General features: G+C 43.0%; 2 protein-coding genes across 2 annotated transcripts; one reads left to right on the plus strand and one right to left on the minus strand.

Annotated features, from left to right (window-relative positions):
* Positions 1-757: 757 nt before the first annotated feature.
* Positions 758-44,827, minus strand: cep290 (centrosomal protein 290). Its single transcript, XM_084451260.1, has 53 exons — positions 44,727-44,827; positions 44,324-44,468; positions 43,746-43,823; positions 43,259-43,328; positions 43,114-43,160; positions 42,421-42,564; positions 40,544-40,597; positions 38,786-38,932; positions 38,501-38,683; positions 35,104-35,193; positions 34,715-34,837; positions 32,041-32,164; positions 31,538-31,710; positions 30,527-30,689; positions 30,329-30,429; positions 30,175-30,241; positions 29,850-29,959; positions 28,897-28,981; positions 27,453-27,586; positions 26,237-26,407; positions 24,501-24,650; positions 24,172-24,287; positions 23,772-23,874; positions 23,252-23,482; positions 22,332-22,505; positions 22,125-22,236; positions 21,774-21,979; positions 21,050-21,201; positions 20,842-20,953; positions 19,290-19,745; positions 18,969-19,133; positions 18,603-18,710; positions 15,837-15,971; positions 14,459-14,728; positions 14,237-14,344; positions 12,916-13,115; positions 12,441-12,654; positions 11,205-11,342; positions 10,837-11,058; positions 9,190-9,321; positions 8,843-8,985; positions 8,499-8,654; positions 8,134-8,257; positions 6,241-6,375; positions 5,985-6,071; positions 5,650-5,814; positions 5,287-5,409; positions 5,032-5,201; positions 2,211-2,352; positions 2,036-2,109; positions 1,782-1,885; positions 1,359-1,417; positions 758-1,271 (listed from the first exon to the last, which is right to left on the minus strand). The coding sequence occupies exons 2-53, from the start codon at positions 44,417-44,419 to the stop codon at positions 1,083-1,085; spliced, it is 7,335 nt and encodes a 2,444-aa protein (XP_084307386.1). The 5' UTR covers positions 44,420-44,468; positions 44,727-44,827; the 3' UTR covers positions 758-1,082.
* Positions 44,828-45,087: 260 nt separating this feature from the next.
* tmtc3 (transmembrane O-mannosyltransferase targeting cadherins 3) lies at positions 45,088-88,971 on the plus strand. The gene is made up of 14 exons (XM_084451200.1): positions 45,088-45,142; positions 46,573-46,786; positions 47,964-48,182; positions 52,237-52,336; positions 53,733-53,848; positions 55,341-55,513; positions 71,009-71,261; positions 78,470-78,618; positions 78,836-78,956; positions 79,388-79,499; positions 82,490-82,593; positions 82,996-83,165; positions 84,818-85,044; positions 86,934-88,971. The coding sequence occupies exons 2-14, from the start codon at positions 46,598-46,600 to the stop codon at positions 87,770-87,772; spliced, it is 2,772 nt and encodes a 923-aa protein (XP_084307326.1). The 5' UTR covers positions 45,088-45,142; positions 46,573-46,597; the 3' UTR covers positions 87,773-88,971.
* The last annotated feature ends 55,208 nt before the right edge of the window (positions 88,972-144,179 follow it).

Raw genomic sequence — 144,179 nt, forward strand, 5'->3', positions numbered from 1 at the left:
TCAGGGATGCCATGGTGAAGGTGTGCCCCAGCTACCCCGCGTCCGGGCACGCTCGTCCGAGGGCGGGGACTACCGAAGGACGGGGACCCTCCGTCGTACTCAGCAGGGACGTGCGGAGGCTCGTGGTGCTCATTCCCGTGGAGGAACAGGATGGCGGGCCCGCGGACGTATGATGGCGGTGGTTTTTGTGGTCCCCTTGGGTCTGGAGACCAGGGGACCAAGTGGGAGGTGTGCGGTTTACTGCGCGTTCAGGGGAGCTCTGTCGTCTAAGAGCGCTGGGATTGGCTGTTGCCGAGAAGGGGGCTTAGGGGCAGGAACACACCGAGCAGGGTCCTCAGGTCTTTCTCACCTGGATTTCGGGGGAGGCGGTTGAAATTAGGAATTGGTGCGTTGGTTGCTATTCGTGTTCCCCCCTTGATTGTTTCCCCCCAATTGATCCCTGATGTGACTGTAATTGTGTTCCTTGTGTTTCTTGTGTTTTCCCAGTTCGAAATCTGCTTGTTTTCTAATTAAAGTAAAGAATTGGGAACTCGAATCTCGACGCCTCTTTCCAGCCCCCCGTGTAAGGGACAAATTACACGACAGACTATCTATAAACCAACTACATAAAACCACCTACTGTACATTAAACCCTTCTTTGTTTGTGCTAATTGTGTTAGCTAATGCAATCTGCAGCAGCATCTGGTAGCCAGAGGGACACTGGAGACAGAGGCTAACAACCAGCTGGTTGTCAAAGGCATGGTGGAGCAGCGACTGCATTGTAAAAGTAGCTTTATTCAATCAAAATAGTTTTATTCAAGCAAAGACTTGAATAATGAGGGAGAAAGTGAACAATTGACTGTATAAGAAGAGAGAAAGTGAACATTTGGTAAAAATTGCAAACTTTACTCAAATGCTTGACTGTGTGAACTAAATAATCAAACCATCTCTGTAACAAGTAGAGTAGGCAACACCACTACTTCAATCAGCTACACCATGGTCAGCTCCACATTCAAGAGCTAAACGTCAACTTGACTTCTGATATAGTGCAAAACTACAGGTGTAAAAAGGCCTACTGCTTTAAAAAGCACTTACATCCTATGTTAGCTGATGGACACACTGGTTGGGATGTCAGCCGCAACACCAAACCGCTCACACACCTTCTTCAGCTGTTCTTCCAGAAGAATGTTTTTCTTCACCTCTAAATTGTAATTAAATTTCAGGTCTTCGATTTCCTCGAAAAATGTTGGGTCAAAGTTCTCCAGTTCTTTCTGCATCTTTTTCACTTCAGCCTGAAAATATGAGGGCAAGTAAATTATCTTGTCATGAAAATAATAAAAATAAACTTTTTATTGAAAGTTTTGGAATTGATAAAATACCTGCAACAGACTTTTCTCTTTATCAGTTGCCTTCAGAAGATTTTGTATCTTTTTATACCCTGAAAACAAAAGGATAGTGTGTTAACTTCTACTAATGACAGCTTGGTTAAAGCTCCAATAGCTTAATTGAGCCATCCACAATGGCTCGTCCAGCACTTACAGTAAATACAGTATAAACTGCAGGAACACAACATAATGGATAGAGCATGGAGGTCATGTGTATGAAAGGGTTACTTCACTAAAGAACAGAACATACTGTCACCTTCACTATAGTGTACTGTACGTGCTTAGGCACCGCCAACAACTTACTCCTCAGTTCATACAGGAAGACACTGAAATGGCCAGTAAACGGACATATGCACATCCACCAGTTGTAATATCTCAAAATGGTCAAAGGGGTCACAATACTGTGGCATGTCTCACCTGGCCCACCAGAGTCATCAGAGGTGGTCCCATACTGCTCACTGTATTCACCGAGCCTCTTCTCCAGGTCTACCTTCTCTCTCTCCAACTGGCTGTTGGTCAATCTAAGACATAGGAAATAAACATGACTTTTATTTAAAAAAAAGTGTAGGGCCATCAAATGTCAGTTGAGTAACACATTTTCAGTAGTACAATGTACAGTAGTACATTGCATTTTGTCCTAAATGAAAAGTGTGCATGTTAAGTGTTTTCACCTCATTGACTGGAGCTCTTTGGCAAGGCCTGCATCTGTCTTTGCCCCAGTGGGAAACTTTTTCAGCATCTCCACCTTGGGAATGAGAACCCGAAATGTTTTCGCCACTATGGAGAACTACTGCACTGCTGTCTTAATCTCAAACGAAACCGTAAGGACGGAGAATAATGGTTTACCTGGTCTTCAAGTGTTCTGAAAGCATGCTGTGCTCTTTCCTCCCTCTCACTGCTCTGCCGTAGCTGCTGCTTCAGCTCCAAGAGCCTGGAGGTCTTCTGGGAGTTGTCCTTCTCCAACTCCTTCATCTTATTCTCAAACATTCTGAGGGACAGAAACCAGTCTTCGCTCAGCCATTTTGTTAAAAGCTTCACTACTACAGAAGCTTGGCAGTCTACCAGACCAAGAAACATTTCTCTCCGGGTTCTGAGCAAACGTGAGTACAGTAGAACCTTGGAGATCCGAACACATCAGGAATGAGGGTCGTTCGGGACTCTGAAATGTTCGTAATTCTGTAAGTGACGTCAAAATACACCAAATTTACTAAATTAAATACTTAAGGATGAGTTCAGTATTTTGGACTTCGCGGACTATTCTCAGTCTTACATGAACCTGATAATTTCCCTGATGGCCTCAGTATTGACTGGGTACTGTAGCTACAGCTGTTCTGCAGGCGCCCACTCGTCTACAATGGAACTCAACAGGGCCAGTGAAAGTGAAAAGTACGATAAATGTGCTTATTCGAGATGGGAAGCACATTAATTAATGTTAATGAATTAGTTAATTAATCTTACCAGTCTCAGTATGCTCTCCTGTGAAATGTAGCAATCACAAACCGAATGTTGAAACAAAAGTTCCATTTGAAAATGAACTATTTCTTTTTTCACTGCTTTCACTTCTGCACTATCTTGTTGTAGAGAGCGGGAGAGCTGCTTGAAGAGCAACGTCTCACTGGCCCCATTGATTTCCATTGTAGCAGAGTGTGCGCCTGCAGAACAACTGTAGCTAGCTCAATACTGAGGCAATCAGGGAAATTATAGTCTCAACGTGTCAGGTTCATGTAAAAGAGACCGAGAATTAGGGTTGGGCATCGAGAACCGGGACCAAATTGGAACCGGTTCTAAAATTCCGATTCCAAAGGAATCGTTTATATATTTTAATTTCGATTCTTCTTATCGGTTCCTAAACAAATTTCACTTGCGCTAATTTCAGTTTCCGTGTTGGTGGCTTGCGCGTTTGCCTTTGGTTTGCAGTCCGCCAGAAAAACCAACGAAGAAGTAGTTTCCGTCTTTGCGATTTGAATGTAGAGCCGTTCTCAGAGGAATGATGAGTCGGCCCAGTGCAACACCTGTGAGAAGTTTATTTCGTGCAAGGGAGGATGCACAACTTATCTGATGAAACACCTGCGCTTGCATGGCATAAAAATCAACAAATGTACCATGTTTGATGCGTTGCCCGGTCTCCCTCCGTCTCTCCCGCCTCGTCCTCAGTCAACGAGCCAACAGCCAGCACCTCGTCGTCGCAATCGGGTCAGTGAAAATTAAATAGCACTAACGTTTGTCTTATTGTCAACAGCGAGACAGCAAACAAATTATACTAGACCGAACTGGCCAAATGCAAATACTGTAATGTATTTTTTCGTAGATGAACTTCCGCAGATTGCTAGTAGCCAGGCTGGCATTACTGCTGCTAGTGCTAATCCACGACGTGACACGCCATTCACCTTGGCGGCAAAGGGAAAGATGCCAGTGGAGAAAGTTGAAGAGTGTCACAGAAAAGTGACAGCTTATGTGGTAAAACGGCTGCACCCCTTCTCAGATGTCGAGGCACCGACATTTAGGTAAGCAAACATAAGAATAGAGCTAAACTAGCTAGCTAAGATAGCTAGGCTAGCTCTAACTCTAGCTAGCTAGCTCAACTAGCTAGCTAAGATAGCTAGCTCTAGCTAGCTAGCTACTCACCACCCTGACCTAAAGTAACAGTAACGTTATGTTTGTTTTTGTGTTTGCCTGGAGGGAGAGGTGAGGGAGGGGGGAGGGATGCAGGGAGAGGAGAGGGATGGATGAGAGTAGAGGATGGTGGGATGGAGGGGGAGGAGGAGAGGGGAGGGATGAGGGATGGAGGGAGAGGAAAGGAGAGGATGGAGGGATGCAGGGAGAGGAGAGGAGGACAGGATGAAGGGAGAGGAGAGGATGGAGAGGGATGAAGGGAGAGGAGAAGGTGGAGGGACGCAAGGAGAAAAGAGGGATGGAGGGAGAGGGAGGGGGTGTGGAGGTTTTGAAAAGATTCTCCCATTCTGGGAGATGCAGGTTGTCTCAAGGGATTGGCAGGATTGGAGAGGGGAGTTGTGGGTAGAGAGAGGGGGGTTGTGGGTAGAGAGAAGGGTCGCACACACACACACACACACACACACACACACACACAGCTGACGCATCCCTATTCACTCTTTCACACACAGATTCACTGTCACACACACCAAATTAAACTATGTGAATTCACAGGTTCAACTGTATGAAATGAATTTTGAATGACTTGTTTTCAAAGGTTATAACAAATAAATGTTTCTTCTGTGAAATAAGCGTGCAGCCTGTTTTGACCCCACCCATCAAAGAATCGGAATCGAGAATCGTTAAGAACCGGAATCGAAAAGAAGAATCGGAATCGGAATCAGAATCGTTAAAATCCAAACGATGCCCAACCCTACCGAGAATAGGCCCTAAAGTCAAAAATATGAACTCATCCTTTAATTTCAGTTAAACAATAAATCAATAAATTCCCTCTGTCATTTGAACAATCAGAAAGGCATTGGAATTGCAATCAAATAACCAACTACAGTATGCAAGTTAAATCTCAAACGAAACGCCTTCTTACGGTTTTATACACCTGTTTGGTTGACCAGAGGGTAGAATGTCAAATTTAGATATACAGGCTAGTATCATCTATACAGGCTATTTGGTAAAATTTCTAAATGGTTTGATGGGTTACTTTAAACAAGTCTTGTACCTTGTTACCACAGTTGACTTCCAGGCCTTACTGTCTGCCCGCTCTGGGATTGTCTTGGACTGCGCGGCCAGTAGCCTTTGCTTGGTTTCCTCAAGCTCAGCCTCCAGTCTGTCGTTGGTGACTTCCAGGCTAGTCTTAGTCAACCTAAGCCTCTCTGCAGCCTCTGTCTCCTGCATGAACAATGTTTTAAAATGGCAGCTGTGTCTGACGTACTGTAGCTCCAACTTAAATTTTGAATCCGCACAATACTTTTACCCTTTTAATCTCTTTGCGTAAACTTTCGTTTTCTGTCACTATTTTCTCCACTCCTCTGGTTTTGGACTCCAGTCTGGAGCTCAGTTGTGCTTCTGCTTGTTCCTTGAGCTTCTCGTGATCAATCTAGAAACAATGTGGAGCAAGTGGACCAATGACAGATAGGGCAGTGAGAAGTCCAATTAATTAGACTTGAGAAGTAAATACATGCATTATATACATAAGACACATAATTTCCCATACTATGACAACACACAACTAGATCACGGACAATCATTTTAACAAAAAAGATGTGCAATCGCAACGCAATAATATTCATCAGTCAACATTGTCACCGATCATCAGTCCACTGTCAGTGTTGTTAACCTTGAGTTTCTCATGCGCTCGCTTCAGAGCTGTCAACTGATCCTGTGTTAGAGTTGCAGAGGTTTTCTTCAGTGCCTCGTTCTCCCTCTGCACCCTCTCCACTACCTTCTTCATCAATCCAATGGTCTTCTCCAGCTCTGGCACTGTTTTACCGCTGCGACCCGCCTGGACACAAAGGGGTAAAACTCAGGCTAGTAGTTATCCATAGTTAGTTCCATAGAGACTAATTTACAGCCTTACTGGATGATTTATTCCAACTGTAATTTGCAGTAATCTGTCAATTCTGTTATCTGTGTCTGAAAAGGTCCTGGGTAAATGAAAAAAGGAAGACCTACTCCACGTATGTGGCCCAGCCGTTTCTCCACCTCAGCCTTGTCCTTCTTCAGAGCGCTGCACATCTCTCTGAGGTCTGCAACCTGCTCCTGTCAGCAAGACAGAGGAGAGGTGGACGAGCAGGAATACAAACATCTAAACAAACCTTTATAGGCAGACGGTCTTCAGTCTTATTCTAAGGGGTCAGAGGTGGTCTTATCAAGACTGTGTTCAAGTGAGGAGGGGTCTAGGCGGGTTCTGTCTGGGCTGTGGTTTTACCCTGAGCCTGGGCAGGTCCTTGTTCGCCTGCTCCACCTGAAAGCGAAGCTCCAGGTTTTCTGAGGAGAGCTTCAGGTTTTCTCTCTGCAGCTCGTGCTCCTTCTGGGAAGGGGTGCCAGAGCCTCGTCCCGAAGTCTAGAGGAGAAAGAAGGCAAACAGACCTTACATCATCATCATATTAACATGGAAGGTGTCTCGGTATGTGTCCGTGTTCCGATTTTCTCGAGAACCGGGCACATTATGAAGTATGTGTGAAATTCAGCGGTTTTATCGCTCAGGACCCAAGGAAGCGCAGTGCCGAGTGTGAAGTTGTTTGAATGAGCGGTTCTTGAGAAAGCTGCGAGCAATCGGCCTGTTCCGAAAAAGGCCCATTTTGAACGGGAACTGCACTAGTTTATACAAAAATTACAATGACACAAAGAGCTAATCAAATGGAGATTATGAGATGGAAGGAGAACTGTAAATACAAGGTCACCACACAACATACAAGAAAATGCTATCAAGCTAATCGCCGCAGGTACAGACACAGCACTCTCACTGCTAGTGCTACTGCACTTCCAGACACAGCACTCTCACTGCTAGTGCTACCACCACAGTATCACACTAGCGTTTTTATAGAGACAGCGGTACATCCATTGATACCTTGAGAGATTTAGATTTTTCTTTTTGCTTGCTCTTGTCGACGATGACCTCAGAGTCCATGCGACTGCAGAGGCTTTCCAATAATTCAAGCTCGCTATCTGTGGCGTCGGTGTCGCCGAGGTCTCTGATCGGTGAACTCTCACTGAGGACGGCGCTGGGCTCGCCGTCCGGCTCCGTTACGAAGGACTCCTCTGGTTTCTCCGTGCCAGGCGCCTCCTCTGGTCCTGTGGACTTCTCCACTTCCTCTTCCTTCACAACGGTTTGCTCAGCGGCCTCGTCACCTTCTGCCTCGTTTCCGCCAACGTCCTCTATATGACCACCTTCTCCCCCACAAACATCAACTTTGTCTTCTGCATCTGTACCTGTTGTCACCACACCTGTATCCAAAGATAGTTTTTCGGATTCAGGTCTTCCCGATGGCTCACTCCCCTTGGGGCTCTGGGATTTAGGGGGTTCAGTGTTGCTCTTTTGGGATTCACTACTATCCAGCCCTGAAGCTCCAGGGAGATGCTGTGTTGCATGGATACTCTCTTCAGTAGTGGTATCCTCTTGCTCAGTAGCATTCGGGCCCGGGGTGATATTCTCTGAATCTCCACCATCTTTCCCTGTGTTCTTCTGCTCGGCCCCCTCGTTGGTCTCGTCTGTTTGGCTGTGATGTCTGTCTCTATCTTTACCTCTCTCTCCTGTCTCCTTGGTCCTGTCAAGCTGCCTGCTTCCTGTCCCGCTCGGCCTTTCTGGCTCAGCCTCAGTAACATCCTCATCTGTGTCGTTTTGTAGTTTTTTTATACTCTTGGTATATTCCGTTTCTTTATACTCTTGGTTTGGTTTTGGACCACCCTGCTGACCCGACGGACGATCAGCTAGCAATGTCTGGGTCGAGATGACATCTACTAGTGACACTACACTCTCACTGGTTACGCTGGCAACATTCTCAATGATTGGGCTGTCCCCTACATCAAAGGTACAAGAACGAATCCCTCTAAGAGATGGGGCGGCTGTACATTTGCCCTTCATCATGCATTTGGTGGTATTACGGCATGCAATGGAAGAGGAGGAAAAGAGAGTAGAAAAGCACGATGAATTAAAGGGAGGTACAGAGATAATGAGCCAACAGAAAAAACGACTTTTCAAAGCTTCACTGAAATGCAATGTAGATGGAAGCCAGACAGATATAGATCAAAGGCTGCAGAAAGCCAACAGATCAAACAGGTGTGTGTGTGTGTGTCTGTGTGTGTGCGTGTGTGTACTCACAGAGGGTCTGGAGGTAGGCTCCTTGGACATCTGGTTTTCAAAGAAGTGAAGCCTCTCCTCCAGGTATCGGTTTCTCAGGTTCATGTCCTCAATGGCAGCGTCTCGAGGTAACGCCTGCTGCTGTCTGACCGGGACCAACAGGTGCTTTAAAGCCGGGCTCACATACAACAGCTGAGACGGTTTTAAGCAGTTGAATTGTTTTGTGACTGCTAATTTGAAATGTTGAAAACGTTGAAAAATGTTCTAAAACTGCCCTTTGAAAGATTAAACATGTCAAATCTGATGGATGGATGGGTAGATGGATGGATGTATAAAGCTAGATTCATAGTCATATTATTAATTAGCATTTTCAAAAGTTGATGTACTTTATGGTGAGGATCTCTTGCTCCAGCTCTGCGTTTCTCCTCCTGAGCTCGTCCACGTCCTTCTCACACTCCAGGGTGCGCGCTCCCACCACCTGGTCTGCCGTCACAGCGCGTCCCCTCAGCTTCTTCAACAGAGCAGCCCTCTCCTGCTCCAGTCTTCACTCACACACACACACACACACGCACACACACGCACACACACGCACGCACACACACACACACGCACGTACACACACGAGACAAAATATGTAAGGATATTATAATAATAATAATAATAATAAGGATTAGTATTTGATCCTTCGCCTGTTTATTTGAGTCAGTTTAATGTAGTGTGTGTTACTGACCTGGCATAGATCTCTTTGATGGTGCTGAGCTGTTTAGAGAGAGACTCTGTCTCTCTCTCTTTCTCCTTCAGTAGGTTCCTCGCCTTCTCCATCCTTGCCTGCCATCTCTTACCCTCCTCCCACCGTACTAGTTCTTCTTTAGACTAGAAACGATAGAACAATGAGATATGAGTACACCTAAATTCATCTAGTAACCTTCACCTTGCATACTTAAAAAAAGAGTACTTAATAATATACACACATTTATATTTTATACATAATATAGTACAAGCATTTTCAGTAGTTAAAATATAGCACACATTTGATCTACATGTAAGTGCAGAGCCAGCATGTACAGTAGCATTCACCTTGTCATCTTTAACAATCTTTTTTTCCATTGGCTCTTGAATGACTCTCCTCTCCAGTTCCGACTCCAACTTGCCAATTTTCTTCTGCAGCACCTCCACTGTGGGTCCCTTCCCATCACTCTCAGACTGACTCTGTTCCACAACACAGAAACACTTTTCAACACAGATTTCACACATCCAAGAATCATTTTACTAATGGTATTCTACCAAGACATGAGCTGTCCATTTATATTAGATATAAATTCATACAAGTGCATAGTAAACATGTTGTCCCCCACCAATCATGTATCACCCCTTTGTGTCAATGAAGCAGTGGAAGCAAGTGTAAAAATGTAGTAGTAATTTGCAAGTTTACTCTGCGGATAATACATTGATGCAAACTTCAATGGGAGCGCACAAAAAACAAACAAACAATACAATACGGTGCAAACGTGATAAAGTTACGTCCAAAAAGACAAACATTCATGAAAACAATGGCGGACAAAAATATCTCTGATGCAAGAGAAAACGAGTTACACCACCACCAATATATTTTAGACATTTGTCGCCTCTAAGCATTGTTTCTGAAACGTGTTACACTCTGAGCACGGGCACACCAATCACAAGTACATGTACAGTTAAGTCCATAAATATTTGGACATTCACAGTTTTCATCATTTTGGCTCTGTACACCACCACAATGGATTTGAAATGAAGATCATTTCATCAATCAAGATGTGCTTTAAGACTTTCAGCTTTAATTTGATGGTATTTAACATCCAAATCAGGTGAATGGTGTGGGAATTACAATTACATGTATAACAATTTTATACATGGTCCCCCTCTTTTTAAGGAACCAAAGGTAATTGGACAATTGGCTGCTCAGCTGTTCCATGGCCAAGTGTGTGCTATTCTCTCGTTATTTCATTTACAAGGAGCAGATAAAAGGTCGAGTTAATTTCAAGTGTGAAAAATATAAAATTTGTTGTAATTCCTACACTGTTCACCTGTTTAGGATGTCAATACCCTCAAGTTAAAGCTGAAAGTATGCACTTAAAGCACCTATTGAATGTTTAATTTCCAATCCATTGTGGTGAGGTACAGAGCCAAAAGGTTGTGTCAATGTCCAAATATTTATGGACCTAACTATGTTAGCCTGACGTTTGGACACTTACATGACCTGGCCATAACTATCACTAATTTACTCTATTCTATTCAACATTATCAAACCATCTAAACAAGAATCATCTAATCAATCCTGTACAATACAACAATAACCTATGAGAATCCTAATATGTAGAACAAGGACCAGAAAAGCAAGGAAGCTCCTCAAACACTAAACTGTGAATCTAGAAAGTAGAAGGGCCCCTGAGTAGAATGGACTACTTTTACAGAGACACTGTATATTTTTTAGTGTACAAAGCAATATATATTGGCAATGGAAAAAAATGAACGAGGCTAGCAGTAGCACCCCCGGTGGTGGGCTCGAGTGCACCTCGTGTGACGGACGCACGAACAGACAGAGCCCATTTTAACAGCCCCCTAATAAGCACAGCTTATTAAGTCATCCCCACCGGGTCTTGAACCCCAATAGCAATAGGCTTGTGTCTAGTAGGCTAAATCGTTAATGTCACATGTGGGTGCAGAGAATGGTCGTGTGAGACTGACCTGCATGCCGCTGTTGAGCCTTTTGATTTGTTGTTTGAGCTCCTGGATCTCCTCGTCTCGCTCCTCCTTCTCGGCTTGCAGGCGGCTCTGGGCTTTCTGGCTCCTCTGGAGGTCCCTATTCAAGCCCTCCACCTCCTCTCTGAGGCCATTCTCCCGACCCTTCGCTGCCTTCCCAGACTCTTTAGCTCCGTGGAGCTCCTCGTTGAGCTCCAGCACTCTGGACTAAAATTACAACCCATCCATGTTACCCACTTTGAATGTGTCTGTAAAGGATATACCGAGATTGGTATGAGATTGTGCGGCTCTCTTTCATTGATTGTGTGAGCGGGTGTGCGTGCCAGTGGATGACTGGCATTCTTGGTTGTTACCTTCAGGTCTTTAGTGTGCTTGTCCACAAGCATCTGGATGTTGAGACTCTCCTCTTTGTGGGCTGCGTTAGATATGATCTGCTGCTCAGCGTGGGACGTCATTTCGGCCCTAAGCTCTAACAGGGCTTTACTGAGAGCCTGAAAGAACGAGAGCGAGGAAGAGAAGAGAGAGATGACAATGAAGAGAGAGAAAGAAAGATAAGATGACAACGCTCATGTCTTTGAAATTGAATGCTGACTATTTAAATTATATCGAAGGTAACCAGGCCAGTTTCAGCCTGGTCTTTGTGCGTGGCTGGCTTGTTTCTGTTCAGGACTGGTAGGACGGAAGCTAGCCATGCCACTGAAATAGCTGTGAATTGAAATGACATGAAATAATGTCTGATAAATTAAGATAGGTCCTTTCGCCTGGACACATCAGTTCCAATGCTTCCAATGCTAATCCAGCACAATAAGAGCGGGATAGCCAGTTAGCTCATGAGCTCACAACAACTAGCAGCAGCTTCCATAACATTAATGGTAGCGGTAAGTAGTAAGTAGTAAGCAGTTACACTGATGATAACATAAAGTCATGAAGTCTTGAACCCCGGTCTCCTGGGTGGGAGTCCAATGCTCTGACCACTATCATTAAGGGGGAAACGGAAGTCCACTGGATGTTTAAAACGTAAACAACAGCGTTTGTTTAGCTACATATAGACTAGAGGAATTTCGCTCAGCATAGACGGTAATCTCTGAGAATGTCCCGTGTGGGAGTCCAATGCTCTGACCACTACTCTACTTGTGGAATTTAGTTAAGGGATAAAAAGGTTGAAGTGAAAGGATGAACGTGTGGAGGTTTAGGGTATAGTCCCATAAAGTCATCCCCACCGGGTTTGAACCCCGGTCTCCCGGGTGGGAGTCCAATGCTCTGACCACTACGCTACTTGTGCAGTGGAGATCGGTGGGTTGATTTTGGTGTCCTTCTTGATTTTGGTGTGCTGGGACTACTGCCTCTTGTGGTGCCAACAGAGAAATGCAGGCCAACATTGTCCGGAGTAAGGGAGGGAGTGATAACCTGACAAACTCTATACTAGCTGCGCAGCTGGCCAGCCACACACAAAAACTGCAAGAACTGTAATATATCTGCCATTAAATCAAATAAAACTTTATTTGTATAGCGCTTTTCATACACAGTGGCAACACAATATGCATTAGAGGGACACTATAATAGAATAGTCCAAGTAGTGCTTCTAATACCTTTAGCTGTTTTTCTTTCTGGCAGAGTTGGGCTTTTAATCGCTCCACCAGGTTCTTCATGGTGTTGCTGGGCGAGCGGATGTTGGCCTCTTTCTGGGCCTCCAGCTCGGTCCGGAGGTAGTGGAGCTCCTTCTCCATCTGCGTCGACTGGACCCTCTGCTCCTCAGCCTCTCCCAACAGAGCCTTCATCTGGGCCGCATGGCACTCTTCCAGCCTGGAGCAGTTCAGTTCAGCTTAAACTCAGCTCAGGCTAAACCCAGGCAATTTCAAAGGCACAACTGTGAGGGTGTATGGTCCAAGAACTCCTAAATAGTTAACACTAACAATGTATGGTATAAATTATGTCTAAACATGAGAGAAGCACATCTCTCTTACAATGTCCGGATCTTGTTAGACTTGCCATTGGAAAAGTGGCCGTGACTGAAAAGTAGCAAATATCTCACTGAGAACCTTGTATCTTGGTGGAGATACTAACTTTGACCTTTCGGCCGCATGCTCCCTGGCCTGCGTGACGGCGGCGGCTCTCTGGCGGTCCAGCTCACTGCTGACTGCCTTCAGCTTGTCGGCGAGGGATGAGAGAGAGCTGTCCTGCTCCACCACCGTCTGCTCCATCTCTGCCAGGCGCACCAGGTGCTTGGTGGTTGGAACAGTGATGATGGGCTTCTTCATCAGTTCCTGAAGATGCCAGAGAGAGACAGATAGAGAGAGAGAGAAAAAGAGAGAGAGAGTGGTTCAAACTCGATTCACGGATTGGTTTCCCCAAGGCCAAGGGTAATGTGTCATTAGGCTAGGGCTGCCCCCTGAAAGTCGATGAGTCAAATCATCAGTCGGAGACCCTTAAGTCGACAGATTCTTAAGGTCAAGCAGTCGTTTTTCGTCTCCACTGTCAAGCTGGTGGGCTAAGACCACTCACCTGCGTTGTGATTTATATAGGACAGGCCAATCATTCGTTTTAGACCTAAGCTATTACTGAACTGTAGCTATTTGTTGTGTAGTAAAAGGAGACTTAAGACTGATATAGCAGAGGGAAGAAGGCAGGGAATCCTTCTCCCCTCTGCTGTGCGCCTAGCCTACTGTGCGCCAGCAATCACATGCATTTCCACATGCATCATCACAACTCAAAACTGCTTTCCTAGATCAATCTTCTTGTATTAACTAAGATATCCACTGGGAAAAAAAAATCCCCCAATAGACAGACTGAAAAGTCTGCGAAAATGCCTCAGTGACAACCAAAACATTTCCTGGTTGTCTGCTGCCCAGCGCATGAGCCTATTAGAGCCCATTTTCAAATGCGCAGTTCAGGAGGTCAAATCGCCCAACCCTACTGTAGGCTATGGGAAACACTGCATAAAAACATGTAGGCATCTGAAGTAGAGGGGAAATAGGGGCTAGATGATTCATGTTTAGTAAGAAAAATAGGCGTCTTTTATTGTGCTGCCAGCAAATTTGAGTTAGTTTGACAGTTGTAGTATGCTTCCGCGGTCTCCCCTCAGCCTAATTTAGACATATGGGGAAAAAAAGGAGGAAGGAATCATCTAATCTAGTAGTAACACAATCATGTCCATGTTATCGTGTTACCCCATGTTACAATGTTACCCCACAATCATGTTAGGGTTTGAATAAGCAAATCCGATTCGACTCACAAAATTCAGTCGGGGACAACCCTACATTATGCACTCACTTTGCTCATTCAAAAATTAGCATAATACTGAGGTGAATAGTACTTTGTTTCAAACAGTAGTCTGTCGCCTTGGAAGGAAGAAACCATCACTCCAAACAGAGGGTGACATGCTTACCAGTGCGGTCTGTTTGAAGAAGTCCAGTGAGGTATCAGTGTGTAAGTCCAGCTTCTGATGCAGGATCCGCACTTCCTCCTCATGTCTCTTGGTAATTTCCTCCTGCTCCTAGGGAGAGAGAAAGGACAGAGCCATTAGAATGATGCATACACAGTAAACACACACACACACACACACACACACACACACACACACACACACACACACAGACCATGGACGTACCTGTCTAGCTCTAGCTAGCAGGTTCTGATACTTCTTGAGCACCTCCTCTTTCTGGTCCAGACGACCCTGGAGGTTGTTGATGGTCTGGTGGGCCACCTTGAGGGCGGGCTGTCTTTCCGATTGGTCCTCCTCACGCTTCGAGAGGTCAGCCAGGAGCCTCTCCCTGTCTGCGGCAGCGGGGAGGCGGAGGCGCAGCTCATTGATGACCTTGTCCCTGGACAGGACATTCTGCTCTGCCTTCCACAGGGACGCCTCTTTCTCCTTCAGCCTCTGCATGAGGGAGGAGGAAGTGTGGTGATTTCCACCAGGTCAAGTATTAGCCAATTGCACAACGCCAGTACTTCCTGGAATTAGACATGCTTCTCTATTTCCTGTCCTACACTATTGGATGAAGTGATTAATCAGGTGTGCCTGACTGACGCACAATGATCAGGCACACCTGAATAATCATTTCATCCAATAGTGTGAGACAGGAAATAGAGAAGCATGTCTAATTTCAGGAAGTACTGGAGTTGTGCATACAGTGAATATCTGGGGAAAATGATAATTGTCCCCCACCCAGCAGTGGTGTTTTCTTCTATAAGCCAGGCTAAGCCTGGCATACACATATGGTGCCTTTGTTTCAGACTGTTTTTGACTTAATTGTGTCTTAACTGCCCTATCGCTTCATTTTCCTCTGTGTTTTGGCAGTGCTCCGTCACCCCCAACAGGGCTGATGAAAATAAACAGTCCACATTGACAGCAGTCTAACTAGCTCATCCACTAACATAGTGGCCAGCTAAAAGACTTCTGGCTTACGGAAGTCAAGACAAATGAAAAATCAACCAATTAAATTAGCCCACACATACAGAACTCCAAAAAATGTTGTGATCTGTCGAGATGTAAACTAACCTGTGATTTGTCAAAATGCTTAAAAGTGGGCGCAGGGTAAGCCAGCTCCCAACTAGCTAACATTACGATTCCCAAAGACTTTTTAACATTGGGATAGTTTATCCAATCTAAACTTGTCATGATTGTCCCGCCATTCACCTGGCTGTTACCCTGGAAGAGCCTGATGACGCAAGGCTAGTCAATCACAATCATGTCACATTAGCTATCTAGTTGCTGGCAGCGATCAACATGGAAAATGGAGATCTAGAATCTATTTGTTGAAAAAATGCTTTGCTGGAATGGACTAATGAATCAATGACAAGGCATTAGATTGTGTTTATTTGAGGGCAACCATGTTTATTTGAGTGCACATAGCCTATTCAAAATCATCGCTGTGGAGTACTTGGACTTGGAAGAATTGCTGCTGCATGCAAGATTCGGATTAATAATTTAACTTGGAGTATGAAAACAAGATGACAACGACTGAGGAGTGGGATGAGTGCTGTACCTCATCCAGAGTTTTGCAGGTGGCTTGGGTCTCCAAGATGGTGCAGATGTGCTCTTTGATTTTCCCCAGAGCAAAGTCCAGCTGGTGGGCAAGGGGCAGGCTTGGGTCTGGCAGGGCACCTGTAGCCTCCTCAAACTTCAACAACCAGAGACAGCAGAGTTCACATGGGAGCATAGCATGGCTGTGCAAAAAAATCCATTCAGTTGAGAATTGCAAAAAATAAAATAAAATAAATTATTACATATCATATTGCAATGTACCATGATACAATCATATTGTGACCCATATATTGTGATACTGTACGTATGTATCATATCGTGAGGTCCTTGCCAATACCCAGCCCTAGAGCATAGGAGCCCACCCATTTCAAGTCTTCCATCTAATAAGGGTATATATGAACAACTGTTACCCCTACGTGATGTCATGAGAAGGAACAACATTAGCTACCATACTGTAGCTATGCTGATGACAGCCAGCTCTACATTTCTGTGACACCACTACAGCTCAGTTGACAGTTTTATAGAATGTATTGCTGACACAAAAAGCGATTAGTCAACTCCAGCTAATTCAAAATGCACGTGTGCTTACAAAGACCAGAAGGAAGGTTCACATCAAACCAGTTTTAAAACCACGACATTGGTTCCCTGTCAGTTTTAGAATAGATTGTAAGATTCTCTTATTAGCTCTGCCCCAGCAACAGCGCAGGGCGAGAGGTTATGTCTTTGGTGGCGTGGGTGCGTTTGTTAGCAGGATCATGCAAAAACGACTGGACCGATTTTCACAAAACGCGGTGGAAGGGTGTAGCATGGTCCCACTAAAAAACCCTTACATTTTGGAGTGGATCCGAAGCGCGGGTCTTTGAACCAGGATTACGCAAAAACTGCAAAACTGGATTTCATGAAACTTGGTGGAGGGGTGTAGCATGGGCCAACTTACAACCTCTTAAATTTTGGAGTGGATCCGAATCACGGGTCAGGTCCACGGGCCGCCCAAACACAGCCGGACTTCCTATTCACTTCCATTCATTTTTTGCACTATGATTACGAAAAAACTACCAAACTGATTTTTATGAAACTCTGTGAAGGGGTGTATCATGGGCCACCTTAGAACCCATTAAATTTTGGAACAGATCTGAATCACGGGCCGGATCCACGAATGAAAACAAAACTTAACCAGCTCCCCGTGTGGGGGTGCTAGAGACACAGGGTTTGGACTGAGGTGTGCGGGGGGAGAGTCCGGAGTGCACCGCACTGCCCCCCGTCAGCTGTGATCCGAGGGGGGCACCACAGAACCGGCAAAATAAAGCCACCCATTCACCTCCAGTCATTTTTGGACTAGGATTACACAAAATGAAAACAAAACTTAGAATGAAGCCAGCTATCTGTGTGAGAGTGCAAGAGACAGGGTTTGGACTAGGGTGTGTGGGGGGAGAGCTCGGTGTGCACCGCACTGCCACCCCACTGGCTGTCACTCCAGTCAGGTTTACCTCAGTGAATCACAAGCCCCTCGAATATTGCCCAGATGGCCATTCGCCTCCATTCATTTTTTGGACTAGGATTACACAAAAACTACCAGACTGCTTTTCACGAAACTCGGTGGAGGGGTATAGCATGGGCCAATTTAGAACCCATTCAATTTTGGTGTGCACAGGGCAACGAAACGCATTCAGGGGCGGAGGTCTGTGCTCTCTGAGCACCATTTCTAGTTAGTCTATAATCCACACATAATCATGCACCTAAATACACATCAGACATGCTTTTAAAATATACAACTAGTAGGTCCCTCAGGTCCTCTGGCACTGCGTTTTTAATGGTTCCTAGAGCTAGAACTAAGAGACATGGGGAGGCAGCCTTCAGTTTTTATGCCCCCAGCCTTTGGAATGCCCTGCCAGAGGACCTGGGAATGTCTGAGTCCGTGGTAACTTTTAAGCGAGATCTTAAAACATACCTTTACTGCTTTTACCACGTCACTTCACTTGTGTTAAAGCAATACATAGCGTTTTCTCGGAACTGCGCCCCTACAGGTTCTGCGAGTAAGTGCACTGTCGTACTGTCGTAACGTTATCAGATTGTCTTTTTCTTTTTCTGGCTTCCTCCGTGATGTTTTGCTTCGGTTTTCTCACCTCCACCATATTATTGAGCTAAAAAACGCATGATATCCATAGACGCCGGAATAGTTAGCTACTACTGTGTTGTTTAAGCACAACGTTGCGCATGCGCACTTCGACAATGCTGCGTCCCAGGGGCGCGAGTTTTAAAAGGTAATAAATGTCAATGTATTAGATTGAAAGAAAATTAGATTTTACTAAAAGTAAGCTGAATCGTCCAAACAGTCTACTCAGAAAGATATTTCTGAGTAGACTGTTTGGACGATTCAGCTTACTTTTAGTAAAATCTAATTGGAGAATTAGCACCAGACATGTTTGTAAAGGTGCAAATATCGCGATGTATTACTTAATTTGTACTTTCTGTTTTTATTTTTTCATTCTATTTTATATTATTATTCTTAATGTTTTTTTTATGTTATGTTTTTTTATGTTTCTTTTAAATCTGTTCCCATTGTGTTTTGTCTCATTGTCTCTTACATTGATTTGTATGAATGGTGCTATAGAAATAAAATGACATTGACATTAACTATAGCGGCCTAATAAGCATGCATCCTAGAGGACCACTAGGTGCCACTACCAATTTAACCCAAATCATTCATTTATGCACTACTGGAGCTTAGTGGAAGCCAGGCAGTGCAAGTCTGCTGCCGAGGTGGTACCTTTTGGGCTGTGCCCAGGATTTGGTTTTGTTGTTTCTCATAGAGGTCAAGCTGGCGCTCCAACTCCACCTCTCGCTGGTCCCAGGACAGCTGACGCTCCTCCTGGAGCTGAGGGGGCAGAGGAGGTAAGAGTGTGTGTTTGTGTGTATGTGTGTGTATTAATAAAATAATATGCAATATGTGCAAACACTGCTTATGAACAGGTGAGTGATGAAACGGTTGAAGTGGGAAATAAGTGTTGGTTCTTCCTTTGCATTTGTGTTTGCATGCGTGCGTGTTTGTGCATGTGTGTGCGCATGCATGCGTGGATGTGTGTGTATGGGTATGTCCTATCTCTCTCTCTCTCTCTCTCTCTCTCTCCCTTACAGTGTTCTGCTGTACAATGTCCTCCTCCAGGGTGCGGATGGTGCATTCCTGCTTGGCTCCCAGTGTCTTCAGGTACCTGACCTCCTCCCTCAGGACTCCCAGCTCTCTGCTCCTTCTCAGCTCCTGCAGGCGTGCCTCTTCCATCTTCCTGTGCCATTCACTCACCTATTCACATCCAGAATGAAGACATGTAAAGTGGAGAAAAAGACATGGGCACATTTCAAACTCAACATACTGCAAGTTCTTTTGCCCCCAAACATTTTCACTTTTGTCACACAAAATAAGCAGTTGTTTGTGAGAAAGTAAATGAAGAAAACCCACCTTTTGAGCTCCCTTCACATCCTTCAAAGTAGCTATGAGCTCCTCCAGCCCTTTCAGCCTCAGCACCAACTCCTGCGCGTTCCCCTCCGCCTTCCTCCTCTCGTCCTCTGCCTTCCTTTTCTCCTCCTGGGCTTTCCTGCGGTCCTCCTGCAGGTCCATCATGGTCTGGGAGAACCTCTCCTGCTGGGATATGGGCAGGGCCCCAGCAAACTGCCTGCGCAGCGACTGGACGGTCTGACGCAGATGCCGGGCTCGGTTCCTGCCCTCCTGACGAGCGTGGTACAGGGCCCTCTCACTGGCGTCTAGTTTCTGCTCGGCGCGGAGCTTGTAGGCCTCCAGCTGTTGCAGGCGTCCGCTGGTGGCCTCCAGTTTTGCCACGGCGGCGGATTCACTGAGCTGCAGCGCCACAATGTGCTGGTGGAGCTTGGCAATAAGGGCTCGCTCATCGGACTGTGACTGGGGGGGGGGTAGGAGACAACAGACAACTATGAGAATCCTAACATTTAGAACAAGCACCAAAAGAGCTATTAAACAGCTCAAGCTCTGAACTCTGTGGATTTAGAAAGTAGACCGGCTCCTGAGTAGAATAGACTATACTATTACAGAGACAGTAATAGCATAGTTTTTAAGTGGTGCAGCCACTTCTATTCTATGTGTCAATGGGTGTGTCTGTTCGTAGCATGAAATTTAGACCAATCAGGAGTCACCAATACCATTGCACCGCAACATTAGATTGATCCTAAACCTGCACTGCCTACTTCACCACCTGGGTGTGATTTTTTATATATGCACAAAGCAAAATGTACTTGGCAATGGGAAAAATGTATTGTGACGAGCGCCCCCAGGTGGTGGGCTCTAGTGCATGTGTAACGCACACATAGCCTGGGGCTTATTTGCTTTGCAGTTGTGGTTTCCGGTCTATGTGGATACTGTCCAAAAACAGGCCTACCCATAAACCTACGATGCGATGCGGCAAGAACTTCTTCTGGAATAGGCTACTTTGTTTGGTATGTCCTTGTTTTATTCTACACCATCTTTGAATGTTTAATTTGTACTTTTATTGTTTCTTTTAAATGTTCTCATTGTGTTTATACGATTTATGTTTTTGACCTCCTTTTATGTAAAGCACTATGTGCAACATTGATTTGTATGAAAAGGTGCTATATAAATAAAAGGACATTGACATGACCGCACACACGAACGTCAAGGGGTCAAATTAATTGTGTCATGCTTTTAGGGCGCAATCCTCATTAGAGGCAAACAGACAAGTTCTTCTAACAACTGAACATACAAGTAACAACATTGGATATAGGCTACATTTGAATAATTATTATTAATATCTTCTTCGGACACGCAACTTGAATTGCATTCCTTCGGAAGTGAAAACGAGTACACTTGGAAGGCATCCACATCTGGATATCACAACGCCCCGGAGGTCACACGCCCTAAAAGATTGCACCTTAAAAGCATGGAATCCAAATTAATACCCCCCCCCCTTGATTTCAACTATTGCCCCCCCCCCCCAACTATACATATCATAGTGCTTTCTTGCCTGATAGTCCAGGACCTGTCTCCTAAGAGCCTCCACCTCCTTCTCTCTGGATTGCTGCCGAGCCTCCAGGGCTGACACCTGCATCTTGGCCACATCAGACACCTCCCGCAACCTGCACACACACACACACATCAAAAATCAGCACATACATCAATCAGAAAGCCATTCATATAACAGAAACACCACTTCCTGTGAGAATCACACCTACTTAGAGGACTCGATCCTGAGCTCCGCCTCTGCTTTCTCAAGCTGGCTGATCTTGGCGCGGTCTGCATCGCTCAAGGCCTTGCTCACGCTGTTGGCCAGCTCGTCTCTCAGCTCCCGCTCCACTCTCTGGGCCTCCAGGTTCTGCTTCGTCAGCTGAGGAACATGGGGATATGGATTAGGGCTGGGTATTGGCAATGACCTCATGATATGACACGTATCACGGTTTTGGTGTCCTTCTTCTAGTCCCTAGTGTGGGTTGGGGTTAGAATAAGGGTTGGGGTTGGGACAGGATCTGACCTATAAGGCAAGGGGTAAAGGTCGGAGTGAAATGGAGGAACATGTGGAGGTTTGGGGTATAATCCCATAAAATCATCCCCACCGGGGCCTTGAACCCTGATCTCCCGCGTGGGAGTCCATTGCTTTCACCACTACTCTACTTGTGCAGTAGAGATCTGCGGGTTGATTTTGGTGTCCTTCTTTATTTTGGTGTGATGGGACTACTGCGTCTTGTGATGCCAACAGAGAAATGCAGGTCAACATTCAACGCAGGGAGGGATGGAGGGAGAGAGGGAGGGAGTGAGTCAAAATGAATATCCTCCCTTCGATTTTATTGGGTGCGAGACAATAAGAACCAGCGCCACCGGCAGTCACGGCACTAGAGAAAGGAAGTGTTTTCGTTTCTTAATAGTTTCGTTTTTTTTTTTTACTAGTTAGTTCTCCCCTACCTCTGCGAACTTGGTCTCCAGCTCAAAGTTGCGCTCCTCCACCTGTTTGAGGGAGCCTCTCAGGTGCTCATACATCCTGTGGGCGTGCTCGGCCCGCTGCCTCTCGTTGAGCTCCTTCATCTCCAGCATGGTGATCCTCCTGGAGGCCGCCACTGTCTCACTGTTGGCCATGGCCTTCGCCGCCTTGTCCACGCTGCTCTCGCCACCTGTCAATCAGGCCAAGTTCCACGTGAGTGGGGAACGGGGGGGCGGGTTAACTAGCCTTTCCACAGATGTTATCACCTTACCATGCTCACACGTAACTCTGTATGCCTAGAATGAGAGCAAAATGTTCAGAATTTGCCATCGTACCGACTGTATTGATGCGCTCCCAAGCTTGTTCTAACGTATGGAGTTTCTCCTTGTCAATCTCCAGCTGTTTGTTGAGACCAGCAATTTGCTGGTATAGGGACACATTCTCAGTCTACAAGGAGGGGGATGAGGGGACATGGTTAGGGTTTGTATTTTACTGTACAAAATAACAAAGAAATACTGGAACAATGTGCATGGTTGTCCCACCTCTAGGTGTTCCAGGTTGGTGGTCCTCTGGACCAGACAGTTGTCCTTCTGCAGCATGTCCCTGTATTTGACTGTCAGCTCTGTATACTGCTTGTTAGCCCTCTCCAGCTCTGATGAGGGTACGCAGTCATCCAGGGCCTTCTGCAGCACTGCCATTTTGTAAGCAGCCATTTCCTATAATACAGAACACATTGGTGACAGAATGTTAGAGGCACATCTAAAATACCTCATACTGTAACTAGCAGGCATTAAAGTTTATGTTCACCATATGGGACCTTAGACCCTATGTCTGTCTTCCATGAACCTGACACACAAAAACCATCATTTTGATGATTGTCCCAGTAGTCTCGTATTCTCCAACAACAGTCATAAGCCAACATGGTGCAACCTTTAAACAAAAAGAAAATCTTGACCCCTCCACTCTCTCAAACTTTAGGCCCATATCTCAGCTACTTTTCCTATCTAAGGTTCTGGAGCGAGTAGTCTATACCCAGCTGCAGTCGTTCTTAGCTAAGCATAACATCCATGAGAAGTTCCAGTCTGGCTTCAAACCGAGACACAGCACTGAAACTGCCCTGCTGAGAGTTTTTAATGATTTGATTTTAGCTGCTGATTCAGGTATTCCTGCCATTCTGATGCTTTTAGACCTGACAGGCGCTTTTGATACTGTGGACCATGCGATCCTGATTCAACAAGCAGTCTGTGGGCATCACAGGATCTGCCCTAAATTGGTTCAAGTCCTATCTGACTGATCGGAGCTTCTCAGTTTTGTTGAGAGATGTTTTTACCTAGTTTCCACCTTTGTACAGCACTTTGGTCAACTGCTGTCATTTTAAACTTGCTCTATAAATACATTTTGATTTGATTGATTTGATAAGAGTAACGTGTGATTTTACACTTTAGTCTCCCTGTCTGTTTACCTTGTATCTCTGCAGGTATCCTATCCGCTCGGTGACCAGGGCCTGCATGTGGGTGAAGTCGTCCCTCAGCTTGCCATTCTCCTTGCGCAGGTGCTGCTCCTGCTCCAGCAAGGTGGTGTAACGGCGTGCCAGCGACTTCTCGTTCACCCGCAGCACTGTCATCTTCCTGGACATCTCCACTATATGTCTCCGCAGCTCCTCGGGGTCCTGCTGTAGGACGTCCAGACAATGCTGGGCAGAAGAAGAGGAAATATATTTAACGATGGTCGATGGACCTAACCAGTGAATTATTTAATGCATCAACAAACATCAAAAAACAGAGGTCGAATTGAGGTAAGGTCCAAATAAAGTATGAAAGACTTAAGTTTGACAAAAACAGTGTTTATTTTAAACACAAATTAGGCCTGATCCTTTTGATATACAGTACCTGTTTATTTGATATACGGAAGCCATTTCAACGGATTATTATCATTTATTTATTTTATAAATATGAAAGATGTTCACAATCACGGTTACTCACATTCAATTCTTTGATTTTGGTTGTGTCCACCTCCTTCTGCTCCTCCATCTTGTTTTTAATTTCTATAAAGTAGTCCCTCTCCTCTCGCCAGGCCTCCTTCTCACTAAATCAAGGCATAGCAAGGTGGATTACTTTACCACTCTCCTATCTGGTCTACCAAAGAAAGCTATTAGTCAACTCTAAATGATACAAAATGCTGCAGCATGAGTTAAGACTAGAAGGAAGGCACAAATCACACCAGTTAATTCTTTTTCATTCTGGAGCCATGGGGGGGTCTTTATTCGAGCCACATAGTGGGACACACAACACACACGTGAGTGAGCAGAGACACTGTAGCACACGACACACACATATATTTTTGTGAGTGAAAATTTTAATATAACATCTGTAGTTGCCCTACCTGTGGTATTCTTTGTATAGGAGTCCCTGCTGGTGGCGTATCACAGCAAACTTCCCCTTGTACTCCTCCAAGGCTGCCACAAGCTGCTTGCTTGATTCCTCCTTGCCTTTGATCTCCTAGAGGGGTTTTATTTATAACAAATGTATTACTACATAATGAAGATTTAGTTGCCTATGTCTCGCAAACATAAAATAGATAAAAGATTTAAAGTAGTAGGGTAACTAAATTAAACTTTTCTGAATTAAACCATTACTGTATAACACTGTATAGCTATTGCACAATATTAATTAACTCTTTGTTGTCCAGAATGCGTGAGTTGTGAACCTGACCTGCAGCAGTCGGACGGTGTACTCGTTAAGAGAGCTGATGGCCTCTATGCTGGAGGGCGCCAAGTCTTCAGGGAGATTCAGGGTCCTGAAGACCACCCCACTCCCTCTGGACTTCCTCAGTGTCTCCATCTCACTTTCCAAACAGGCCAACTAACATAGAAGACATGTTAATAAGATCACTGTAGCTGTACATACAAATATGACAATAATTTATCAAAGAGACCCTGAACTGACATTAAAGTCAATACACATCAGATGAGGCAGATGATTAAAATTTGACGCGCTTTACCTAAAAAATGGATGCCTTTATTCTCAGTTGCACACACCCATAAACTCCCTCCTGACAGACGAAGGTGACTAAATTGGCTTGATTATATTTAATAGGTTTTAGGTGATATGTGCCAAGTTTGAGGTGAATCGTTCACTATGACATAAAAGCATGAAGCTTGGTACAATTGTACAGTTAAGGGCCCTGAACGTTTTCAGATGTGGAGCCATTGCAAAAACTAAACAAGCTATGTTGTGTTATCATGTTTGGTTCAGGAGATATGATGCAAAAGGCTGCCAATAAAATATTAGGTTATGGCAGTAAAATGACCGCCAAGACATTTTTACGATGGCTCCACATCTGCAAATCTTCAGGGCCCCAAACTGTAGAAGTGTACCAAGTTTCATACTTTGATATGAATTTTTTTCACATATCACCTAGACTTTTATTGGCTCCTGTTAAAGTGCCGTGGAATTTACCAGTACTATGCCTGCACATCAAAAGATGATGAAATGGGGAAAAGATGTACTTAAAGGGCAATGCTCGTTTTTGACAACCTGGACCTTATTTACAACATATTATAAGAAGTTTGACTCACCGAGATCACTTTTGTGTAGTTCGGAGGCCTGTAGAAGAAATTTAAAATCCAGCGCGAGCCAGTATATCCATGTAATGACGGTGATCGGGGCACCGAGAATGCAGTTTCTCAAAATCTATTTTCGGCCGCTAAACGGTTGTTTTCATCAATCAGATTGGATGAATCGACAGTTGAGATTCCTCAACGCGAGGCATTGTTGTGGTTTTCAAATACGGGGTCTTTAGCCTCTGTAATATGATTCTCTGCGCTACGATCGGATTGTTGCTGACGAATGACGACGACAATATTCTCGGCACCAACAACGATCGTAGCGCAGAGAATGTGAGCCGGAGAATAGCCAGTCTGCGCGCTGGCCTGTGCGCATGCGTGCTGGAGCAAGTGGGGAAAGGCGTGTAAAGATCATATTACAGAGGCTAAAGACCCCGTATTTGAAAACCACAACAATGCCTCGCGTTGAGGAATCTCAACTGTCGATTCATCCAATCGACAACCGTTTAGCGGCCGAAAATAGATTTTGAGAAACTGCATTCTCGGTGCCCCGATCACCGTCATTACATGGATATACTGGCTCGCGCTGGATTTTACATTTCTTCTACAGGCCTCCGAACTACACAAAAGTGATCTCGGTGAGTCAAACTTCTTATAATATGTCGTAAATAAGGTCCAGGTTGTCAAAAACGAGCATTGCCCTTTAATGCAAAACTACTGAATATTTCATTATGTTTAACATGGGAACTTTGAGACTTATTGTTTGAGCCTCAATCACAATAATCACTCTATATGATAATCACACTTAACTCACAGATAAATAATAATTCTCTAGTATTTCTAGCCAGCTGGATACAAATACTGTAAAAATGTATTATTAACCTTTTCGTTGGCTTTGGCAAGCTTACACAAGCTGCTGGCAGCCTCTTCCCGGGCCGACCTCATTTCCTGCCTGAGCTCGTCATTCTTGCCAATTAATTGATCTACCTGGGCCTTCAGGTGTAGGCTGGGATCAAACTTTCCTGCCAACGCTGAGTTCTTGATGTCTATAGCCTGAACCATGAACAGAGGAGCAGTTAAGGATTAGTGGTCAAGACTGTTTCTCTTACTATTAAAACCCTTTGGGTGAAATGCTCAAAGCTTTATCTTACCATAAAACGTAACTTGCCTTGAGGTAACTTTAGTCTTGAGCATTACTCAAACAACTACTGTGTATGTATTATGGCATTATAACTGCAGCACTGTCATGTGTATCGTGCCATGTATCAAAAATGTAACCCAAAACATCGGCTTAAATTCCTGGTTCCATGTAGTTGTATTTAAATGCAGATAAATGTGATTCTTATCCCTACTTTGATACATGTAATCCATAGTGGCTGTCAGTACCCAATCGGTTCCAGCTGCCCGATTGTTTCCAATAGCATCTGCACATGCGCCTGATCTGTCATCTTGTACGGCAACACCACTTGACAAACTTGATAATGGAACTGATTGGGCACTGACAACCACAAATGCCATACCCGATCCATTCCGAAATCCATGAATATGACGTGGCAAACAGCTATTCAGCTAGCTAACGTTAGCTACATATTTAGACAAGTTCATAGCAGCTAGCAAGTAGCTAGACAGCTATGCAGTAACTGTAACAGAAAGTAACAAATTCATAGGAGCTAGCTAAGCAGACTACCTCAAGCTAATTTTTTGTGGCGTTAATAGATACCCATTTGAGGGTGGGTGTTAATAGATACCCATACACTAGCTCCTATGAACTTGTTGCTAGCTTTAGCTAGTCTGCTTAAACGTCTAGCTACTAACTTGCTGCCATAAACTTGTCTAAATATGTAGCTAACATTAGCTAGTTTGCTCACACCACCAAGAGCTAGGTAATTAGCTAATGTTAGCTACATATTTATGTTCACCACGTCGTATTCGTGGATCGCGGATCGGGTATCAAGTTTGTCTAAGTGGTGTTACCATACAAGATGACAGAGCAGGCGCGTATGCGCAGATGCTAACCGATTGGGCAGCTGGAACCGATTGGATACTGACAGTGGCAATGCAGTAAACGGCTCTAACAGAGTAAAGTGACTACACTTACATGAACCAGCCTCTCCAGACCGGGAATGGTGAGACTCATTTGGGCAGGGGCGCTCTGTTGAGCATCCGTGATGGCCTGGAGGATCTGTTTCATTCCTTGCTCCAGCTGCTTATTGTCCTTTGATAAGTCTTCCACTTGGAGAAGTAGGGAAAAAGAGATAAAACAATGTGTGTGTGTGTGTGTGTTTGTGGTTGTGTGACAAATAGCTCTAAGAACTTAATTTTCCTGAAAGGCATGTGTCTACTAATTAGGAATGGGGCAATGCGTCGGCATCATCGACTACATAAATATGTAGACTTGCAAAACGTGCGTCAACGCGTCGCAAACAAGTAAGATGGCTGCACCCAAAAACTAACAGTATTGGAAATTGATTTTCTATTTAATTGTGCCATAAAAATGTTATCTTGCACCTTCTATCTTTTCAACCCCTTTTCTAACTAGCAATAAGATAAAGATATGCGTCTAGAAAGCATTTACACAAGAAATTATCAGAAGACATCTCTCGTCTCTCCTCTGCTCTAATTCTGTGTTGCACAACAGCGGGTCCGTATTGCTCTTTGCTTAGTGCAAACAGTCTTTGCAAGTGAGGGAGGAAACACAAGCAATCGTTTAAAGATTTAACAAAAGCACATCATAGGCTACATGTGGAGAACTGCACCGCTTTCTACTGCCTAGTAGTTTTCTCTGTCAGCTGGTATGAATGCTCACAGTCAGAGTTAATGACATTCTATCGTTATGTTATTTCCTTAAAAATCAAATCCAATCAGAAAACAACAGAAACTATGCGTGGGGATTAAACATTGATTTGACTGTAGCTGTGTCAATTGATTGTAGCAACTGTTGTGAGCTGCTGTGTGCCATTGTCATAAGGAGTCTCTGAGCACACTCAAGTGGCATGTAAGACTAAAGAGAAAGAGTACGCTGAAGAGGGAGATGAATCAATTGGGTGGTTAAAATATGTTTTGTTTCAATGTAAATGAAAATGTTACAATCTGGTAAACCTACCCACACAGTGCTAAAATTATACAAACATGGGCTAGTAATTTAAAGCAACCCTTTGCCAGCTGAATGGTTTGGCTACAAATTTGAAATATTTTGCAACTTTTATAATGCCCTGCAGTGCAGCTACTTTGTTTCTTGTTACATTTTGTTGTTTTTAAGAGTAGATGATTGAATAAAATATTGAAATATTAATGAGACCATTTTAAAATATTTATTTGGGGTAAATTAAGTGTTCTAATAATTGAGCAATAAAAACCTTTGTTCAAATAATTGTTAAGAGTCGTTAGATTAATCGACTAATCAAAAAAATAATCATTAGATTAATTCGTTAGGTGCAGCCCTACTACCAATTCAAAAATGTTTATCTTTCACTTTTGATAAAGTGATCACAGTATATCCCCAGCCTGTGCTGTAGATATCTCCAGTCTGTACTAGTACTTACATTTGACTTTTAGCTGAGAAGACTTAGTTCTTTGGGCCTCCACCTCTCTCTCCTTGTTGTTGAGCTCCTTCTGCAGATGTTCATACTGCCCAAGCGTGACAGAAGGTACCAAATGAATAGCATGCAGTAAAGACACTAACCTGATACATCTGTTGGGCAGGTAACCTTAGCTGATTCTACTAAGTACAGTCATCCGAACTTCAATACTTCACCGCACCTTGTGGGGATAGCAACAATGACAGCGGCAAGTTTTAGGGGAGTGTTCGGACCACTCCAGACCACCTCCTTATTCAGTGTTGCACAACATCCGCCAGGAGGCATCGTTGAGCAAGCAAACTCAATTCATCTGGCAGTAACTGCCTAGATTTTAAACCAGTATATTCCTTGTATAATGTGTAGGCTATATTGACATAGTCTATAAGCAAGACGAAGGCAACACATTATTATTGAAGCTGCTACCGGGACTTATGAGATTTCGACCCTCGACAAGATCCAGAGTTACTGTAGCAAATCAGTTCCGGGTTTGAATCTAAAAAATGAATGTCCAATCAGTTGGTAAAATGATAGCCCCTCAAATAACCAATTTGATGTAGGCTACTGTCTCTGCTGTAGCTAATCCAAAAAAGCAGTTTGCTATTCAAAATAAGAAACGTAGCCTACGTTAGGCTATAAGCAACGGCAACCACATTGTCAGAGAAGCCTAGTAGCCTACTACACTGTAGCAGTGCTCTACTGCCCCTCGTGGTTGAGGGTTGTAATATTATTTCACCACCGCTGCCACTGTCGTTGTTGCTCTGGCCAAGAAGTGCGGCAAAGTATTGAAGTTTGGATGACTGTATCTTGGATTTATATCGATCAATATTATTTAGCGAGCTGATAAAACATATTGGTTACAGTTGGATCTATGTATGTGGAATTCAAATTGAGAAAAACATTTCGTTGTTGACTCTTACCTTACGTTTAATCTCCTCATCTGAGAAAATGGAGGTTTGCTTGTTTGTTGTTTGAATGGATCTGCCGGGAACAGTATCGTCCTCTAGTAACGAGCTAGTCACTGTGATCCCTAAAATGGAGAACAGCACAGTGCAAAAGTGTGTCATCATTTTGTAGTCCTGAAATGTGGTCAGAGCAGACGTAATGTCCGGTCCCTTATGTTAGTAACGGCAACAATGTTGATGGACTGATATTAAGTAGTGAAATTACTTATCTAAAATGCGGACTCTACTCACAATCAATTGGAAAGTGGTGTGTAGCAAAGACAATGCGGAAAGCAGTTACCTCTGTCCTTCACCATGCGTCGTATTTGTTTTTTCAGTTCAAGTCTCTCCTCTTCCAGACGTTCGATCTGTGGAAGAGCGCAAATGGGGGTCATGAGGGGAAAGGAGGCCTAAATGTTAGCTGAGAAAACCTAATGCTCAAACTAAATGAATACCTCTTTCGTGAGGACCTGGTTTTCAGCTTTGTACTGCCGCTGTTTAAGATCTTTGGTTCTTCTGAATTCCGTCAAATCCACTTCATCTTTTGGCTCCAGACCTTGTTAAGTTAAGGATGATGGATGAATACGGTAAATAAAAAAAAAGACGTTAAATATAAAAGTGGTTACAAAACAAATTGCATTTTTTTTACTGACCGAGTCGTTCCCTGAGATCCTCATTCTCATCTATAAGGTTGTTGATGCGCATCTCCAGCTGGTTGATCTCTCTGGTCATGGACTCTGTCTCACGGTCTCGCAGTCGTATCTGGTTTTTACATTCTTTGATCTCAGCAATTGCAGCCTCAAGACCATCAGTGCCCTTAAAATATACAGTGTCGAGTTGGGTTTTGATTAGACTTGGCTCAAAATACCCTTGATTTAAAAGGGACCCTTTACATGTATTATCTATACATGTGGCAGAAATATGTGTCACTAGAAACCAAATTTAAATTATTGATATTTTAATTTGATTTGCTCAACTTGAATACTTGCATTAAAAACTGAATTTTAATCATGAAATTTGAACTTGTATTGTTTAACTTGAATAACAGCATTGAAAAACTGAATATGAATAGCATAATTAGAAATTGAATTCATTAGTTTTAAACTATTGTAATATAATGAGATTGAATTAATTTGCTCTGAAACCATATTCAGCTCTCACAATTCAAGTATGCTTCAAGGTATTCAAATTCAAAACTTTATTCAGATTCAAAACTTCAGTCTCACACATCCGGGTCCTTGAGGAAGAGCAATCGAGGGCTGATTCACAGAACTCCTTTTCGGCCAATCAGCACCTTTCACTTCCCCACGCTTCATAGAAATGGGCTTCCATAGCCATTTAATTAACTCAACTTGTCGTCACACATGGAATAATTTTTCATGGAATAATCTTTCCATCATTCAATCTCATTATATTACATTCAGTTTCAAACTAATTAATTCAATTTCAAATTATGCTATTCAGATTCAGTTTTTCAATGCAGTTATTCAAGTTGAGTAATTCAAATTCAAATATCAATAATTCAAATTTAGTTTTTTGATACACGTATTCAAGTTGACCAATTCAAATATCAATAATTCACATTTGGTTTCTAGTGACACATATTTCTGCCCATAATTATCCCAAGCTATTGAGTGTGTGTGTGTGTGACTGGGAAAACTTACAGACTCGTATATCCTCATGAGGCTGAGTACTTCACTGAGCTCTTTGTCTTTATCCCTTGCGTCAGCCTCGGCTAACGCAGCGACACGCTCGGATTCTTGAGCTCTCGTTTCCACAGCCCGGAGCCTGGAGTTCAGCTCCTCCATTCTCCTCTGTTGGAGGCCTGAGGAAGGGCCTGGGAAGAAACATGCAGTGGTCGCTAATGTGCCAGCGTTAAGAGAAATAAAAAAGGAAATTGTGCTAGCGTGCTAATACTACTGTGCTAACGGCCTTCACCACATTATACTGTACAAAAAACATGCAGCTAAAGCCACATATAATACTCAATTGTTTGACCCTCTTTGTAGCTTATCTGCCATGAATCCCTTACACATTCGCCCAGGTGTTGCTGTTGGTAAATTAATTACCACTGGCTTACCCTCCATCACCATCACACCATTTCTTTGTTAGCAGCATCCAAGTATGAAAGGGACTGAGGAGAGGTTTTTTTGCATCTTTCGCTCACCTCTGTCCTTCTTTAAGGGCTTCTTCAGTTCTTCTATGAGCAACGCATTCTTCTCCATCTCCCCCGTATACTGCTCCACTTGTTCTGTTAGCATCTTGATTTGATTGTCCCTCTCTTGCACGGCCTTGAGATATTCATAAACATTTCATAATTCCGGACAGGATGACACTCGAAGATCAACCTGAGCCAACTGAAGAGCACTTACACAGAGGGGCTATGATAAATAGACAAGCTTGGAAAAATAAAACAACCAACTGCACATTAAACATGTTGTCCCCCACCCATGAAGCATGTTCCTTTGTGGTAATGGAGGAGGGGAAATGTGATTATTTCTTCATGAATATATTAAATGTTTTAAGTGTTCTTAATTTTATGTGCATTATATTTAAGTCCCGGAGTTATACAGTGTGTGAGCAGTACATGTAGCTTTTGACCATTGTGTTTAATTCGCCCTGCTTCTAGTTCCGGGAGACCCTCATTCTGTCTAGAGTGCTTTGTTCAAAGTACATGCTCGGCTAATGAATGAAACATCTCGTTCGCCCGTGCTATTCAGGAATACTCAGAGGAATACTCATGCCCGGACTAGAAATGGTGCTCAGAGAGCACAGACCTCCGCCCCAGAATGCATTTCGTGGCTGTGTGTGCGGCAAAATTGAATGGGTTCTAAATTGGCCCATGCTACACACCTCCACCGAGTCTCATGAAAAGCGCTCTGGTAGTTTGTGCAATCTTAGTCCAAAAAATGAATGGCGGTGAATGGCCGGCTTGGCTGTGTGTGGGCGGCTCGTGGACCCGCCCCGTGATTCAGATCTACTCTAGAATTGAATGGGTTGTTAGGTGACCCATGCTACACCCCAGAATACAGTCACTTTAATTTGTTCGAAAAATTTACCAAAAAAGACAATTATATTGTTAATCGCTATTATTTGAGAGAATTATTTGTACAGCAACACTTGGAATTGCTACAGCCCTATATATGACCTAGCCATACTCTATGTCTGATCTATCCAACTACTCAATCAAATAAGACCCTGTTTGGACTTGGTTTTATAATATGTTTTGGACGATCAGATCACAAGTGGAGAGCGAAACATCATCGTTTACACCTGTCTATCATGCATCACCAAATGTGTCCAGCTGACCACTTGTGTTTATATAGTAACCATAGTAAGTCACTCACTCTTGCCTGTGTGCGTCACAAATCTGTTTCATGTATACAAATCAATAATCAGTAGGTTTGACTTAGAGCAGATTTTTTTTAAAAGTGTCAAGTCATTGCGACTTGTAAAAGAGCGCAGGATAAGGCAAAAAGGGAGAAAAATGATCCCGCATTGATAACGTTTTTTCCTGTTACATCTTGGTCGAGGACACATCAGGACGCATTAGCGTTTAGACTACTAATGATATGTGGTCAAATGTGTCCCAGACCACCTCGGCAAGTGGTTTGTGTAAACATTTCACAATGCGTTTTGGTGGTCATTTACACTTGTATTTAGCTCTGTCAACTGAGCATCTGATCGTCAAAAACGCATTTTAAAAGTCTAAACAGGGTCTAAGAGCCATCTGATCTATGTCCTTCTCGATACTAACCCATGATAATCCAAACATTTAGAACAAGCACCAAAAGAGCTACTAAAAACACCTCAAGCTGAACTGGATTTAGAAAGTAGACGGGCCCCTGAGTAGAATAGACTATACTTTTCATTGAGGCACCAAACATAGTTTTTTATGTACAAAGCAAAATGTACTTGGCAATGAAAGAATAATTCCCAGGAGGTGGGCTCTGGTACAGTACATGTGTGAAGGACTAACGAACGAACCAGCCAACCAATCAACCAACGTACTGGATTTCATCGGGTGGGGGACATTGAAATAAGCAAAGAAGACAGATGACTGATCATTATGAAAGAAGTATGGAACAGGGACCGACTTACACTGCATTGCTCGTTTTTTATGTACAAAGCAAAATGTACTTGGCAATGAAAAAATAATTCCCAGGAGGTGGGCTCTGATACAGTACATGTGTGAAGGACTAACGAACGAACCAGCCAACCAATCAACCAACGTACTGGATTTCATCGGGTGGGGGACATTGAAATAAGCAAAGAAGACAGATGACTAATAATTATGAAAGAAGTATGGAACAGGGACCGACTTACACTGCATAGCTCATATATGACCTGGCCCAAGCCAGTGATGGAGATGCAAAAGGACAGGGTGATAAAACACAGTGAAGAGAAACAGAACAGAAGGAGCTATGGAAGTAACCAGGCAGAAAAAGGAAAAGTAGACACATTTTGCAAAACCTCTACCACATTTCATTGCTACGTTAAATCTGAGACCAACCTTTTGGGGTAAATTGGAAATACACCTGATACCTTCAAGTCAATTACTGTACATAAGATAAATATGAAATAATTAAATTAAAAAATAGTACATTGTTTTTTTACTATTGTAAATTGCTATTATTACTATTTAGCATGTCATCTTGGTCTCATATGAGATCCTCAAACAATATTATAGTAGTGTGCATATAATAGTATTAACTTTAGCTGTACTAGCAGGGTCCAAAACTAACTTTTATCAGCCAGCCATTTTTTTTTTTACTTTAGCCACTGGCTAGTGAATACAGAGAATTTAGGACCCTGAATATAGCGTATTCTTTCAGACAGACCTGCTGCAAAGCAATGATGTTGCTTTTGTCTGTGTCCATTTGGGCCGAGCGCAGCTTGTCCCTCAGCTCACGGATCATCTGCTGGTACTCAACGATCTCCTCGTCCTTCCCTGCCAGCACTCTCTGAAGCCACACAGAGAAAACAGCATGAGCAGGGGTCACTGATGGGGACACTAGTCAGACCAGTCAGTTACATCGCCTGCTGTAGTCCTTCCATGGTAAATGATGACAGAAGATCACAGTGCCTCAATACAGATAATAGAACTCACATTTGAGGGCAGCAATACTGTATTCTGTTGTTATTTATATACAGGTTAGGTAAGCATTATCTGCATGCATAGACAATAGAGTATTTTTGATGTGGGTTGTGTTAAGTAAAGTGGACCTACCTTCCACTCTTCCACTTTGGCATTGACCGCTGCCATGACTGGGTCATCCTCATCTGCTCTGCTCTGGATCTGCTCAGTCAGCTCTCTGACCTGAAGACAGAACACACACACACGCATGCAAAACATAGTCATGATATGTGATACCATTACAACTTTAGGTGTACATGTATATCTGTTCAACTCATAAGATGGTAATTTTATCAAGGCATCTGTCTAAGACATCTGCTTTAGCAGTGCCAGTATGCAACAAAAGGAGCCTAGATTCATGGCTCCAGAATAATATACTGTATTCCACTGGTGGCAGCTAGTGGCACCAGCACATGATTTGGTGGCACCAAATTTTAGGCCCGTTGCCAGAATACAGTAGGCTACTTAGGCAGCCAAATTAGCTTTTTTTTTCTTTTAAGCACATAAGGTGCAACAATTATTTTGAAGAAACATTACTTGACTCACACACAGCTAGACCACAACAGAGCACATTCCATAATAACCTATAGGTTGGTTTGCTGTTCAGGGCTTGACATTAAGGTACCCCTGGGCCAGTGGCTGAGACTGAAATAACCTAGTACCAAGTAGTATTGAAACATCTCCAGTCAAACAATACCTGCATTCGATCCTTTTTTGTACAGAGATCTAGAAAAATATTTAACTTGTATTGTTAATAGTTCTATGACGGTTCATTGGGAATGTTCAACTGCAGTATGACTTTTTTATTTGTTTTGTTTGTACCACTACTGGCCTATGGTGAGAGAATTTTCAGTTGCATGTAGCCTAAACTTAGCTGACGGTTGCAAGAAATTCTGTTGCATTCTGTCCGGATCTTGTGCACATCACTAACTTTTGTTGGTGGCTGACATAGGTAGCCAACGACACAAGCAAAGGGCAAAATAAATGCATGGTAGTCATAAAAAGGTTGTAGTAAAAATAGTTATAGCAGGATAACAAAGTAATGCACACAACACAGGGCTCCAGAGTGATATACATTGGTCGCATTAGCGACCATTTCTCTGTCCAGAGCAACTGGAAGTTTTAATTAAAAACTTAGTTTTAATCTATCACAGTTTTTTTAGGGTTAGTTGTGTGAGATAGAATGCATCTCAGCATTTATAGCCGGCATTGGACTTCATTCACCAATATCTTCCAAAAATCTGATTCACGGTGTGTTTGTAAACCGCTGGATGAATTCGCACCTGCCTTCTCATAATGATGAATCCCATGGCTTCACAAATTGAATGCATGTGGCCGTACACCCAAATTAGGATACATTAGGTAAACTCCCTGACAGCCCCATATAAGGACATGCAACTACAGGATTGTGCGCAGATGTCACTTCTTAGCATGAATTCCGGTCATCCGCGCCCTCGACTCGCCAACTTTTCGATAGTGATATCGATATAATGGTTAAGGCGGAGTTGTGTCAGGTGCGTTGGCAAGTCAGAGAACTGTAGGTCTAATTCAGTGTGGGCAATCAAAATCAGATTTTTATTTAGCCAAGTAGGCCTCCTCCTACGAAAAATTTGCCTTGGTGCATAAATATAGTGTTGTAGAATTTCTCGTTCAATATGGGTTAAGAAGCAAAACAGAGTTACCAAAGTTTATTCTTCCAAGGATTGTTACAAACACTCGAGTGTGGCTTCTTGTCAAGCAACCTGCAGCAAGGCTGGTCAGTTGAGAGCGCCCAGTGCAATCTGTGCCCCACAATTTAAGGCAGATGAGTGCAACTCCCCCTTTCCTGCGCTCCCCCTTTCCTGCCCACTCATCTAGACTTCCAGGTGTATGCCGTAATGTTCCCCAGGACATAGACCACTGAAGCCTGTCCTTTTTATCTCACCCTGGTTGTAAAGATAATCAGCTTACCAAGGTACTTAGCCCCCCTTTACAAACACACACACACATCCTCCAAACCACTCTGTGACCCCAATCCCTTGTCTTCTAATAGCCTACAAAAATATAGGCTATAAAATACAAAATTGTCAACGTGGCATGCACAAATGAAAATCTAAAGACCGGACTCCATCTGTGATATTTAGTAGCATCAGTAAAATACATTGGATGATATTAGCCTACTCGTTCAGTGAACGCTGTATCTGGAGAAGGGCACACAGTTGGACCAGGCACATCGGGGATATAATTGGTAAGACAGCACTCTCACTTTGCAAAATAATGAAAACCATTATTATGATAGCTAGTTAGTTAGCTTACCGGTCTAGTAGAAAAGTAGTCATGTCACCATGCGACTTTATCCCATGAAACTCCATAAACTCTGTCCAACGAGCAAAGGCTGGCCCGATATTTTTAGGACTTTTGCTCCTTCTTCAGTCCCTGAGCTTTTGAGATTCGTATTGCACGGTTCACCGGGGCTCAGGCGGAGAAGCAGGATGACAAAACTCATTTTACCAAACGTTTAGCTGAAAAGAGTGAGCGGACGTGGACGGAAAAGCTGCCGTTTTATAGTCGCACACACACTTGATGCTAACCAACATCTATAATGCTGCTAATTCATGGAAGTATAACGTTTGCTGGCTACTGCTAATCGCACAGTGGTGAAACTAGAATAGTACCTGGCAACCCAGCGCGCAGTACCAACGCTGTAATACTATTGGCTGGTATGATATCAACAGAGTGTCATTGTCGGGCCGTCAAAATGTCATAATGTACTAATTTCAGACAAAATATATAATTTTTTACGGAAAAACAATACTTTTACTCTGCAGCCTTCGCAAAGCCCTATGGATGTATTATTTTTGAAAAAATGTTTATTTTAATCCACATATAACATATTATACCTTTAAGAGGAGAAAAAAAAGAAAAGAAAATTGTATGTGACCAGCTAGACCAGGGGTCAGCAACATTTGCTATCAGAAGAGTCATTATTGGGCAAAAAATAAATACAAAATTTGAAGCAAAACATTTGAGCCTCATGATGAAGGCAGTGTTTCCTCTATTTATTTTCAGGACTGGTGGGACGCACCCAGGGGGGACACGTTAGAGAGAGAGGGGAGGTCTGGGGGTCCTCCCCCAGGAAAGTGTTTAGCATCAAACACTCTGCAGTATGGTGAATTTTTATGCACCAATTTGTGCTGGAGTGATTGATAAATGAAAATTAAAATGTTAAAAAATAACCGTTATTCATTTCCATATAATTTTTTGTCAAAGCCAGGGAGCCACTGAAAAGGGCCTAAAGAGCCGCATGTGGCTCTGAAGCCACAGGTTGCAGACCCCTGACTCTACCTGCACTGACCATTTAAAAATAAATCAGTCTCACTGCACAGAGAAATGGTTGCAAATGCGACCAATATAGTCACACTCTGGAGCTCTCGAAATGCTACTTCATTAACTGCATGGGTTCGAAGAATCAATTGACTATGATTAATATACAATCTAGAGAAGCCTTTACCTGCAGCTTGGCGTGGTCCCTCTCCCTCCTCAGCTGGTCCATGATGGAGTCTGTTTGCTGCACCACAATCTTCATCTTGTTGTACTCATCTGTCATCTTCTCCATCTCCTTCACCGACTCCTCCAGGCTGTTCTGCATCTGTTCGTTCTGTGTCTTGAGGTGCATGATTTCGTCCTCTGCACGCTACGGGTCAAATTTCAACTTGAAAGGCAAGCTTCATCTATATAAAGCATTGCTATGGCAGTACGAGTTCAGCTCGTATTTTTCAAGAGAGAATTCTGGTACCTGAACGTCCTCCATGCACTGGTAAAGCTGCCGGTTAGCTGAGTTGAGCCTCCTCTGAGTCTCACTGCCCTCCTCTCTGGACTGGACCGGCTCCTTCTGGTCCAGCTCCCTCCGGTAGAAGTCTGCATCCTGCTGCAGCTGCTCATTCTGACACACCAGGGGAAAGACATAGCTAGTTGTTGGACGCAGTGTCCTCCCCCCCATAGAAACTAACCAAAACACACTGTCTATCTAGCTAGCCCACAGACACACTCTATAAAGATGTGCTATATGAGATCTTTATAAAACATTTATTGGCTCGTTAAAAACATGATGGTGAATCTTATCTATGACCCCAAGAAGCCTTTTTCTACACAATACATTCCAGACTCGCTTTCTCATTAGCTCTACCCCAGCGACAGAGCAAAGCGAGATATGTTTTTAGTGGCATGTGTGTGCGTTTGTCTGTTATCAGGATTATGCAAAAACTACTGGACCAATTTTCACGAAACTCGGTGGAAGCATGTAGCATGGTCCAACTTCGAACGCATGAAATCTTGGACAAGATCTGCAGCACGGGTCGGGTCCACAAGCCACCCAAATACGGACGGCCATCCTCCATTAATTTTTTGAACCAGGATTATGCAAAAACCACCTGATCGATTTTCATGAAACTCAGTGGAGGGGTGTATCATGGGCCAACTGAGAACCCATTAAATTTGAGAGAACATCCGAATCCCGGGCCAGATCCACGAATGAAAAGAAAACTTAGAACGAAGCCAGCTACCTGTGTGAGGGTGCTAGAAACATGGGGTTTGGACTGGGGTATTCGGGGGGAGAGCCTGGATTGCACGGCACCGCCCCGGCCAGTTGTGACCCGAGGGGGGTGCCACAGAGTTGGCCAAATACAGCCACTCATTTTTCCCAGTGAATCACAGGGCAGGTCCACGAGCCGCCCAAACACGGCCCGGACGGCTATTCACCTCCATTCATTTTTTTTGGACTAGCATTAAACAAAAACTACCAGATGAAATGTAGTCTCAACGCCAGACCCATGAGAGTTCTTTCGCTGATACACTACGTAAGCTACGCTAACTATGTTACTGCATACTGCAGATCTCTCTATGGGTCTGGAACAGTTCATGCAAAAATGTGGTGCTCAAATCCTGGCAATTCTTTGGTTTCGCAGGAATCCCTGTGAAACCAATCAGTAACGACTTTCGCTCCCACCCATAGATATGCCCCGCCCAGCTAACCTGGGCTAGCATCTCTCATTTGCTTCTACAACCTGTCACTCTTTCAATTTTGAACCGTCGATACGCCCTAAGACTATTATGTAGTATGCGGAGCACAGTGATTCAATGTAATATTTGAGTCTGGAGAGAGACTAGATGAAATGTGGATGGGTGTAGCATGAACCCATTTAATTTTGGTATGCACAGAGCCACAAAATGCATTCAGGGGCAGAGGTTTGTGCTCTCTAAGCACCATTTCTAGTTATATGTACAGTAGGAAAAGTTTTACTACGTACTTATATTCACTTTTTACCTCAGTACACTACTACCTCACTACACTTAACTTCTCCTTACCTTCTTTCTGAGCAGTTTTATCTACATTGGATGAAGAGGAAGAAGGAAAATGAACACAAGCAAGAGGAAATAAGTGGACAAAAGGACATGCGTGATGGGACACCACTGAACAAAATGAAAATGGCAAAGTTAGCAGTAAAGATAGAAAGAGAATCTGAAAAGAGTGACGGATAGGTCAGCTGTCACTAACCTCGCGCTTGAGCTTCCTGCTCTCATTCTCCGCATCCTCTACCCGAACAACAAGCTGCAGGAAAGCATGGGGACATTAGATGAGAGGGAACACAGTGCGACAGCACGGTGAAACCTCTGGGGAATAGAGCCATATGGGAATACAGAAGTCTCTACTCATGGTGACAAATTAAAAGAGGCATGTTGTCTTTTTGACAGTTATAGAGGGCACATTACAAACTCAATCAGACACTGGGTCTGTGTCCGAATACCCATACTACATAGTATATACTGCATGCTAACATACTACATACTGTTTAATATGTTCTATTCCATGAAAACACATTTAGAGAAGGCTTATGATTAGTTCTCAGCAGGAAACCGGTTGTCCACTCCAAGTAGGGAATGAGTCCTTACCCCACATGAAGGAGTTCAAGTATCTGGGGGTCATGTTCATGAGTCATGAGTGAGGGGACTATGGAGCGGGAGTTTGACTGGAGAATCGGAGCAGCAGGAGCGGTTCTGCAAGCGCTTTACAGCACTGTTGTGACGAAAAGACAGCTGAGACAAAAAGGCAAAGCTCTCAATCTACCGGTCTATCTTCGTTCCTACTCTCACCTATGTTCATGAAGGACGACATGACCGAAAGAACGAGATCAAGGATACAAGCGGCTGAGATTAGTTTTCTCAGGAGGGTGGCTGGTATCTCACTTAGAGACCAGGTGAGAAGTTCAGTCATCCGTGAGAGACTCGGAGTAGAGCCGTTGCTCCTTTGCGTCGAAAAGAGCCAGCTGAGGTGGTTCGGGTATCTAGTGAGGATGCCTCCTGGGTGCCTCCCAGGCATGTCCAGCTGGGAGGAGGACGCGGGGTAGACCCGGGACCAGGTGGCGGGATTATATCTCCGCACTGGCCTGTGAGCGGCTTAAGATCCCTCAGAAAGAGCTGGTTGCAGAGCGAAGCTGCGAGGCACCCATTGTGTTTGTACAGTACCTTTTCTTATTATTATAATTCAGCAACTTCTTCTTCTTCTTCTGCTACTGGGGTCTATGGCAGCCCATAGAACCGTATGGTAAAAAGTTGTGCATTTTGGTACACTCATTCATGACAGTCCCATGACTCGTCATCAAGTCTCATGTCATCATCTCAAACACTATAGCGCCACCAATATATCTGAGCTGGAGTTGCGTTTATACATGCAACTTTTGACCTGTACTACAGCCAATCGAAATCGGCGATGAAGTCGCCAAACAGGAAATGGTGTCGTATCTCAGCAATGTTTTGACATATCAAAACCACATTAGGCAGACTCATTGGGGACAGGCTCAAGTCTTGTCGACATCTCGAACACTCTAGCACCACCAACGTGTCACATTTGGAGGTACGTTCATCCTGAACCGTATGTCCGATGTTCAAAATTCAGGTGCAGTTGGATTCCTTGGATCAAGCCGAGTTCAATTAGGTAATTTCACCCAAGGCCACACTTTTTTTCCCATCTTCACTAAAATCTGCACAGTTGATCTGCAGACCAGGCTTTACAAAAGTTGGCACAGATTTTTGATTTTCGAAAGCGTTCGCCCGTGACAGCCAATCTAAATCGGTGGCAAAGCTTCTTTTTAATCAGGATTTGTTTATTGCCATGCGGTTTTTAACATAGCCTACTAAGAATATGCACCATGCCTGAAGCAAATTCCTAGTATGTAAAAAACTACATGGCAATAAACAAATTCAGATTTTTACCTTACTCTGATGGTGCATTTGCAGGAAAGCCATAGAGGCATACATTTCTCCATACTATCACAATTTTAATCAAACATACTATATACTACATACTTTGGATGTAGTAAGGGTATTCACACATGACCCTGGAATTTTATAGAATGATGTGAAATGAGGTCATACTTCCTCGTTGGTTTTCTTCTCCTTGCTCATCTCCTTCTCCAAATGCTTGTACTCCTTGTCCCTCCGCTCCAACAGAGTCTCCAGTTGGCGCATCTCGTCCCGCAGGAAGCGGGTGTCTCGCCCCGCAGATGAGCGCTGGGCCATCTGGACAGGAAACAAACCAACCCCGCCCCCCCCCACCACAAGAAACTCTCAGACTCCTTCAGCCTCCATCCGTTTACACCACTTACTCATGCATACACACTAATTACCAGGTTCTCAGCCCAATGTTACCTGTTAAAAGCCTCTGTGGAAGTGCAAATGAGACCCCAAGGCAAATTCTGGATTAAAATAATATTCAGGAAATGGAGAGCTGCTACCGCAACAAACTGTACTGAGCAATAGAAAGGGATTAGCTAGCTCTCTAATCTTCTTAAGTACCATCTTTCTGTGGTCACAGCTTGCAATCTTCTTTGTAGCTTCTGACTTTACTATTGGCTAGACACACTGTTGCCGGAACACGAGCAGTAAGCCTTGTAATGACCTATAGCCCAGTTCAATCACAATCACTATCAAGTTTGCGGACAAGATATAGTGATTAATTAGAAGACACAAGAACAATGCTATTTTAAAACAAATGTTCTAGGCTCTGGTGTTAACATTTGAATTAACTTTATGATAGTATACTGTATATTAACACTGTGCTTACTGTACCTCTAGCTCTTGTTCCAACTTTAATGTCTTGGCCCTCAATTCATTTTCTGTAAGACACAGGTAGAGGTGTGATGTCTTTTGGGAGATATTCACATTTAAAATATCCCCAAAATTCTTAATCACTAACATTTCTTTTGACACTTACCCACTCTTGCTTGGTCTGAGCCAGCATTATCAATGAGTTCATAGGCTACAGTAACTTCCTGACTCTTCATCTGCAGAAAGAAAATGACATTGGTCTATGAGTGTATATACTCATACAATAGTTCAAAAGAAGCCGAGGCTGATACACACCCAACATGGTTTCTAGAGGTATGGACGAACAATACAAAACTGGGCAACCTGCAGAAGGCAGTAGATTACTGTACATGCTGAAGTTGATTTATCATTCAATTGGTTGGAGCTAATAGTGTGTTCAACTCTATTTTTGTGCTTCTACAGTAACATAAAGGAATAACAATTAATATGGTATATGACACTATTTTTCCATTGTTTTAAGTATTTATGATTGTATTTCCACAGTGATGTGTATGAAACAGCTCTGCAGAACTATTATTCTTTTTTAAAGTGATCTTAGAAAAAAATTATCGCTCTGGATTCATTTAGTTGGGGAACTGGGGGTATTTGAGTACCTTCAATACAGTCTGAGAGACTCTAAAGAGTTGAACCAGTTTTTCCAGGTTGCTACCCTTCAGCTCCCACTCTTCAACCTGCAGAAAACAGAATTATAGTGTCAATAAATGGATATACCTATTGTACTTTTAATTTGCTATTCTTCACTTTGCCTTCAGCACTAGATTATGCTCTTATAGTTACTTGTTTTAGAAAGAAGATGGACTTGTGAGTTCTGGCCAGTAGTAGTACACTGACTTACATCAAATGCAAGTATTGCAAGTCACTTTGGATAAAAGTGTCAGCTAAAATACTGTAATGTAATCTTATAATATAGTGAACTACACTGGTTGTTTGACCTCAAAGGCATACAACACTACTGGTATTCATATAGTTCCTTCTCACTTTCTACAAAATGTTTATAAATGTGTTCAGAACAGGCCAGGTGCACTTCAGGGGGCTGGTAAAATTGAGGAAGGGGCAACAAATGATGAAGATTACTGTTGGGCTTTCAAGCATTTTGCTGATGCCAGGCAGTCTACTATTTGACAGCAGAGCAGTTCATAGACAATAGACAAGCAATTAAGCCTAACGTTACCCCCGAGAGCATCTTGCAGAACAGGTCTACTTCTGTGTCGGGCAGTGTGTCTGGATCAGCTCCCATCACTTTACTCCAGTCAAGACTAGGAGGCATCTTGACAACCGTGGGAGTCTGTCAGGACTCAGGCTGCAGCTAACGTTAGCTACCAGGAGAGACAGTCTTCATGTTACAAACATGCAATTAGCCAACACGAACAATAGTTCTATCTGCATTGCTCTACTACATTCAAATTGCTCTAGCTCCTTAGCTTGTTATCAGGGTTGACGTTAGCTAGCTTGGTAGCATATGTCTAGATTATGAATAACGGTATAACAGCTAAGTATTTATTTATAAACGCATTTCATTGTAGAAAATGTCACCCCCTGCCCCCCTTTCATGTGGCTACGAGGCGGAAAGCTACCTAGCTAGCTACGTATCCTTTTATCCTGCAATCTTGTAGCTAGTTAGCTAGCTAGCTAACGTCATGAGTGAAGCTCCTGCTGCTAGGTTACCGTTGACAACAACCGTAAAACGATTTGAAAAAATGAACTATTTTACGGCCAGAGAGTGGTCGTGTAACTTACCGTTGCTGAAAAGCAATCACCGTCAAAATAACTAGATAGCTAGTTAAATACATACATTATAATTCTCCCAAAAGACGATATACTGTAAGTTAAGAAATAAGTGTTAAATATATAAGTGTATATAAATACAGTAGTTTCTGGCTAGCTAGAAACTCTTGACTAGAACTGCCTTCAACTCTGAACCGGAAGTAGTGTGAGATGATGGCTAGCTCGAAGAAAAACTGGAACGCAATTCTTCGAATTATAAACTAACGTATGTTTCTATTTTTCTTATTGATATATACATAATTTATGTTGTACACTATGGCATACATTGTTAATTATATTGAGTTAATTGAATTAAACGCGAACAGACAACAAACTAGCTTAAAAGAGCAGCTGATTATAGGTTGAAATCGCTAGCTAGCTAGCTAGCTAACGTTACTAGCCTATCATAGCGAGATAGCTAACAGGGTACCCCCTTAGCGTACCCAGTTAGCTATACGTTCAAGGCTGTGGAGTAACTCCTCTAACGTAAGTAATGTCTGAATAGCTAAGTATAGCATTATATGGTTGGCTAGCTTCCACATTTCTGTGTTTCCTCCCCATGTTTTTCACGGCACCGGCAGCTATGTTTCATATCACTGCGATCGGTTCGCAAAGCATTGAGTTTTCGGCCCAATCCCAATACTCCCCCTACGCCCTAGCCCCTAGTTTTGGAGTGCCCTCGACTGGGTAGTGGCCCTTCAGGACGGAGCCACAAGGGACGGGTTGAAATCTTTACCTAAGAAATGGCACACCACTCGTCTTCAATCTGAGTTTTATGAGTTGCCTGATTTTCTGTGGAGTCACTGGGATGTTACAGTATGATTACTATTATTATAGTGACAAATCTGATCAAATTTCAGGACAGAACAAGACAGATTAATCAATACATCCAGGAAACATGTTTATACACCGTCTGTTAACGTTAGACCTGCACATAGAAATGCACTGATATCAGATGAGCAGAGAAGTGTAGAAAACATGCTACTGGATTCTATTTCTGACTTCATGAACGGGACATGGGATCAACTGTCACACAAAAATAGCTGTTTACACAAAGTTATATTGATTAGATTAGATTCAACATTGCACCGTAGTCTACTGGAGCATCAACATGCTGTTAAATAACAATGAAATTCAGTTGACATCATGAATAGCGATTTTTTTAATGCGTGTCATAACGATCCAATGACATGTTCATTTGCATCTACTTTAAACTAAGCTATTCCACGGATTTTAAAATTTTTGAATATTTATTTGCGAAGATATTGGGCTTCTTTCCCATGTTTTTTCATTGCACCGGCAGCTATGTTTCATATCACTGCCTCGGTTCGCAAAGCATCGTGTGCGTTTTCGTCAGCATCTGAAAACCCTTGTTTTGGACAAGAACGTCCACTAGCCCTTCATATGCCCTCTAGCCCTAGAAGCCGGGATACACTACCCAATGCGTGAACGCGCAAAATGTAGGGGTAGGGCCATGGGCTAGGGCTAAGGAGGGGGTATTGGGATTGGGCCTTAATATCTTAATGTCACGATACTTGTAGATATCAGTTTCAACTCAGCACTTGTCAGATGTACAGTAATGCCATTGTACCAGTATGTGGACATCATATATCAATTTCAAGCAATGTGGAACTCATTCCTCTCTCTGTTCCCCAGTGATCAATGAAGTCTTTGGTCAGCAATGGCTGTCGTGTCGTGGAAGGAGATCTTGCTTTTGACTGGACTGGTGGTGGGCTGTTACTGGAACAGTTTGTTGTGTGGCTTTGTCTTTGACGATGTGTCAGCCATCCTCGACAACAAGGACCTCCGACCCTCTACCCCTCTTGGCAACCTCTTCCTCAATGACTTCTGGGGGACGCCCATGGCTGAGGTGAAGAATTGCCTGTGATATGACATGAATGCATTGCATTATATTACATTTAGAAGACGCTTTTACCCAAAGCGACTTCCAATAGCCAATAGATGTGAGCCAATGTACAGTAGGTAGTCATATACTTTAAGGTTGCATATAGTTTCCTAGCAAAACATTGAAAAGTGGGATGAACTTAATTCATTAATTGGCTCTGCTCCTTATCACTGTACATCTACTCCCTAGGTACCGTATATCATCACATATGTGCAGGAATTGCAAAGCTGATCAAGCAGACACCGAAATTATTTCACAGACATTATGGCTTAGTTGACACGGCAGGTCTTAATGCTCAATTCCAATTATTTTACACAGATCCAATTTTTTTCTTTAGCTGTTCACATGACATTTTAAATGTAACAAATATTTGACTGCCGTGTGAACTGCCCACGGCCCTGAACAGACCCACATGCGCAGAAGAACAATAACAAAGACGTCAGGACGTCACGCGCAGCGCACTGTTTACGGAAGTAACGTTAACCATGGATAATGTTCTATTAATACATCCATGATAACGTTACAACCACAACTGAAGTTAGCCTTTACTACGGGTTGATTTTCAAGTAGGCTATTTGTGCAGAAGCCGGCGATGGTATGAGCAAATGGTAACGAGAAGAAGGATGAGGATCGTCTTGTGACGTGCAGTATGCCGCACAAGCGCACCACAGTGGAACGCTTCACGAATTTGCAAGTCACCACTCTAGAGACGTAAAAGTAGCATGAAATGACCGTTCAAACGGCGGGCGCGTTGCAAAACATCAGACATGTATCAGATATAATACCGCCTCTGAAAGCGACCCAGGTTGGATAAAAAAAAAAAAATCAGATTTCATGTGACTTGCACTGTTCAGACGGTCATGAAAAAATCAGACCTGAGTTGCATGTAGGCAACAAAGGATCGGATTTGGGTCACATTTCACTGCCGTGTGAACAAAGCCTTAGACACTGACAGGATAATTGTAGTCCTTACACATTTCAAAACATTTGCTGTCCTCTAGGCTACTACACTTAAGATAAGACTGTATTATCTGTTAGATAGACAACTAGGAACTGGCCCCAAGGGATTTGAGTGACAAGACTTAATTTTTCATATGTCGACCACAGGAGAGACTTTTAATTTTTCAAATGTCGTTCACAGGAGAGGAGCCATAAATCCTACAGACCCCTGACAGTTCTCACCTTCCGGCTGAACTACCTCTTCAGTGAGCTGACTGCCTCATCCTACCATCTGCTCAATGTGGTGCTGCACGCTATGGTGTGTGTGCTCTTCTTGCGTGTCTGCCGCCTTTTCCTGGACAAGACCTCCGGCCTGGTGGCGGCACTGCTGTTTGCTGTGCACCCCATCCACACTGAGGCTGTAAGTCTGCACATCCTCACCCACTGGCAGCTACTTATTTTGAAGGGTAAACATAGGTCTACATACTGTACACTCAGACTCTCTTATTGACTTATTCAGCTGAATGTTATTTGAAATTAACTTCCCCTTACTCCCCAAAAAACAATGTGGCAAAGCACATAGCTGCCAATGCAAAGGCATTATTGGGCAAAATAAGATATCATCTGTAGCACGCCTTCAGAGAATTGGAATGGAAGCAAGACCAGTTCTCACAACTAACCTAGAACCACAGGATAAAAAAAAAAAGTATCCTCTATTCCTCTGTCCAGAGTGTCCTCCCCCCCCCCCTACCAGTTCCCTCTAAAACTCATAATAAGAACTGCAAGAAATGTGAATCTTCTCTTCCAAAAAAATAGATATGGATATTCTTCTAGAGTAGCTAGGACTGCCACACACCACAATTAAAGCTGCAATCATTGATTGTATTCACAATGTCAAACTAATTAAAACCACCCGATATCAGATTGTTTCACTGAGCCATAGCGTTCTACTTCAATAACGCACCTCTACCCGTCACCTGTCTCTTGTTATTCCAGCATTTCTGCCAGTGTTGTCAATTACCGGCCTGTGCCTTTGCTCCTCCCCTGTGCCTTAAACGTACAGTACTGTGCAAAATTCATAAGCCCTCAAAGACAATTATTTATCTGGACAGTAAGTGTTTATTTGCTCGTAAAAAAACTATAACATTACAGTCAATACAAATAAACATGAATGATATTGAAAAAATCTGTACTTCTGCAAGAAGCTTGGGAACCATTTAGGGCTGGCCCCAAACATTCGGACGTTTGTTCGTTGTGTTCACGTTTAAACCTAAATTCAGACATTTGAAGTTCGAAATTTTCAAAATTTAATATTTAATATTTAGCCTATGTATTCTTTTTAATAATTGATATTTGTGGATGGGTGAGGTTATTAAGCCCGGATAACGCATCATATTCTAAACAAAATTAAGACATTGTAGAGCGATCACCTGTTGGGAGAGTGATCTGTGCATGCACAACTCCACAACGCCTGCGCAACGCATTAAAAACGCTAAACAGAATAGTTTTGGAGTTGTATTGGGGGGTTATTTTGTGACATTTGGAAAGTAGGCTAATCGGCCTAACCTGGTACCAGTGAATGCCGCTAAGCTAGGCTAATCGGTCCAGTTCTCGCCACTCCATATTGCACGCACAGAATTGAAAATGCTTCATACTGCTTGTCTAACCCCAGGGAAGATGGAAAACAAGCGTATTTCCCAAAATGTTGGCTATGTCCTTTAAGACTTTTGCACAGTATTGTATATATTATATGTTTTAAAGTCTCTTACTGCCATCTAGCGGTAAATAAAGTTAATGATTGCTGCTTTAATGCTTCTAGGCTAATATCAAAATTAGCTGCACAATGATAGTGTTAGTATATCAATATCACCTTATGAGTGGTATCGGAATTACCAAAATTCACATATGCAGTACTGAAAGAGGTAATGCACTGCCTTTGTCAGAGTTGAGCTCTGTCCCTTTTAAAACATTCTCATCTGATTTTAATGTAGATTTGTGTTTTGTTGTTAATGTTTAAAATAATAACTGGAACTGAACTGCAGTTGAACCCAGCTCTGACGCTGGCATCCATCTGAACTTGACCTCACTCCCTTCTAGCCTCTCTCTCCTAGACCCTTCCCCCCAATTTGTTCTTGTATTTCCTCCCATTCAGCGAAATTGCACTGATGGCCAGACAGGCCTTGAGAAGAGAATAGAAAAAACAAAGGCAACATTCTGTCGCCTAGGGAAGACTGGTAATGTTACACAGTTAGCTCTGGTGCTCCGATCTTCTTCATGTCCATCCCCCTTCTACTGGCCTAAGTGCAGTCTCTCTCTCTCAGACCTTCTGAAAGGAACCCATTACACTCACAAATGAGCCCTTAGTCCAGCCAATGCCCTTTAGCGTTATCTCCGTCTGGAATCTCTCTCAACGGATCATTTGTTTTTCATTTGATGCACTGAACACTGAAGGTCCCTTCATGATAAACATGGACAAAGACCCCTTGTGTGTCCGTCTGGCTGTCTTTCTCAAGTGAGTGTCTGCCTGTTGAGTGTCTTGAGAGTGTCTTTCTGAATGCACCAAATGCGGATGTTGAATTTTATGTGGTGCCCCTGTTATCCATGTCCGTTAAACATGTTGAAACATCTCCACTTACTAAGTTTTTTATATGAAATTACACCATGATCTTTGTCATAGTTTCGGCTTAAAATGTTGTTGAATGTGTGTGAATTGTCCCAAAACTTGCCAAGTGATGTCTTTTATTAGGTTCTTCATGGGACTGACATGGTGGTGCAGATAGTCTCATTTTGTATGAGTGATTCTGATTAGGGCATGTCTATCTCTCTTGTTACAGTATGTTGGCCCAATTCTCAGTCTATACCCTCAGTTGCCACTTAATTAGGTACACCTGCTAGTTTAGCCTGTCCTGCAACACCAACCAGTTTACAGAGAATGGTGCGATAAACTAAAAACATCCAGTAAGTGGCAGTTCTGTGCATATAAATGCCTTATTTAAGGAGAGAGGTCCGAGGAGAATGGCCAGACGCGTTCAAGCTAATGGAAAGAACAGCTGTTTACAACATTGGTGTGCGGAAGGCCATCTCTGAGCTCAAAACGTGTCAAACCTTGAAACTGTTCTGGAGGCGAAAAGGGGTCCCACCCGGTACCAGATAGGTGTACCTAATGAAGTGGCCACTGGGTGTATGTGTATTAAAGGCCAGTTCAGTGGAGCTTCAACTTTATATCTTGCAGATGCTGTGTTGTGGACCAACATTACAGATTAGATAACTCTTACACCTGAAGACGGATGGATCGAACAATAGACTATCTACATTTATATAGAATAAGGCCAGTTCCCAGATACTGTACCATTCTGAATGTTTTACTGTACCTCAGTATTGACCAGCCAGGTGCTCTGCTGGAAACGAGACCTGTGCAGTTATACATCCCTCCATTTGGTGGCAGTCATCATTCACAGTAGTACATCTACACATGGGGCTTCTATTCAATCTCTCTGTAATATGCTTAAATTACTTGTGTGTTGTTGGGCATTTAACCAACTTTATTTTCACAGCTGTATGCATATATTCAATTTCAAGGAGTAGTTTGGTATTTAGCATCCTAAGCCCTTTTATAAGGTTATTTACAATCATATACAACAGTCTTTTTTTTGACAGAATGTGCACTCTTGACATTAGCGCTCATTGCTCATGTTGCAGTTGAGTGACAGCTAAATGGATGTCTATGGGCATATATATGCCCAGCTAAACATATATATGTCCATATAGATCCATTATATGGTTAGCTGTGACTTAGCTGTGACATCAAATCAAATCAAACTTTATTTATATAGCGCATTTCATACACAGAGGCAACATAATGCGCTTTATAGAGAGCAATGGGAGGGTGGGCATAGGCTCCCACCCCTACATATTCCAGAGGGCAGCAAAAAGCCAGTTTCACCCGGGGGCCAGAAAAGTGAGCCGTAAAAATTCTTCCCTGACCTCTCTCAACGAGACGATTGAGCAAGCTCCTGGAAAATGTTTGTCTATTGGCTAAGAACATATACAGAGCAGTAAACATGGGCTAGCTACTTCATAAAAGAGACATGACTAACAGGAGAGTGCACAAATAGTTACAGAGAAGTTGCCTACATGGTAGGCCATTATGTGTTAGCTATCACTGTAATCTCTAATATGATATTTGAGTGAATCATATAACAAAGGACATGAGCAATGAACACAAATATCTCAAGAGTACAGTGTTGTCAACATTTTTATATGGACAGTTTTATATGATGGTAAATACAAAACGACTCCTTTTACTTTGACACACCAAATCAGGTTACAGCACATTCCTATCATGACGGATACCTTGAAAAACCGGAAGACCTTCAGGAGTGTGTCTCGTCGAGATTGGGATATGCTGCCAAAAGAAAATCCTCGGGTATCAAAAGTGTTTTTTTTGAGTGTTTTTGTTTGTTGACTGTTGACAGGTTACAGGTGTGGTTGGCAGAGCTGAGCTCCTATCCTCCATCTTTCTGTTGGCTGCTTTTTTGGCCTACACCAGGTCCAAAGGTGCAGACCATTCTATTGGTAAGTCTTCTCCCTCAACACTGTCATGCACATCAATACAAGAGAACAGTACATCAGATGTCTCAGATAACTAAGCACACGCCTCAACTGGTGGCATTTCCTTAATCCTCTCCCTTGATACGCTTGCCAACCAATGGCTTTGTGTCCTTTGTGGTTATGTTAGCATGTACTGACACTGGCTCTTCTAACACAAACTGTTTTAGGCAGCTGATTGCTTTCTCAGTTTCAAGATTTGGTTGACTAGAAGTAGGAAGTCATTCCAGGCTGTGTGTAGGCGGGCAGCTGTGTTGCGAGATCAGGGTGGAGAGAGTTGGCAGCTGATTATGGTAATCACTCATGATAGGGTGATGCGTGTTTGATTTAGGAGCAGATAAGGATACTCATTAAAGCAGGAATTTCTGTGAATGTGGGTAATGTGAGTGTCTAAAGTGAGTGAAGAAAGTGGTTGTCTCGATATTTTCCTCCTTTTCCTTTTTTCCAACTGACCATAACATCTTTGACCTTTAAGGCTAACAAGACTTTGAATGAATGGTTGAAAGACATTAGAATGGTGCACTTACAGATGCTTTTAAACTGTGGTTGTTAAGATAGGCTTAAGGTAAGACTCCAAAACTAATCTTTGCACCCCTCTGTCAAAGAGTGTTTTTCCCGTTATAAATCACCTGTTGTTAGCCTCCCTTAGAGTACTGACCTATCAGCCTTCTCATTGCCATGCCTTTTATTTTATGGACAAGGCTTGGTATTATTTGTGAGGTTAAATCCTGAACTGTGACAAATTTCACTACCGAATACCCCACACAGACTGAATGCCGTCTACTGGGGAGGTTAAAGAGGCCCATTATTCGTAACTCTTCCCATCCATACCCCCTTTCCATTAAAAACTTGGGGGTGGGAGGACTTTCTCATGGATTTATTAATTGAAATCTGAAAACGCGGTGTTTTGACTGAGACTCTAGACCCCAACCTCCTGCTAATTTTCAATGTCACTTCTAAATATAAAACTAGAACAGGCAGAGTAACACCAGCACTGGTAGCTGAGATCCCAGTATAAGTTTTACGTTTAATTTCTATTTGTGAGTGGCCAAAGCATCACAGACTAAGGCATAGAGAACATGGCGGTAGTTAAAGTTAGCTTGTGAATGCTTTCACTTGCCATTAACCATTAGCTTGTTCTTCTTACATCATGCACCATTAGCATCATGTTTCAGTGGTACATTTTATTTTTGAGTCAAGTGCTTCTTTAATAGTGTTTTGAGATGAGCCTCTCGGGCAAAGTCTTTCTCTTACTGATCTCTCTCTCCCCCCTCTCTCTCTCTCTCTCTCTCCCCCCCCCCCCCCTCTCTCTCTCTCTCTCTCTCTCTCTCTCTCTCTCTCTCGCTCTCTCTCTCTCTCGCAGTGTGGTCCCCGATTGCTCTTACAGTGGTCTTGGTGGCTGCAGCCACACTCTGTAAAGAGCAGGGAATCACTGTCATTGGCATCTGCTGTGTCCACGAGGTGTTTGTTGCACAAGGGGTAAGTTCTGTAACCTCGCTCGCTGTGAGAGTGAGCATCCCTCACACACAGATGGGCGTTTTTTTGACAAACCCTAAATCTTTGTGACATTTCCTTTCCCTCCTCACATGAAAGTGTAACAATCTACATCTATATATTTTTTGAGTGGAGTGTAAGGCCACTTTCATACCTGAATTTGTTCCGATTCAGGGAATAATATGTTACAATATTGCACTTGGACCTTAGTTCGAATCATGTTCACACAGCAATATGGACAGAGCAAACGATCTTCGGGTCTGCTCTGGTTCTGGATACGCCCTCAACACCATGCGCTTGTAGACAGTTTTGTGATTGGTCCAATTTTTGCAGGAAGTTTGGGTTTCTAGAAATCCTTTCTTCGCTGACACCGGTGATCGAACCGTAATCGAAAATGGAGCTGGCGCACGTCAGGTCTGTGCAAGGGCACAGCTAAAAAAAATGAAGGATAGATTTCATATCCACCCAAAATACTAGGCTTATGTATGAAATGAAAAAGACTAAAACTAAGGACATTTTCTCTATAATTGTAGTTTATTTTAGTTTGTTTTGTAAACACACCATACAGTTTTAGTTAGTTATCGTTTTTTTGTAAAGCCTAGTTTTTGTTTTTATTTTAGTTAAAGGTGCTCAGTTCGATTTTTTTTCGCCCACTAGATGGGGCAGTGGTGCAGCGTATCAGATATAAACAAGTGGGCGTTTCCACTCCATACGGTGCCGTTCAGGGGGCAGCTGTGTTCCCCTGGACCTATTTATTGCATGTATAGGATTTTATTTTACAAAAAGTGCAGTAAATCGATGCGGTCTTCAAAGGCCAAAACTGTTCAAGACAGGAACAGCTTTTTCCCCACGGCCATCAGCCTTATTAAAAAGGTTCCCCTCTGACTCTCTTCCCCACCCCCTGCAATTTTTGCACTAAACTGACTGCTGCGATGACTCTTTTATAGTCCAATTGCATTGCTAGTTTTTGCACTATGTTTGTATCTTGCACTGTCCTGTCCTGTCCTTGCACTTGGCCACTGTTGTATTGTTGTAAAGCACCAAGGTGTAAATCCTATGTATAGTACAATAAATGAATTCTGATTCTGATTCTGTTTTATTGATGAGACTCAATAAAAACAATGAGAGCCTCTGCCTAAATGCTTATATTTGGTCTCATTTATAAAGTATATAAATGAGACAGGCCTGTATGTTTTCAATAACGTGCATAAAAGTGTTGTGATTTTTCAAATGTATAGCTAGTGCGATGATTATTTATTATTATTTATACATGTCCTTGTACTAAGTACTTTATGGACCGTCAAAGTTCATTCTGTCAAGTTATCTCAAAGAGAACTGACCTTGATTTGTTTGAACATTTGAATTTACAGTGCGAAGCTCAGTTGGTGTACAGATGTCTTGGTTAACACATTCCTCTCTCCATCGCTCTTTCTCTCTCTACTCTCTCTTTCTGTTTCTCACTTGCTCCCACTCTCAGTTCACCCTGCCTATGCTGGTGGACACTCTACTACAGGTACTGCGAGGCAAAGATGGTGTCCCTTACACCGTTCTGCAGACACTCCTCAAGCTCCTCATCCTGATCATCAGCACCTTACTGCTGGTTATCATCCGGGTCCAGGTCATCCAATCACAGCTCCCTGTGTTCACCAGGTGAGTAGTGTCGAAGTGAGTGCAACGCACACCTGTGGTGATGAGGTGCCAGCCAACAAAAACAAACATGAAAGTGAAAATAGGCATTACAATAAAGTAAGTCGCTGGACACTCAAAGCTCTGATGCAAATAGATGTAATGACACACATTCAACATTTATTGTCAAAGCTTAGTATATTATACCTTATTGTAAGGTACCAGTTAGGGAGGTGTCCAGCCGGCTACACCTAATCATATCAACCTGACCTCTTTGTCCCTAGGGGGAGATTAATTGCTAACAACCACCCCCCAGTTTCTGTGGTCTGTCTGCATTAGACGCGTGTTGTGATCGGTTGTGATAGTAATCGAGATTGTGTTTAGTTCTTTTTACATCATTTTCTTACTAAAATACAGAAAATAATGACAGGCAAGAAATAGTTCACTAGAGAAAGGGTTCTGGAGTTACAATGCCAAAGTTGTCTCCCTTCCCCTCTCTATCATTCTCTGCCGTTTTGCCACTCCAGGCATTCTGCACACATATGGGCATTTTCCCAATTGAGATCCACTGTAGTGGAAGCTCCCATCGACATGTCAATGTCCCATGACATGTAGGCCAAATAATTGTGAATGAATGCCCAGTATCGCCTAGTATATAGGCCAGTGAATTGATATATTGCTTTATTTCACAAATTTGGATGGAATTTATACCTATAGTCATATGTCAGTGAAATATACAGTAACAGTCGAATGAGGTGTGTTCACACTTGACTAGTTACTGTTATAAGTTTTACAGTGTGGTACTTGAGGTCAAATGGCACTAATGATGGTGCAAGAAGGTATCCACAACTTGGTGGTCCGCCTGGACATAACTACTAAAACCAGTGGAGTCTGGTGAGTCCTGGCACCAGGCAAGCTGCTTCCACCGCGGACAATTTTTTTTGCATGCCCTGACGGGAGGTTTCTAGGCACCAGAAGGGCCCTTGAGCAGTTGCACTATCTCAGCCAAAACTAACCTCGAACCCAGAGGCCTTGGGATACGACCGGAGCTACGTTTGGTAAAATTAGTTTCGTCGTCCTGCTTCTCCGCCTGAGCCCCGGCGAACCGTGCTATACGAATCTCAAAAGCTCAATAACCGCGCTCCTCTTGGAATTTAGTCATACGCTATTGTTGCACAGATTTCTGTCACGTCTTGACTAAAACAAATGATTTGTCTATATTAATTAATATAAGCACACTTTAGTGGCAATGTGCCGTGCACCCATAACCATTGAATAGCATAAGGTGAATTACTATAATATTAAAGACTCGGAGGCCTAATGAATTGTTAGGCCTACATTTGCGCTTTTTAGTCTTCTGGCTTTATTTTTGTTATGCACATTGGTGATGGACCTAATACAATTGTAGTGAATTAATAATACCTCTCACTAAAACATTAATTTTTATTACGATTTTAAACAAGAAAACAAAATCTGGGTAATGTTTTTGTCTCTACTGTAGCGGCCATACTGTTTCACCTCCCCCCTGGCGCAATGGTCAATACCATGCGCATCCCTAATTGCAAACCAGAATTGACTGTCCTCGTGGACTAGAATGGAAAATAATGCATTCGAGAGGTCTACAATTGTGAACCATTTAGCATTTGCCCTCCACTCTGTCAGTTCTCCAGGGTCCCGCACCTTCTTTTCCTGAAAGATAGGCGTGCGCACCTGGTTGCCCATGGGTAACTCACTGATTACTCCTTTCTCAAAGCTTTAAACAGTGGCCTGATTGCCCTCCAACGCCTCAGGCTTGACCGGGTATTGTTTCAGACAAGGGCGATACTTTGACCTGGGTGAAACAACCACCGGTGGGGCCGAATGCACTAAACCCACATCATATTTCCCTGTTGTTCACAGATCTGGGAGGGTAGCAAGACGCTCCTCATCTCCCAGTTCCGTGCACAATCTGACAAAAATACCTTTGTTACATTTGAAAACAAAACAGACGCTCTTAGCCGCGTCAAAGAAAACTTCACACAATTCTTTAAACAGGCAGTCGCTCCCCACTCGCTTGAACATCTGTACATGGGGGAGGACTGATGAGTTTCACCACCAATCGTCTGGTAGCGCACGACAAGCTCGTATCCATGGCCCCAAGTCGCACCATTGATCCTTTGGCGCTTCGCTAAAGACACATGAGGAGAAGAATCAGGCATGTTAAATAGACCCTTCTGGGTTTCAGTCAATTTAACAGAAGCGGCACAATTGGCTCCCTGCCAATAAGTAGCTCAAACCTAATGCTGTCACCACCTACTTCTCCTCCCACCTTTCCTCAAATCTGCTATCCCTTCCCTCGTGCACATGAGCAGGTGCACCTTATAACATAAGCTCAGTGTCTGTCTCCCCTAAGCGTGTGCGTGCATGAGAGAGCAAATCAGTGGTAGGAGAAGTGATCAACCATTGATATACATACAGTGGCTGTTTTTCTCTAGGTCGTCTCTGACACGTGGACAGTTTTTAAGTCTTTAACTTTTCAGTACCAGGCCCACTGGGGTCGGTATAATGTGACGCTCAAATGCCTAAATTAATTCCCTCTCCACCAGGTTAATTGAACATACACTAGAAAACATAAAACTATGTCTGATGCTGGTTTCTAATTTGCCACTCATTTTAGGATGATTCTTTAAGCTTTCTTTGTTAATGAGTTATGTTGCCCGCTCCTGTGTCCACTAAAAATGACACCATTTCACCATTTCACTTAAGTTTACTCCAGGTAGAGCTTATTAGTTGTGGTGTATCTCGGGCATTGCACCCTGTGAGTGGTGTAAGCAGTGCTTCTAAATCAGTGATTCTATTCTGCACTAACACTTGTGTATCAAATGGAAAATGGAACGAACTCACCCCCATCACCTCGTGCCGCCCGACAGTGCCCCTCCTCCCGTGTTTTTGATTCCTCGCGTCAGCTTGCCGGGTGCCACGCCTTTGCATTTGGTTGTTCGCTGGTCAGTAGCGATGGCGCTGCTCCTGGCCTCCCTCAAGGTTCTCCGGGCATTCGTTCTTCCAATGTCTAAATTTACCACATAGTGCACACAGAGAGTTTTATGGGGTCTTCCTGGCCCTCATTGTTTTGTCTTGGAGATGTCTCAGAGCTCTGGTTCTGCCATCTGTCTCTTGTTCTGTTAATACTATTGCTGTGTCGTTCTATGTTATGTTGTGCCGTGAGCTATTAGATACATTGGATTTCCCCAAGGGGATTCATAAAGTATCTTTCTATCTATATAGGTTGTGGAACGCTCCAACAAACTTTCCCCCACACTCCTGCAGGTTGGGCAGTGTCTGTGCTAGCTCCATGATTTCCGCTGCTGAGTAGGATCAGAGTACAAGGGAGATCCCTCCGTACACGTTCGGCACCTCTATCATCCCGTCCAGCCTGGATCGATTCAGTGGGCTGGTAGGCTGTCCCCCTCCTGCTTTGAGCTGTGGAGGGTCGAGGCGTCACTGTCACACTACTCCCGTGGCTGCTGTAATTCTCAGTCTCTGTCTGCATGGCCGCTCGTCTGGGCGTCAGACTTTCAGCCAAGAATGTTCGTATCTGTTCAACAATGTCTGATGTAGCCCCTCCATGGGTCACCGTTGTGGCATCTTGGGCTGACACCACTGGTGACAACGCCAGCATTTGGTGACACGAGGTTGCAAGGCTGCTTTGCTGGTTTTGTCACATCACGCTGGGGCCCCCCGTCGTGTTGTCTCGTTATTTTTTTGCTCGTGCTTATTGCTTCCTCTCTAAAAAATGTGTGTTAAAACTTTATGAGGCTCGCTTTGCCTCCCTCTCCTCAATGGTCAATGGCCGTGATCTTCACTTCACTGTGTTTTCTTTTCAGCTACGTGGCGCTTACATTTATGGGCGCCTTCCTTAGCTTACCGATACATGAATGTCTGTTGGGCCCCTACGATCGTAAATCGATACGCAAGAATTTATGGGCGCCTTCCTTAGCTTACCGATACATGAAAGTCTGTTGGGCCCCTACGATCGTAAATTATGGCCTCGCTTTTATGGACTCAATAGTAACACCTGTTTAGAATCTAAATACAGTTCTTAAATCATAGAAACACTCGCTACAAGCCAGTATTTTTAGAAAGAAAAACCACAACACAAAATTATTCTATTCTCACAGGAGATCTCGACCATTCACTCTACCGGCATATTATTTACACTTATTTACAATTTCATCTACCCTTCTCTGATCAGCTTTGCTATCTCTTAGCAGTATTTATTGCCCTCTTGGCAGCGCGCAGTTGCACTTCACTTGGCAACTTTATCAACCTCCCTAACCTTAGGGGGTTTTTAGGCCTCTTCCGTGTCCGTTGGGGGCATTCTCACCTCCATCGGGAAATTACTTATATACACACCCATACAATTTCTACATATACTCTGACTGGGGCCTCCCAACCATCAGAGGAAGAATTTAAGCCTGAGTAGGCTAATTTATTCTTCAAATGTATCACACCCGTACTATATTTACACACCCGTACAATTTCTACATATCTCATATAGTCATATAGTATGGCTGTACTATACATTTCTCAACACTGGTGTTACGGGAATCAGAAATTATAGTCTGTACATGGAGTTAGTCATGCAACAAGCCAACTGCTATCCATTCACACTTTCTGCTCCGTGGCACATAACACTTAACACGTAACACAACACATAACACACGACAGTTATGACAAACAATCGCATAGGATTCTGGGTGCCTTTGATGTTTTAAATAGCCCAAATCTGATAAACACAATTTAGAGTAAGATTTATTCTAGATTCTTTGAAGAGGGGAGATTTAAGTGCAGCCCGGGTAGATCTTGACCACGTCAAACGCACGTTAAAATGAATTAGCAGACTTTATAAATGGCTCTGCTTACCTTTGTAATTTAGGGCCCTGTGTGTTTGACGCGGACAGGTCCGGTCCTGGCGTAGGGTAGCGGATGCCTCCTCCTCCTGGGTCTGGCTCGCCAATTGTTGAGTAAAATAATTTAGTATGTCTCAGGTCAATTTTCAAGAAATAAATCTAAGTTCAGACTAGTTTCAAAGTTTCAAAATAGATTCAGAGTCCAAAAAGAAAACAAGTTGAGGCACCAGGAGTCCAATGCGATGACTTTATTGCTTCTTCAGAAACAAAATAGCAGTAAAGCCGGTGCTTCCCGGGAAAGAGACACACCCTTGTCTTTGTGTTACCCCTTAAATAGTCTGCCACCATCCCCCTCTTTCTTGACCACATCCCACTTTCCAAACATCATCCCTACTTTGCAAGGGCGTAGGTTTGCGTATGGACGGTCGGGACATGTCCCTACCAACATTTTGGGAGGCCCAAATTGTCCCTACCAACTTTTAAGCAACCTTGTTCGCATTATCTTTGGAGTGCAGTTATATTAGATAATTTAGATGACCTTCCAATAGTTTGGAAAGACAGAATTGACCGTACCATTTTGAGTGAGTTAGTTTGCATTGTTCGGAGTTCCATATTAGACCGTTAGCCTACCCCTTTCCTCCACCGTGAATGTGCCATCCCAGTATTATTTTGATATTTTTTAAACTCACGTTTGATTGGCTCATTTGGCTAAGATAGATCATTGCATTTTTTTTTACATTTTGCTGGATCTGAAGACCAACAGCCTTACAGACAGACGCTGACAGCAAGCCACAGTTGTGATTCTGACAGCCGTTCAGGTACATCCACCACAATGTCGCCTCCCCCTCTGAAGAGGATGAGAGATATCAGGAGCTTTTTCTCCGCAACTGTAAGTAAAGTTAGCGTTAGCTAGGTTAGCTAGCTACTGGTAAACTAAGTAGCTAACGTTAGGCAGTAACCACATGAAAACCAGCTAGGTTGGTGCTAGCTAATGTTACCTAAACTAACATCACTTGTCTTTCCATTGTGGAAAATTATCAACTGCTGATGCTGTCTAGCTAGCGAACTGTTAAGATGGCTTCTATCATACTGTAACATTAGAATTGCAGCAGCCATTACATTATCATACATTAGCTGCCCATCACAGATTTAATTGAATGGGACATCACGGCGTCCTTACAACTAACGACTGTTAGTGTCAGCAATGAATACTAGCCGATAGGCTATTAGCTATAGCTTTGTCAAAGCCAGCTAGACGTGATGCTAATTTTCACCATATTAAACTCCCATTAACTTATGCTAAAAAATGTCAGTGATAAAGTCGTAAGTTTTGATATAAAAATAAATACATTGTTTTAGCCTGACAGGGGTTCTTGTTACAATTATAGGGGAAACTGAATACTCATACGTTATCTAGAGGTTAGCCAGCCCGTGAGAGCTCTTAAAGGATTAACATGGTGATTTTCACTTTTTTTGAGTTTGAACGTGCTATTTGCACAATAGGACATTGAAGAAACACAATAAAAACATTAAATATATCCGTTTTGTCGTTTTTGAGAAACTGGAAGCGTAACATTTTCAGTCCAATTTGACTCGGGGTAAAAATACTCCGAATTCGTGACGTTTTTCCCATTGTTGACGTCACCCTAAAGTTTGAAAAACCCTCCTCCACTCCCCTGCACCGCCTCCAACTGAAACCTGTCTGCGCCGTTTCACCATCTATCGAACACGGTAAGGTAGTTCTGAACCTTTTCTCATCTTGAGAACAATTGAATAGTTGCAGTCTCAATGATGACCACCTCTTATTTTAATATAATTTGTACATTTTATAGGCCTAATTGTATTTGTGGTTGTCATACAAATTGGGAAGTTTTTACCATGATCGTGTCTGATTAGTAGCCAACCTAGCTAATGGTAGATAAACGAACCATAACGTTAGCTGTAATTGGCAACAGTTTTTAAAAAGCTGTCTGATCCAGCTAGCTATCTGTCTTTATCCAGCATGTTGACGTTAGCTAGCCTAATGTTTGGAATGTCAGCTAGCTGTGTTAATTATCATAGCATGCTAACGTTAGCTAATGCATTTGCTTTTGGTAACGTTAGCCCTCCAGTGCAATGGGAGAAACACAGCGCACCATACTGTACTCTTCCCTGGCAGAAACACAGCGCACCATGCTGTACTCTTCCCTGGCATCAAATCTACTTGCACCAGGTGCAAACTGTGCTGTAAGGTTTCCGAAGCGATAGCCTACCATAACTGTTGTGATCGTGCTTTGTTGTATAGGCCAATACAATAGGCAAAGTTACGAAGTCAAAGGTGGATATAAGTCAGTTTGTCTCCACAGGAACCCCCCGATTATCTCTCGCTCAAACTTAATTCGATATAATTTAGACTTACTGATAAATAGCCTATTGTTGTAATTTATGCTGTTTTGCATATGCTAAATATCGATGCTATTACTAATCGCTTTTATAATTTGTCCCCTTTTCTTGTAGCCAGATCACTACATTTCCAATACTGGGACTCGGGAGGTCCAGGTCCCTTCAGGGCTCTGGAGGTGTGCAGGTCCTGGAAGACAGGTTGCAGCCAATGTCACCTAATGATATTATAAATGTTACAACACCGCCCTGTTTTATGAGAAAGTAGCCTGTCTTAATTTAATGTCATGTTGTATGCGCAACAATTACCTCGGAAAATAAAGACGTAGTCCTACAGTACCCGTGCGGGTTTTTGTCATTTATTTATTCTCACATTTGAACTTGATCAAACACACCTGCTGTGTACTGAATCGTTTGTCCTAAGGTCTTGTATTGCAGCGTTGTGATGCGCATATAGAGGCTATTGTGCTAAAATGATGACTACATTTCAGGGTGGGTGGAGGTGAAGATATTAAGTCAAGTTATTATGTTCCTTTCATAATTTACAACTCTAAATAATTGTAATTCTGCAAAACATTCTGAAAGTTGTGTAAACCTTATCATCACTGTGGCATCTGCTGCTCCACATAATGTTGATCATCCCAGCACCTCGATCCGACCCAACTTCAGGAAGCATTGCGCATTTTGGGATTAAACAGCTCCAGTAGATATATTCTATTAGAACCAGAGGGCATTACAATAACATTCAAAACGAGATCTATTGACTGCATGACCTGTTAGTCTCCAGACTCCGGAGTAGGCTATACCCCTTGACCGCTGCGCTCACGGAGTCGTGGTGCACGGCCCGCTATCTCTCCAAACGCATGCAGTCTCCCACATAATTCGGGGTAGGATAAGTAGGCTACATGTAGGCTACATCCTCTCCCCCTTTCTGTAAAGCGCACATTGTGTTGCCTTTGTATATGAAACAAGCTATAATGATTGAATTGATCTGACTAATAATCAGTTATTGCGGTGGTATTCCACTCAATTCCTTTATATCACCACAACTGACAGATGTTCCCAGAACAGTAACGTTTCAGTGTTCAACTGGCTTTGTTGGACACCTACTAAGATAAATAACGTTAGACTGGTGAACAATGCGGATTTTATGTCGGTTTCACAGCGCAAATGATCTGTCTTCTGGTAAGACCCACAGTTGCAATTATTTGACTGTCTATACTGTTCGTAGCTGGCTGAAAGCTAGTCTAATAGCCCAAGCCTCCAAGCTTGCGTGGCCGGCTGCAGGGTGCTTTTCCTCGGTGTCGCAGGGGAGACGTGTCGTCGTTATACTTTTATCGTACTTTTCCCAAATTGGCCTAATGCAAATTCGAGGATACGGCCTGTTAGGTAGCGTGTATCTTTATAATGTTTGGGGGTTAATATAATATTAAGGACTTTGTAAATGCCCCTGGTTAGCAGCTAGAAAAATGGCTATTGATCTGGCTGTTGCGCGATCTAGCTCTTGTGTTGTTTAGCTCGGAGCGGTGGTAGCTATGGTAACGGTGCACACGCCTGTCAATCATAATGATTCCAGTTGGTCATTTGCTCAGAGAACTGTCAATCAGTTGTTATGAATCACGCCCAGTTTTGAGTGAGTGAACTTTTTGAGTGGCAGATTCAGACCTCTAAAAACATGTTTTAAAAGAATTTGTATGGATGAATTCTGAAATAGTTAAACACATGTGTTTTGTTGTTGCCTAAAGATACCTGGAAAGTGTTTTATTGAACCACCATGTTAATCCTTTAACGTTAGTTTTATGAGGGCTCAGGTCTAGTTCTTTATACAAGCCCGTCCCTGTGTAGCCTGGTTTCCTACAGTTATTAGCTAACGTATACTTGCCAACTGGAATCTCATAATTTTCCTCTTACTATATTGGCTGGAGGGTGTTTTAAACAAAGTAGTGTATGTTGAAGTATTTTTTTTCCCCCAACTATGGTATCGAACTAGGCATCCAGGATTGTGGAATTTCACAATAGGTATTGCCTACTGTCTGGTATTTTGTGACTCCCCTAATGGACAGATATATCAATGTATGAGTTGAATGTCAGTTTAAAAATCCTATGAAAATCTCAATTTTAATAAAATCATTTTTTTGCATGAAACAGCAGTAGAGAGAGAGAGAGCGGAGATAGCAGCCGAGAGAGAGTGGAGGGACGCAGCAGCAACCGAGAGAGAGAGAGAGTGTGGAGGGACGCAGCAGCAGCAGAAGTCGAGAGAGAGTGGAGGGACGCAGCTGCAGGCAGGATGTGATACACTAAGAACATTGTATTGGTATTATTCAATTTCATAAATATAAGAATATTTAAGAGGTTTAACCTCTCGTCCCCAGCAAAAATTGTGTATGCAGGCTACACTGTTATATGGTCCCTACCAATGTTGAAACCAAACCTACGCCCTTGCTACTTTGGCACAAATCCAATGGTGTCCAACCCATGCCCAAATATGTCCTTTTATTACGCCATTATTTCCTGCAATGGGGGGAAATAGGGAGAAAGTTGGGAACCCTATCGGTACATGGGTAATCATAGACTGTTTTTGTAGACAAGACTGCAGTGCCAGCATTAATTAATTCAATCTTTTGGCAGATCAGGGAGGAAAAGAGGAGAACATTGGGAACTTAACAGGAAGAAATCAGGAAATCTAAGCGGTCAGGGAGAGCATACACTATTCCAGCTGCCATAAAACTGCTAGCCTCAGCAACCTTAAACTGCTGACCTAAGTAGGAGAACTCCACTTTCAACAGATCAGTTCCCTATGGCTACATCTAGTGGTTGCATCTGATATTGCTGTTGAGCAGTTTATTATTGGTTTCATCTGGTACTACTCTTTGAGCAGATATCTGTTACAGCATTTAATGTTGTGGCTATGTAAAACAATTTATACCATAGGATAATTATGATTACAATATTATTAAATGATTAAAATGCTGGGGAGCTAAATCAAATTAAATCACAACAACTGGAGTTTATGCTTCATATGTCAGTCCAGCCAAAAGGAAAGCAATGAAAAAGCTGTAGATCCCTCCTCATTTGTTAAACTCAGAAACAAGCCGGAAAGACGTCATGCATGTTACAATGGAGTTATAGATAACATCCAGGAGCTGAAGGAATTAGGTGATTTGCCAGATTGTGTTGCAGTGGATGACATTAGTGGTGGTGGCAATGGAGATGGAGACTCAGGATGTAGTGCATCTGAATCCAGTCGCTTGGCACAAGAGCTGCAGGGATGCCATCAACACTCAAAAGGTTGAGAGAGCCAGAAAAAAGGAGGAAGAGTCTGAAAGCCCAGTAAAAACAAGACACATGAGTGGCAAGTCCATCACACAGGCTCTACCCACACCGTCAACATCATCATGTGAACCAGTCCACAAAGCATGTCTCTTCTGTGGTGAAGTGGGCAACATCAAGGACATGAGGAATGCTGCCAGCCTTGACATGAATAGAAAAGTGAAAGAAAGTGCTCAAATGGTGGGTGACCACCATCTGTTGGCTCAGCTAGCTGGTGGTGACATGATCGCTATTGATGCTGTTTATCACACTATGCCTGAATAGGCTCTACAGAAAAGCAGAATCTGGGATGTGAAAAGACTGAAAGAACTACAACTCAAATCATCAGAGCACATGTCCACAATGAGTTGCTTACATTCATCGAAGATGATCGTGGCTCAGAAGAATCGCTGGCATTGTCTGACTTGACAGCCCTCTATGACAAGCGCACTGCTGATCTGGGCTTTCCACACCTCAAATGCCACAGTACACACCTTAGGGAGGATATCGAACGTCGTATTCCAGACATCACATCTGTACAAATGAGGCGTGGCTGGTCCCTTGTTTTTGATGACGACTTGAGCTAGGTCTGTCAGCTGAGCCTATTAACATTGCCTAGTATGTCTTACTGTTGACTGGAAAGATTTGTCTTACTAACCATACTTGTCATTGTGTCCCAATACAACTGTAAATATAGTTATGTATTTGCTTTCACACTACTCAATACATGCAGCCAGAATACTTATCATATTGCACATTCAGTTATTTCAGTGAGTGCACCTTTAAAATTGTGCTTTTTTGAATAAAAATGTGCATAATTTGCCTGAAGTCTTGGTATGGATAAAGCAATAGATTTTTTAGCCTTAGAACCTGTTTAATTGGATTCCTTGACCTTAATAATGTACAGTTACACACCAACTTTGTCATTATAGCTATAACAGAAGCAAAGATATGGGCTTTAGTGTATTGTCGGCGGCCATTTTGAAAGAATGTGTATATCTCAGATACAAAGGGTGATCTAACTTGTCTCTGGATACATTTTTTCCTATGGCCCTAATGTACTTTTACACCAAAGCACACATTTGTGTCATGACTTGCAGCCTTTAACCTCCCTACTATTGGCACAAGCAGGAAGAGATGAACGCTCTTAACCAGGACTTCAAGGCAGGCGCGGCATGGAGTATCCTGTCTCGGAGGTCTACAGACAATTACTTTAACTTCATGGCTTGGTTTCTGCTCTGCATGCACTGTAGTGTCAAATGTGGGACCTTAAATAGACAGGTGTGTGCCTTTCCAAATCACGTCCAGTCAATTAAATTTACCACAGGTGGACTCCAATCAAGTTGTAGAAATATCCGAAGGTTGATGAGTGCAAACAGTATGCACCTGGGCTCCGGCCTGCCTTTACTTCTGCCTCACTCAAGACAAGCCGACATGCGTCTTATTCCAGGGCTCTCTGGAGGAGAGGCTACCTCATATATCACCCCAGCAGCCTCCAGATGGACCATAAAGGTGTCCGCTGAATCTACAGTACCAGAGACTACTTATCTCTCTCTTGTAGATGAGCCATGATTTTATCAGCTAACACTGTGTCTTCCCTAACCTTCTCCAGTTGACCCATTTAAGTATCTCTGAGATTTACTAAAGGCGTCTCCTGCTTCTCCCCACCAAGGGCTCCCTATTCACTCTGGAAGCTACATCAACGTGTGGCTCTGCTCGCATGCACCCATCGCAATGCACATAGCAGAGACCTCAGGGAACTCTGTAGTCACTTCCTCAGTGTTTATCACACTACAAGGCTCAGCAGACACAACATGGACCTCACTGGCGACCTCACTAACCACCGCTGGTCGCGTTCCAGGGGAGAGAGCAGAAGGTTCTCAACAGAGGCAGGCCTTCGGCCATCTATAACGCCTTGCTGCTCGCAATGTTGTTGTTTTATCTGTTCTGTGTCGTTTTAATCTTGTCTCGTGTTGTATTGCCATTTTAATTTATTACTGTAAAGCACTCTGTGCATCCGTGCTGTGAAGAGTGCTATATAAATAAAGCTTACTTACTTACTTACTTACTCAACCTCTTACCTGCAGGATCAGTACATGCCCTTAAAGATGAAAGGGGCACTAACTCAGAGCGCCAGACAATCACTTTCACGGGTAAAAACACAAAAATACTCTGTGCCACGCAACCAAGCTCGGGCCCTCTCTAGGCCTAGCCAATCCTCTCTCTCTCTTCCCTTTCAAGTCTCTACATTTCTTCTTCACTCACACACTCCTATCTTTCCCTATCTTCCATCAGGCTCAGATGAAACTCTGTCTAACTTCTCACACTGAAGCTTCACTTCCTCAGCCAGCTCAACTTGCTGTGACCTTGGAAGATACAAAACCTGAAATGCATTAAGCCACCATACAAACACACCAGCAGAAGCCAGGGCAACTCTCGCCTCACTAGCTTCACTGACACCAGCCATAGCTGCCCCCTAGCATCCGAGCTAGCACCATACTCTATAGGTCTGATTCAAACAGACTGTGTCTGACCACTCCACTCTAGGAAGCAGATAGACGCAGCACACAACTGCAACCGGGCCCAAATAGTAAACCGAACCACATGCACATCCAATGTGTCAACACCAGAGGAACTCCCTGTTCGAGGCTCCAAACCTCAACAGTTCCCGCAGGACTCTGCTCTACCACTCTTTCCCAGAGCATAAGGAAACCAGGCCAAGCCCTGGCATAGGCTAATGTCAACCACATCACCATCATGCCATCAGCTACCAAACCACACAGGGATTTCAGTAGTCATGCCTCCCTCCAACATAAGCTAGTGTTAAGTATATACAGTATCTACAGTAGTAGATCTAATCTATCTATAGTATTTATCTAGCACCACAGCTGAGCTAGGCTAACTCTCACTAGCTATTCCACCGGATAAATAAATCATTACTGCAAGGAGCAGTACAGCACACCTAATGTTTACACACCTCATGTCACAGGTGTTAGTTTTCAACCAATTTACTAGCTAGCAATGTCCCATGTTCGTAGTCAGAGCTGGCTATGCCAGCACTAGCATGTTAACAAAATATTTAGCATTACAGTAGCTACCAAACCTACACTGACTAGCGCTGCTAACAATTGACCAAACTGGCTAGCATTTGAAATTCCATTAACCTATTTAATCCCACCTGTCACAATAGTGACCAGAAAAGAGTTATAAAGCACTAAAAAAAAGTTACTGAATGCATTTCCAGCAAATATTGAAATAATAAATGGTCTCATTCTAGAATAATTTCATCCTCGGTACCTAAGGTACTACAGTACTGTAGAAAAAAACTAGTACGTCACATTTTCAGAATCGACTTGATACTGAAGTATTGGTTCTCATGACATCCATAATGAGCCAGTCAAATCAGCTTTAGATCAATGTATATAAATATATATATATATATATATATATATATATATATATATATATAAAATTGCTGTTTAAGCAACCAGTATTGTCTTTCTATGCATGTAAAACAATAACTGAATCATGAGAAAGAAATCAGATAAACACTTTTGGCTATTAGGAAAAAAAATACATTTTCTTTGCCTGGATCCTATGATAAGCTGAGGTGAAAGTAAACATTTCAACTGAGTTACACTAACAAAATGCATTCATGTACGGAGGCCTGTGCTCTCTGACCACCCTTTCTAGTTCATAACTAGTCTCACATTTCTTTGACCTTTGGCTATATGCATTACTGTAAATGTAACACATTGTCACACAACGGAACACAAGGCATGTTAGGGGATAATTATAGATGACCAAACCATTACAGTGTTGTCTACAACAATTCTTTATCTATAGACTATAGGCCATGGCTCAAAATAATGATCAAAATATTTTTTATTTGATTTCAATTATGAGTGGAGACATTTTCACTCAGATGTATGCTTTGTCATTCAACACTTTTGAGACTGTCGCTCTAACGTCTTTTGCTATATTTTTAAGTGTCATTGAGGGTTGTCGCGCACCTACTGAACCCCATATATATAATGTTGAATACGCTTGTTTCGCTTCCTTGTTTTGTTTTGGCTGAATTTACAAAAAAAGGAATGGGTTGAAAAAGCTGTGAGGAAATATCCTCACCTGTATAACTCAGACGAACAGCGCTTGCTAGATAAGTTAGTGGACTAGCACTAAGCTGCTGTAGCTAACTACAATTCATAACATTAGCTAGCTATTGTTACAAGTAGCCTAATAAGTTAGCTACATTACTTGCCAGCATGTTGGATGTCTCGATGGACGCGATGTACCGTCATCGGTAAGAAGACATCCTGAAATATCGAAAGTGTATTTCCTCGTCCATTTCTATCATTTATTGCACAAGCAGACTCCTTGGATTCTCTTGTCCAAAGGACGAACTGACCACCTTCTCTTTCTTCTCTTCCCCCTCTCTCTCAGCAAAAGAAGATGCTGTATAGCTCTTCCACCTCAGTGCTGAATGTTGCACCATAGATGAGAAGCTTTGCTGAACCATTAATGCTAGATGGCAAGCAACACCTATTTTTTGTCGAGCAGCATTGTCGATCAACACTTTTCAATAAGCATAAATTAGGCTTAACAGTTGCATTAACTGGGAGGGGGAAGTTTTCTAGATGTTCTGTGAAGGACCCACTTGCCCACTCTGAAAGCCCCTCTAGATCATCTGTGGTTGGGAATTGTTAGGTAAACCTAATAGTCCCAATTGTAGTCGCCCTGCTATGGTACTGAGGTGTAGGCAACAACATGGCTCAAACCAAGGCCTCAGCACTAACTAACACAAGCATCTCCTCATCATCCCCTTTCTCCAATCACCAAAATAGTTTCTGAGCATAGAACAGGCTTGCTAAGGTAGTGGTTTATGTGTTTTGTAAGTTGTAAGCTATGTGATATTTCCTCTCCTCCTTTCTCCCATGTACAGATTTGACAATCCGGCAGCTGTTAGCCCCACCCCTACCAGACAGCTGACCTTCAACTATCTGCTGCCTGTGAATGCCTGGTTGCTGCTCAACCCTTCAGAGCTTTGCTGTGACTGGACCATGGGCACCATCCCTTTGGTGGAGTCCCCCCTGGACCCCCGGAACCTTGCCACCCTGGCCTTCTATGGCCTCCTGGGCCTCCTGGCCTGCCACAACCTGCGTGACAACCATAGTTCTGCCAAGACTGTCATCATGGTAAGCAGTGAGTTGTTGATTTGGCTCTTCAAAGGGATCATTCTGCCTTGAGTAATTCGCTGATCGTTTAGACTCTTTGAGGGCTTTGTTTACTTTTGTTTTCTGTCTTTTTGCACTCCTGCTCAGTGTTTTCCCTACATAGGCTTGCCTCTTCCTGAACCCCTCCTCTTCCCAAATCTCAAAATAAAATCTTGATACCTCCAACGCCATGCTTTGCAGAACACCGTCCCTTCAATCGGTCCCCTCTAACTCTACTATTGACAGCCTTGTTAGCCCCACTTGCTACACACACAGTACACACATCTCCAACACAGTTCAAAACATCCAATGCTGCACTCTCACAGCTCCTGTCAGTCCTCTGATATGGCTAGCTAGCCAACTGTGTTCAAATCTCACAACTGTCAACACGTTGTCAGCCCACTAACTCGCTAGTGATCCCTCTACTACACTACCTGCTTGTTGTCTCATTTGACTTATGATAGCTAGCGAACATTAGTCTAACACACGCAATGCTGACTTCTTGCCTTGTCAACTAAGGAAGTATGTCGAAGATGTGACCTTAATTATTTTTAACTCATAAACCTTGCAGATGGGGCTGAGTGCAACATTTTTAGTAAAAAATGAAATCTAAATTAAAGCCTGCTGGAAAGGTCATTGGTCCTGTATCTATTGAACGTGGTGGTATAATTAATCTACGTTTGTTGAATTATGAATGTTGGCGCCCAGTTTCTATTTTTGTGCAATGGCTTTACACTTTTTCTGAAGTGTTTGTAAAGTCAAGATTTGGCCTTGCATTAAGAAAAATCATATATTCTCTGACATACAACCAGAAGGGTTGTTGTCTTAGTCTTTTGTCACAACAGATAGCATCTCTTAGTTGCCTAGATCAGCACTACTAATGTTGTCTCTTGAATGACCTCCTTTGGCAGATTAACTGTACTTAAAAGTTCAGTGTGAATGCCTACATCTACTATGCTTGCCTGCCCAATAAGAAAGAGAGCTGCTCAGCCTTGTACAGTATGTCTTGTGTAACAGACCCATGACTTCCTTGCTGTTTTATTTTTCTTGTGTCAACAGAGGTCAGTGAACTTCCTCACACTGTTGCTTTAAGCCTCTCTGACTGAGAGAAAAGGACTACAAATCATCAGTGATTAAAAAAATAATGTGCTGAAAGCACTTGAACAGGTTGTATGAGGTTATGAGATTGCACTGGCCTATTTGATTTGGCTGTTATGAGTTATTTTTATGAACCCACCCTTCTAAAATCATAATACTATTCACAGGAAACAGTATTGTTTAGAATTTGGCTACAGGGTGTGACTGTTGTTGCATTAAATGGCTTCCAACCAAAACCTGTTACGATTGACAATCTGCCTAATGGATGATGCTGTTTAGACTTTGTCACATATTATGATTTGGGCTTAAAGGACAGGTTCAGAATTAATCATTATAAGCCAGGTTGTAAGGTTATTTACGATCATATCCAACGGCTGATATCATAGTTTTGTCAAATGCTGCACTCTCGAGATATAGCCCGTTGCCGCTAACGCACTCAATGGATCCGTAGGTGCATAGACAAAATCCCTCAAAAACACCATAAACTCATCAAGTGGTTACTGGTATCTGTTGATGTTCTGGCAAAAAACTTGCCACAAAGTATGCTTCTGATCAGGGTTATTGAGTTAGGCCATGTCTTAACATGTGCTGTAGCCTAACTGCGCTGTAGCTAATTGTTTTTTGCCCAACTTTCCTCCGTCAGACTCTTTTATCAAGATTGGCTTTGGCTCAAGGATGAGTTCAAGCAGTGAATGTGGACTCATAACATTAATCAATTAAATACAGCCATGCATTCGCTTGGCCCCATGTCTTTTTAGTTTTAGTTCTTAGAAGCTTCAAAAAAACAGACCCAGATCAGCTCTCAGAAGTCTATGCCAAATGCAGTCCTGATATAACATTGAGATCAACACTTGTGTTTGTGGGGGGGGGGGGGGTTATTAATAACAAACTGAGAAAGATGAAAGATTGACGATCTTGTTCTCTAGTCAAGACTTTTTGAAGGTGTTTAACTTAATGTTTTGGTTGACATAAAGACATGGTTCCTTCATTGTCACAACAGACCTCTAGCTAAACAATCGTAGATCTTGCCTGGGATCCTGCGTCTATATAATTAGCTAACTCCGTAACTACTCAGCTGCAAGCAGCAATGCACAGTCCTACGAGCATGGTTAAGCACGGTAAATACCAGGCGAAGGGGCCTAGCGGCCCGCCAGGTCTGTACAATTATAGTGGAAACGCTATCAAGCAGTTGACTGATAAGAATGTGGTTGACATCACCATATGGTATGCTATGCTATCGTAATTTAGAGTATGGACAAAGGAGTACCAGTAGTATAGTTTCTATTTGAGCATTACAAAATCAACATGCTACAATTCAGATTCAGTTTCTGCAGGCACTAATATTGCTCCATACAATGCCATCCACCCTTTATTATAGCAAACTTTATCACACACTTCTCAGAAATTTTGGGGAAGCAAAATTTCCCCTATTTAAGACGATCCAATTTACAGTTCTGCATCTTTAAACAGGCGATTGCAATGTAATATGAAAAAAACACAATGACAGACTAATTTCTTTAACAAATTCGTTACCTGTGGGTAAGGCATGGTTTAAAGTAGCACAGGTTTCTGGTGGATAAACTGGCAACTTGCTCATTGCCAAACGAGGATATTAGGGGCGGCTGTGGCTCAGTGGTAGAGCGGGTCGTCCAATGATTGTAGGGTTGTCGGTTCGAATCCCACCTCCTCCTGTCCACATGTCGAAGTGTCCTTGGGCAAGACACTGAACCCCAAATTACTCCCAATGAGCAGTTTAGCACCTTGCATGGCAGCTGCCGCCATTGGTGTGTGAATGTGTGTGTGAATGGGTGAATGAGAGGCCATTGTAAAGCGCTTTGGATAAAAGCGCTATATAAGTGCAGACCATTTACCATTTACCATCTAAGTTCATATCTCAGATACGAAAAACAAATATCCAAAAAAAGATAGATGGACCAGACTTGAAAAACAAGATTGTGCACCGCCTGCATCACAGAACTCCGAATGTAGCCTTTTTTTCGCATTTGCACTTTTAAAGGTCATCATTAGGGCATCAATGTCCAGACTGTCCAAAATGTCTTGTATTTTGTTGAACTAGCTTGCATTGACAAAATGTTTATTTTCCGGTCAGCCTTCCAGGAAAACTGAAGCTGTTTGGTTGATGTGATGCCTCTGAAACATTTTGACCTGTCATGATACTCTACATTCCCTCTGGCTCATCAACTCATATTGACTTGATACGAGTCCAAGCCCTGCTTTTAATATCCCAACCAGAATTTATACTAGGCTGTCACATGCTAGTAAGGCAAGAGGTGTGGTTTACCAAAATCTGTGTTCACTGAATTACTCCCAGTTGCAAAGGAGTTTTGTCTAATCTACATGTAACTCTACACCTGAGCTACCACTAAGGTTAGATCATTCACCAGTCTGCCTAAATAACCAGCTTACTTTTAAAGAAAGGAAGGGCTTGGGATTAATTCACTTAAATATAAGAAGTCTCCTCCAGCATCAAAAGCTAGACTACATTAAAATCCTTGTGTTGCAGACTGACCCTGGTTCTGTCTGAATCCTGGTTAAAGACATCTGTCAATGATTCCGATATAGCTCTACATTATTTTAATGTTTTCAGATGTGACAGAATCAGTAAGAGTGGTGGTGTAGCCATCTTTGTTAAATCATGTTTTACTGCTTCTGTTATCGATGCTATTATTATTCCGAAATGCTTTGAGGTATTGATTCTGAAGATTAATCTGGGAATTAGTAATTTCATGTATTTGATTGGTGTGTATAGAGTATACACCTCCCTCTGCAGATGCCAGTTCCATTGACAGACTAGCAGAATTATTCTCACAGAATTCTGATAAGGAGCTGATCATATTGGGTGACTTTAACCTAGACTGGCTAAGTAGTGCTTCAAACTATCTTAAAGAGATTAGTGGGAACCTTGGCCTATCTCAGCTGGTTAGTGAGCCTACTAGGCCTAACCCTAGAAATTATTCAAGGTCAACCCTTATTGATTTAATTTTTTCCAATAAGAGTGATAAGATCTTGTGGGTTTTTTCCTCAGGGTATTAGTGACCATTGCCCTACGGCTTGTATTAGAGGTTCACACTTGGTGAAAAATAAGTCACTCACTGTTCTGAGGAGAAATTTTAAATATTTTAATGCACAAGGCTTTGTTGATGACCTTATCACAAGCACTAGTCATCTTAAACTTGAAACCACTGATGTCCAGGTAACCTTAGATTCCTTTGTAAAATATTTTAATATAATTGTTGATAAACACACTCCACTTAAGAGGATTCGTATTAAAAACAGTAACACCCTGGTTTTCTCAGGAACTGTCATCCCTGTTTAATGACAGTAATATTGCTTGGTCACGTGCTAGGCCCCCAATGGTTGTTGATTCAATTTGTTTGCCCACTGAAGCCCCCACCTCTCATTTTTCATTTAATCCCTTTCCTCGAAATGAAGTATATAATGCCCTACATTCCATTGACTAAATGTTCTACCGGTGAGGATAACTTGGAGGCTTTTTTTATTAAATTAGCTGCCCCTTTTATCACTGAGCATTTGAGATTTATTTTTAACTTATCTATTTCCTTGGGTAGCTTCCCACTTGTCTGGAAATCAGCTAGAGTGATTCCATTACATAAGGGAGGTGATATGGATCTTTTAAATAATTATAGACCCATTTCGAGGGTACCCTGCCTTGCTAAAGTTTTGGAGACACTTGTCAATAATCAACTCAAACGTTTCCTCACCAATAACTCAGTTCTTAGTCCCCACCAGTCCAGATTCAGGTCTCACCACAGTACAACTTCAGCCATCACCCTAGTTACCAGTGACATAACTACTGCACTTGATAAGAAAAAACATTGTGCTGCCCTCATTGTTGGTTTGTCAAAAGCATTTGACACTGTTGATCATCAACTACTGTTGAAGAAATTATGTATTATTGGTCTTGATAGTAATGCCTGTGACTGGTTTCATGACTATCCTCCAGGCGCCGTTGTGTGAACTCGGGTCCGATCTGAATTTCTGTCTGTATCCAAGGGTCTGCCGCAAGGCTCTGTTTTAGGTCCAGTCCTTTTTACAATTTTTATTAATGACATTGTCTCCACCCTGAATGATTGTCATGTCCATTTATATGCGGATGATACAGTCTTGTACTGCATTGCTGATTCAATTCAGCTGGCTATGGAACAATTGCAGCTTTCTTTTAACGCTCTTCAGAATACTCTAATTTAAAATTGTTCCTTAAAGCTGGTAAAACTAAGTTTATGCTGTTTTCTAGGGCGATAAATATTGACTTATAAGTTATGTTTATCTACCTTAAGGGGCTCCCTCATTGAGAGAGTCAGAGAATATAAATATCTTGGCATACGGCTTGATGAAAAGCTATCAATTAAACATAATGTAGATAATCTCACCTCTAGGCTATGGCAGAAAGTTTTTAAAAAAAATATAGGAACAGATCTAGTTTTCCCTCCTTCAGTAGGAAAAGGATTGTTGAATCTGTTTTTTTGTCAGTTTTGGATTATGGGGACATAAACTATTGGCATGCTGCAGCCACAACTCTTAAGCCACTTGACTCGGTATATCATTCAGCCCTTAGATTCATTACTGGGGATAAATATGACACTCACCATTGTATCCTGTATAATAAGGTAGGGTGGTCCTCTCTTGCTGATAGGCGTACCAAACATTGGTACCTGTTTATCTTTAAAGCCCTTACTGGCAAGCAGCCACATTATATTTATTCAATGTTGAATTGCTGCTCTGTGACCTACATGACTCGGTCCAAGGATTTGTTGCTCCTAAAGACCCCTTGTGTTTCTTACGAACTGAGTGCTGTTTTATTCTATTTTACATTTTGTTGTCTTTGCTGTATGTGATTTCTCTATTTGTTGTTTGTAAACTCAATGTCTCTGTAAATGAGGGTAACCTCAGAGTCCTTTTCGAGTGTAAACAAAGGTTTGAATTGAATTGAAAAGTTGGCTTCAATTGTGGGGGCAGAGCTACAGTACTGTCAATGTGCTTCTGACTCTACTCTAGGGAGGGTGCGTTGGTAGTTTCAGAGGTGCTTGGACTGGCCCGCAAGTCTGCCTCCGTCAACTCGCTGAATCTTCTTTTGTTTTGTTAAGGCTTCCTCCAATCAAAATCAAAAATGTGTTTTTGAGCCATTTCGACAAGTGGTGACGATAAAGTCAATAGCTACGTCAGTAAAGTCAAATGACTAGCATAACACAAATGGTTGCTGTCATTACTGGCTTACTATTAGTCAGTGTTTCCAATGAATCTTAATGAATTTTTATTATTTTATTTTATTTATTTGATGTCATAGGTTTCAAAGTCATGTTTATTCATATAGCACATGTTCATACAAGTAAATTCCCGATTCCCGGAACGCTCCGAGGATAAAGATGCCATATCTTTTTTGAAGACAACACTCCAGAAGATCCTCAATGCTGACTTCCCAGGAGGTCTGGATTGCGCGCACAGGTCGCTGGCCCCTATCAAGCCCAGAGCTTTTCCAAGGCCTTTCGTTGTGCGCTTCCTGAGATTCCAGCAAAAGGAGCGTGTGAGAACCTCACCAGGGAAGTTGGAGATGTCAATTGGCATGGCCACAAAATAAGTTTGTACCAGGATTTTTCAAAGTCGAAGCAAGATTGGCGACACTCCTTTTTGGAGTGTAAACGGCTGCTTCACTCGGCGAAGATTCCATTTGTAATATTTATTCCTGCATTAACAGGCCTACATAAATTAAACTGTTATTAAAAAGTGGATATCATTATACTAAACACTATATAAAGGCAAGGCCTAATCGTTATGTAAGCTATGTAAAAGCTATTCCGATTTTGTCGTGACTCGTGACCAGGCCCCCCCTCCTCACTCGTGACCATGAGCCGCGGAAATATTGTCAATATGAAACCGGTCCTTGCTGCAAAAAAGGTTGGGGGCCGCTGCCGTAGATCTTACAGAGTTGTGTATCAGAAGCCCTTGTCCTTGTCTGCAACATTTATGTGCTAAGCGCTTTCAAATAAGGACACTTATGTTAATGCAATTTTGCCAGTAATGTTAATGCCATTTTAAATCCCCCTCTCTTTCAGGCCCTTTCTTTGATTGTGCTCCCTTTCATCCCTGCATCCAACCTCTTCTTCCCTGTGGGCTTCGTGGTGGCGGAGAGAGTGCTCTATGTGCCCAGCATGGGCTTCTGTGTGCTGGTGGCACATGGATTTAGGACCATCTCCCAAAAAGGGTGAGTGTCTGTCCAAGAATAAGCTATCATTGACATTAATGAAAGATTCCCTGTATTCTGCATTAGCATGAAAGACTACCCTCTTGGTCGTTGTTTTGGCCAGTTTAACAGACCCAATAACATTCAATTCATTTTATTTTGAGTGTTAGTGTTGATTTGAGTGAGGTTTATTGTTATTTTTGACTATGTGCAACCTTTCAATTGATGTATTTCACAGAAGCATGAAGAAGATCTCGTGGTTGATGATTGGTGTGCTTCTCGCGACACATGCAGTCAAAACGTTCAACAGAAACTGGGACTGGGAGTCTGAGTACACGCTTTTCTCATCTGCCCTCAAAGTAGGTGGAGATGTCTCCTGGCCTAGAACCAGACCTGGGTCCAATTACGATTTGAAATAATTTATATTACCAGTAGGTCTGGTACTGGACTGAGCTGAATTCTACTGGCACTAACCTAGGGCAGGTTGAAATACATTCGATGTAGTTGTGCCTATACCCTTAAAAAGGTGCCTGACCCTTTATGAAAAACACTCAACAATATAGAACTCCCATGTTAAAGTATTTATCCCAGGACCCCATTATGACATAACGAAGAACCCTGTTAACCTGTAGTTTTGTTGTCTGTAGCCTGACAAATTATCTGAGACAGATACTGCTCGTTTTTTTGAGACAGCGACAGGTCATTTTTGTGTTTTCTGTTGATTACAGATGTTTAAGGGAAAAAAGCTTGTCCTTGGGTGTTTGCATTCCTTTACATGCCTCTCCCTCAGGTCAACAAGAATAACGCCAAGTTATGGAACAATGTTGGCCATGCTCTGGAGAGTCAAAACAATTATGAAAACGCTTTGAGATATTTCCTCCAGGCCACCCGGGTCCAGACAGGTAAGATATTCATACTGGCAGTATCATTGTCTACCTGGCTTCAAAGCTTTGGTACCTTAGTCTATCCAAGGATAATGATATCATCTAATTTGCTGACGGGGGATTTCTGTGGCACATACTACACTAAATGGCGTTTATTGTGTGAAATGGCTCTTGTTATAGTTGGCTGAACTCATCACAATAATATTTGTTGGTCAGATCACAAAATTCTCTGTGGTCACTGAGAGAGTACATGCAGTTATCTCATAGGCTAACATCTCATCAAGTCCCTGAGACTTTGTTGTTCTACAAGTCTCCTAGATGTTATCACTGGCCTAGTTAGTTGTGTGACAAAAGCTATAAGTCTATCTAAATAAAAACAAGACAAAAACACAGCGATTAGCCAAGTATTCAAAGGGAACAGTGGTAACGAACTGGGAAGGCTTTCAAGAGCATCAGCTCTGTGTGACTGGGTCTCAGCTGTTTCTCTCCTTGTTTTGACTGGGAAGACTTTGCCTTTAAATTTGATCTCTGAATCCACACATTTGGAGCGTACATGTGGAGAATAAGTCCACACAAGTCATATTGATTCTTTTGAAAGGGAGCCCAGTGAGTCTAAGTCTAACACCCCCGAACATGGTAGAGCAAAACCACAGGCACTATCGTCTTTTTCCTGGATCATGCAAAATTTGTGGCGAAGTAGCTGGAGCTCTTCATGTCGGGAGGCAAAGCTCATCCGTTCTTGCCATTGCGGAGGATGAGCAGCAGGGACTTAGGAACTGTTTCTTCACAGTGGCTGCGGTAAAATGAATACATTAAATAAAACATTTCTGAGAAGGTTTGCATTGGGCATTATGATCGCTGTTATGGAGATTACTAAAAATATATATAAAAAATTAAAGTAGTGGTAAAGGGAAAATTCATGTTAGCCCTGTTTTAAGGCTACTTATGATCATATACAATGGCTCAGATCAAAACACTGACAAAACTAACACTTTTGAGAAAGTCGGATAATTGCTCTACCACCGTTTTGGTCATACAATGGATGTGGGTGGGCACCGTGAAAAATCTTTCAAAAAACATGTTAAACTCTCGATTTCAAAGACAAGAAGCTCACCGAGGGGGTAATTGTTGTCCGTTGGTGTTCTGACATCAAATTCGCCGCAAAGTATGAATCCTGTAGGGTTTTATTGATCATTTTATGAAATCCATTGACTTGTATTGAAGCGACCATTGTAGATGTGTAGATCAATCCGCAGAGGGGATTCAGGAAGCGGAACTACTTACAGTAGCTATTGTTATTGTTTATGTTGCTAGGCTACCTAGTTTGCAGAAGTTTACACACATACAGTATGTGCTGCGACTAAATAGTTCTATGCTAAATATTTTTCCAGATTAACTAATCTTACTTTATGGCGAATTATATGTCAGAACGCCAACTAACACCTCGGTGAGTTTCTTGTCTTTGAAATTGAGAGTTGAACATGTTTTTTGAAAGATTTTTCACGGTGCCCACCCACATCCATTGTATGACCAAAACGGTGGTAGAGCAATTATCAGACTTTCTCAAAAGTGCTAGTTTTGTCAACGTTTTGATCTGAACCATTGTATATGATCATAAGTAACCTTAAAACAGGGCTAAACATGCATTTTCCCTTTACTACTCCTTTAAGCTTCTGGTATGCTGTCATCAAAACTCAACTGAAACACATTAAAATGTTAGTTAATGAGGTGGTAAAAAAAATCTCAATAGACATCTTGAAATTCAAGAGGGCGATTCATGCATAGACGAGTGATGTAGCCTAACCTCTCGTTTCAAACTACCTGAATATTTATGGAATGGAAACCCTTTTGGTTCACATACAGTACTATATATGGCACATTGCCGTGTGGGAGTGCGCAATTTGGGCAATTTATAGGAGACAGTTGTCCCGTTTGCTAAATATTAGCTTATACCAATTCCATAGTTAGAATTTCAGCCTCCAAATTGACACAAATGCACTCAATTCAGATAGTACTTGGCATAGAAAACATATATCACCATATTCTGCTGTAGGCCTACAAATTAATTGCATTAAGTAGTGACAGCGACCACTATCTCCTTGCAAGCAACTGCAACATTTCATATCATTATTTGGCTCTCTAATTTGCGCTCTTGCACTATATTCACAAGTATAATGATCTCCAGTGTAGCCTAAAGCATTCGCTTCTTTTATCTCTAACTCTATGCTCATTCATTCATTCTCACACCTAGCCTGTTTTTTATACTGTGGTAAACGGGAATGACATTTTTACAGTTTGATAACCTTAGGCAAAAAATACCAGTTTCATAGTATCTCTGGGGAAAAAAAAAAGTTTTACCATTGAACAATGTATTTTATTTTTACATAAAATATCGAACATTTGGGACATGTTGGAAAGTAGTGAAGAAAAAAATTCTGATCCTTTTTTGCAGACATGCTCACTTTATACACATTTGCTCACTTTCAGAGGTTGTGATGCAGAAATGTGAGCATGTTAATTTTTCCAAGTTTGGAGTAGTGAGGTGAGAAGATATGTCCACTGGAATGTTTTCACAGTCAACTCAAAAAAGTTTATTTTTTACGTCACCTTTATTAACTAATCACCTTTATAAATCTGAGCAAGAACTCTACCGGAGATGAATTTAGTCTTTGAGTCCAGAGCCGTGAGTTAAGCTGTGTTAACCTGATGATGATTTCCTGGTTCACTAGTCTTTAAGCGTCCGTTTTGCTAATAATAATAATTTGCTTTGAGCATTTCATGCCACTGTGCTCCAGAGGCATTTGTTTTGGTTTGAGGTTTCGCACAACAAAGTGTACATAAACAACTTCAATCAACAAAATCCCCCAACAGAAAAGTGATGTCAGTCCTGGTTTTAAATTGGATAATTTGATGTTTGACCACAATCCTGAGCCTACTTGTCCCATTTCAATTCCCTGACCTGGGTGAGACATTCCATTGCTAATCTTTCTGTCCCATTATCTTCACAGATGACATCGGGGCACATATGAATGTGGGGAGGACATATAAGAACCTGAACAAGTCCAAAGAGGCAGAAGACGCCTACCTCGTTGCCAAATCCCTCATGCCACAGGTATGTGATGCTGAGGCCGCACACATTTGAAATATCTTGCCTTTTGTTTATTTTCACAAAGGGCACAGTAGAACACTATGATCCTCCTTTCAGTGGTGTGAGGAATTGTATGTAGGGGAAATACTGTGCATTGTCCATTGTTGCCAGGGCCTGCCTAAGACCAATGTGTCAGCTCCATTAACCAGGTTCAACCATGCTTGGCAGATTATAGATCAAAATAGTGAATCGTTTTGGAGCAACTTCACAGTGGAGAGCTTTGCCTTTTGTAAAGCCTGAATTATTTGATCAATTATTAGATTTGTCCGTAATCCCGCTAACAAACGCACGCACAAACAAACAAACGCACGCCACCGAAAATATTACCTATCACCCTGCACTGTCGCTGCCTATTTGCCCTACCAGATCATTCCAGGCAAAAAGTATGCGACACGTGTGGCACCCAACCACCTGAATGTTTACATAAACCTGGCCAACCTTATCCGGGTGAACGACTCTCGTCTGGAGGAGGCTGATCAACTCTACCGCCAGGCCATCAGCATGAGGCCCGACTTCAAACAAGCCTACATCAGCAGGCAAGTCTATTAATTTACCATTTACCCTGCCTCAATACAGACCTGGATTGGGTCGAAGTACTATTTTAAATACTGTCATTGACTTATGGAACCAATGGGCTGTCTCCAAATTTGCAAACCCCACCCACCTGACACCCTACACACCAGGCAGACACATCCCAGCGCTGGAGTGATTGAAAGTATTTCAGGTAGTATTTCGACCCATGTCTGCCTCAGTAGTCAAGGCTAGTTTATTAAAGGATCATTGTGTGTGAGAAGACAAGGCTGTTCATATCTCTTAGGCATATGTTTGTATTATAGTTTCCTACAGTAGCAACACACACTTCCTTACAACAGCAGATCACGACTCTATGCTACTGCCTGACGTACAGTATGTCTGTAAAGGTCACATTTTAACAACCTACTTCAGAAGCCAATATTGTTTGACTTAGAATTTACAAGCATGCATGAGAAATCAACACAGTTGTTTCCAGGCTACAGTGACACTGATTTTTTTTTTTTTTTAAGTGTGTGCTTTTCTTCCTGTGTTCACACCAGCCGATTAACCCGTTCAACCTATTTCTGTCGCTTCCACTGAGCTCACTTAATCTTGAGGACAGGGCTGGGACGAGGGTGCGGCTCTGCTACTGACACAGTGTCTCAACTTGTTAGCCAGGATATCCTAGAGAGGGTTTTACTGTATGTCAGCTTTGTTGAGAGCATCCTTGTTTTTAACATCAGGTGGTCTGGAAGTCTCAATACTAGTTAAGGCAGCTGGCAAATTAAGAGGACGACAGCAGAAACAGCTGGACGCCCTGTACAAATCAGCTGGACGCAGGAAGACTCGGGCGATAGTTCACAATCAGGAACATATATAAAAGAGGTCCTTTGTCCCTAGTGTGATCAGCCTCCTCAATAACACTACCTAACAGGTGTATGAGGTATGTACTGTGCTGGCCATCTGTAGGTTCTGGAGAATCACAGAACGGCTGCGGGCGATAACAGCTGTCGGCCACCAGGTTGCCGCTAGGATAATCAATCAGCCCCCCCCACCCCCACCCCCCGCCATCGACAAATTGCTCAGCACCATCCCCACCCGTCAACAAAACGAAAACATTTGTATATATACTGAAGCAGCCCGCTGAGACTCCAGGGCCGTTTTTTCGTCCCAGCATGTCCCTGTCTACCAGTAATGTACTGTCTATGTATGCACAGCATGTGGATAGTGACTAAGTATGCTGGTATCCTGTGTTGATACCAAAGACACATTGCCGACTGTGTCTTATCTGCAGCTGTCAACATACACAGAAACTCAAATGGCTTGTACTTTAAAGGAGGCGACGCCATTACTCACTCCTGTGTTTGATCCTCCCTGTTTTAGCTCTTGGACTTGTCATGGTAGTAATGTTGAGGGAACCCAGTTCCCTGTTGTGTGAAGGGTGTGCGCCACGGTTGAATTATTGATTCATTCACTCTGTGATTCACATGGTGATGATTCATTCACTCTGATTTTGCTGCATATTGCCACATTGCTAAATTCTCACGTGCTGACAGAAAAAAACCATGCTGACACGTCAGTTATCCAATGCCAATGGTGACCAGAGTACCGAGTGTGTTACCATGTCCACTTCTAGACTTCTCGCTCTGACTCTGGTGCCTCTTCCTGAACCCAGAGGGGAGCTGCTTCTGAAGATGAACAAGCCCACAGAGGCGAGAGACGCCTACCTCCGGGCCCTGGAGTTGGACCAGACCAACGCCGACCTGTGGTACAACCTGGCCATCGTCAATATCGAGATGAAGGAGCCATCTGAGGCCTTGAAGAATTTCAACCACGCGCTGGAGCTAAACCCACGCCATAAGCTGGCCCTCTTCAACTCTGCCCTGCTCATGCAGGAGTCTGGTGAGTGATGTTGTAGAATTTCTCGTTTGATATAGCAAAACAGTTCAACAGAGTTACCAGTTAATTCATCCAAGGATTGTTACAAACACTCGAGTGTGGCTTCTTGTCAAGCAACCTGCAGGAAGGCTGGTCAGTTGAGAGAGCGCCCAGTGCAATCTGTGCTCCACAATTTAAGGCAGATGAGTGCAACTCCCCCTTTCCTGCCCACTTATCTAGACTTCCAGGTGTGTGTCGCAACGTTCCCCAGGACATAGACCACTGGAGCCTGTCCTTTTCATCTCACCCTGATTGTACAGATTACCAGATTACCAGAGTACTTTAGGGTACTTATTCCACACTTATACACATTCCACATCCTTTGTAGCCAAAGATTACCAGGCCACTCAGGCTACCTGTCCAAACTCATTCCAAACGACCCCAGCCCTCTGTCTATCCCTGTGACATATTGAACAATTCAACATTACACACTGTCTGTTGATGGCTTCAAAACCTATTTTTAAATTGTTCTCTCATTGCGCTGACAAACTCACCCCGGTTATTTTCAAATAATTTTCAGTAGTTATTATTTCCGTTTTAACCCTCTTTGCGCAGCCTACGCCAACGGTCTGTCTTCATCCTGTTTACATGGTAGCCGTTGCTAGGAACGCTGGGTAGATAATCTAGCGTAGGTGTATTAGAGAATATAGCGCAGGAGTTCAATGGATTCAAATGAATATAATATAAAATAAAAACTAGGCTTCCTGAAAATTATTTGAAACTAACTGGGGCGAGTTTGTCAGCGCAACGAGGGGACAATTTAAAAATGTGTTTTAAAGCGATCACGTTCAACTTTTGAAATGTAAGTAAAACGTGAAAATGCAAATATCTTTTAACGTGAGCTTTGCTTCGGAAAATTGACTGCGGTAATGTAATATACGTTGGGTGACTAGTTTAAGGAGATCAAATCATATTTAGATCGGTATGGTCCTCTAACGGCCAGGTTCAGTGTCCTGGTACGGCCTCGCTCACTAGTCTGTTTGGTTAGAGTTAACAGCCAGGTTCAGTGTCCTGGTACGGCCTCGCTCACTAGTCTGTCGGCCAAAGCTCCTTTTCTCTGCCACTGATCCTCTCGCCTAAAAAAGCCAGACAAATCCCCCCCTCCTCCCCACCTCACCCCGACCCTGCCAACGCTCCACGCTCCACTGGAGATATTAAGACAAGATGTGAGATAAGATTTATCCCATGCAGGTGTGGTTGTTGATATAGTGCACGTGAAAGGTCTCTCACCACCGTGCTGCTGCTGTGTCAATCATGAGCTTCAATCTCTTAATCGCGCACTCCGTCTTCTAATGTTCTCTGCAGGTAATGTCAAGTTCATGAGGCTTTTTTTTTTTCATCATTGTTGATTGGTTCTAATGGATCTGGCACCTCCCTGTGTTGCTGAATAGGTGTAATTCACCGCCATTCAACAGATTGCACATATGCAGGGATTATAGAACAACATAAGTAAGATTGACGTAAGCGTGATGCAGACCGGTAGAAACGTTACTGTAACTATAACTCCTCATGTTTATTCCGGCCTAAATCTTATCATCGCCTCTCTTGCTCAATGCTCTTTAGTGAACATGCTTTTAAAGCTGTTAACACTTTATTATTATTATTTACAGTGATTTCAAAAAATCCCACTGAATGTATAAGAATAGGACAAAATATCAACATGAGACTAATTCGACAGTCATACCTTGATCGGATACATGTTAAATAAGAATGCATCAGCTCTAGTGCATACTGTACATCTGTCAGTTATCTGATATGGCCAAATAGCTGAGTGTACCTTTAAGCAACTGAGACTGAGTGCACATTCTGGTGTGTAGTTCTGGTTTTAAGATGAAACCTCGCCTGTGCTTTAGGTGAGCCCAGGTTCCGTCCGGAGGCCAACCGCCGTTTCCTCATCTACGTGGAGGAGGAACCAGACGATGCCAATGGCTACTTCAACCTGGGCATGCTGGCTATGGACGCCAACGAGAACGCAGCAGCCGAGCGCTGGATGCGCAAGGCCATCGAGCTGCAGGTGGGCTTCCGCAGCGCACTTTTTAACCTAGCGCTGCTCTACTCGCAGTCTCGGCGTGAGCTAGAGGCACTGCCGGTGCTGGACGAGCTGCTGCGCCACCACCCGGAGCATGTAAAAGGCCTCATCCTCAAGGGCGACATTCTGATGAACCACAAAAAGGACACCCGTGGAGCCAAGGCCTGCTTCGAGCACATCCTTCACATGGACCCCACCAACGTTCAGGGCAAGCACAACCTGTGCGTGGTCTATTTCGAAGAGCGCAACCTACTGCAAGCTGAACGCTGCCTGGAGGAGACCCTGGCGCTGGCGCCTCACGAGGAGTATGTGCGCCGCCACCTGAGCATCGTGCGTGGCAAGATGGCAGCCATGAGTTCGGCGGGGCAGCCGCTGAGCCCCTCGGAGGGCGCCACCGTGCTAGCTAAGGTGGAGAAGGGACAAGAGGAGGAAGGGAGGGGAACCACCGGTGCCGGGGATGGGGCCAGGAATGAGAAGAATGCACGGAAATCCTCCTCTTCAGAGAGCCTCGGAGGCCCGGACCAATCAGAACAGCTGGAGGGCAGCCTGGCTGACAAGCAGACTAAGAGCAAATCCACAAAAGAGATTAAAGACATAGAAAAGAAAAGGGCGGCCGCCTTAAAGAGACTGGAGGAGATTGAGCGCATATTAAGCGGTGATTAACCTTGTTGTGGAGAGACTGCTTTTATAGAGCTATTTAGAGCTCCAGAGTCAGACGCTGTCATAAACAATCATAAACACGCCCCATTTTGTGCATGCTTTAAATCATTGTTGTTACTTGTTTTTGTTAAATGGCCACTTTCCATGTCTTGTTGTTTTAACACCAATCAAGGAAAACATGTTTTGTCTTTCCACACAGCGTGAGAACAGAACCATGGGACCATAGTCTACTTAAAGCTTATAATATGACTGATGCTAATTAAGTGTACGTGCTTATCTTGAATGTCATTTGATCATATTCATTTTCTAGTTATTTATACTCTTTGTTTTGATTTCCATATCTATCCCACTTGTTTATCACTGGAATTTTGTTTGTTTTTTTAAATTCAAAATGTGACTCACTCCTGTGTTGTTTTATTGTTTGTTTTTTAATGGAATGATTGTATCATGAACAATTACAGGAAGTGTCACGTACACTAGCCTCACTCCAGACAGGATGATCTATATTATGTAGCGCCTCAAAATAACCGGCACCACATTATATGACACTATACGGCAAGCTTCGTTTTGCTATTTCCACTGATTGATCTCACCCTGCGTTTCCTGCTTCCACTCTGGGCTCACTGGCCCCTTATTGCATTGTGATGCCATTCAGAACACTTTGTCTCATACTCAATGTAAGTCCCCACCAAGCCACCACCAACACAACACAACTGGTTTCCTGATTTTTTTGGGTAGTCGCATTAGTCTGTGTGTATCTGGATTGCCACAGTACCAGTTTTGCTTGAGGATTGTGACACTGACACATGCTTGGCCCCCAACACTCCTCATGCCAACCCCCCCTCGGGCTGAGTCCTGCCTCATTCGTCATTTACCAAGCCTGCTCCTGCTCAGTGGATGATTTCACAGTACACTTGTGCCGTTGCACAGTTCACAGTTCCTCCTCCATCACCACAGCTCGTTGACCTTTTTCTCAAGCCAGTTTTGTGAAATGGACATGGAACAGCTCACGCGTATTGTCATACAGAATGTAGACTACCGATTTTGTGGAAATTAAGCTTTGTTCCGCGTCATTTCATTTTCCTTGTCATGTTCTCATAGGCATGCATGGAATGACTGTTGTATTTTCATTGATTTGCTAACAATTCCACGGAAAGCCTTACACGCTGCAACATTTTTTCCTCTCAACCCCTGACATTGTTGCCTGATGCTGAGAGGAGGGTCCACTACATTAAAATTACAATGATTATTACTCCATGAATATATATTATTGTTTCCCTTTGCCTGTCATTTACCATAAGACCATGTGTTTATGACAGTGAAGCTCCCATGATGCCCCCCCCCCCCCCCCCCGGTAATTGGTTACAGCTACTGTGCAATGAATCGGTTCACAACTGCTCTCGTATGATAGAGAATCTAAAGAGTCAGCAGTTAGACTGTTAATTTCAACATCACCATTTAAAAAGCGTAATTGGCACCAGAAAGAATATGTATTGTGCAGATGTAGAATGTTTGTATGGATTGTCAAGTATATCTAGTATTTATTGTTGTACAGAACATGCACTGTAAGCTCTGAGTACTGGTGGTGTGTGCCACTAAGCATAATCTGGAAATTGATGGTACAGACTTTTTTCTTGTTCTTTTCTATTCTCAATTTCATGCTTTTAAGCTTTGATCTGTTCCATTGTTGGTCTTTACAAAAATCAATCTTCAAGTGTGGCACATTTTTTGACAAACTGCCATAACTGTAACGAACTGTGTTAACATTTCAAGCACCATATCTATCACTTGACCTGTCTTTGTTCACCTGCAGTTTGATGAATGAGGATGATTTGAAAAACCACTGTTTTTTTGTGTGAAAATTCTGTATCCTTTTTTATTTAGTACTGAATTCCTGGCTCTCAGTGGATGGTGGTGGGGTGGATGGTCAAATAAAGGTGGTTGACAATGACATCTCACTCACAATGCCATATTATGTTTACAGGCAGGATTCCTATGAAAAACGTTTTGACTGTATGTCCCGAGCCTTTTGCTTAAACTAATTCATGGCATATGTCTTGAAAATGGTTAAATTCTTCAGAAACTAGCAAGAAATTAAGCTATAGCTGAATCCAGAAGTGTTCTTTGATTGTAATACGCTTTGCTACATGTATACCGCAAATCTCTCAAACCTGACTCTTGTGACTTCCTGATCCTCCAAGGACCTTGTGTTCATTTGCAGATAATTATAATAATTAGGAGCATAGTGCTGTGCCAACTAAGGACATTTCACATGGTGTCATAAATGATTTATTACATATAGACAGTAATTAGAGAGAAGTCATGGGAGGAGGAGAGTTGTTAAATAAACCAACAAAGACGTTTGATATTTAAGGTGGTCATGGTTGTACAGTAAGAGAGCCAGATTGTGAATCTAGCCAGGGCACCAACCAATGTTTCAAAAGTGCATGTTATGCACCTCATCCTAAGAGAGATTACTCATTTTTTCTTTCATATTTGAATGTATAGTACAAAAGGTGTCACTTATTGTACTCACATTTTTTGTTACATTTTGTAATTAGCTACATATTCAACAATCGTTCTCTCTTCCTCAGACAGTGAGCTTTGATTTAACCTCGGGGTGATCCTAACCTTCATGGAATGTTAGTAATGTAAGACGCATAAGATTTATATCTCATCCAATCAACCAAGCCTAACCCTTCATAGCTTCAAAAGCACTTTGATACATGAAAGTACAGATGCAACTTGGATGCATTTCAAAAGTTTTTTTTTCAACTTTTGTGTACTGGTTCTAGTCATAGCTGCTCCCTATCCAGAGTACTTCCCCCTCAACTTTCTAACTCAACTAATATGCTTGTACATGTACAGTATTGCTGTATGTCAACAGCTTATGAATGCAAGCAAGTTAGATGGTGGATCGATAAAGTGCTTCAAACTGAGCACTTTTATAACTAAATACAGGTTCATCTAAAAAAAAATAGAATATTGTGGAAAGCTCATTATTTTCCGTAATTCAAAAAGTGAAACTTTCATATATTATAGATTAATTACACATGTAGTGAAATATCTCAAGGCTGATTGCCTCCATGCCATGCTCCACATTGATGCAGTTATTTGTGCAAAAGGAGCCCCGACCAAGTATTGAGAGTATAAATGAACATACTGAACATACTGTACAATCATAAAGATTAAAACAAAAAAGGATTGAAATATTTCGCTTTGTGTAATGGATCTAGAATACATGAAAGTTTCACTTTTTGAATTCAATTACAGAAAATAATGAACTTTCCACAATATTCAAATTTTCTGAGATGCACCTGTAGTTCAAGTATATTTATTTGTCATCATGTATAGGGTACAAGTACAATGCATAATGAAATGCTTAATTGAGAGCTCATATGGACAGGCAATAATAAATAAAACAAATACAGTAATAAGAAAAGTAGTAGCCATGTACAATACTCGAAATAATGCACCTTTGCACAAACTTAAAAAAACACACAGGATAAGCACATGAGTTAGGCAATGAGGAAAGGCTGAGTTGAAAACCGGTTTACTAACAGGTAATACAACTCCTGGCAAGTGTGAAAATATACCTCAATATCTGGTAAAGGGTAGTCTGACTCAACAGATGTAGGTTTTGGCAATAAACCTTGTCATTCGTTGTCACACTGCCCAATCAGTGGCGAGACTGGCAACGCAAATTAATCTGATTCGGGCCGAGAGATTATCTCGACATCAATCAGATTCGATCCAGACTATTTTGCAAGAGCACCATCGCTGCGTTTGGGGCTGGCTCCGCCCAAGACGAATGTGATTGGTTTAAAGAAATACTGCGTTTCCCCCCCCCCCCTATTGCAGAATGGCAATATGTCCAGCCAGACCTGTCTCCGGCGATGGCACAGCGTAAACGAAGTGTGGAGATAGGTCTGGCTATGCGAGACTAGGTCAAGGGTAACTTGGTAATGAAAAAACTATTAATACTGATTGTTTTTATTTAGCACCTTTCCAGATTCTCAAAGCGCTACTGCAGTCTGTTTGGATGACCAGAAAAGACAATCATCCAAAGACAAATGTACTACTGTAACACAACCAGGAAAGCTGATTTATAGACAATCGCATAACTATCCCCTATGGTTTCTCACTGATACACTGTCTTACTACTTCAGTCAGTCAGTACAACTATTGATAGATTTATAGTCTGTGAGCCAGGACCCTAAATTTGGGCCACCGGTACCATCTGGGGGGAATAACTGTCATAGTGATTTTTGGCAAGGTATACACTACTACTAGAAAATATGTGATAGGATTAGGTGGTAGCTTTCTGTGTGTTATCACTCAATTAACCCCATGCCAAATCACACTTTTCAAAACTATACTTATTACAGAATTAGGCATTCTGCTTCAAACTGATGTTTCTCTTATTATTGACATATTCTCTTTTGGTGGGAATGTAGATCACACTATGTTTTTCTGAAAAGTTGTTCAAATTAGCATCTCCTATGTTCAACCGGGTAAGCCTTGCAAGCTCCTGGCGCACTTTTTGTGCTGATTAGGCCATGGGAACCCAGGAACTGCAGTTACTGGGTCATTGATTTTTACGCACTATGCGCCTCAGCACTCTGCGACCCTGCTCTGTAACTTTACATGGTCTGCCACTTTGTGGCTGATTGCTGTGGTTCCTAAACATTTCCACTTTGCAATAATACCACTTACAGTTGATTGTGGAATATCTAGGAGGGAAGAAATTTCACGAAGGGACTGAATGAAACACCTGAATTCAATGATTAAGAGGTGTGTCCCAATATTTTTGTCCATATAGTGTACATGTATACTATATTGTACTTTATACTGGCCACTTTTCAGAAATATTTATTTTATTTTAGCCTACTATTAAATGCATGGTAGCACACACAAAGCAACCACTGGTGCAATGCTATCACATATTTTCTAACTCTAGAGATGTATACCATGACAAAAATCACTGTGAACATTATTCCTCTCAGATGGTACGTGCCGACCAACCCTACTGGCTAAGAGCTATTATTTGTGTATGAAAAATACGTTCCTAATCCAGGTTCTTACTCACTGGGCTAACCCCTCACCCAACCCAAGATGCTTTTGTATAATAAAAATAAAAATAAAATAATCATCCTCATTTAGCACTGACTACTTGTGTCACTTGTTATAAAAGGCTTTACGATTTCCAGACGATGACTCAGATGTACACTCGGCTCACATACTCTTGACAATTGTGCTGATTGTAAGTCGCTTCGGATAAAAGCGTCTGCTAAATAACAAATGTAAAATGTACTCATGATTCATAAGAAACAGTTTCATTTTGATTGCTATGTGAGTGAACTCACTGTAATGCGCATGCTAGTGGCAAGAGAGAGGTGGTTGCTGCACTCCAATGGAGATGCAGCCTATAACATCTTGAGATGCTCACTTTAGATGTGGAGGAGAGATTGTTATTGCTGTGACGTTTGATCACAGTAGCATAATGTGATAACATCCTGTGTCCATGTGTCATATTTTTATCAAATAAAATTTATAGAATACCACCTACTGTACTAGCAAACAAAACATGTTCAGTCACAATTATACTGTTAAAACTAAGATGCCTGGATAAAAAAAAAAGTTTTCCAACGGATATATTTGACATAGATTAATAAGCAACTCATCGCTAACTCAGAGCGGGGAGATCCATGAACGCAATCTGTTCGTGGACTACAAGAACGCGTCATTGATACCTTTGCGCATGTCAAAGGTATCAGTGACAGGTTTTTTTCAAAGATGGAGCGGTTCAATAGGGTTCAATAGGGCTTCACTTTTTCGAGCAGTCAGTGAATGGAGTGACCCTATCCAGTTCTATTAATACATCCATGGTGCCACCACACAGCTGACATTATAAAACCATTCTCACATGAGCTCATACTTTGTTTCTCTCTTCTAGTGTGTGAGGTTAAGACTAGCCTACAGTACATCCAGCTACAACTGGAAGCCTGTTCATAATCTGTATGAAAACAGTTTTGGCCATCATCTAGGCTAATTAAATAACTGGGTTTACCTTCAGTTCAAGCTCCACCCACTGTCTGTGGCTTTATTCTGCCGGTGTGCCTGTTATGGGGTAGCCTACATATTTGAAGCTGTCCAAGAGTCCCGCATTGTGTGCTGTTTTTGACATTTAGCCCTATTTGCGGTAACATGAACCTGAAACATAGAGACCATAATTTCACTGAAGTATTTAGCTAGATCGACATTTTTGTCTCTTTACAATGGAAGTGGACCGGGACAGGAAAAAGCAAATATGTGTAGCCTTTTCCGAGATGGAAAGCTCATGATTTAATATTATCTCAGTATGCTGTCTTGTGAAATGTAGGCTATTTTTGCAAAGTAAACCGAATGTTAAAGCAACAGTTACATGTGAACCAGAACTATTTCACCGACCGCACTACCACTGTAAACTTCAAGTCTGTTTACTTTGTAGAGACCACACATAGTCCTCCGCGGGGCGGAAGTTATAGTATATCCTCATTTGTCGGGACTCTGGAAATGAATGACTAAAGTGATTACAACAAGTGTCACAAAATGTTCAAATTATTGTACATTATGGGATTTTTAAATATAAGAATAAAAGTTACAGTGCAGTGTACGAATGAATAATTATTTGATTTAATATAAAACAGTGGCAAAAAAACAAAAGTCTTCAGTCTTTATTTAGAAGAACTGAGATTTGCAGCAGACCTGCAGTTTTCTGGAAGTTTGTTCCAGATATGTGGAACATAAAAACTGAACACTGCTTCTCCATGTTTTGTTTTAAAGTCGCACAGAAAGGCAAGTTGGAGAACATCTTGCATCCGTACTTTGACGTATTTCCGCCTGAAACGAGCTGCAAGGGCAGGACATACGCTTAGATGAATTTCATTGGAACATTATCGAGCAGGCGGGATATTCAACACTTGAGGCTGCAGAGTAGTTGATGTTTTGATTGACAGGGTGGATGTCGTGAGATTATTGGCCTAAAATCTAAGGTACCTGGTGTCGTAATTGCACGTGACCTACCGTTTTCCAGGAAGTAAGAAATTATATACTTTGATATAAGATTACAACAAAAGTAGAATTTTGTAATTTTGGGGCATACATCGTTGAATAGGTGAACACTATGACCAACTAGAAAATTGCATTTCCTGCAGAAAATGCGTGTGAATGCTGAGCAGCTGAACAGAATAGCAAAAGCATTGCTGAAAATGCATGAATGTTAAAAATCTGAAATGTGAAATGCATCACACCTGAACAGCTGAAAATCCTGAAAGCTGAAAAGCCTGGAAGCTGAAAAACCTTGAAGCTTAGCTGAACTGTGAAACTGGCAGAATTGGAAGCTGAAATGCATTACATAAAGAAGCTAAGAACTTAAATACATTGCTACAAAAGCTGGAAAATAAACTGTTGCACTGTAATTATGGAATGTATAGCTAAAAAGATTGGAAGCTGAAAAACCTGGAAGCTTAGCTGAAATATGAAACTGGGAGAGTTGGAATCTGAACTGCATTGCCTAAAGAAGCTAAAAACTTAAACACATTGCTACAAAAGCTGGAAGATAAACTGTAATACTGTCAAAGCTGAAACATGGAATAAATGATGGAATGTATTGCTAAAAAGCTTGTAGGCTGGAAAACCTGGAAGCTTAGCTGAAATGTGGAACTGGCAGAATTGGAACTGCGTTACCTAAAGAAGCTATAAAAATTTAATACTTTTAAACTTTTCAACCTAAGTAGTTTAAGCCTTGAACTGAGCCTTTAGCTTGAAAGATAAGCAATAGAGTAATACTGTCAAAGCTGATGGAATACATGATGGAATGTATAGCTTAAAAGCCTGTCGGGGTCAGTACAGTGACCTGTGGGCAATCTCTATGCACAGTTCATAAATGTTTGGCCCTAAACCATTCAGTGCTTTATAAACCAACAGCAGTATTTTAAAGTAAATTCTTTGACAGACTAGAAGCCAGTGTTAAGACCTCAGAACTGGAGTGATGCGATCCATTTTCATAGTCTACGTGAGGACTTAAAGGAAAATGCTCGTTTTTGACAACCTGGACCTTATTTACGACATATTATAAGAAGTTTGACTCACCGAGATCACTTTTGTGTTGTTCGGAGGCCTGTAGAAGAAATTTAAAATCCAGCGCGAGCCAGTATATCCATGTAATGGCGTCGGACGGGGCAACGGGAATGCAGTTTCTCAAAATCCATTTTCGGCCGCTAAACGGTTGTTTTCATCAATCAGATTGGATGAATCGACAGTTGAGATTCCTCAACGCGACCAGCAACGCCATTGTTGTTTTGGTTTTCAAACACGGGGTCTTTAGCCTCTGTAATATGATCTTTACACGCCTCTCCCCCACTTGCTCCAGCACGCATGCGCACAGGCCAGCGCGCAGACTGGCTATTCTCCGGCTCACATTCTCTGCGCTACGATCGTTGTTGGTGCCGAGAATATTGTCGTCGTCATTCGTCAGCAACAATCCGATCGTAGCGCAGAGAATGTGAGGGAGAATAGCCAGTCTGCGCGCTGGCCTGTGCGCATGCGTGCTGGAGCAAGTGGGGGAGAGGCGTGTAAATATCATATTACAGAGGCTAAAGACCCCGTGTTTGAAAACCAAAACAACAATGGCTCGCGTTGAGGAATCTCAACTGTCGATTCATCCAATCTGATTGATGAAAACAACCGTTTAGCGGCCGAAAATGGATTTTGAGAAACTGCATTCCCGTTGCCCCGTCCGACGCCATTACATGGATATACTGGCTCGCGCTGGATTTTAAATTTCTTCTACAGGCCTCCGAACAACACAAAAGTGATCTCGGTGAGTCAAACTTCTTATAATATGTCGTAAATAAGGTCCAGGTTGTCAAAAACGAGCATTTTCCTTTAAACAGGAAGTGAGGTCTCATTGTTTAACGCATCAACCCTTTGACATTCATGTATGTATACCCCATAAGGGTGAACGAGCACAATGTAGTATTGCTGCCACTTAACGTCAACACAACGTAAACAGGAAGTGAGTGAGTGATTGCTTAACGCATCATCCGTTTGATGTTTACTCCATAAGGGCAAATGGGCACAATTTAACATAGCTGCTACTCAACATCAATGCCACGCTGCGTAAACAGGCAGTGAGGTGTAATTGCTTAACGTATCATTCCTTTGGCATTCTACTTAATATGCATGCTCTCTAAGACTCAACGGGCACAAATGAACATGGCCGCCACTCAACGTCAACGCAATGCCGCATAAACAAGAAGTGAGATTTCACTGCATCATCCCTTTGACATTCTTAATATGCATGTTCCCTAAGGGCCAATAAGCACAATTTAATGTGGCTGCCACTCAAGGTCAATGCCACGCACTCATGAGTCTACACTCAAATGTATGTGTACATGTCCAGATAAGCCTTCACCACCTAAAGGAAAATTTAAGGGCAGGCGATGACATTTGAATGAAGAATAACGTACTCCCGCATAAACTATCTATGCTTTTAATCAGTCAGCGTTTCGGTTTCTACCTTGAAGGTAGAAACCGTAACATTGACTGATTAAAAGCTGAGAAAAGGTGTGTACGGGAGTATGTTATTCTTCATTTGAAGCTTTTAAGGGGATTTACTCCCAGCACCACAACAGTGTGAGAGTGTGCATGTTGGTATTTTCACAGGCGATGACATGTGTCCAGAACTATCAAAAGAACAGCTTGCGTCATGGACGAAAGTATTGGCACCCCTTAAATTTTTCCAGAAAATACACCATTTCTCCCAGAAATTGTTGCAATTACAAATGTTTTTGGTATACACATGTTTATTTCCTTTATGTGCATTGGAAAAATACAAAAAAAGCTGAAGAAAAAAGCCAAAATTTACATAATTTTACACAAAACTCAAAAAATGGACCGGACAAAATTGTTGGCACCCTCAACTTAATATTTGGTTGCACACCCTTTGGAAGAAATAACTGAAACCAATCGCTTCCTATAACCATCAACAAGCTTCTTACACCTCTCAACTGGAATTTTGGACCACTCTTCTTTTGCAAACTGCTCCAGGTCTCTCAGATTTGAAGGGTGCCTTGCAACAACAATTTTGAGATCTTAGGTGTTGAATGGAATTTAGATCCGGACTCATTGCTAGCCACTTCAGAATTCTCCAGTGCTTTGTCTCCAACCATTTATTGGTGCTTTTTTAGGTATGTTTCGGGTCATTGTCCTGCTGGAAAACCCATGACCTGACGCAGACCCAGCTTTCTGACACTAGGCCCTACATTTCGGCCACAAATCATTTGATAGTCTCCAGATTTCATGATTCCTTGCACACAGTCAAGGCACCCAGTGCCAGAGGCAGCAAAACAACCCTAAAACATCTTTGAACCTCCACCATGTTTGACTGTAGGTACTGTGTTCTTTTCTTTGTAGGCCTCATTCCGTTTTCTGTAAACAGTAGAATGACATGCATTTCCAAAAAGCTCTACCTTAGTCTCATCTGTCCACAAAACGTTCTCCCAGAAGGATTGAGGCGTACATTTTTGCGAACTCCAGTCTGGCTTTTTTATGTCTCTTTGTCAGCAGTGGGGTTCTCCTCAGTCTCCTGCCATAGCGCTTCATCTCATTCAGATGACAACGTATGGTCCGAGCTGACACTCCTGCACCCTGAGTCTGCAGGACAGCCTGAATTTGAGTGGAAGTTGACTGAGGATGTTTATCCACCATTCAAACTATCCTGCGTTGCATTCTTTCGTCAGTTTTTCTCTTCTGTCCATGTCCAGGGAGATTATCCACAGTTCCATGGGTCATAAACTTCTTGATTATATTACGCACAGTGGACAAAGGAACTTCAAGATCTCTGGAGATGGTCTTGTAACCTTGAGATTGTTTATATTTTTCCACAATTTTGCTTCTTAAGTCCTCAGACACTTCTCGACTCTTCTTTCTCTTCTCCATGCTTGGTGTGACACACACAGGCAGGGGTGAAAATTAACTTTTTGGCTCACAGTGAGTCACCTGCCAAGGGGACTGTAGATGAAAAAATCTACCGGCCAAGTTTTTTTTTTTTCCAGATAGCCTTCCGAAATCTAGTCGCCAATTGGAAATTTTACCTGCATTTGGCCGGTGGCAGGTGTTAATTTTCAGCCCTGCACACAGGCACACAACCCAACGGTTTAGTCAACTTTTATACATTCTAACTGGCTTCAGGTGTGATTTCTATATTGCCAGCACCTGTTACTTGCCACAGGTGAGTTTAAACGAGCATCACATGCTTGAAATAAAAGGATTTCCCCACAGTTTTAAAAGGGTACCAACAATTTTGTCCGGCCCATTTTTTGAGTTTTGTGTAAAATTATGTCAATTTTGGTGTTTGTGGTGCTTTTTTGTGTTTTTCCAATGCATATATAAAGGAAATAAACACCTGTATACCAAAAACATTTGTAATTGCAACAATTTCTTGGAGAAATTTCTGGAAAAATTCCAGGGGTGCCAATACTTTCGTCCATGACTGTACGCCCTCAGCCGTAAACCAGGCTGGACCTGGCCTGGTTTCATGTGAGGTTGAAATCACAAGATTTCTTATGACCTCAGTACCATCGAAAATAGATTTCATGAATCTCTCAGGCTTTGATATTTTTAGGATGAGTTTGTCCCATTTGAGGACAAGGTTTAGAGCAGTGGTTCTTAACCTGGGTTCGATCGAACCCCAGGGGTTCGGTGAGTCAGTCTCAGGGGTTCGGCGGAGGTCAAGACACACACCCGACTCATATGATTCGTGATGACACGCCCCGCTTGGCCATCATTGGCTGCAGGTGATCACGCTACATCGCTTGGCCTATCTGTGCTGCAGGGAATTTGGTGCGCTCAGTAGTCGACTTGTGACTGTCGTGATGGTACGTCGTGTGATTGTGAAAGGAACAGACTTTGTTGCGAAAATGACATGAGAGTGGCACTTGCCAAGGTCTGAACTGGTCTCTGAAAGGCAACAGCAGAAGTCACACTGATTTGCAGTAAATATTCATTATTATGCTTTTGTTTTTGTGTGAAAATCATGTTTTGATGGTTTTGTTCTTTGAACACAGTGATGTTGATGCACGGTTCATTTTGTGCACCAGTAAAATATATACCTACAGTATGTTTTGAATTTGAAAAAATCATATTTTATTTTTCCAATTAAGAAGGGTTCGGTGAATGCGCATATGGAACTGGTGGGGTTCAGTACCTCCAACAAGGTTAAGAACCACTGGTTTAGAGCATTGAGATTTGGGCCTAGGTTACAGTAGGTGGGCATTACTTGAAGAGCTGTTGAGTGCTCCTTCCTGTACAAACCAACAACAGTTGTTGATTCCTTGAGATGACTGGGGATCAAGGGAGGAAATCCATGGGAATTAGCATAATGCTATCAACCTTTAGCTAGATCGCTTTAGTGATTGAAGTGCCCACTCATCTATCTAAGAATTAAGTTTCTAAAAATGTTTTGACTTAACTGTCAAGAGTGATTCATAGCAAAAGAGAATTAGAATGCAATGTGCCTTTGGGGTTCAGCTTTACAACCAAACATATCCCTCAGAGTCTCTGGTTTGGCAAGAGTTCCACAGGTCAACAGATCACATCATGGTAATGTAATAACGAGAATTATACAACTACTGCTGTATGGGACCAATTTATTCATATGCAATTGATTTTTCCAATTTAGTAATAAGATAGAGTATGACGTTGAGTGGGCTTGTTGTTTGTTTTCTGGAGTTTTTGAAGAAGTTTGTCCTTCTTTTTTGAGGATACAGAGGACCTTTGTGGATCAACCATGTCCCAGTGAAATGACACAAACATCCGTTCCTGAAATACTGCTAGGTAGATGTCACTATGCTCTTACATTAGAGCACGAAGCAGAGGGACAGACTCCCCTGTGTCGCATGGGAAACACTATATTTAGCTCATTGCATGGTCACTGGCCTTGTCCAGTAAACAGCAGCGCGGACCTCTCGGCATAACAATTGTGGGAATTTACCAGGACATGATCTGGATGTTTCAGCTTAGAGGCCTGCCCTCAGGTCAAACGGTCCTCCTGGACCACAGCTCACTGAACATTGTACAAAGTTAACTCACTGGCTGGATACAGGGGTCTAAGGCCCCATTAGTAGTAGCAGCTCCATTAGGCAATGCATGAGTCATAGCCTCTACAGTTTTCATTACAAATATATACTTAGCAACGTAAAAGCACTAGATTCTTTGAGCTTCATGTTTTGGCCAAATCTACTCCATAAAATACCTTTCATCTGGCAGAAAAATGAATTAGTAAGTACTGTAGTGTTTCCCGAGGGCCCTGTAATCACCCTCTATCATTCTCTTTCTCCCTCTTACACTGTTGCTAACCCCCCCCCCCCCCCCCCACACACACACACACACACTCACCCTCACTCTCTCACAACTACTCTCTCTCTCTCTCTCTCTCTTCCTTTTACACATTCTTTCTCTCAGTAGCCGCCCAATAAAACCCCTCTGTTTTCTTTACCCAAGGGGTCAATTCAGTTCTTTAGTGAGGTGGAGCCCCATGATGATGTGGAATGCCTGTGTCAATAGGGAAAGTGACAAAACCACGTCCTGCAATAAAATCTTTTACTACTGTAGCTTTAGCTGGGGTGCTGTGTCAAATCAGCCATGTCCCAGAAAATCCCACTCACTTTGATGTCTCAGTATCAGATACAGAAGCCTGGGGGAATTACACAGAGGAAAATCTCTTCTTAATAGCATTACAGATTTGTCAGGATAGGAAGCTGACTGATTCAATTGCTGAACTGCATTGACTGTCCTCACTGCTTTGCCCAGCCCAATAAGATCAAGCCTGCCATTGTTTCCCATGAATTACCTAGACTATGGCGGGCCGCCATAGTCAAATTTTTCCCACCATAGTCTCATAAATCAGTATTATTATAAATAATTATTTAGGCTACCGAAAGTAATTGACTTCTCATAATATAAATAAAAGATCTTGAACGCCGTTGTTTTGTGCTGTGCAATAGGCTACTTCAAGCATCTATCACTCCGTCAGCCAGCCAGCCTGTCCCCGCGTGCTGTACGTGCGCACTCATTGACACTCGCGCTGGAGTTTCACAGAAGCTGGAAGTGAAGAAGTATTTTGAGGACTCGTCGTTTGAGGTAGGGATGAGATGGTATGGATTTTTGCATTACGGTACGGTATGTAGGTATGAAGTTTCAGCAGCTCATTATTGTGTAATACTGTAAACGTAATACCGTAAACACAGGGAATGTCACGGTTCTAATATCGTGGACATTTTATACCGCGGTTCACGGTTTTACGGTATACCGTCTCATCCCTAGTTTGAGGTAACTTTAGTTACAGTACCCACTGTAGTTGTCCACTAGTCCAAACATAATTTAGCCTATGTAAAGTTAGACCATCTCACAATCTGTTCTCTTCCATGCCAAGAGGATTTCCACGTCAGATAAACCAGGCCTTCAGATCAACCAATGCAGTGCTGCATATTCTTGACTTATTAAGGCCATACATAATGAAGGCTCCAAACAGCAGTCATTACGCTCACGGAACAAGGGATTCTCAATAGGGAATACATTTGTAGCTATTCACATTTCCAATCCATGTCTTAAAGTGGACCAACTGCAAAAGGGAGAATGTGCAGTACAATGGGAAGGGTACTAACTCTTTTAGGGTAAAATGAGTGGTCTTGCTGTATTCTTAGAAACAAGATAATGGAGACTGTCGCGCTTCACCATCGTCAGGACACTTATTTTTTAAAGCTGTACATCTACTCGAGCATGACTGTGCTTGTCATTACTGAAAAAAAGATTTCTCACCATCGCCTTAAACATGCCTTAGGTGCAGATAGCTTTTGTGTCAAAATCCAGGGAAATGTTAAGCAGGAATGCGGTGTAGGTCGGCCTTGCAGGTGCTGGTTGAAGCCACACTTCATAGGATAGGATTAAGGTTAGCACAGTAACTAATCTAGCCATTGTTCAGTTTGTGTTGTGTAACCCTTGACATCTAACATGAATAACATCTTCAAACGGTTTCAGACTGATTAGACTTTGACAGCTGTCATCCCACAATGATTAGTGCACCACTAATCTGATGGTTAAAGGGAACACGCTATGCTACTTCGTTCTCACGTAAAGGACAAGGAGAGGTTCACTCAATTTCACATACCAGGGAGGGTTTGCGGCAACTTTTTTTTGGTGGGGGGTTTAGCATTGATTTTGCTCAGGAGTGGAGGCATTTTCTGCGGTCTACATGTAGTTGTTATCAGTTTGGGCTTGCTGTGCATGAACGTGCTAAAAGAGCGCCGTTCACTGAACGCGCTCATGTTTTTGATGAACGGTGAACTGAACGCACTCATCTGAAAGTGCTGAATGTGAACGTGAGCGATGTTCACTCTGGCGGGAGTGAACAGCGCTCCCGCGATAGCAAACTTCGCTCACAAGTGTTGCCAGATAATGTGGAAATTTCCAAGCGAAAACTGCCGAAACACACACAAAACATCCCTAAGTTTGTCGGAAAACAACATAATCTGGCAACAGGACTGTTTTACGTCACCAACATGCACATGCTACATAGCTCCATGGATGACTAGAGAAGGAACTTCAGACACTGCATATCCATATGAATATTTGAACAAATTTTACGAAAAGCAAGAAAAGTTCTGATCCAGATGGAAAAAACTCTGACATAAACTAGGCACAACCTTAGTTTCCTACCTCCGCCTAGTTCCTTTTCCTTACAATTCTTGCCTGTGTTGGTATAGGATCCTAAACCCCTTCTCGAAGCATATGAATGTGTTTTATGTTGTTGAACTGCTACAAAATAATATGGTTCATGCAGTATGAATAAAATGACCTCTGATGATCTACAGTATACTTTTGCTGCACCTCTGTTTTCACTTTCTGCATAATAGGAAACTACTGACATTTTTTCAGTAGTAAAACTTCTAAAGTAATCGCTGTCTATTCTATAAAGGGTTGTGGCAATGATTGGGGGTGGGGAATGGATGGTTATGAGAGGTTCTATAGAAAAAATAATGAGAACTGGCACAGCACTGACTAACAGTCCCACACCAGGTGGTCAGTCTTGCGTTCATGAGAAGCCAACGTGAACTGGGTGAAAATGTAACGGTGTTCTGCTGCCTCTTGAGGTTGCGGTTGGTGGTACAGCATGATCAGGAAATGCTAACATTTTAATGAGAAATATTATACCACTGTACCAGATAAAGTGATATGCTGTAATAGGCTGTAGTAGCAACCGGTGTTGGGTGTTCTCTGGGACAGAGAGGGTGCTAGCAGAAGAAGGTGAGTCTTTTAGATGTGCATGCCAGAGATAGTAGGAAGAGTAAGGGGTGGGGGGGGTCATGGCTAACAGTATACTGTTAACTCAAAGAAGGGGAGGCATGGGGTCAGGGGTCACAAGGCAAGGCTTTTTATGGGAGAGCTTATGAGAGCATCCCCTTGTCACTCTTGCTGCTGGTGGTGGGATCATCATTGGGATTATCAAAGTGAATGGAAGTGAAGCTCAAGGTTTGATCCCTATTCAGTTTGCTGTTGTATTAACATGAGGGGGACTGTTTGTACCCATTGTAACAGGAGGGGCTCATGAGTATCGTGACTGTAGGGTGTTAAAAAGATGGATAGGCAGAGGAGACTTGTTAAAGAAGAACGGATTACCTTCGGCATTTCCTCACCCTCCACATGTGTGGATGAGGAAGTGTTTTCTTTGTGTGTGTGTGTGTGCGTGCGTGTGTGTGCGTGAGCGCGCCGTGCACGGGTTTCTCTAGCTGTGTCCCCAGATGGTATCGCCTCTTGCTCATGCATCTGTGAACATAATTAACATGCTCTCTCACTCTAACAGTCCTCCATGTCCATACAAATCTGTAATATGCAATTGCTGTGATTTCAGTAATGGCTCATTGTGGACTGCACTCTTTGTGGTTGTGGAGTTAACATACTGTAACTTGCAGTGAAATATATGCTGCACAAATATGATCAATAACAGAACAGGAAGCATGTAAAGCCTGTATGCAAGGACAATCATACATTTGGCCACTTTGAGCGTTAAAAACAGAAAATCAGCTCGCAGGGTTATACTGTTTTAACAATAGACCAGAATCAGAATTCTGAAAAAGTAAATAAGGCAAATAAAACAAATTCTAATTCTGAATCAGATTTTGGTCAATTTTTGTATATAACCTTTATTTAACTAGGCAAGACGTTATTAACAATTCCTTGTTTGCCATCTGCTATTAATGGGAAATAGAACTCTTGGGCCAGAAATGATCAGCGTTCATAGCACTTTAAGCATAGACGGATCATGAAGAAATGGGCCCCTGTCCTGGGCCTGGACGTGTAGAGATTCATGTTCATGTTTTTTTTTTTTTTTTTTGTGTAAGGAATCTCACCCTAAATTTATATCGGTCTCCCTGCAAAAGAAATACAAAGGCCCCCAGAGGTCTTGGGCCCCTGGACCTGGGCCCGGAAGCCTATTAAACCTTTAAGCAGTCAAGCTGTCTGGCTTCTAAGATTTTCCCAACTCCTCAGGGCTTAAAATATGCTGTACCAGTCCCATGGGAATTGTGGGGGGGCAGTTAGTCCTTTGAACCCTTTCTGCAGGCTGACTACTCTGAAGATCTCATCAGTGTCTGTACCGGAACCTGTTCTGGAACATGTCAGCAGTGGTGGTCTGACTAATTTCCCCACACTTGGGGAGATACCTTTGGGTCATCCAAGAAAATATGTTTTCTGCTGCTACCCCTCTCCAATCCCACTGTCTTTCACTCTTCATTCCAACGATGAAATTATCTGGAATAATCTGGTAATTAACTCTTAAGACCATGGTACAGTACTGTGATGTCCTGGGGTATTAAAGATTTTTCATTTTGCGTTGCAAGACTTACAAAAGTAGAGGAATTCCAACCCCTAAGGGTAAGAAAGTAATTTGAATTGTTGATTATGCTCGAATGAACCACATCATTTTTTCCTTGGACCAAATGCATGAGGTTAGAAAATACCCATTTATCTTGTTAAACAAATACCAAGTCAGTTTATAATCAGCCAGCCCCAGCCATAATAATATCAGAACCATGTGATTTGGTGAGGTTTCCCTCATTTACAGTGTTGACGAGTTCACACAAATAACAACAGAACAAATACAATATACAACAATAATAATAACTAGAAAGTACATTTCCTGGAGAAAATGTGAGGTGGGCTAGCTGCTGCAGTTGTATGTAACAGCTACTGCTAGAACTACTACGGACAAGGCAATCTCCATGCACCCACCGGCGAAGACTTTGCGTCTCTAGCCCAATCAGGGGCTGAGTTGTGGGGTCTGTGGTGTGGACAGTGGCATGGTGGTGAGACTCCGCCCCCTCAGGTCAGAGCTGGTCGAGGACAGTGTACCCCTCTCCGGGCCACCTACCCGCCCGCACCGGTGAAGACCATGTGTCTCTAGCCTACTCAGGGGCTGAGTTGTGGGGCCATGGCGTGGATAGTGGCGTGGGGGTGAGACTCCGCCCCCTCAGGTCAGAGCCAGTCAGGGACAGTGTAGCCCTCTCCGGGCCACCTACCTGACTCAACCGGTGAAAACCGTGTCTCTAGCCCACTCAGGGGCTGAGTTGTGGGGCCCGTGGCGTGGATAGTGGCGTGCTGGTTAGGCCCCACCCCCTTGGGTCACAGCTAGTCGGGGACAGTACAGTGACCTCTGGGCAATTTCAATGCATCCACCAATGAAGACTGTGTCTCTAGCCCACTCAAGGGTTGAGTTGTGGGGCCTGTGGCATGGATAGTGGCGTGGTGATGAGACTCCACCCCCTCAGGTCAGAGCCAGTCAGGGACAGTGTACCCCTCTCCGGGCCACCTACCTGACTCCACCATGAAGACGTCGGGGCAGTCTCCTTGCACCCACTGGTGAAGACTGTGTGTCTCTAGCTCAATCAGGGGCTGAGTTGTGGGGTCTGTGGCGTGGTGGCGAGACCACCACGCCACCACGAAGAGAAAGAAAGAAAGAAAGAAGGATGGAAGGATGGAAGGAAGGATGGAAGGATGGATGGAAGGAAGGATGAAAGGAAGGAAGGAAGGAAGGAAGGAAGGATGGAAGGAAGGAAGGAAGGAAGGAAGGAAGGATGGATGGAAGGATGGAAGGAAGGAAGCAAGGAAGGAAGGAAGGATGGAAGGATGGATGGAAGGAAGGATGCAAGGAAGGAAGGAAGGATGCAAGGAAGGAAGGAAGGAATGAAAGAAATCAGGATGGATGGAAGAAAGAAATAAAGAAAGAAGGATGGATGGATGAAAGAAAGAAAGAAAGAAAGTAAGAAAGAAGGATGGATGGATGAAAGAAAGAAAGAAAGAAAAAAAGAAAGAAAGAAAGAAAGAAGGATGGATGGATGGATGAAAGAAAGAAAGAAAGAAAGAGAAAGAAGGAAGGAAGGAAGGAAAGAAGGAAGGATGGAAGGAAGGATGGAAGGAAGGAAGGATGGAAGGAAGGAAGGAAGGAAGGAAGGAAAGATGGAAGGATGGATGGAAGGAAAGGAAGGAAGGAAAGAAGGATGGATGGAAGGAAGGAAGGAAGGAAGGATGGAAGGAAGGAAGGAAGGAAGGATGGAAGGAAGGAAAGAAGGAAGGAAGGAAAGGAAGGAAAGGAAGGAAAGGAAGAAAGGAAGGAAAGAAGGAAGGAAGGATGGAAGGAAGGATGGAAGGAAGGATGGATGGAAGGAAGGAAGGGAAGAAAGGATGGATGGAAGGAAGGAATGAATGAATATGAATGCTACCACAATAGTCATAAAAGGGTGCCTGTACAGAGAGCATGCACGTGTCCCCAAATTCAAATCCCAACTGACACTGTGAGCATCCTCTCATTCACTTCAATGGAAAGGCATGTTGGCTTCAGACAGCTCTCTCTCAAAAAGTATAAATGTCACAGCCTAGATATTGACACCGTAGGAATCCTGGGAAAATGCTGAACATTTTAGGATATGATATGTCCATGTAGCTTAAAAACTGTAGGCATGGCGACGTGTTAGAAAAAGGGTAAAAATGCAAAATTAGCAGCTCAAAAGGTAGAGTGTGGGCCCATACGTTTCAATGGGGAGCGCAGTTGCCGAACAAATCGCCATACAGCGAAAACTACAAGTCACACGGCTTAGATACTTTTATTGTACGAATCAGCACAGTTATGGGAACGTTTCGATATATAATATGTGTATGAGCTGTTAAAACTGTAGGCATAGCGACAAGTTAGAAAAAGAGTAAAAATGCAAAATTAGTAGCTCAAAAGCTAGAGTGTGTTGCCATACGTTTCAATGAGGAGCGCAGTTGCCGAACAAATCGTCATACAGCGAAAACTATAAGTCACATTGCTTAGATACTTACATTGTACGAATCAGCACAGTTGTGTGAATGTTTTGATGTATAATATGTGTGTGAGCTTTCAAAACTGTAGGAGTGCCAGCAGTTTACAAAATGTGTGAATATTTTCAAAGCAACTGCTGCCACCACTCTAAAAACATAAAATTTCTGAACATTCCAAAAGCATTTCAAGCAGTTTCAATAGGACAAAAAATAGTTTTAAAAGTTAATTTTCTAAAAAACTATAACAAATATCAAAAATCTGAATGGATCCGTTCAAGAGCTGAACGTCATGAACATTTTAAAGTTTGAATGAGGTTTCTAGCACAAAGTATGAAGAACTAGTAGAGGTTCAAAAAAGCGGGGAGAATAATAATAATAATAATAACTAGAAAGTACATTTCCTGGAGAAAATGTGAGGTGGGCTAGCTGCTGCAGTTGTATGTAACAGCTACTGCTAGAACTACTACGGACCAGGCAATCTCCATGCACCCACCGGCGAAGACCGTGCGTCTCTAGCCCAATCAGGGGCTGAGTTGTGGGGTATGTGGTGTGGACAGTGGCATGGTGGTGAGACTCCGCCCCCTCAGGTCAGAGCTGGTCGAGGACAGTGTACCCCTCTCCGGGCCACATACCCGCCCGCACCGGTGAAGACCATGTGTCTCTAGCCCAATCAGGGGCTGAGTTGTGGGGCCCGTGGCGTGGTGGTGAGACTCCGCCCCCTCAGGTCAGAGCTGGTCGAGGACAGTGTACCCCTCTCCGGGCCACCTATCCGCCCGCACCGGTGAAGACCATGTGTCTCTAGCCCACTTGGGCTGAGTTGTGGGGCCGTGGTGTGGATAGTGGCGTGGGGCTGAGGCTCCCCCCCCTCAGGTCAGAGCCAGTCAGGGACAGTGTAGCCCTCTCCGGGCCACCTACCTGACTCAACCGGTGCAGACCGTTTGTCTCTAGCCCACTCAGGGGCTGAGTTGTGGGGCCCGTGGTGTGGATAGTGGCGTGCTGGTTAGGCCCCGCCCCCTTGGGTCACAGCTAGTCACGGACAGTACAGTGACCTCTGGGCAATTTCAATGCATCCACCAATGAAGACTGTGTCTCTAGCCCACTCAAGAGTTGAGTTGTGGGGCCCGTGGCGTGGATAGTGGCGTGGTGATGAGACTCCACCCACTCAGGTCAGAGCCAGTCGGGGACAGTGTACCCCTCTCCGGGCCACCTACCTGACTCCACCATGAAGACCTCCGGGCAGTCTCCTTGCACCCACTGGTGAAGACTGTGTGTCTCTAGCTCAATCAGGGGCTGAGTTGTGGGGACTGTGGCGTGGTGGCGAGACCACCACGCCACCACGAAGAGAAAGAAAGAAAGAAAGAAAGAAAGAAAGAAAGAAAGAAAGAAAGAAAGAAAGAAAGGAAGGAAGGATGGAAGGAAGGAAGGATGGAAGGAAGGATGGATGGATGGATGGAAGGATGGAAGGAAGGAAGGATGGAAGGAAGGATGGAAGGAAGCAAGGATGGAAGGAAGGATGCAAGGAAGGAAGGAGGGAAGGAAGGATGGATGGATGAAAGAAAGATACAAAGTAAGAAAGATGGATGGATGGATGGATGAAAGAAAGAAAGAAAGAAAGAAAGATGGATGGATGGATGGATGGATGGATGGATGGATGGATGGATGAAAGAAAGAAAGAAAGAAAGAAAGAAAGAAAGAAAGAAAGAAAGAAAGAAAGAAAGAAAGAAAGAAGGATGGATGGATGGATGGATGAAAGAAAGAAAGAAAGAAAGATAGAAAGAAAGAAAGAAAGATAGAAAGAAAGATAGAAAGAAGGATGGATGGATGGATGGATGAAAGAAAGAAAGAAAAAGAAGGAAGGAAGGAAGGATGGAAGGAAGGATGGAAGGAAGGAAGGATGGAAGGAAGGAAGGAAGGAAAGGAAGGAAGGAAGGAAGGAAGGAAGGATGGAAGGATGGAAGGAAGGAAGGAAGGAAGGAAGGAAGGAAAGGAAGGAAGGATGGATGGAAGGAAGGATGGAAGGAAGGAAAGAAGGAAGGAAAGATGGATGGAAGGAAGGATGGAAGGATGGATGGAAGGAAAGGAAGGAAGGAAGGAAGGAAGGAAGGAAAGAAGGAAGGATGGAAGGAAGGAAGGAAGGAAGGAAGGAAGGAAGGAAAGAAGGAAGGAAGGAAGGAAGGAAGGAAGGAAGGAAGGAAGGAAGGAAGGAAGGAAGGAAGGAAGGGAAGAAAGGAAGGATGGATGGAAGGAAGGAAGGAAGGAAGGAAGGAAGGAAAGAAGGATGGAAGGAAGGAAGTGAATGAATGAATATGAATGCTACCACAATAGTCATAAAAGGGTGCCTGTACAGAGAGCCTGCACGTGTCCCCAAATTCAAATCCCAACTGACACTGTGAGCATCCTCTCATTCACTTCAATGGAAAGGCATGTCCGATTCAGACAGCTCTCTCTCAAAAAGTATAAATGTCACAGCCTAGATATTGACACCGTAGGAATCCTGAGAAAATGCTGAACATTTTAGGATATGATATGTCCGTGTAGCTTAAAAACTGTAGGCATGGCGACGAGTTAGAAAAAGGGTAAAAATGCAAAATTAGCAGCTCAAAAGGTAGAGTGTGTGGGCCCATACGTTTCAATGGAGAGCGCAGTTGCCGAACAAATCGTCATACAGCGAAAACTAAAAGTCACACGGCTTAGAGACTTACATTGTACGAATCAGCACAGTTATGGGAACGTTTCGATATATAATATGTGTATGAGCTGTTAAAACTGTAGGCATAGCGACAAGTTAGAAAAAGAGTAAAAATGCAAAATTAGCAGCTCAAAAGCTAGAGTGTGTTGCCATACGTTTCAATGAGGAGCGCAGTTGCCGAACAAATCGTCATACAGCGAAAACTATGAGTCACACTGCTTAGATACTTACATTGTACGAATCAGCACAGTTGTGTGAATGTTTTGATGTATAATATGTGTGTGAGCTTTCAAAACTGTAGGAGTGCCAGCAGTTTACAAAATGTGTGAATATTTTCAAAGCAACTGCTGCCACCACTCTAAAAACATAAAATTTCTGAACATTCCAAAAGCATTTCAAGCAGTTTCAATAGGACAAAAAATAGTTTTAAAAGTTAAATTTCTAAAAAACTATAACAAATATCCAAAATCTGAATGGATCCGTTCAAGAGCTGAACGTCATGAACATTTTAAAGTTTGAATGAGGTTTCTAGCACAAAGTATGAAGAACTAGTAGAGGTTCAAAAAAGCGGGGAGAATAATAATAATAAAGAAAGAAAGAAAGAAAGAAAGAAAGAAATAGTGGGAATATCACAAGTTGGGCTAGCTTCTGCAAGCTAGCCCACCTAATAATAATAAAGAAATAGAAAGTACATTTCCTGGAGAAAATGTGAGGTGGGCTAGCTGCTGCAGTTGTATGTAACAGCTACTGCTAGAACTACTACGGACAAGGCAATCTCCATGCACCCACCGGCGAAGACTTTGCGTCTCTAGCCCAATCAGGGGCTGAGTTGTGGGGTCTGTGGTGTGGACAGTGGCATGGTGGTGAGACTCCGCCCCCTCAGGTCAGAGCTGGTCGAGGACAGTGTACCCCTCTCCGGGCCACCTACCCGCCCGCACCGGTGAAGACCATGTGTCTCTAGCCTACTCAGGGGCTGAGTTGTGGGGCCATGGCGTGGATAGTGGCGTGGGGGTGAGACTCCGCCCCCTCAGGTCAGAGCCAGTCAGGGACAGTGTAGCCCTCTCCGGGCCACCTACCTGACTCAACCGGTGAAAACCGTGTCTCTAGCCCACTCAGGGGCTGAGTTGTGGGGCCCGTGGCGTGGATAGTGGCGTGCTGGTTAGGCCCCACCCCCTTGGGTCACAGCTAGTCGGGGACAGTACAGTGACCTCTGGGCAATTTCAATGCATCCACCAATGAAGACTGTGTCTCTAGCCCACTCAAGGGTTGAGTTGTGGGGCCTGTGGCATGGATAGTGGCGTGGTGATGAGACTCCACCCCCTCAGGTCAGAGCCAGTCAGGGACAGTGTACCCCTCTCCGGGCCACCTACCTGACTCCACCATGAAGACGTCGGGGCAGTCTCCTTGCACCCACTGGTGAAGACTGTGTGTCTCTAGCTCAATCAGGGGCTGAGTTGTGGGGTCTGTGGCGTGGTGGCGAGACCACCACGCCACCACGAAGAGAAAGAAAGAAAGAAAGAAGGATGGAAGGATGGAAGGAAGGATGGAAGGATGGATGGAAGGAAGGATGAAAGGAAGGAAGGAAGGAAGGAAGGAAGGAAGGAAGGAAGGATGGAAGGAAGGAAGGAAGGAAGGAAGGATGGATGGATGGAAGGATGGAAGGAAGGAAGCAAGGAAGGAAGGAAGGATGGAAGGATGGATGGAAGGAAGGATGCAAGGAAGGAAGGAAGGATGCAAGGAAGGAAGGAAGGAATGAAAGAAATCAGGATGGATGGAAGAAAGAAATAAAGAAAGAAGGATGGATGGATGAAAGAAAGAAAGAAAGAAAGTAAGAAAGAAGGATGGATGGATGAAAGAAAGAAAGAAAGAAAAAAAGAAAGAAAGAAAGAAAGAAGGATGGATGGATGGATGAAAGAAAGAAAGAAAGAAAGAGAAAGAAGGAAGGAAGGAAGGAAAGAAGGAAGGATGGAAGGAAGGATGGAAGGAAGGAAGGATGGAAGGAAGGAAGGAAGGAAGGAAGGAAAGATGGAAGGATGGATGGAAGGAAAGGAAGGAAGGAAAGAAGGATGGATGGAAGGAAGGAAGGAAGGAAGGATGGAAGGAAGGAAGGAAGGAAGGATGGAAGGAAGGAAAGAAGGAAGGAAGGAAAGGAAGGAAAGGAAGGAAAGGAAGAAAGGAAGGAAAGAAGGAAGGAAGGATGGAAGGAAGGATGGAAGGAAGGATGGATGGAAGGAAGGAAGGGAAGAAAGGATGGATGGAAGGAAGGAATGAATGAATATGAATGCTACCACAATAGTCATAAAAGGGTGCCTGTACAGAGAGCATGCACGTGTCCCCAAATTCAAATCCCAACTGACACTGTGAGCATCCTCTCATTCACTTCAATGGAAAGGCATGTTGGCTTCAGACAGCTCTCTCTCAAAAAGTATAAATGTCACAGCCTAGATATTGACACCGTAGGAATCCTGGGAAAATGCTGAACATTTTAGGATATGATATGTCCATGTAGCTTAAAAACTGTAGGCATGGCGACGTGTTAGAAAAAGGGTAAAAATGCAAAATTAGCAGCTCAAAAGGTAGAGTGTGGGCCCATACGTTTCAATGGGGAGCGCAGTTGCCGAACAAATCGCCATACAGCGAAAACTACAAGTCACACGGCTTAGATACTTTTATTGTACGAATCAGCACAGTTATGGGAACGTTTCGATATATAATATGTGTATGAGCTGTTAAAACTGTAGGCATAGCGACAAGTTAGAAAAAGAGTAAAAATGCAAAATTAGTAGCTCAAAAGCTAGAGTGTGTTGCCATACGTTTCAATGAGGAGCGCAGTTGCCGAACAAATCGTCATACAGCGAAAACTATAAGTCACATTGCTTAGATACTTACATTGTACGAATCAGCACAGTTGTGTGAATGTTTTGATGTATAATATGTGTGTGAGCTTTCAAAACTGTAGGAGTGCCAGCAGTTTACAAAATGTGTGAATATTTTCAAAGCAACTGCTGCCACCACTCTAAAAACATAAAATTTCTGAACATTCCAAAAGCATTTCAAGCAGTTTCAATAGGACAAAAAATAGTTTTAAAAGTTAAATTTCTAAAAAACTATAACAAATATCAAAAATCTGAATGGATCCGTTCAAGAGCTGAACGTCATGAACATTTTAAAGTTTGAATGAGGTTTCTAGCACAAAGTATGAAGAACTAGTAGAGGTTCAAAAAAGCGGGGAGAATAATAATAATAATAATAATAACTAGAAAGTACATTTCCTGGAGAAAATGTGAGGTGGGCTAGCTGCTGCAGCTGTATGTAACAGCTACTGCTAGAACTACTACGGACCAGGCAATCTCCATGCACCCACCGGCGAAGACCGTGCGTCTCTAGCCCAATCAGGGGCTGAGTTGTGGGGTCTGTGGTGTGGACAGTGGCATGGTGGTGAGACTCCGCCCCCTCAGGTCAGAGTTGGTCGAGGACAGTGTACCCCTCTCCGGGCCACCTACCCGCCCGCACCGGTGAAGACCATGTGTCTCTAGCCTACTCAGGGGCTGAGTTGTGGGGCCATGGCGTGGATAGTGGCGTGGGGGTGAGACTCCGCCCCCTCAGGTCAGAGCCAGTCAGGGACAGTGTAGCCCTCTCCGGGCCACCTACCTGACTCAACCGGTGAAGACCGTGTCTCTAGCACACTCAGGGGCTGAGTTGTGGGGCCCGTGGCGTGGATAGTGGCGTGCTGGTAAGGCCCCACCCCCTTGGGTCACAGCTAGTCGGGGACAGTACAGTGACCTCTGGGCAATTTCAATGCATCCACCAATGAAGACTGTGTCTCTAGCCCGCTCAGGGGTTGAGTTGTGGGGCCCGTGGCATGGATAGTGGCGTGGTGATGAGACTCCACCCCCTCAGGTCAGAGCCAGTCAGGGACAGTGTACCCCTCTCCGGGCCACCTACCTGACTCCACCATGAAGACGTCCGGGCAGTCTCCTTGCACCCACTGGTGAAGACTGTGTGTCTCTAGCTCAATCAGGGGCTGAGTTGTGGGGTCTGTGGCGTGGTGGCGAGACCACCACGCCACCACGAAGAGAAAGAAAGAAAGAAAGAAAGAAAGAAAGAAAGAAAGAAAGAAAGAAAGATGGAAGGATGGAAGGAAGGATGGATGGAAGGAAGGATGAAAGGAAGGAAGGAAGGAAGGATGGAAGGAAGGAAGGAAGGATGGATGGAAGGAAGCAAGGAAGGAAGGAAGGATGGAAGAATGGATGGAAGGAAGGATGCAAGGAAGGAAGGAAGGATGCAAGGAAGGATGGATGGATGGATGAAAGAAAGCAGGATGGATGGAAGAAAGAAATAAAGAAAGAAGGATGGATGGATGAAAGAAAGAAAGAAAGAAAAAAAGAAAGAAAGAAAGAAAGAAAGAAGGATGGATGGATGGATGGATGGATGAAAGAAAGAGAAAGAGAAAGAAGGAAGGAAGGAAGGATGGAAGGATGGAAGGAAGGATGGAAGGAAGGAAGGAAGGAAGGAAGGAAGGAAAGATGGAAGGATGGATGGAAGGGAAGGAAGGAAAGAAGGATGGATGGAAGGAAGGAAGGATGGAAGGAAGGAAGGAAAGAAGGAAGGAAGGAAAGGAAGGAAGGAAGGAAGGAAAGGAAGGAAAGGAAGGAAAGGAAGGAAAGGAAAGGAAGGAAAGGAAGAAAGGAAGGAAAGAAGGAAGGAAGGATGGAAGGAAGGATGGATGGAAGGAAGGGAAGAAAGGATGGATGGAAGGAAGGAATGAATGAATATGAATGCTACCACAATAGTCATAAAAGGGTGCCTGTACAGAGAGCATGCACGTGTCCCCAAATTCAAATCCCAACTGACACTGTGAGCATCCTCTCATTCACTTCAATGGAAAGGCATGTTGGCTTCAGACAGCTCTCTCTCAAAAAGTATAAATGTCACAGCCTAGATATTGACACCGTAGGAATCCTGAGAAAATGCTGAACATTTTAGGATATGATATGTCTGTGTAGCTTAAAAACTGTAGGCATGGCGACATGTTAGAAAAAGGGTAAAAATGCAAAATTAGCAGCTCAAAAGGTAGAGTGTGGGCCCATACGTTTCAATGGGGAGCGCAGTTGCTGAACAAATCGTCATACAGCAAAAACTACAAGTCACACGGCTTAGATACTTATATTGTACGAATCAGCACAGTTATGGGAACGTTTCGATATATAATATGTGTATGAGCTGTTAAAACTGTAGGCATAGCGACAAGTTAGAAAAAGAGTAAAAATGCAAAATTAGCAGCTCAAAAGCTAGAGTGTGTTGCCATACGTTTCAATGAGGAGCGCAGTTGCCGAACAAATCGTCATACAGCGAAAACTATAAGTCACACTGCTTAGATACTTACATTGTACGAATCAGCACAGTTGTGTGAATGTTTTAATGTATAATATGTGTGTGAGCTTTCAAAACTGTAGGAGTGCCGGCAGTTTACAAAATGTGTGAATATTTTCAAAGCAACTGCTGCCACCACTCTAAAAACATAAAATTTCTGAACATTCCAAAAGCATTTCAAGCAGTTTCAATAGGACAAAAAATAGTTTTAAAAGTTAAATTTCTAAAAAACTATAACAAATATCAAAAATCTGAATGGATCCGTTCAAGAGCTGAACGTCATGAACATTTTAAAGTTTGAATGAGGTTTCTAGCACAAAGTATGAAGAACTAGTAGAGGTTCAAAAAAGCGGGGAGAATAATAATAATAATAATAACTAGAAAGTACATTTCCTGGAGAAAATGTGAGGTGGGCTAGCTGCTGCAGCTGTATGTAACAGCTACTGCTAGAAATACTACGGACCAGGCAATCTCCATGCACCCACCGGCGAAGACCGTGCGTCTCTAGCCCACTCAGGGGCTGAGTTGTGGGGCCCGTGGCGTGGTGGTGAGACTCCGCCCCCTCAGGTCAGAGCTGGTCGAGGACAGTGTACCCCTCTCCGGGCCACCTATCCGCCCGCACCGGTGAAGACCATGTGTCTCTAGCCCACTCGGGCTGAGTTGTGGGGCCGTGGCGTGGATAGTGGCGTGGGGGTGAGACTCCCCCCCCTCAGGTCAGAGCCAGTCAGGGACAGTGTAGCCCTCTCCGGGCCACCTACCTGACTCAACCGGTGCAGACCGTGTGTCTCTAGCCCACTCAGGGGCTGAGTTGTGGGGCCCGTGGCGTGCTGGTTAGGCCCCGCCCCCTTGGGTCACAGCTAGTCGCGGACAGTACAGTGACCTCTGGGCAATTTCAATGCATCCACCAATGAAGACTGTGTCTCTAGCCCACTCAAGAGTTGAGTTGTGGGGCCCGTGGCGTGGATAGTGGCGTGGTGATGAGACTCCACCCCCTCAGGTCAGAGCCAGTCGGGGACAGTGTACCCCTCTCCGGGCCACATACCTGACTCCACCATGAAGACCTCCGGGCAGTCTCCTTGCACCCACTGGTGAAGACTGTGTGTCTCTAGCTCAATCAGGGGCTGAGTTGTGGGGACTGTGGCGTGGTGGCGAGACCACCACGCCACCACGAAGAGAAATAAAGAAAGAAAGAAAGAAAGAAAGAAAGAAAGAAGGATGGAAGGAAGGAAGGATGGAAGGAAGGAAGGAAGGAAGGATGGAAAGAAGGAAGGATGGATGGATGGATGGATGGATGGATGGATGGATGGAAGGATGGAAGGAAGGATGGAAGGAAGGATGGAAGGAAGCAAGGATGGAAGGAAGGATGGAAGGAAGGATGGAAGGAAGGATGCAAGGAAGGAAGGAAGGAGGGAAGGAAGGAAGGAGGGAAGGAAGGATGGATGGATGAAAGAAAGATACAAAGTAAGAAAGATGGATGGATGAAAGAAAGAAAGAAAGAAAGAAAGATGGATGGATGGATAGATGGATGGATGGATGGATGGATGGATGAAAGAAAGAAAGAAAGAAAGAAAGAAAGAAAGAAAGAAAGAAAGAAAGAAGGATGGATGGATGGATGGATGAATGAAAGAAAGAAAGATAGAAAGAAAGAGAAAGAAAGAAAGAAAGAAAGAAAGAAAGAAAGAAAGAAAGAAAGAAAGAAAGAAAGATAGAAAGAAGGATGGATGGATGGATGAAAGAAAGAAAGAAAGAAAAAGAAGGAAGGAAGGAAAGAAGGAAGGATGGAAGGAAGGATGGAAGGAAGGAAGGAAGGAAGGAAAGGAAGGAAGGAAGGATGGAAGGAAGGAAGGAAGGAAAGGAAGGAAGGAAGGAAGGAAGGATGGATGGATGGAAGGAAGGATGGAAGGAAGGAAAGAAGGAAGGAAAGATGGATGGAAGGAAGGATGGAAGGATGGATGGAAGGAAAGGAAGGAAGGAAGGAAAGAAGGAAGGAAGGATGGAAGGAAGGAAGGAAGGAAGGAAGGGAAGAAAGGAAGGATGGATGGAAGGAAGGAAGGAAAGAAGGATGGAAGGAAGGAAGTGAATGAATGAATATGAATGCTACCACAATAGTCATAAAAGGGTGCCTGTACAGAGAGCCTGCACGTGTCCCCAAATTCAAATCCCAACTGACACTGTGAGCATCCTCTCATTCACTTCAATGGAAAGGCATGTCCGATTCAGACAGCTCTCTCTCAAAAAGTATAAATGTCACAGCCTAGATATTGACACCGTAGGAATCCTGAGAAAATGCTGAACATTTTAGGATATGATGTGTCCGTGTAGCTTAAAAACTGTAGGCATGGCGACGAGTTAGAAAAAGGGTAAAAATGCAAAATTAGCAGCTCAAAAGGTAGAGTGTGTGGGCCCATACGTTTCAATGGAGAGCGCAGTTGCCGAACAAATCGTCATACAGCGAAAACTATAAGTCACACGGCTTAGATACTTACATTGTACGAATCAGCACAGTTATGGGAACGTTTCGATATATAATATGTGTATGAGCTGTTAAAACTGTAGGCATAGCGACAAGTTAGAAAAAGAGTAAAAATGCAAAATTAGCAGCTCAAAAGCTAGAGTGCGTTGCCATACGTTTCAATGAGGAGCGCAGTTGCCGAACAAATCGTCATACAGCGAAAACTATAAGTCACACTGCTTAGATACTTACATTGTACGAATCAGCACAGTTGTGTGAATGTTTTGATGTATAATATGTGTGTGAGCTTTCAAAACTGTAGGAGTGCCAGCAGTTTACAAAATGTGTGAATATTTTCAAAGCAACTGCTGCCACCACTCTAAAAACATTAAGTTTCTGAACATTCCAAAAGCAGTTTCAAGCAGTTTCAATGGGACAAAAAATAGTTTTAAAAGTTAAATTTCTAAAAAACTATAACAAATATCAAAAATCTGAATGGATCCGTTCAAGAGCTGAACGTCATGAACATTTTAAAGTTTGAATGAGGTTTCTAGCACAAAGTATGAAGAACTAGTAGAGGTTCAAAAAAGCGGGGAGAATAATAATAATAAAGAAAGAAAGAAAGAAAGAAAGAAAGAAAGAAAGAAATAGTGGGAATATCACAAGTTGGGCTAGCTTCTGCAAGCTAGCCCACCTAATAATAAAGAAATAGTGGGAATATCACAAGTTGGGCTAGCTTCTGCAAGCTAGCCCACCTAAATAGTGGGAATATCACAAGTTGGGCTAGCTTCTGCAAGCTAGCCCACCTAATAATGCCAGCCTACCTTATCATAAAGAACACAGTGGTGGCTGTCATACTGTAACTATCACCCGTCATAAATCTTAGGGCAGAGTGGTAGACAGAGGGGTTTCAGGGTAGTCTAGGGTCTAGGGGTTTCAGGGTAGTCACAGAAGCATGTCTATGCCTGTAGATTGTGTCACCATAGTCTAATAAGTGATGATAACTGATAAGAAGACAGCTTGAACAATTATCTTCCTGCTGAACATAGGAAAGCTGGAACGGTTTCTGTACAGGAAACTAATTTTCTGCCGCAGCTTAGAGGCTAGACTGTCTACATGAACCTTGAAATTTCGAGTTTATCATCCAGACACAAACCAAGATATTTGAACTCAGTGACTCTCTCAATACCCGAGCCATTAGCCGTTAATAAATGGCGCCTATCATAATCAGTAATCCTGGCTCTAGAAAACAACATAAACTTAGATTTGCTAGGATTAAGGACTAGTTTCAGATTGGTGAGAGCTTCTTGCAGCACATTAAAAGAAAGCTGCAGGTACTCAATTGCTTCCTGAACAGTATCCATAATACAATAGACAACTGTATCATCAGCATATATAGATGGGCATGACAGCCAGTTAGTGCAGAGACAATGTCATTAATAAAGATGGTGAAAAGGACAGGACCCAACACTGAGCCTCGGGACACACCTTTAGCTAGAGACAAGAAATCAGATCGAATGTTACCCAATTTCACACACTGACACCTTGATGACAGATAGTCCTGAAACCAATCACAAGCACCTCTATCCAAACCAATACTAGACAGTCTATTTAAAAGCAGGCAGGGATCGACTGTATCAAATGCAAATGGGCAAATGAAAGATCTACTGTACAAAGAGGGCTCTGAATCCAGCTTGGTGAGTACTTAAAACTAAGTGACTTGAAAGAAAAGATTTCAATTGGTTATTTACCAAGGTCTCCAGAACATTCGCTAAGCATGGTCATCTGGAGATAGGATGATAGTTATCCATCTTATCCCTATCACCTCCTTTGTGCAACGGGACCACCTGGGCAGATTTCCAAACCTGAGGAAAGTATACATGACGCAATGGAGAGATTAAAAATGCATGACAACGGCTCAATAATTACTGGGGCTGCCAGTTTTATAAAAACGAATCAAGATTGTCCTCACCAGTAGAACACTTAGGGTCTATGGATTGCAAGATTCCTAGCGTTTCACTAGGTGTAAAAGGCTGAAAGGAGAAATGAGCGACACGGTCCAAAGGGGGAATGCAACCAGAATCAGTATCCAAGGGAGCCAGTCCAGTATACAACCCAAGTGCCCAGCCTCAATGTAGTACTTATTAAAAGCAAAACAAATATCATTTGGATCAGAGATTACATGATCATCCACATTAATAGACAAGGTCTGTGAACTAGAGGGTTCATTTTTAGTTAAGTTCACAGCATCCCAGAACTTTGCAGGGTTTGAATAGTAGTAGAGATTAAATCCAAAAAGTAGTCAGATTTAGCTTTCCTCACAGCTGCTGTGCATTTATTTCTAATTTGTCTAAAAGAAATCCAATCTTGGGTATCGCTTGTGCGTCTGGCATGGGACCAGGCACAATTCCTATCATTAAACAAGGTTGACAGATCACTAGAAAACAATGGTGCAATTCTATCTTTAATCCTAGTGTGTTTAGAAGGGGCGTGTTTATCTACAAAGTGATTGAATGTTTTTACAAAAGAGTCAAGGGCAACTTGCATGTGATCATAGACTATTACAGTCAATTATGTCATCCAAAAAGGCTTGAGCATTGAAGGATTTAAGATTTATCATCAAAACTATACATGGCCATGTTTTCACCAACGTTGTACTTCTAACGCAAGCCGTAGGACAATGGTCACTTATACCCAAATCAAAAACACCACAAGCAGAAATTCTGTCACATCTGTTAGAGAAGTTCTTTCCTCTCATCTTTCTTCACTTTTGTTTCTTGAGGAGAAAGAGTCCAAGTGAGTCTTCCTCTGAGGCCAATCTTCTGGACTCCACTGTCCTTGTTTGTCTATTTTTATCTAGTTTTCTGTGTGAATATATATATTTATATTTATATATTTACCCAGATTTTTGCTATAATGAGCTCACCAGAAAATTCCATCCCTGTATATGTAAAGATAATGTACATTGATTAGGGCACTGTTTAGAGGGATCAATCTCAGCCATGTATGCTCTGCTCTACTCTAGCGCCTCTGCCTCTCCATTCCAAGCATCAAAAAACTGCAGTTTGGTGAGAAATCTACCACCGAAATGGAGGCTGGAGAGTATCAACGAAGTGTGAATGTCAGGTTTATCCTGGATGAGGTGAGGTGTCACCCTTTTTTCTTGAGATCATGAAAGTCTTTGTGGAAACCCAGGTCTGGTGGTCCTCTGTGAGACTCCATCCTCCTCTTTGAAGAAGTGCTTGTGTTGCGTACTTCATCAGTAGACTCTCAAACATGCACAAGGTCCAAGAGATCAGTTCATGTTAACATGCATTTTTTCCCATGGTTTCCGTCCAACCTGTTATTTGCTGCCCCCAAGGCTCACAGGATATGGGAACTGAAGACACATGCTCCTTGTTCTAAATCACTTCTTAGATCTTTCCAAGTCTACATAATTTGACAGTGGCATTCTAATCTTAATTTGGCAAAACTGGTGTGTGTGATGACCTGTCCGATATTGGAGCAATAACTCATTAGAGGGTGTGGTATTGACGGCTGCCCACATTGACCTGATTCGGTTCATCGATTCGGTGTGCAGACGTGGTACAGATGGAGTTTTCCAAAAACATACATTCTGTGAATAGTAGAACAGGAGTCAGGGGAGACATAAGGGGGGTAAGTTAAGATGATCCCAAGGGCCCTGGACTGACAGCTACCCCCATAAACCAATATTATAATAAGGCTTGGGGGACCCAATATTTGGGGGGCCCATCATTTCTAACAGCGCCCCTAACAGTGATTAAGAGCATCTGACTAGCAAACGAAAGGTGACTGGTTTGAGACTGGGCCAGGCACAATCTGATATTGTCGTGTTGGACTCATTCCTGGAGCATCATAAAAATGTTGTTCCAGGACCATCACTGCAATGGACCAATCACGTTGTTGTGATGTCATAGCTAGAAATTCCCCCCCAAAAAAGCGGGAAGAGAAAGTTGGAGAAAGCACTTGCCAGTGGCAGCTAACTCAAAGGTAATTATTAGTATTTTTTATTTTATTATAATGTGATTGTCTGAGATTGAGTACATTTGTGTTACAGAAAGGCCCAGTGGAATCTAGCTGGTGGAAATCTACAAAACAGCTAACCTTAGCAACTAAGCAAGAGTGCCATTCAGCGCTGAAATGTTAACTGTTAGCTACATGTTTTAAATGTCTTCTTGTTACATATAAACAAAAACAAATGTTTGACCGTGGCTTTTGTGAGACATTTTTTATGTTTTTCCAAATCGGTTTTGTGTCGAAAAGATAGCTACAGTAGCTAGTTAATGTTAGCCTAGCAAGATGGCCAACTTACAGATGTTTTCTGTAGCAAGCTACATAAGCACATTAGTGATGTATTTGCCATTAATTTAAATTCAGAATGTCTTGCTTTGTGACATTATGGATTATATCAATTACATATACTGTAGACAAATGTACTTTCATGCATATGTTTGTCCTGTATCAGCATAGTAAGCAGATGGGCCAATTAATGGTTGCCCTGGGCCATCATAAAAATGTTTGTCCTGGGTTATCATGTAGATGTTTGCCCTGGGTTATCATGTAGATGTTTGTCCTGGGTCATCATGTAGATGTTTTACCTGGGCCATCCTATAGATGTTTGCCCTGGGTTATCGTATAGATGTTTGCCCTGGGTCATCATATAGATGTTTGTCCTGGGTCATCATACATGTTGGTCCTGGGTCATCATATAGATGTTTGCCCTGGGTCATCATATAGATGTTTGTCCTGGGTCATCATACATGTTGGTCCTGGGTCATCATATAGATGTTTGTCCTGGACCATCATATACATGTTTGTCCTGGACAGTGGTTTTGGCCAGGAGTTAAGTGTCATTTTTTCTATATATGATAAAAACACATAAGTGAATTGAGTAAATAAATAAACACTTATTCAATGTATGTTTCTTTTTTATTTCAGAAATGGAAGAAATAATAATAAGAACAGTTCTGAAAGATGAAAAAAAGAGCAGTTTGTCATACTTTTTGAAGATGTCTTTCTAGAGTTAAAAAGGTTTAGCAGAGATTACTTCTAATCCTACTATTAAACCAATTTGTAATATACTATGTATACAGTACAACACATGTATTTATTCAATTATTATTACTATACATATTATTGGTATTGTTATTGTTATTATGTCAATGTGTACACACCTTCAGAAAGTATGTGTTGTGAGCTCTTGAAGACTGGATGATGATGATTGATGATGATTTTTGTTGTCACATGACTGGACATTGGGAATACGTTGGGAAAAGTCTATAAAAGTCATATGAACAGCCACACAAACACACAAATTATTATTATTATTGTTGTTGTTGTTGTTATTATTAAAAATAACATTAATAGCAATGAAATGGCCATTTCAACATACCTGGCACTTCAAATGTATCATGGCATCGATTACCTAAAAAAATAATATAGTTAGCACACACACACAACTGATGTGATTTGGTATGCATCACTGTTGAAGGTAAAGGCTACCTCATCAGTTATTATATTCCTGCTCAAAAAGTGTTTCAAACTCGACAGGCTAATCAAGTGTGGCCCCACTGTTCCAACAAGGTCATCTGTGAAGAAGAGTATGCTGTACTCAGTAAGCAGTCAGTATTTTTCATTTTGCAGTTATAACCACAGGCAATGGCTAACTAACACTGGGTGAATGGACATTTACCGGACATTTTGGAAGCAACTGGTGCCATCTGGAAAAAATATACAAACACATAAAATTTAGTATCCTACACTTCTTTTTGATAAGAGGCTGCAATACAGAATTTATATCAGCCCAGGACAAATACGCTGTCCCAGAACAAACATCTAGCATATAGCAGATTAACATATATACAGATATACAGATATAACATAGGTCATCTAGCAGATGACCCAGGATAAACATGTATGATGACCCAGGACAAACATGTATGATGACCCAGGACAAACATCTATATGATAACCCAGGGCAAACATCTATATGATAACCCAGGGCAAACATCTACATGATGACCCAGGACAAACATCTACATGATGACCCAGGACAAACATCTACATGATGACCCAGGACAAACATCTACATGATAACCCAGGACAAACATTTTTATGATGGCCCAGGGCAACCATTAATTGGCCCATCTGCTTACTACTGTATATGCTGATCCAGGACAAACACATGAAAGTACATTTGTCTACAGTATATGTAATTGATATAATCCATAATGTCACAAAGCAAGACATTCTGCATTTAAATTAATGGAAAATACATCACTAATGTGCTTATGTAGCTTGCTACAGAAAACATCTGCAAGTTGGCCATCTAGGGGTACCCTCTACCCCTCACCCTAACCCGGGTCCGTATCCTCTTCCTACCCCAACCCCACCCCTGACCCCTGCCTCTACCTGGACCCAGGCACACTCACACACACACTGACATACACCAGTCCTGGGCTCAGATCCCCTTCCCCTCACCCTAACCCGGGTCCATATCCTTTTCCTACCCCCCACCCTACCCCAACCCCTGCCTCTATCGGGGCCCAGGCACGCACACACACACACACACATTAGTGTTTGCCACACCTCTCCCATGATGCTCTTAGCCTTTCTTGCTCTGAAAATGTAGTTTGACGTAATGTATTGCTCTATATATGTTCTTAGCCGGTAGACAAACATACTCCAGGAGCTTGCTCGATCGCCTTGTTGAGAGGGGTCAGGGAAGAATTTTTACAGCTCACTTATCTGGCCCCCGGGTGATTACTGTTTCTTTTGCTTCCCTCTGGAATATGTAGGGGTGGGATGTCTGCCCACCTCCCTTGTTCTCTGTAAAGCGCATTGTGTTGCCTCTGGGTATGAAATGCGCTATATAAATAAAGCTTTGATTGATTGATTGATTGATCTAGCTAGGCTAACATTAACTAGCTACTGTAGCTATCTTTTCGACACAAAACCGATTTGGAAAAAGATAAAAAATGTCTCACAAAAGCCATGGTCAAACATTTGTTTTTGTTTAAATGTAACAAGAAGACATTTAAAACATCTGTAGCTAACAGTTAACATTTCAGCGCTGAAGGGCACCCTTGCTTAGTTGCTAAGGTTAGCTGTTTTGTAGATTTCCACCAGCTAGATTCTACTGGGCCTTTCTGTGACACAAATGTACTCAATCTCAGACAATCACATTATAATAAAATAATAAAAAATACTAATAATTACCTTTGAGTTAGTTGCACTGGCAAGTGCTTTCTCCAACTTTCTCTTCCCGCTTTGTTGGGGGGGAATTTCTAGCTATGACATCACAACAACATGATTGGTGCATTGCAGTGATGGTCCTGGAACAACATTTTTATGATGCTCCAGGAATGAGTCCAACACCCAGACACATTATTTTCCTGACCTGACCACAACAAAATGCAATAACAAATTTATTATCTTAGCAATGGCTTAGCCTCATCTCTTCTGTGATCCTGTATTTTGTTTAACCTTGTATTTTGTATTTCTGCTTATTTGTACCTTTAAAAGAACACATTATCTTGGTGGTAGAACTCTCAGAACGGCAAATGGAAATGTATCTCCACAAGGACTAGTTTTCTAGAACAAGAAAGCACATGTCTATTCTGTATATTATCTTTCTGGAAATGCAAATATCAGAAGAAGAATGTTCTGGCAGAAGAATGTTACTTCCAGCATTTCCTCTGTGAGCCACGGGTCAACAGCAAGCCCAGAGGTAGGTTTGTGAGACATTAACTCCACAGCTGTCAGCATGTGTGGCCCCACTGTGCAACATCAGTTTAAATCCCTTGCAGTCAAGAGGTTGTGACAGTTATACATGTTATGTAACAGTGCTTTTTTTTCCCCTTTAGGCAAGGCAAGGCAAGTTTATTTATATAGCACATTTCAGCCACAGGGCAATTCAAGGTGCTTTACATGACACATTAAAAGCATTAAAACAAAAAGCAAGTCATTATAGACATTTAAAACAAAAGGCAGGACAAATTAAAAGCATTAAAACAAAAAGCAAGTCATTATAGACATTTAAAACAAAAAGCAGGACAAATAGAATACAGGAATAAAAGTTACAGTGCAGTATACAGATAAACATAACTCCTCTTAGAAAGCAGTGGCAAAAAGAAAAGTCTTCAGTTGTTTTAAAAGAACCAAGAGTTGCAGCAGACCTGCAGTTTTCTTTTAGATAGCCAATGTGGGACTTCAATCAATCAATCAATCAAAGGTTTATTTGTATAGCGCATTTCATACCCAGAGGCAACACAATGCGCTTTACAGAGAACAAGGGAAGTGGGTATACGACCCACCCCTACATATTCCAGAGGGGAGCAAAAAAACAGTAATCACCCGGGGGCCAGATAAGTGAGCTATAAAAATTCTTCCCTGACCCCTCTCAACAAGGCAATTGAGCAAGCTCCTGGAGTATGTTTGTCTACCAGCTAAGAACATTTATAAATCAATACATTACATTAAATTACATTTTCAGAGTAAGAGAGGCTAAAAAACATCATAGGGGAGACATGGGAAATACTGGTGTGTGTTTTCTATGGCCCAGGCCTAAAGCCAGAAGTGGGCTGGTGTATGTCTGTGTGTATGTGTGTGTGTGTTAACTAAATGCTATAACATCCACAGCAGACACAGAGGTATCTATCGGACTCAGGGAGGTCTGCTGGTGACAGTGGGGCATCCACTGGACCTGGTTAGAAGATAGGAGGGAGAGAGAGAGGCACTAGGGAGAGGGAGGGCAGAACAGGGTTAGTAGCACACAGAGCCATACAAGCAACACAGATATTAAAACAGGCAACCTGGAGCAGGCTCCTGGAATATATTTGTCTAATGGCAGATAAAGAACATTTATAGAGCAATAAGTTACATTAAATTACATTTTCAGAGCAAGAAAGGCTAAGAGCATCAGGTCCAGGCCTAAGCCGGATGTGGACTGATGTGTGTGTGTGAACGTGTGTGTGTGTTAACTAAATACTACAACATCCACAGTTGACACGGGGGTATCAATCAAACTCAGGGTGGTCTGCTGGCGACAGTGAGGCATCCACTGGACCTGGTTAGAAGGTAGGAGGGAGAGAGAGAGGCACTAGGGGAGGCAGAAAACGATTAGTAGCACACTGAGCCATTGAAGCAACACAGATGTCAGAACAGAACAAGCCTGTTTCAGGGTAACCAGCTTCTGCACACTACTTGATATACATACAGTGCATAGCAGGATATACTGTACACCAATGTCTACAGAGGATTCACAGGTAGGTTTGAGGCTTCCTTTCTGTGTCAGATCATCAACAGAGCATTTCTTCCCAAATTTCTTTTTTCCCTCATTTGGGCCCTGATGCAAAATAATTTCCACTTGTGCTCAAAATGACCTACTTAATGTGTTGCGGATCTGAGGTCATGGAGAAGCTCCCCAAACCTCATGGCCCATTAGCCCCTTAACCGGCAGCCATGTTTTCACTCCAAACATCCCTAGATCACAGCCTGGTATTCACTTGGCCTTTCCTGGGAAGCTGCACTACAAAGAAGCTCCTTGTAGTCTAGCATGAGGGAGTCGGTGCCATAATATTATGTTTGTCAACTAGAGGGTGTGCTTGACGGTGTATGAAATTAATGCTCAAAGATCCGTTCCTATCCACAACATTCGGGAAAGCGAACAACAAGCACGGCCATGCGGAGTGGTTACAGTGTAGTCATCAGAAATTATACACCTAGAAAGCATGTATCTAGTTATAATTTTATAACATTCGGCCCCTCCTACTAATGGGAGGAGTTGTTTTATCACAAAAAGAGAACTCACACAGAATGGAATCAAATGTATATACTGTAGATCAAATGAATAACAGACCAACAATATTATGAAAATTTATTAAATTGATACAAAATACACCCATGCCCCCCACCCCCCATGTTAAACTCTTAAAATGTAGAGTTTAACATGTTTTTTGAATGATTTTTCAGTGCCCACCCACATCCATTGTATGACCAAAACGGTGGTAGAGCAATTATTAGACTATCACAAAAGTGCTAGTTTTGTCAACTTTTTGATCTGAACCATTGTATATGATCATGAGTAACCTTAAAACAGGGATAAACTTGATTTTCCCTTTACTACTCCTTTAAGTCATCACTCATAGCTGCATTGGCTAAGCATTGTAGTTAGCTATAAGATAGGGATTTTTTATTTATTAATTTTGTTATAGTATATCTTCTTAAACATATTCTGGTAACTAAGTTAAGAATTTTGCACGCGCACATGGGACTAAGCCCCAGATGTCTTTGAATCCTTAAACCCCCTGATGAGGTGGCACGTAGCTCGCGAGGTAGAGCAGCCGGCTGGGGATGGGAAGGTCCCTGGTTCGATCCCAGCTTCTGGTAGCGTGTTGAACTGTCCTTGAGCAAAACACTGAACCCTAGCAAAACACTGAACCCTAAATAGCTCGGGGTGGCACGGTGGATTACACCTGGGTTAGATTCTCACATGAGCTATCTCATGGACCTGTGTTGAGTTTGCATGTTTGCCCCATGCTCATTCAGGTTCCCTCCACATAGAACCCCAATATGAAAAAACATGCAGCAGAACAGATTTTTTCAGTCCTGTCCCTGACCAGGACTTGGACTGAACACTTGGATTTGGTCCCTGGGCTGCCCCCTGATTCTGGCTGCCCCTGGGCCCTGATGCAAAATAATTTCCACTTGTGCTAAAAATGACCTGCTTAATGTGTTGACGGTGCTGAGGTCATGGAGAAGCTCCCCAAACCTCATGGCCCATTAGCTCCTTAACCGGCAGCCATGTTTTCACTCCAAACATCCCTAGATCACAGCCTGGTATTCACTTGGCCTTTCCTGGGAAGCTGCACTACAAAGAAGCTCCTTGTGGTCTAGCATGAGGGAGTCGGTGCCATAATATTATGTTTGTCAACTAGAGGGTGTGCTTGACGGTGTATGAAATTAATGCTCAAAGATCCGTTCCTATCCACGACATTCGGGAAAGCGAACAAAAAGCACGGCCAGGCGAAGCGGTTACAGTGTAGTCATCAGAAATTATACACCTAGAAAGCATGTATCTAGTTATAATTTTATAACATTCGTCCCCTCCTACTAATGGGAGGAGTTGTTTTATCACAAAAAGAGAACTCACACAGAATGGAATCAAATGTATATACTGTAGATCAAATGAGTAACAGACCAACAATATTATGAAAATGAATTAAATTGATACAAAATACACCCATGCCCCCCCCACCCCCTTAAAGGGCAATGCTCGTTTTTGACAACCTGGACCTTATTTACGACATATTATAAGACGTTTGACTCACCGAGATCACTTTTGTGTAGTTCGGAGGCCTGTAGAAGAAATTAAAAATCCAGCGCGAGCCAGTATATCCATGTAATGACGGTGATCGGGGCACCGAGAATGCAGTTTCTCAAAATCTATTTTCCACAATGCACAATGCAACAATGCATTGTTCTGTATAATTCATCTTTCCAGCACACAACACAAAAAGGATCAGTTACAGTCCTTGGAAGAACAAAGGAACAATCCAAAAAGCTGTCGGTGCTTCTTATACATAATACTAATCTAATCTAACAAGTTCTGATACCCATTGGAGCACATAATCACTAACTGGCCATTTATCTAGCCCGTTTTCACGAAAATGCAGTCAAAAATGTTCTACAGACACATACACACACGTCTGTAGAGTTGTCTAGCTGTCCTGTATACAATGTACTGTATAGTATTTGTGTGTGTCTGTGTGTGTGCATGCGTACATTGTGTGCCACCTGCAGTGGATAGTGCCATCACTCAATTATTCGGCCCTAATTACAGGCGCTTAGGATCCCTGTCGGTACCCGTGCCAAAATTGAATGCTGTCAGGCTGACGGTGTCTAAAGAAAATGGAGACAGAGAGACAGAGGTTTGCTCATTTATTGTATGCGTTCAATTTTCGTTCCGTTCAGCACTCCCTAGAGTGTTAAAGCGATATTCCCTTATTAACCACCATGATATGAATAGAATTGATATACTATAGGCCTATTTGCAAGACAATATAGTACAATGGCACTACAAATTCTCTAAGTTTATGCTAGTGCTTTTTCCAGTCATGTAATTACACAATATTGACAAAAGCATTAGGCCACCTACAGATCACACCTACAGGAGTTTTTATGACATTCCATTATAAATTAATAGGCAATATGGAGTTGGTCCCCCCTTTGCAGCTATTACAGCTTCCACTCTTCTGGGAAGGCTTTCTACAAGATTTTGAAGTGTCTGTGAGAATTTTTGCCCATTCATCCAGAAGAGCATTTGTGAAGTCAGACACTGATGTTGAACGAGAAGGCCTAGCTCGCAATCTCCGTTCTAGTTCATCCCAAAGGTGTTCGATGGGATTGAGGTCTAGGCTCTGTGCAAGCCAGTCAAGTTTCTTCCACACCAACCTCACCCAACCATGCCTTTATAAGCATAGAATTGTCCAAAATGTCTTGGTAAGCTGAAGCATTAACATTTCCCTTCACTGGAACTAAGGGGCATAGGCCAACCCCAGAAAAACAACCTCAGACCATTATCCCTCCTCCACCAAACCTTACAGTTGACAGAATGCAGTCAAGCAGGTAACATTCTCCTGGCATTCGCCAAACCCAACTCCATCAGACTGCCAGATAGAGAAGCGCGATTCGTCACTCCACAGAACACATTTCCACTGCTCCAGAGTCCAGTGGCGGTGTGCTTTACACCACTCCATCTGACACTTGGAATTGCGCTTGGTGATGTAAGGCTTGCATGCAACAGCTTGGCCATGGAAACCCAGGGGGGGGGGGGGGGGGGGGCGCGTTTACCGTGGGCCAGACCAGTTATTACCGGCGGCTGTTCTGTGATTCTCCAGAACTTACAGGTGGCCAGCACGCCCCTGGGAGTACATAGAACAGCCTGCAATCCTCTCCTCCTGTCACCTCTCATCCATGCACTTTGGCTTGAGTACTAGATTATGCTCTTAGTCACTTGTTTAGAAAGGAGATGCCCTTGTGAGTTCTGGGAGTAGTAGTACACTGACTACCAATGTTATGCAATTATTGTAAATCGCTTTGGATAAAAGCGTCTGCTAAATGACTAATGTAATGTAATGTCATCCAGAAACACACACATACCACGTCTAGGAAATCCAGGATCACACATGCATACTCACACACACGCACACACACACACACACACACACACACACACACATACACACACACACCATGTCCCTCAGAACTATTTTCCGTCTGTCACAGTCTGCTGCTGCTCAATATTTCAGATCATGCAGATGTCAACACTTTAAAAAGCTAGGATTACACAGCCTAGAGGCTCGGCTACCACTAACTACGGTTAAGGCCGTGCTACCGCGCTGCCTAGCAGGGCCCGGCACGGAAGCACATCGCATCACAGGTCTAAGACGAGAGGCTGAGCAGGGCGTGCGTGTGAGTAACAAATCTGGCACCGTAAACCACACATGCGGCCAAGTTAGAGCTCCGTCTTCGCACGCATGCACACACACACATGCAGGCCAGCACGCAGACACACACACGTGCACACACACACACATGCAGGTAAGCGCACACACAAATGCAGACACACACACACAAGAGGCACACAGACACACTCCCACACACACACACACACACATGCAAGCAAGCATGCAGACACACAAACGCAAGCAAGCACAGAGAAGCACACACAAATGCAGGCACACACACAGATACACGCAGACACGCACGCACATGCGCACACACTGCCGCTCCCACACACACCTGCACACACACACACACACACACACACACACACACGCTCAAACACAGCTGCAGCAGTCCCGGTATGGCCAGGTACCAGAGGATACCGCTGTCCGTTTAAAAGCGAAGCACAGACACACTGCAGAGCAGAACAAACACAGAAGAGCCCTTTGAGAAAGCAGCCTTGAGGAACACACACATGTACAGCAGGCTGTGTAGAGAGGCTTTTTAAAGGTTTCGGCCTGCAGATTCTTCACCTTTCAAGTCCCACAGCTAAGACCTAATCCAGAAGGCATTTCTGTCTTCAAGCTTTGAGGAAATAAACCTGTGTCTAGCAAACTAAAGCGTTTATAAACAGCATTATTAACATTGGAAAGGTATCCTGCAAGTGACCTAGGCAAAGCAGCGGGTGTGGGAGGAGATTGGAGAAACCATGGAGAAGGACTTTCGGTCGGCACCAAGGTGTTTCTGGAAGATCATCCGACACCTCAGGAAGGGAAAGTATGGGACCATCCAAGCTGTGTACAGCAAGGATGGGACACTGCTGACCTCAACTAAGGAGGTCGTTCAGCATTGGAAGGAGCACTTTGAGGAACTCCTGAACCCGACTAACCCACGATCGAGGCAGAGCCGGAAGATGAAGGGGGGTCATCGTCAATTTCCCTGGAGGAAAGGTTGGGAGTTTGCCCAACCTGTCTACATGTGCTTTTTGGATTTGGAGAAGGCTTATGACCGGGTCCCTCGAGAGGGCTTGTGGAGGGTTATGCGGGAGCATGGGGTGAGGGGGTCCCTACTTAGGTCCATCCAATCCCTGTACACCCAGAGCGAGAGCTGTGTCCGTGTCCTCGGAAGTAAGTCGGTTTCCTTTCCAGTAGGGGTTGCGCTTTGTCACCAATCCTGTTTGTGATTTTCTTGGACAGGATATCGAGGCGTAGCTGTGTGGAGGTGGGTTTGCAGTTCGGTGAGCTGGGGATCGCATCGCTGTTGTTTGCAGATGATGTGGTCCTGATGGCATCATCGGCCTGCGACCTCCAGCACTCTCTGGATCGGTTCGCACTGAGTGTGAAGCGGCTGGGATGAGAATCAGCACTTCTATATCTGAGGCCATGGTTCTCAGCAGGAAACCAGTGGTTTGTCCGCTCCGAGTAGGAAATGAGTCCTTACCCCAAGTGAAGGAGTTCAAGTATCTGGGGGTCTTGTTCACGAGTGAGGGAACCATGGAGAGGGAGTTTGGCTGAAGAATCGAAGCAGCTGGTGCGGTTCTGCAGTCGCTTTACCGCACTGTTGTGACGAAAAGAGAGCTGAGCCAAAAGGCAAAGCTCTCGATCTACCGGTCTATCTTCATCCCCACCCTCACCTATGGTCATGAAGGATGGGTCATGACAAAAGAACGAGATCACGGATACAAGCAGCCGAAATTAGTTTTCTCCGGAGGGTGGCTGGGGTCTCCCTGAGAGATCGGGTGAGAAGTTCAGTCATCCGGGAGAGACTCGGAGTAGAGCCGCTGCTCCTTTGCGTCGAAAGGAGCCAGTTGTGGTGGTTCAGGCATCTAGTGAGGATGCCTCCTGGGTGCTTCCCTAGGGAGGTGTTCTAGGCGTGTCCGGCTGGGAGGAGACCGCGGGGTAGACCCAGGACTAGGTGGTGGGACTACATCTCCGCACTGGTCTGTGAGCGGCTAAAGATTCCCCAGACAGAGCTGGTTGATGCTGCTAGGGAAAGAGATGTCTGGGGCCCCCTGCTGGAACTGTTGCCTCCGTAATTGCCGAGGCTAATAAACGACCTTCGAGATCCAGTATTTATTCCAGGCATATAATTGCTTTTTCTTTTTTTTTTGCAAAAATCACTGACGTGGCCTTTTATGAATTTGGGCCCCTGCGCCTCTTAACATCATCTGCATGTCCCTGCGTGTAGCAGCTGCTCATTCTCCTGACAAAGATTTGTGAAACCCCCCCTTGTGACAATAATGTATTGAAGTGCGTGATTATATGCCTTCAAAAAGTACACCCTAAATGTCTGTTGGGCAAAACATGAGAGTAAGTATAGCTCCCATGTCAGTGCCCTCAGCGACTGTTATCCCTTCAGAGCCCCACATGAGATCACATATGTATGCACCATTTTGACATTAGAAATTCCAACTTCAGTCTTGGTGAAGGATGGTGGTGCTGTCAGCTGGAGATGAAAAGACAGTGAAAGACACAAAGCTTGTTAAAACACTCCCCTTTGATTGGCTGTAAGAGTTGACCCTCCAGGGTTGGAGTTAGGTAACCAATGGTAATTATATAGCACTGTGGTGGTAGTCTGTGGACCAGAATGCCTGTTTAGCTCTCATTCAGATGAAAGGGAGAGTTATGGGTAATGATTACGAATCAGAAACCGTTCTTTAACGTTAAAGTGAAGAGACACAGATCCCTGGGTCGATATAAATGTATAGTAGAACCTCTGAGAACCTTTTGCTTTTGGTTTGATGATGAGAAAACATGCTGGGTAGTAGCCTAGGCCAACGTTAACTTTCTAAGGCCTAATTAGATGTGGGAACAACACCAATTGAAGGGGAACATACACGTATAAGGAAACATAGGCCTACCATACTGTAGTATAGCGTTCGTCCGGTTATCACTCCCTCCCTCCGTTACTGCGGACAATGTTGGCCTGCATTTCTCTGTTGGCACCACAAGAGGCAGTAGTCCCAGCACACCAAAATCAAGAAGGACACCAAAATCAACCCGCCGATCTCCACTGCACAAGTAGAGTAGTGGTGAGAGCATTGGACTCCCACCCTGGAGACTGGGGTTATGGGACTATACCCCAAACCTCCACATGTTCATCCTTTCACTCCAACCTTTACCCCTTGACTTATAGATCAGATCCTGTCCCAACCCCAACCCATATTCTAACCCCAACCCACACTAGGGACTGGAAGAAAGACACCAAAACCCACCCACCGATCTCCACTGCACAAGTAGAGTAGTGGTGAGAGCATTGGACTCCCACCCAGGAGACCGGGGTTCCTGGTGGGGATGACTTTATGTTATCATCAGTGTAACTGCTTTAGCCACTGACCGCTACCATTAATGTTATGGAAGCTGCTGCTAGTTGTTGTGAGCCCATGAGCTAACTGGATATCCCGCTCTTATTGTCCTGGATTAGCATTGGAAGCATTGGAACTGATGTGTCCAGGTGACAAGACCCATCTTTATTTATCAGACATTACCGTCCTACCAGTCCCGCACAGAAACAAGCCAGCCAACACACATAAGCCAGGCTGGACCTGGCCTGGTTTCAGCAAATGTTTTAGGGAGGCTAAACCGAGAGCCATCAAGAAAACAGTTTATTTTTTCTGTTCATAACTGTATGTTAAATACATGCATTTCATAGGGTGTCACAGAACCACATGGAAAAAGTCAGGACCATGGACAGGGCAAGGCTGACACCATTGCTATTTGTATATAATCTATAAAGGCATACTGTTGTTTATTTAGGCTGTAATTCATTCCAAATAAAAGCAGTGGGAATGATGTCATGCAGTCAAACTACAGCTACAGCAAACCAAAATATAGCCTAGGATACATCTTAATGAATGATATGAAATGACAGCAGCGGGTGAAAGACATTGATGAGTGTAGGCTACTGTAGGCTAGGCATAGCTACTAATGGGCCAATACATTTGATATTTACTACACATGCAACATGTCACCACATATTACATGTTTTTCTAACCCAGTGTTACTATTGTTTGCTTTGATAGCCTATACCAAACCAGAGTGATGATGAAGAATGGGCTCGCAATTGTTAATGTCTCCGAAAATGTATTTAAACCGGCCCTCTTTTCGTCAAGCAATTCCTACTTAGCAAATTAGACACATAACACTAGTACGATAGCATTATGCGCGCACCAGCCCTCAAACACACATTTAGCCCAAGCCTCCATGTTAACGGGTCAGAATAATGGGCTGTCGAAGCAATGGGCTTTCGGCGCAATGGACGGTCGGAACAATGGGAGGTCGGAACAATGGGAGGTCGGAACAATGGGAGGTCGGACCAATGGCATGGAACCGTTTCACTCCGCACATCAGTCTGGCAAAATTTGATCAAGATCCATTTGTGCCTGATCAGAAAACGATCGGCCAATCAGCGTTCTCATAGGAAATACTAGCAGCTACGCCGGGCGTGGTTTAGGTGTGACGACAGTGAGAAGCTTGTTCTAAAACAACAATGGCGAAGGTTAGCGTAGATGCTGTTATAGCATCAGTTATATCTAAACTAAAGAGTATTTCTTCATTGAAAGAAAAGTAAAGAATGACACTGAAGGCTTTTCTCTGCTGAATATTTTTTTTGTTGTTGCTTTTCTCCCGACTGGTTTTGGTAAGAGTTTACCCATGATGGACAGTGATAGACAGGTCCAATCATCTGCCGGTGATAGATCCAATCACCTGCCGAGTAGTTTTGAAAGTACCTGCCCTTTTCATAACTGTTTCCAACTAAGCTTTCCCAGATGGTTATGTGAAACAAATCATCTGGTGCAGTCAGTTAAGATTTAGAAGTTAGGGAAAATTCCGTCTGTCAGGGTAAATTTCACAGTTTGTAGAATTGGGTACACCCACACTTCCAAATAGGAATGCCATGTGTTACTAATTGAATCTTGGCACACGGCCACATGACTTTGAAACAGGTGTGGGAGGAGGATCCCTACGGGAGGAGGCACCCTCAGGTCCAAGCTTTTTTGTAAGCCAGCTCACCATGGAGAGCAAATGTCGGGTTATCCCTTTCTCCCTTCCACTGTTGACCTGCAGTTCTATGTTGCTACCACACAAGGCAGTGGTCCCAGAACAGAAAAAAAAAAGACTGTAACACCATTAATTTTCAAGCGCTCTGGTGGCCAAGAGGTGGCCTAGAGGTTAAGGAGCTTGTCTGCCATGCTGAATGTGCGAGTTCAAAACGCACAAAACTTGTGGGTTCAAAACTTGTGGTGTGGATAGTTCTTTGTCACTGGATATTATAGAAGCTATGTAAAAATGCGGTTACCTGTTGGTTGTATGTCAGTTATTGAATTTATGTACTGTAATTGAACATATGAAATACTCCTGTTTTGAAATTACCTACAATATGTGTCTAGAGACACACTTCCAGTCTTCACTGGTAGGGGCAGGTGAGTAGCCCGGAGAGGGCTCCACTGCCCCTGACCCAATATGACGTGAGGGGGCGGAGTCTCGCCACCACGCCACGGACCCCACAACTCAGCCCTTGAGTGGGCTAGAGACACAGGGTCTTCACTGGTGGGGTGAGGTGAGTGGCCCGGAGAGAGGTACACTGTCCACGACCAGCTCTGACCCGAGGGGGCGGAGTCTCACCATCACGCCACTATCCATGCCACGGATCCCACAACTCAGCCCCTAAGTGGGCTAGAGACACACTTGTCTTCACTGGTGGGGGCAGGTGGGTAGCCCAGAGAGGGGTCCACAGCCCCCGACCCAATATGATGCAAGGGGGCGGAGTCTTGCCACCACACCACTGTCCACACCACAGACCCCACAAATCAGCCCCTGAGAGGGCTAGAGAAACACGGTCTTCACCGATGGGGGCAGGTGGGTAGCCCGGAGAGGGCTCCTCTGCCCCCGACCCAATATGACGCGAGGGGGCGGAGTCTCGCCACCACACCAGACCAGACCTATCTTAATTTATCAGACATTATTTCATGTCATTTCAATTCACGGCTATTTCAGTGGCATGACTCGCTTCCGTCCTACCAGTCCTGAACAGAAACAAGCCAGCCACGCACATAAGCCAGGCTGGACCTGGCCTGGTTTTTAATGACCATGGCGAAGTGCACATGTCCCCACCATTGATGCATCGCCCCTAACATACAGTAGGCATACTGTTAACACTTCTGACTTCCATTGTGTCTTTATGTTTGCATATTATTTGAGCCATCTTTCATTAACATATCAATGCAAGCACTCAGGTGTTTGATTCCATGTCCACATTCCAATGTAAATAAAGTAGGATTCATTTGCAGCTTTCTGACAGTATTACGATTGGATGGACTGATGGGCTTCTGCAAAAAAAATTTGCACAGTGCTTTCACAGCATTGAAGTAGGTAACTTAGTTATCTAATTTAAGCTGAATTCAAGTTCTGCTAGCTTCATTGTCAGTGATGAGGCATGATGTTCAAACAATGTGCTGCTAAATGTGATAAAGACAGTCGACCTATGGGCATGACAAAACGCATGACGGTTGAACCCTATTTGACCATAGCAATATGCTATCACTAGTTCTCTAATCTATCCAAAATTATCTAATTTATTCTGTGAAAATGTTCATAGGGTGGGGGCAATAATTATCATAATTGCTGTAGCAAAGCTAAAGTGGTCTATGATACTGTTTTCACAAAGGAACTCAATCACTCCCTCTTGATTTATCTAGCAAGATTCAAATGTTTAGATTTTTATGAAAATCTTAAATAGGCTACTGTAGCTTTAAATTTGCATCTGCATTCAGATAAAGGAGAACAATGGTTTTCAGAAAGCACTTAGATGCTACTATAACAACACATCATTATAGGCCCTTGGAGTGAGCCATAAGTAAGGGATAATGCACAATGAGGTCTGCTGGTATCGAAAAATAATGCATGACGCAGAGGCTAATTACCCCACGAGGCGAAGGAAGTGGGGTTTTCCTCCACGAAGTGCATTATTTATGTGCGTGGCTGGAAGCCAGCGCACCATAGATAGCATTTGTCCGGTTATCACTCCCTCCCTACCTCCCTCCCTCCCTCCCTCCCTCCCTCTGTCGTGTTGTAGACCTGCAGTTCTATGTTGCCACCACAAGAGGCAGTGGTCCCAGAACACCAAAATAAAACCACTATGACCCCATATACTTTCCAGATTCACATTCGTGTAGTGGATAAAGCGCCTGACTCCCATGCCAAAGGTCAGGGATTCAAGCTTTGGTGTGGGAGATTTTTTGTCACTGGATGTTATAGAAGCTATGTAAATGTAAAAAAAAAAAAAAGTGGTTACCTGGTGGTGCTATGTCAGTTATTGAGTTTATGTGCAGTAATTGAACATTTGAAATACTCCTGTTTTGAAATTATGCCTACAGTATAGGTGTCTCAGTAATTACCCATTATATATTAGGCTATACTTTGCATGTATTTACCAAGTAAATGTTTAGTAATTGGGGGACTATGAAAGGAAGGGTTACCCAAAAAATGTTCAGAGTAAGTTAATTTAGCAATAGAACTAATTAACTTAAAAGATAGGATACCGTAGGAGACTTCCGGTGGTGATGTAGGCTAGCAGTCGTGTGGGGAGTTGCTCCCAAACGAAATTAATGATATCTTCCTTTGAGTCACCGTTTTCAACTTTATTTGATTTAATATTTGTTTTAACACGGTTAACTTCATACTAGTACGTGAACTATGCCGAAAAATCTATCGAAAAAGTCGACAGGTGGAATCTCAGGGGATGCAGAAGTTTCTGAAAGTGCGGGGAACATGGCTGCCGCTGCGGAGCCTGTCTCGGCCTCCCTGCTAATCACTGAACTTGGCAAACTCCGAGCCAGCCTCTCTGCTGAACTTACTACGGCTCTATCTCCGATTCAAGCTTCACTGGATGCAATTCGTCTCACTGCAGACGGCCAGGCCCGTACTCTCACAACCATCGAGAACTGTCTCTCGGACCATAGCGACAGAATCACAGTGCTGGAGTCTACACTCGCTGTAATGGGGACTGAAAATACACACCTCAAGGCTAAAGTTGACGACTTGGAGAATTGTTCTCGTCAGCAGAATATTCGCATCGTTGGGGTGCCTGAGAATGCCGGACCAATATCAGCTAAGTTTGTATCCGAGCTCCTGATGGAGGTGACGGGGTCTGGTGTCTTCGAGAACCCGCCGGAGCTTGATCGAGCTCATAGGTCTCTGTATCCACAACCGACCCCAGGCGAACGTCCGAGGGTGATCATAGCCCGTTTTCTCCGGTTCCAGGACAAGGATAGAGTGATGCAATGGGCGAGACAGAAGGGCCAGGTGCTCTACCAGGGCAAGAAAATATTTTTTTTCAACGACCTGAGTGCCAACCTGGCGAAGAAGCGAGACGCATTCAACCCCGTGAAATCATCTCTTCACAAGAAAGGCGTCAGGTTCACCATGCGACACCCGGCTATCCTCCATGTGGTCTTCGAGGGCAAAACGTTCAGCTTTGACACTCCAGCAAAAGCAGAAGACTTCTACGGACAGAAGATAGATTCAGCCTGAATTATTTCATTAGGTAGAGATGGCAGGGGCTGAACTGTCTGAAAGTCGATTAGAACCACGACTCAACGGATGGACCTGGGCGAGCTAAGTTGGCTAGTTTATAGCCATAGCTGGTGTTACTTTTTGACTGGCTATTTGATGTGATATGAGCAGATCCTATGTAAGTAACGTTACATTTTTGAATTTTATTTTATTTGACTGTCTGCTCCTGTTGGTTCGGCAGCTTTGTCTAATTCAAATTCTTCTAAAGTTAACTAAGTGTAAACAGCCTCAACCGTCGTTGATATTAGCCTAACATTACATGTTACGGGAGGTAAGGTTATTTTTGTGATTATTCAATACGGTGCAGCAATACTATTGTTTGGGAACTTCCTTTCAGTTGGTTAAGGGATATAGGTAGTGTGCTCTATAGGAAGTTGGGCAGTTATGGAGACCTGCAGCTCTCCTCAGTTCGAGTGGGGAGTTTAGGAATAGGGACTTGTTTGTTCATTTTTGGGTTAACGTTAGTTGTTCAGGGAAGGGATTACAGGGACTATGGGTGGGTACCAATTGCCTTTAGAACAGTCACTCTGAGTAGGATTTTTGCATTAATATGCTTTTTTATGGAGAATCATTATATTCTTTTCTTTTTTTTGTATTTGTTGCCTATGTGTGGGCCGCACAGCTCTCAACTGGACTTTTTCACATTTACATTCCGTTATGTACATACACATATTAGGCTTATTCTTGAGTATTTTTCCCAACATTGTTTTCGATGGGTGACCCTCTTAGTGCTGGGACTTTGCCTATACGGCTGTTTTCATGGAACGTAAAGGGATTGAACGGCCCAGTAAAGCGGGCAAGGGTTATGTCACACCTGAAGGGACTGCAAACGGACATAGCGTTTTTGCAAGAAACACATTTACGTGTCTCTGACCAAACTAGATTGCGTAGCTCTTGGGTGGGTCATGTTTTTCACTCTAGCTTTAATACTAGATCCAGAGGTGTAGCTATACTAATTCACAAAAAGATACCCTTTTTTCCAGCTGACATCATCTCTGACCCACAGGGTCGTTATATTATAGTAACCGGTTCTCTGTCTCAAACGCCAGTAATTCTGGTCAACATCTACGCCCCCAATTGGGATAACCCTGCATTTATAACCAAGCTTTGCTCTTCTCTTCCCAATTTAAACTCTCACCACTTAATTTTTGGGGGGGACTTGAATTGTGTGATCAACCCGGAATTGGATCACTCCAATCCAAAAGCAACGTCCCCCTCAAAAATGTCCAAGGCCATAACAGCGTATATGAGTCAGACTGGATGTGTAGATCCATGGAGATTTCTTTACCCAAGAGCCAAGGCATTTTCATTCTTTTCTCATGTACATCACTCATATACCAGAATAGATTATTTTTTTATTGACAAAGCGCTCCTTTCTTTTGTTAAATCAGTAGAGTACAAAGCCATTGTGGTCTCAGATCATGCCCCTCTTTCACTAGAGTTGTCCTTCCCATCAAGTGCCACCCAACGCCCTCAATGGAGACTAGATTCGACCCTGTTGTCAGATAATACTTTTTGTAACTATATATCAACATCTATTGACTTCTTTTTAGAAACCAATAGAACTGATGATGTCTCACCTTCAACCCTCTGGGAAACATTGAAAGCGGTCCTCAGAGGCCGAATTATTTCTTATTCCGCTCATGCTGCTAAACAGAGGAGGACCCGGACGCAAGAATTGACAGAAGCCATTTTAGAACTGGACCGACAATATTCCACAGCACCTACTCCAGAGCTATATAAAAAGAGATAGGGCCTTCAGACAGAATTCAATTTATTATCCACTACCAAGGCAGAACAGCTTTTGCTAAGCATGCGTGGATCTCTGTATGAGTACGGGGACAAAGCGAGTCGGCTCCTTGCCCATCAAATAAAATGTAAATCTTCATCACATATGATTCCCCAAATTTTGGACCCCTCTCAAAATTTAACTACAGACCCTGACATCATTAATAGTACTTTCTCTGCTTATTATTCCAACCTGTATACATCAGAAGCCCCTAAAGATAGCTCGGCCATGATTGATTTTCTTGATAATTAAGACGCCCCTGCAATTAGTGCTGAATTAAATCTGGAGCTGGACAAACCCTTTTTATTAAAGGAGGTAGTGGGCGCTATTCAAAATATGCAAAGTGGCAAATCCCCCGGTCCGGACGGATACCCTATTGAATTTTTAAAAAAAGTTTTCAAACAAATTAGCCCCTCTTATTTTAGAAATGTTTGGGGATGCAATTTCACAGGGTTCCTTGCCCCCAACATTATCTCAGGCATCGATCTCACTCTTATTAAAACCTGGCAAGGACCCTACAAATTGTGCCTCTTATTGCCCAATATCACTCTTAAATGCAGATGTTAAGATACTGGCAAAACTATTAGCTTGTCGATTGGATTCTACTTTAGCAGACATTATTTCAGAAGACCAAACAGGTTTTATGAATGGCCGCCATTCTTTTTCTAATGTCCGTCGTCTTCTTAATATTATTTGTTCTAAATCTCCCTCGGAGGCCGCAGAGGTTGTTATCTTGTTAGATGCAGAGAAGGCCTTCGATAGAGTGGAGTGGAATTATTTATTTGCCATTTTAAAGAAATTTGGTTTTGGGGAAAAATTTATTTCGTTTGTCCGCCTTCTTTACTCCTCCCCACAGGCTTGTGTCAATACTAACAGGATACAATCCCCGTACTTTCCTCTCTCACAAGGAACTCGTCAGGGTTGTCCTCTATCGCCGCTCCTATTTGCGATAGCTATAGAACCCCTCTCCATAGCACTTAAAGCTTCTCCATTGATCGGTGGCATTCGGCGTTGGGGTGTTGAGCACCGTTTGTCCTTATACGCGGATGACCTGGTATTATATGTCACTGATCCTTTGACCTGTGTACCAGAAATTGTGAATATTTTGGACAAAGTTGGTGTTTTCTCAGGTTATAAATTGAACTTTGCAAAAAGTGAGTGCTTCCCAGTTAACAACTCAGCTCTACTGATAACTCAGAAAGAACTTCCTTTTCATATATCTGGCACTGGTTTTAAATACTTGGGTGTAAATGTTACCCGTTCAATTAAATCTTTGCACACAGAGAATTTTACAGCCCTGGTCGGGAAAGTGAAACTGGACTTCCAGAGATGGACTGTTCTTCCTTTGTCTTTGGTTGGCAGGGTTCAATGTGTGAAGATAAATTTACCTCGTTTTTTATATATTTTTTCCTGTTTGCCCCTTTTTCTACCCAAGTCTTTTTTTCACACAATGGACAGCTTAATCTCAACCTTCATATGGAATGGTCGTGTCCCACGCATAAATATACCTCTACTGCAGAGACAACGGTCAACTGGGGGCCTAGCTCTCCCCAACCTCATGTTCTATTATTGGGCTGCGAACATCCAAAAGATACATTTTTGGCTACATC

Source organism: Borostomias antarcticus, assembly GCF_949987555.1.
Source record: "Borostomias antarcticus genome assembly, chromosome: 16".
NCBI lineage: Eukaryota > Metazoa > Chordata > Actinopteri > Stomiiformes > Stomiidae > Borostomias > Borostomias antarcticus.

What these genes read in the sequence shown, in the direction of transcription:
- cep290 (XM_084451260.1), bottom strand. Translation starts at nt 44,419, where the DNA reads ATGCCTCCTAGTCTTGACTGGAGTAAAGTGATGGGAGCTGATCCAGAC. An exon ending in GGGACCACGCCAAGCTGCAG is followed by an intron (nt 35,194 to 38,500) that starts GTAAAGGCTTCT and finishes TTCTGTCTTCAG; the next exon opens with GTCAGAGAGCTGACTGAGCA. An exon ending in CAAGAGATCCTCACCATAAA is followed by an intron (nt 8,258 to 8,498) that starts GTACATCAACTT and finishes GGTCCCGGTCAG; the next exon opens with ACAGCAGCAGGCGTTACCTC.
- tmtc3 (XM_084451200.1), top strand. Translation starts at nt 46,598, where the DNA reads ATGGCTGTCGTGTCGTGGAAGGAGATCTTGCTTTTGACTGGACTGGTG. An exon ending in ACCCCATCCACACTGAGGCT is followed by an intron (nt 48,183 to 52,236) that starts GTAAGTCTGCAC and finishes GACTGTTGACAG; the next exon opens with GTTACAGGTGTGGTTGGCAG. An exon ending in CCTGCTCATGCAGGAGTCTG is followed by an intron (nt 85,045 to 86,933) that starts GTGAGTGATGTT and finishes CCTGTGCTTTAG; the next exon opens with GTGAGCCCAGGTTCCGTCCG.